General features: G+C 51.3%; 7 protein-coding genes across 15 annotated transcripts; 5 read left to right on the forward strand and 2 right to left on the reverse strand.

Moving 5' to 3' along the window:
- The first annotated feature begins 12,528 nt into the window (after positions 1–12,528).
- On the forward strand, positions 12,529–20,482 carry Irgq (immunity-related GTPase Q). 2 transcript variants are annotated; one of them, NM_001135742.3, is given in 3 exon segments: positions 12,529–12,690; positions 13,163–13,694; positions 15,062–20,482. In NM_001135742.3, coding segments are annotated over 2 exon segments (1,752 nt in total). In that variant the 5' UTR covers positions 12,529–12,690; positions 13,163–13,164; the 3' UTR covers positions 16,284–20,482.
- A 2,759-nt stretch (positions 20,483–23,241) lies between these two features.
- Positions 23,242–29,085, reverse strand: Pinlyp (phospholipase A2 inhibitor and Ly6/Plaur domain containing). Of its 2 annotated transcripts, XM_017589117.3 has the most exons (6): positions 28,997–29,085; positions 28,514–28,660; positions 27,548–27,664; positions 24,048–24,200; positions 23,726–23,869; positions 23,242–23,479 (listed from the first exon to the last, which is right to left on the reverse strand). In XM_017589117.3, the coding sequence occupies exons 2-6, from the start codon at positions 28,581–28,583 to the stop codon at positions 23,325–23,327; spliced, it is 639 nt and encodes a 212-aa protein (XP_017444606.1). In that variant the 5' UTR covers positions 28,584–28,660; positions 28,997–29,085; the 3' UTR covers positions 23,242–23,324. The 2 variants fall into 2 exon arrangements, with proteins under 2 accessions (XP_017444606.1, NP_001100958.1); NM_001107488.1 differs by lacking the exon at positions 28,997–29,085 and having other exon boundaries at positions 23,243–23,479; positions 28,514–28,596.
- A 318-nt stretch (positions 29,086–29,403) lies between these two features.
- Xrcc1 (X-ray repair cross complementing 1) lies at positions 29,404–57,302 on the forward strand. 4 transcript variants are annotated; one of them, XM_063275851.1, is made up of 18 exons: positions 29,404–29,530; positions 29,623–29,996; positions 30,429–30,521; positions 41,786–41,902; positions 49,002–49,160; positions 49,610–49,684; positions 49,779–49,890; positions 50,292–50,401; positions 50,473–50,578; positions 50,744–51,002; positions 51,253–51,369; positions 53,550–53,643; positions 53,785–53,914; positions 54,191–54,245; positions 54,336–54,472; positions 55,901–55,991; positions 56,908–56,983; positions 57,079–57,298. In XM_063275851.1, exons 2-18 carry the CDS (start codon positions 29,772–29,774, stop codon positions 57,190–57,192), a joined length of 2,070 nt encoding a protein of 689 aa, XP_063131921.1. In that variant the 5' UTR covers positions 29,404–29,530; positions 29,623–29,771; the 3' UTR covers positions 57,193–57,298. The 4 variants fall into 4 exon arrangements, with proteins under 4 accessions (XP_063131921.1, XP_017445286.3, NP_445887.2 ...); XM_017589797.3 differs by lacking the exon at positions 29,404–29,530 and having other exon boundaries at positions 29,628–29,996; positions 54,194–54,245; NM_053435.2 differs by lacking the exon at positions 29,404–29,530 and having other exon boundaries at positions 29,872–29,996; positions 57,079–57,302.
- A 6,307-nt stretch (positions 57,303–63,609) lies between these two features.
- Positions 63,610–65,770, reverse strand: Zfp575 (zinc finger protein 575). Of its 4 annotated transcripts, none has more exons than NM_001107489.1 (4): positions 65,550–65,717; positions 65,250–65,353; positions 64,820–64,983; positions 63,610–64,311 (listed from the first exon to the last, which is right to left on the reverse strand). In NM_001107489.1, the coding sequence occupies exons 3-4, from the start codon at positions 64,893–64,895 to the stop codon at positions 63,668–63,670; spliced, it is 720 nt and encodes a 239-aa protein (NP_001100959.1). In that variant the 5' UTR covers positions 64,896–64,983; positions 65,250–65,353; positions 65,550–65,717; the 3' UTR covers positions 63,610–63,667. The 4 variants fall into 4 exon arrangements, with proteins under 4 accessions (NP_001100959.1, XP_006228492.1, XP_038967288.1 ...); XM_006228430.4 differs by having other exon boundaries at positions 63,613–64,311; positions 65,619–65,770; XM_039111360.1 differs by having other exon boundaries at positions 63,613–64,338; positions 65,619–65,770.
- Positions 65,771–72,630: 6,860 nt separating this feature from the next.
- Positions 72,631–87,683, forward strand: Ethe1 (ETHE1, persulfide dioxygenase). The gene is made up of 7 exons (NM_001106234.1): positions 72,631–72,763; positions 73,176–73,320; positions 73,665–73,813; positions 84,823–84,952; positions 86,299–86,388; positions 86,780–86,896; positions 87,481–87,683. Exons 1-7 carry the CDS (start codon positions 72,683–72,685, stop codon positions 87,531–87,533), a joined length of 765 nt encoding a protein of 254 aa, NP_001099704.1. The 5' UTR covers positions 72,631–72,682; the 3' UTR covers positions 87,534–87,683.
- Positions 87,684–89,673: 1,990 nt separating this feature from the next.
- Positions 89,674–108,129, forward strand: Phldb3 (pleckstrin homology-like domain, family B, member 3). Its single transcript, NM_001395091.1, has 16 exons — positions 89,674–89,739; positions 89,957–90,405; positions 91,387–91,566; positions 91,762–91,899; positions 95,549–95,677; positions 96,579–96,737; positions 98,140–98,250; positions 98,372–98,455; positions 99,136–99,249; positions 103,019–103,118; positions 103,262–103,352; positions 103,435–103,522; positions 103,991–104,047; positions 105,534–105,741; positions 106,335–106,420; positions 107,678–108,129. The coding sequence occupies exons 2-16, from the start codon at positions 90,175–90,177 to the stop codon at positions 107,810–107,812; spliced, it is 1,911 nt and encodes a 636-aa protein (NP_001382020.1). The 5' UTR covers positions 89,674–89,739; positions 89,957–90,174; the 3' UTR covers positions 107,813–108,129.
- Positions 108,130–115,036: 6,907 nt separating this feature from the next.
- Positions 115,037–119,489, forward strand: Lypd3 (Ly6/Plaur domain containing 3). Its single transcript, NM_021759.1, has 5 exons — positions 115,037–115,201; positions 115,660–115,791; positions 116,916–117,086; positions 117,379–117,540; positions 118,483–119,489. Exons 1-5 carry the CDS (start codon positions 115,117–115,119, stop codon positions 118,989–118,991), a joined length of 1,059 nt encoding a protein of 352 aa, NP_068527.1. The 5' UTR covers positions 115,037–115,116; the 3' UTR covers positions 118,992–119,489.
- The last annotated feature ends 1,267 nt before the right edge of the window (positions 119,490–120,756 follow it).

The raw sequence follows: 120,756 nt of genomic DNA on the forward strand, positions 1-120,756 counted from the left end.
AGCACTCTGGAGGCTGAGGCACAATTTCAAGGCTAACCTGGGCTACAGAATGAGATGGAGACGGTGAGTGCTCTAGGGATGGATGGATGCACAAAGCAAGTGAGGATGAGCAGCAGGAAGAGCAGGGTGAGGGCTGAGGGCTGGGGAAGGGGCCTGCTTGGGATGCATGTACAGGGGTGGGGATAGGGGTGGGGTGGCAGTGGGCAAGTGGGTGCCAGTGACAGCAGGGAGCTGAAAGGAACACAGCGCCAGACTGGTTTCAGTACCCAAAGGGCTGAGTTTTCTAGACAGACATTTGTTTTACTTTTGTTATTTTAAGACAGTCTCACAGCCCATGCTGGCCTCGAACATACTACATTGCCACTATGCGTTGCTGATCTCCTGCCTCTGCCACCTCACTGCTGAGGTCACAGGTGTGACCGCACACGCACATGTCTAGCTTCATGCAGCGTTGGGAACTGAACCCAGGGCTTCGCTCATGCCAGGCCTTCACTGACTGAGCTGCATCTCCAGCCCCTTTGGGAATTTTATAACTGCCACAGCAGGGGTATAGAGGTTGATCTGATGGATGTTCCGTAGCCAGTAAGAGGCACAGCACATATTCTGACCGCTAAGAGTGGTGCTTCACGGGGTGGGTCTGGCCTGCAGGAGCTACCAACGATCTCCACACCATCGTAGAACGGTGAGTAATGCCACAAAAGACCTCTGCAAATGGAAATCTCACTGAGTGATGGCGGTAGCATACACCTTTAATCACAGCACTCAGGAGGCAGAAACAGGTGGATCTCTTGTGAGTTCAAGGACAGGCTGGTGAGTTCTGGGATAGCCAGGACTACACAGAGAAAAAAATTTTTTAAAAAATGAAAGAAAGGGGGCTCGAGACCCCATATGAACAACAATGCCAAGCAACCAGAGTTTCCAGGGACTAAGCCACTACCCAAAGACTATACATGGACAGACCCTGGGCTCCAACCTCATAGGTAGCAATGAATATCCTAGTAAGAGCACCGGTGGAAGGGGAAGCCCTTGGTCCTGCTAAGACTGAACCCCCGGTGAACGTGATTGTTGGGGGAAGGGCGGTAATGGGGGGAGGATGGGGAGGGGAACACCCATAAAGAAGGGGAGGGGGAGGGGTTAGGGGGATGTTGGCCTGGAAACCGAGAAAGGGAATAACACTCGAAATGTAAATAAGAAATACTCAAGTTAATAAAAAAAAATGAAAGGAAAAGAAAAAGAAGAAAATGGAGATCTGTGCTGCCAAACCCATGACAGAGCCAAGAAGAGGTTGTCTCCCATAAAGGAGGCCTTTGCTCCCTCCCTCCATCACCTCTGGATGCCCCAGGCTCAGCAGAGGAGCTCCGTGCTTTCAGTTAGGCTGCACAGATGAAGTGTGAAGGGAAAGTGGCTCCCTCACTGAGAATCTGCCTCAGGAATGGGGTTCAGGGCCACATCAGTAGCTCACCCTTGCCTGTTAAGATCCAGGTCCAGGGATCTGAGCCCTCACCTGGCCTCCTTTGCCTCCTTTGCCATTAAGAATCTTTGCATCCTGTTTCTGTCTGTCTGGACAACTTGCAGGAGACAGTTCTCTCCACTGTGTATCCCACGGATCATCAGGCTTGGCAAGCACTTAATCTGCTGAGCCGTCTTACAACCAACATTGTATTTTTGGTAACCTGTTGAAACCACACACCAAAGTCTTTTACAATTTATTTTATTTAAATTCTTGTGCATTGGTGTTTGACCTGCGTGCGTGTCTGTGTGAGGGTGTCCAATTCCCTGGAACTGGAGTTACAGATAGTCATAAACTGCCATGTGGGTGCTGGGAATTAAACCTGGGTCCTCAAGAGGAATAGTGCTAGTGCTCTTAACCACAGAGCCTTCTCCATCCCCCAACATATATATCTCTTTAAAACCCACTCTTCCATAACTGATCACCGCTGCTGAGCGTCCCAGGACTGGCAACAACTTCATGCTCACAAACAGAGGATGGCCTCTTTTTTTTTTTTTAATTTATTTATTTATTATGTATACATCATACAGCTTTCTGCCTGCGTGTATTCCTGCAGGCCAGAAGAGGGCACCAGACCTGATTATAAGTGGTTGTGAGCCACCATGTGGTTGCTGGGAATTGAACTCAGGACCTCTGGAAGAGCAGACAGCGCTCTTAACCTCTGAGCCATCTCTCCAGCCCGAGGATGGCCTCTTGGTCCATTTATGCTGCCACAACAAAATGTGCGGGGCTGGGTACTTTATGAGGAATGTAACTTTACTACAGTTCTGGAGACTGGGTCGGTCAGGGTGAAGGTTTGATATGCTTCAGCACCTGAGGACCACGTCCTCTCCCCAAATGTCTTGATGTGTCCCGACTGACAGGCAAGACTGAAAGGGAGGTGGCACTTTTTAAGGTCACTCAATGTCATTCGAAGATGCAGAGTCCTGATGGCCTGTAGACTCCCTTGCTGAGTTAGAGGAGGCCTCTCAAGGGAGGGAAGCCAACTGGCTCACTTTCAGCCTGTGGGCCTGTGGAGGAGCAGAGTCAGTCATGTCACGTGGCCAGGAGCAGAACGCTTACTTCCGATGTTGGGGTTCTGGTACTGTACCCAGGCTCAGCACTAGCAGGGTGGGGCTGCTCATATTCAGAGCAGGTCTTTTCCCCTTAATGCTTTCTGGAAACTCCTTCCCAGGCCAGTGCTGTCGTGTGCAGTTCTAGGCTTCTCCTCAATGCTGTCAGGTCGTGATGATCACTAGTAGGCTTAGATTTTTCAAAACCTACTTTAATTAGGGCTCTTTAACTCTTCAACCTCCTGTCTAGCCCACCCACCAGAGGTAGGGAGAGAGAAAGGTTGATAGGAAACAGGGGATATGGGCCTGTTTAGAAGCAGTTCTTTGGGGAGATCCCAATCTTCGTTATCAGGATAGCTGCAGTCCAGTCCAAAACGTGGCCAGTCCAATCGGCAGATTCTAAACACGAATCAGAAGCAGCGGCTCAATCCAGAAGAAACCTCGAGACTCCAAAGCATCGCAGGAGTCTGTAGAAGCAGCCGGAATATCACGAAAAGTTCTTTGGTGAGTTATTGTCTACGAAGTCAGGACAAGCCACTTGGTGAACCAATGCAAGAGCCTTGTCACTCTGTCTGTGGGGTTTTATTTATATTCTTTTTTTTTTTTTTTTCGGAGCTGGGGACCAAACTCAGGGCCTTGCTCTTGCTAGGCAAGCGCTCTACCACTGAGCTAAATCCCCAACCCCTATTTATATTCTTTCGAAGCATCACGCGTCCTCTCGTGTCTGCTTCAGCAAAACATCCCATGACATAACTCTCCAAAGAAACCATACATCTCCATGTCAGTCATCCTTCCTCAGGGCCAGCATTCTCAGCCTGTGATCTGTATGTGATACAGTTCTCTTGCTTTATGCTGATCCCAGCCATAAAATTATCCCTGCTGCTTCATAACTGTGGTTCTGCTACTACTATTAATCATAATGTAAATACCTGTTTTCCGACGGTCTTTGGTGACCCCTCCCTGCAGGGAGTCCAGACCCACAGGTTGAGAACCACTGCTCTGAAGTCTCCTCCACTCAGTATTGTTACACTGGTCTCAGAGTCCTAGCAAATGAATACCGGGGACATAGTACCTGTGACCACAGCACATAGATAACCGATACAGGGGCAGCTGTGCCGGTTGTGAGCCACACCTCCATGTCTAACCCGCCCGGCACGAGACTGCATTCTGGGCAGTGGAAAGCACTGTAGCTGCCATGGCGTCAGTAGCGGCTTGGGAACCGGACTGGTGCGCATCCTGAAGGGCTAGACCCACGGGATGTGGGTAGCAGTGCTCAGGAGTTTGAACTTGGGAAAGGAGTGGGGCCTGGTGAAGCAGGAGGACCCAACGTTTAAGAGCAGTCAGGGCAACTTAGGGCTCAGTGGCTAAGAGTGCTTTTGCAGAAGTCCTGGGTTTGGTTCCCAGAACTGGCATCATAGCTCACAACTGCTTTTAATGCTACTCACAGAGAATCTGATGCTTTCCACAGGGACCAGGTATGCCTGTGGTACGTTTGAAAACAAAATAACACCGACCGTAGAAATGGCTCAACAGTTAAGCTGCATCTCCAGAGATCCTGAGAGTTCAAGTTCCAGCACCCACATGGTGACTCCCACTATCTATAATGGTATCTGATGCCCTCAGATATAGCGTGCAAACGGAGAACCCATATGCATTAAATAATAATAAAGAAAGCAAAATACCGCACACATAAAATTGAAAAAAAAAACTTTTAGAAAGTAAAAAACAGGGTGTTTGAGTGCTTCCCTGGCATCCTCCATGGTAGAGCCCCGAGAATCCCCCAGTGAGGGACTGGGGGCGTGGCTCAGTGGTAGAGCCCCTGCCTAGAATCCCCCAGTGAGGGGCTGGGGGCGTGGCTCAGTGGTAGAGTGCTTTCCTTAACACATCCAAGGTTCTGGTCTGATTCTTAGAATGGCCAAAACAAAAGATCACTCAGAAATCTGTTTGTCAAGGTTCCAGTGAGGTGATGATGATGATGACTGATGTCACACACCTTTAATCCCAGCCCTTGGGACACAGAGGCAGGTGGATATCCTGAGTTTAAGGCCAGCCTGGTCTACAGAGCAAGTCCTAGGGCAGCCAGGACTAAATGGAGAATCCCTATCTTAAAAAACAAAAACTAGGGTTGAGGATTTAGCTCAGTGGTAGAGCGCTTGCCTAGCAAGCGCAAGGCCCTGGGTTCGGTCCTCAGCTCCGGAAAAAAAAAAAAAGGTTTATTTAAAAAAAAAAACTATGGGGTTGGGGATTTGGCTCAGTGGCAGAGCGCTTGCCTAGGAAGCGCAAGGCCCTGGGTTCGGTCCCCAGCTCCGAAAAAAAGAACCAAAAAAAAAAAAAAAAAAAACTAATCTGTTCCACTGTAGGGGTGACTGGGATAGCAGGAATATGGGGCGGGAACAAGTCTTTTGCAGCTGCTGAAGACACTGCCAGTTGGCTCATGCTTCTACCTCAAGGAGGGCTGCAAGTGGCTTCTGTACTCTGCAGAGAAGTGCTGGAGTTGTAATGTTGGAGAGGTGGGGTATCCCAGTGCCAATGGTCACTGAGACCACTCAGTTCTCACAGAGGTGAGACTTGCCCCTCTCCTAGTCTGTACTCACCTCAAGCTCAGAACTGGAGAAAGCCCAAAGTTTGCAGAAAGCTCCAGCATCAGTGAACCTCGGGAAGGGTCTCCAGCTAAAGCCCTAAGTCAGCACAGCTAACGACTCTTGACACAGTCAGGAGCGCATGCTGAACCTGCATCCTACACACTGTCTTATGGGGGGGGGGTGGCAGTTGGAGGCACAATATTTCTTATCCCCAGGAGCTTGAATTCAAGTATAAGGAAATTTCCCTCCAACACTGCGCCTTCCAGCCCCGATGAGTCCTGCAGAGAAAGGCAGACCAGGGCAAGCTGAGCAGTCTGGGACTTCTCTTAGGAGGTGGCAAGAGTTGAGACCAAAGTAACAGTGAGACTCTTTTTTTAAAAGATTTATTGGGGTTGGGGATTTAGCTCAGCGGTAGAGCGCTTGCCTAGCACGCGCAAGGCCCTGCGTTCGGTCCCCAGCTCCGAAAAAAAAAAGATTTATTTTATTTATATGAGTACACTGTAGCTGTCTTCAGACACACCAGAAGAGGGCATCAGAACCCATTACAGATGGTTGTGAGCCACCATGTGGTTGCTGGGAATTGAACTCAGGACCTGTGGAAGAGCAGTCAGCGCTCCTAACCACTGAGCCATCTCTCCAGCCCAATGGTGAGACATTTTGCAGAGACCAGGTCTTTGCACTGCACTGGGAAGAAGTGCAAAGGTCCTGGGGCAGATCCTAGATCCCAGCCTGGCATTTGTGGCTGGGAAGGGAGGTGACTGCTGAGCCTTATGAATCAAGTTTTCAGATGCCATTGGAGGATGCCAGTGCGGCTGCAGGGGAATGTGGGCTAATATAGTGTAGTCTGTAGCAGAGACTGGAAGGCGGGTGTAGTAGGAAAGGGAGCAGCCAGGAGACACGGGGATGGCTGCCTGAGAATTTGCTAGTCTTCAGAACACAGTAGAGTACAGAGCTCACTGATAGAGTGGCAGTGCAGCTGAGCAGAGAGCGCAGAAGTCACAGCAACCCGTTTTAAGCCTTTTGGATCCAGTGGCTGTAGCTCACACCTGGGGTGTAGACAGAAACTTGGGGACCACCATCAGTGCCTTTCAAAGTCTTGGGGTGCCTTCTGAGGGGTGTGAGGCATGTACCTGCCCAGGCCACTATCTTGGGAGATTTAATCTATCAGTTTGAGTTAAGGAATCAACTCTTTGGGTTCTGGAGGATACCTAGGGCAGAAACAGGCTTTCACTAGGTGTCAAAGGGAAGACTTCACATCTGTAAAATGGCGTGTCGGGGAAAGTGATGGCCAAATGACCTCTCTCCATCCCCAGTTGTCACCCAGGCACCCCTCAGATGGCATCCCAAGACTATGAACGGCACTGATGGGGTCCCAGGCGTGAGCTATAGCCACCAGATGCCAAAAAGGTGTAAAACAGGTCACTGTGACATCTGTGGTCTCTGGCCAGCTGTACAGCCGCCACCATATGGGTGAGCTCTGCACTCTACTGTATTCTGAAGTCTGGCAAAGGAGCCCCAGGGTAACCCTGCCACGCATCTACCCACACCAGCCTGAGGTGGCAGTTTCCATGTGAGAAATGCTGTCCAGACTCAAGTAGGTCTGAGAAGGTGAAGCCAGTAGTCAGACAAGGGCTTGGCCAGTCCTTAACCATAAAGGGTCAAATGTCAAATGTTGAAGGTGGGAGGCAGCTTCTCGGTTTTCTGTCATAGTGAAGGTAACCAGATAGTAAATAATTGAGTCCAAGTATGTTCCCAAAACTTGATTTGCAAAACCAAGCAACAAGCTGGAACTGGTCCTAGTTTGTATGTGCCTGTCTGCCTTTTGCTGTGAATTCTCCTGTATGGGACAGGGACATAAAATAGTGATGACTTAATTAAGACAGCATTTCTGGAGGCTGGAGAGATGGCTCAGTAATTAAGAGCAATGACTGCTCTTCCAGAGGTCCTGAGTTCAAATCCCAGCAACCACATGGTGGCTCACAACCATCTGTAATGAGATCTGATGCCCTTTTCTGGTGTGTCTGAAGACAGCTACAGTGTACTTATATATAATACATTTTCTTAAGAAAGAAAGAAAGAAAGCGTTTCTGTTTCCCTGTTACATAGTAACAAGGCTCTATGAAGGTAACAGTGGCCTAGGTTCCTGCTAACTTCTTGTTTTGCCATTCTCCTTTGTTTAAAGATTTATTTATTTTAAGCATACGAGTACACTGTAGCTGTCTCCGGACAAGCCAGAAGAGGGCATGGAATCCAACTACAGATGCTTGTGAGCTACCATATGGTTGCTAGAAATGGAACTGAGGACCTTCAGAGGGGCAGTCAGTACTCTTAACCACTGACCTCCCTCTCCAACCTTCTCCTTTGTTCTTTCCAGACAGGGTTTCTCTGTGTAGCCCTAGCTGTCCCGGAACTCCCTCTCTCTATAGACCAGGCTAGCCTCGAACTCACAGAATTCCACCTGCCTTTGCCTCGAGAGTGCTGGGATTCAAGGCACGCACCACCACTGCTTGGCTGCTCTGCCATTCTCTGTTGCTTTTGTCTTCATGGTAAAGTTTGCTGGGTACCTTATGTGCACGTTCCACTTAGGAAGAGGAAAGGTAGTCTCTTTCCCAGACTTGGGAACTCTACCCGGGGAATTTAGTCAGAACTTCATCACAAGGCCACAACTAGCTGCAAGGGAGTCTGGAAAAGTGTTTGTCTCACTAAGATTTGAGAGACAGGAATCATTTCTACCACATCCACTTCACCTGGAGGCTTTGAAAACATTCCTCAGGCAGTAATATAGGCTTAGTGGGACTCATTCCCAAGGCAAGGGAGACACACGGCTCTGCCCCTATTGACAGTGTTAGAAGCTCTTCATTGGGCCCTTCAGGAGAGCCAAAGACAAGGTCTCCCCAGGAATGCTCGGTGTCGGCCAAGAGAAACACAAAGCAGACGGCATCTCTGTTTGATTCCAAACGAGTTCTTCCGCAGGGCTGCACCAGCCCTGCCCCGTGCTCTCTCCTTTCCACTTCCATATGTTCTCTGGCAGTGCCCACTCAGGAGCCAGCTCTCCCGCTTTCGATATTTTAATATGGATGTATGGTTTTTAGACACCCTTCCTTGTAGGTTTGCTCACGCCTCCTCATTTGTGCATATAAAAATATCTTATCACTAGAATGGTACTCAAAATTAGTCAAATAGGGTGTTAATTACCGGCAGCGGGCAGTATCTTGCAATACCATTGACCCTGTGAGTCAGGGAACGCTGGCATAGGTTTGGAAGAGATGGGGGAGAGAACTGTGAACCCCACCCCTGGTAGATCAGGGTCCAGCTCACTCCTGTTTCTCATTCTCCCAAGGTCCGATGCCGGCCAGCAGCACTTCACGTCCCTGCCTCCACCCGGGCACAAAGCCAGGGCAATTTCCTCCTGCAGCCCTGGCATCCATCTGGGAAAAATTAAGCGTGATTACAGAATCCGAAGCTATTTAACTGGGAATGAGGGAGCTAGGAATAATCTTTCCTTCTTGCTTTCTCAACACGCCTACTTATCTGATATCTCTGCTCCTGGGAAGGCCCAGTGTTCACCAAAAACTGCAGATGTGACTCTCACCTCTTGCCTTCCTGGTAGGGAAATTCAGTTCTTCCAGGAGACCTGTGCCCCTACCGTGGGGTGGATCCCCCAGCTGTAGCACCCCATCATTGCAGAGATGGTTCACACCTACTCAGAGCACCCCCGAGCTTGCCCAATGGGGCCCAGCTTCCTGGGGAATGTCCAGAGCACTTAGTGCAGGCCAAGGGGCCAGGGGTGGTGTGGGCATCCTGTACCTGGTGGTGCTGCCTCAGAGAAGTGCACTGGGTCTTGGCGGGTGAACAGGGCTTGGTGCCTGGACTGGTGGACAAGGCTTTGGAGGAGGGGAATAAGCAGGCAGAGATGAAACTGAATGAAGAGTCCCCACCCTCACCCCCCGCAGCTTCTGGGCCACAGAGTCTTCCAGTGTTCTTGCTCACAACATAACTGAAACCCAGGCAGCGGCTGCACTGCAGAACCTCTAGGCAGCCTTGAGAATCCCCCCAAGATCTCTCTTTGACCTCAGAACCACGCCCGTGATCAAAAGGACTGCTTTCTGTTGGACAACACTATATACAGGCCTGCTGTGTGGGGGTGGTGACATGAAGAGGTGCAGCCAGTGTTAGAACCCACTCTGCCTGCCTGACAGAGGGCATGGTGATTAAGACACTGCCTGGGGTAGAATCTCTTCAGCCGGAAAAATGGGGTCCTGACCTTAGCAACTCCACACCCTTGGAACGCTGCAGTGGTGGCCATCACTGCTCCCGAGACAGTGGCAAGCAGCCCTGGCATCTGGGAGTTGACCCTGCTAGGGCTCTGTCTAGGGAGCAGACACAATTTCACAGGTCAGCAGCAAGAGGCAAGGCTACGATGGGAGACAGACAAAAAGGAATCCTGCCCAAGCCACGAGTGGGACTGGCTAACACACAAAAACCCTGCTGTAGTGATCCCAGCTTCGGCCCCGCCTACTCCGTCCTGACTGACCACTGTGGATTTCTTACATCATGGTCAGGTATGGTGGTGCAAGGCTTTAGTCCCAGCACTTGCGAAGCAGAGGCAGGTGGACCTCTGTGAGTTCAGGGCCAGCCTGGTCTGTAGGCCAGCTGGGGCTACACATCTGACTCCCAGATGTCAGAGCTCTTTGTTGTCTCAATTAATTGTAGACACTGTAGCACTGTTCCTAGCTAGATGCCTTCTCTCAGAAAAACAGAACAACTAAAAAACCCAGTCATGGATGCTTCTGCTTTTTGCAGCATCCCATCCTGGCTAATAACCGTCTTCTTTGAACCCTTCCTAAAACCACACACACAAGCCCAATCCTATAAACTCTTTTGAACACTGCCTGGGTCTTTCCACATGGTATATTTTGCAGTGCCCAATAAACTTGGTATGTGGCTAGGTGGTAGAGCCCCTGCCTAGAATCCCCCAATGAGGGGCTGGGGGCGTGGCTCAGTGGTAGAGTCCCTGCCTAGAATCCCCCAGTGAGGGGCTGGGGTTGTGGCTTAGTGGTAGAGCCCCTACCTGCCTACCATGTACAAGTCCCTGATTTTTTTTTATCCTATTTTTTTACTTGTATGTGTGTGCACCATATGCATGTTTGGTGCCTGCAGAGGTCAGAAAGAAGGCATTGGATCTCCTGTACCTGGAGTTATGTATGGTGTGAGCCAATATTGCAGGTGCTGAGAACTGAACCCGAGATCTCTGTAAGAGCGCCAAATGCTCTTAATTCCTGAGCTATCTCTCCAGCCCCCTGAATTTTGTTCTGAGCACCACAAATTGAGGGGTGGGGGTGTTTGTTTTGTTTCTCAAGACAGGGTTTTTCTGTGTAACAGCCCTGGTTGCTCCTGAACTCAGTCTGTAGACCAGGCTGGTCTCAAATTCATGGATTCACCTGCCTTTGACTCCTGAGTGCTGGGATTAAAGATGTGACATAGCCCTGGCTGTCCTGGAATCACACTGTAGACCAGACTGGCTTTAAACTCAGAGATCTGAGGGCCTCTGCCTCCAGATTTCTGGGATTCATGTGCCACCACTGCCTGTCTTAAATACAGGGTTTTGGGAACCGAATGGTAATCCCAACTTGTCCAAGCCAGGTGTGTTCTTTGTGGTCTATACCTGTGAGACACTGACACTACAGCTGTGGTACCAGTGACACACAGCACACCATTAGTACTGAATGAGATGGTGAACGTTATAGTCACCATAATTGTCATTCATAATTGGCAACGAATGCACCCAGTACAGAAAACATTCAGTTGGGGCCCTGCTGTTATGTTATAATTTAAATTGAATTTCAGTAAAGTCAAATTTTCCCCTTTTCTATAGCTAATTCCATACCTGCCCTATGGAAGTGAGGTGTGGTGCCCTTTTTGGTTTGTTTATAAAGACAAGATTTCTCTGTGTAGCCCTGGCTGTTCTAGAACTTGCTCTATAGAGCAGGCTGGCCTCAACCTCAGTGAACGGCCTGCCTTTACCTCCCAAGGGCTGGAGTTAAAGTGTGCTACAAAAATGGCCCAGGTCGCACCCGTTTGCTACAGGAAACTGAAGCGCAGCCGTATTGAAAGTCTAGGGAAAAGGTGGGGCAAGAACCTTGAAGAGTCATTCCAGGTAATGATATCCCCAGTTACAATGTCACACCCCACAACTCAAGCCTCAGCTAGCAACCCTTTATTCCTCTAAATGTTGCCCTGCTTCTGCCTGTGTACCCAGACCAAGGAAAATAATTTTGATCATGAGAGGAGGCCATTCCTGGCAGGCAGCTAGGGTCACTGCAGCCACCTTCAGCAGGTCGGGGCGTGTCACTCCTGTACCCATCCCCTCTGTCAGGCAGTACCCAAAGAGGCCGCCTCCTGAGCTGTCGACTCTACTCCTTGGGAGAAACTTGCCCTCTACAGTATCTTCAGAGCGATATTCTGATAAGGAAAAAAAAAGTGGGCGAGGCTACCTATGTGTCACCAACCATAGTGGGCCCCGCTCTATTGACACCCATTGAACTCTAATGACACTCACTAGAAAAGCGTCAGCCATCTCATATGGGAGACCCCTCGGGTTTGTGACACCTCGGTCTTCAAGCCCCTTTGACCTCATCTTCGCGAAGCCCAATTCCCTTGAAGGTGGAACCCTTGGTCTTTCATACCGGTCTCATCCTAGTTTCTCACGTGTCAACCCTAACCCTAACTCCACACAAGCAGTGGTGCTCACACCTGAGCCCGCCTTCTCCCAAGAGACATCTTGTTTAACATGTGATTCCTGTTTCACCCGTAGTCACCGCCGCCCACGTTCACTAGTTCATTTCTGGATCCCACTGCTCCCATGCACTGCCTTCTGCTCCTAGTTCTTGATGGTCACTGGTCTCTTGCTTTCCTTCTCCTAAAAGGCTGTCCCTTAGCTGCGCCTGACAATAGGTCGCCACAGCTTTGCCACCGGAAGAGAGCGGGATAGGTTTTCCCGGTCTCCAGACTCCAGTGATCTCTGGGCCCTATTGCCCCACTATTATCTCCGAGTCAGGTTCAAGGTTGCAGCTCGGCACCAGTACAGTCACGGCAGCCAAGTCATCGGAAGGGCAACTGGAGAGGTCCTTCCCTGCCCAGGGGTGCATGATGATGACGTTAGTTGTGTATTCCGTACACTAAATTTACTGCACGGGCGCATCGCTTCCTGTCCTCCTTTGCCGTACAAGCCTTAACTTACTACGCAGGCGTATTGGTTGCTGGTCGTGGTGGGGCACCGCCCCCAAACTTTCTGCGCACGCGCGTGGGCTTTATTGTGCCAATGCCCAAACAGCCTTAGCTAGAAAGAAAGAGCTGCCAAGAATTCTGCGTCTTCGCGGTAGCACTCCAAGACACACCCGGTCGTGGAAGGAATGACGTCAGGATAGAGCCACCTGAAGGAGTCCGGATGTCTCTAAATCCGGACACCCCTTCCCCTTCAGCCGCTGTCATTTCGTCTTAAGGGGCCGGGCCTCCGTGTTCTCCAGGCGTGTCACCTCTCTGCTCGGTTGGTGATTTGGAACGGGGAGGGGAAAGACCATCCTCGAGTTCCCGAGTGATTGGCAGTCAGGTTTCTGAGGGTTTTTGGGTTTTGTTTTGTTTTCTTTTTTTTTAAATAGAGAAATGCATTCGTGTGGAGAATGGGTATACACCTGACTCTCCAGGAAATAGGCCCTGGGGGTTGGGTTTCTAGGTCCTACAGTCTGACGCTCGAGAATAGAAGTAGGCTGGAGGACTGAAACCTGGATCTACAGTGAAGCAGTTAGGAAAGGGTGTTGACGGGTGTGGCGGCGCACGCCTTTAATCTCAGCACTCTGGGAGGCAAAGGCAAGAAGATCTGAGTTTCAGGGCAACCTGGTCTACATAATGAGTTCAGGCCAGCCAGGGCTACACAGCGAGACGCTGTCTTAGAAAAGAAGCAAACAAGACAGTCTTACATGTTTTCTGAGGGATGTCTTTCCCCGCCTCTTGCTTTCCAGCAATGCCTCTGCCTCAGGGTGATGTGACTGCCTTATTCTTGGGGCCTCCCGGCTCGGGAAAGTCCGCGCTGATCGCCGCGTTATGCGGTAAGAATGTGGACGCGGTAGAAATTCCCGATGGACGGCCGGACTCTGGGGTCCCCAGCCTAAGAGCTGCAGCTCCGGGCCTCTTCCTGGGTGAGCTGAGTTGCCCACCCGCAGCCCCCGGGCCCTGGGCGGCGGAGGCCAACTTGCTGGTATTGGTGCTACCAGGATCTGAGGGAAGCGAGGAACCCTTGACCCCAGCTCTGGGAGAGGCAGCACGGGCCGCCCTGGCCAGAGGAACCCCGCTGCTGGCTGTACGGAATCTGCGTCCTGGAGATTCCCAGAATGCAGCTCAGGCCCGGGATGAGACTGCGGCCTTGCTGGACAGTGCTGGGTTAGGAGCTGCGCCTCTCTTTGTGCTGCCCGCGGATTGCAGCAGCAGTGACGGCTGCGAGGAGCTAGAGCGCCTGCAGGTGGTGCTGCGGACCCAGGCGGAGGCACTGCAGAGGTAAGGAGAGACAGGCTGGAAGTGTTGGCCTAGATCCAACTCAGCTAACGAGGTCTTTAAGGTTCTTGAGCCCTGTTCCTAGAGAGTTAGAGGCAAGCCTTTATTGGCTGTCCACTCGTCCATACCCTACTTATTTGCTTAGGACAACACCCCCAGCGCTACCACCACCACACCCATGAGCACAGATTTTGAGATCAGGGAGACTTGCCATAAGCAAGGATCACTTTTCTGTCATTTAAAGCCTGTACCGTCCAGGGTCAACTGGAGGGCCTGCCACAAAGGTCCTATTTCGTGCAAGCTCTCCAACATCACAAGCCCCCTCTCCGGTGAGAACTGGAGAAGCCCAGATATATATGCAAATACTTGTGTCAGACACGATGCTGGACTCCATCTCTCTGTGACATTTGGGATCCGTCTCCAGCATCCCCATCTTCCTCATTGGCTTGGTCCTCACGTAACTCCCCTCCCCTCCCCTCCTTCCCTGCCCTAGCACCGACCCATTAAGGAGCTTTATTTCCAGTTGCTCGTCCCAATTTTCCATTCCCAGTTCCCTCTCAGGTCTATGCTGCCCACTGGACCTCAATCCACATACCCTCTCCCCAGCTGTCAGCTGCCAACTCATTTTATGGCTTTCAAGATGGGGCCCAGGAAGGGTCTGCATCAGCTGGAGAGCGGCTTCTTTGTTTAGTTAGCCTCAGCGGCCCGCCAGCACGAAATGAGATCTCCTCCCCCTGCATGCCCTTCCTAACATCCACCCTCAGGAAAACACCTTTGGGGACACCATAGGCCACACTGAAATTGCCATTATGTCCTTGTCTTCCTCTAAGCCCCACCTCATAGAAAACGTGTCCTGCCCAGCGCATCATCGAAAAAGCTCTGACCCCGAGGGCTGTATCAATGGAAAGTCTGAACGGGGTCCTCATCTTAGTTTCTGTTGGAAACCTGATCTTAAGTTAGTTTGCCTGTGGGATCCAGACCTCTGGCCTCTGGGTAGCTAAGCTCTTCCTTTAACTCTCTTAACTTTCTGGTCCTCCCCCACCCTGGTTTGTTTGTTTCCTTTTTTTTTTTTTTTTTTTTTTTTTTTTTTTTTTTTTTTTGAGGCAGGCTTTCTCTGTACTTCCAGCTGTCCTGGAACTGACTCTGTAGATCAGGCTGGCCTTGAACTCAGAGATCTGCCTGTCTCTGCCACCCTAGTGTTGAGATTAAAGGTGTGTGTCACCATGTCCGGCCACGCCTTCTTTCTATATGCTTTACTTCCCTACTTCAGTTCCTGAGATTCAGATTTTTTTTTCCCTGAATTGCTCGCTCAGCAGAGTTTTGCTCTTGCTGCCTTTGACCATCCCCCACCCCCTCTCCCAACTCCGTAGGCTCCTGCCTCCTGCCCAGGATGGCTTCGAGGTGCTGGGCGCAGCAGAGCTGGAAGCTGTTCGTGAGGCCTTCGAGACTGGTGGCCTGGAGGCGGCGCTGTCGTGGGTGCGCGCTGGTCTGGAGCGCCTAGGCAGCGCTCGAGTGGACTTGGCGGTGGCCGGCACCACCAACGTAGGCCTTGTGCTGGACATGCTACTGGGGTTGGAGCCTGGCGACGCGGGTGCTGCGCCTGCCTCTGCACCCACTGAGCCCACCCCTTATCCTGCTCCAGAGCGCCCCAATGTAGTGCTCTGGACCGTTCCCCTGGGCCCCACAGCCACATCCCCTGCCGTCACCCCTCACCCGACCCACTACGATGCCCTGATCCTCGTCACCCCTGGGGCTCCTACGGAGGAGAACTGGGCCCAGGTCCGCTCGTTGGTGTCCCCAGATGCTCCACTCGTCGGTGTGCGCACTGACGGCCAGGGCGAAGATCCACCCGAGGTTCTGGAAGAAGAAAAGGCTGGGAATGCAAGGGATGGGAACTCAGGCGATGCACGCAGCGAAGGAAAGAAACCTGGCATCGGGGACTCAGGATGCTCTGCGGTTCGGAGCCCAGAGGATGAGCAGTGGGAGGTGCTGGAGGAGGCGCCTCCGCCCGTGTTCCCTCTGAGGCCCGGCGGCCTCCCGGGCCTGGGAACTTGGCTGCAGCGGGCACTGCCCACAGCTCAGGCGGGAGCGCTGCTGCTGGCGCTGCCACCCGCAAGTCCTCGGGCGGCGCGGAGGAAGGCGGCAGCATTGCGGGCAGGGGCGTGGAGGCCAGCCCTCCTGGCTAGCCTGGCGGCAGCCGCCGCTCCAGTACCAGGACTGGGCTGGGCTTGCGATGTGGCGCTTCTCCGGGGACAGCTGGCCGAGTGGAGGCGCGCGCTGGGCATCGAACCTGCGGCCGTGGCACGACGTGAGCGCGCCTTGGGCCTGGCTCCCGGAGTACTGGCCACGCGCACGCGCTTCCCGGGGCCGGTGACGCGAGCCGAGGTAGAGGCCAGGCTGGGGTCCTGGGCAGGTGAGGGCACGGCCGGAGGTGCGGCATTGGGCGCGCTCTCCTTCCTATGGCCGGCCGGTGGTGCAGCGGCAACAGGTGGGCTGGGTTACCGTGCTGCGCATGGTGTACTGCTGCAAGCCTTGGATGAGATGCTGGCTGATGCTGAGGCGGTGCTGGGACCCCCAGAGCACAATCAGTAAGGCGCGCGGTGGGGCTTGGGGCAACTGGTGACTTGGTTCGTAGCCCCATAGCCTCTGAGATTAAGGAGTGAAGTTGTGTTACTCAAATCCGGAGACTTGAAGGAGACTGGCATCTCGTTGAAATCCGAGACCTACAGTCACCCGATTTCCGTGGCTCTGAATGGGAGTAAGGTCTATGCGCCAGAAGTGTGTCAGCCAGATACCAATGCAGTAAAGGGAATTGAGGGCCTGGGACTCATAGAAATGGGAGCCTTTTGGCGTCCAGCTGACACCTGGTCCTCAATCTCTAGAAGCCTTGATTCCTGCCTTCCTATGAGTGAACCTATGACTATGGACCGGGTGCTTCAGGGAGTTAGAATCCTTGGAGCGCTGGGTCCCAAAGGGAAACGAGACGTAAGTTGTCCGATGAAAGAACAGATTTGCCGGAGCTGTGAGAGTCTTAGAAAAAGTCTGGTTCCTAAGAAGGCTCTAGAGATTGGTTGTCATTTCTTGGGTGGTGGGAAGCCTGTGGGAGACCAGGGGCCTGCTGGAGACCCTTTGATCTGGAGTGTGGAAGATTGTCATTTGCTCTTCAAGGCTTTGGTGTAGAGAATACTGTCCCACAAAATTGAAGAGAAGGGACAGGGAGGGTCTGGGTAAGGTAGTCTTCCGATGGTCAGAGCCTAAGAATGGGGCCTATAGGGTATGGAAAAATAGCAACCCACACTTGGAAATACCTCCCTTGAGCCTCTGATGAACTGGGATCGTGGCTTTACTGGAAAAGGGTGTGACTACCCCCATTTTATAGGTGCTGGGTGATTCAGGGTCTCCGGCATGTGTGCTCCTGTTTATTACTGGTTTTTTCTGCCATATGGACCTTAACCGTTGGACCTCCTGCTCATCCGGAAAGGCAAGAGTCCTACTGTGGCAGCCTATGGTTTTCTGCATGACGACCTCTGATCGATTTCTCCAAGATACGTGCTGCTGGTCCACACAGGATGCTGCTGAGAGTGGGGGTCCCCCACAGGATAGCTGGGTAGGCCATTGACGCTGGAGGAAAGTGCCAGGAGGGAGGCAGAGGCAGAAACCACAGTGCGCATGCGCATCAGCTTTGCACAGATGCGAGAAGCCATGTATGATTCCCCAGTGTTGAAAACAGGAGGGCGTGGCAGATGGGCCCACCCGGTTCAGAGAGGCAGTGTGTGGCCTGACCCTGCCTATTCTCGGTTCCCAGCCCATCTCCAGCAAGCCTGATTTGTTGTTCTGATGCTCAGGTCCCGCCTCGGGACTTAGGCATGGTTTTCTATGGAACACTCTGCCTCTCCGTCTTTTATGAGGTAGGGTCCTCATTGTCAGGTCTCCCCGAAATGGCTCTATGATCACCCAAAGTAGCTTGCATTGATCCTGGCCACTTGATCGTCCCTGTAGCGAACATTGCTATCAATGGCTTTATTTATTCACTCATTCATTTATTTGCCTGTTCATTGGCTCTTGCTCCTTGCCTGTCTTTCTCTTGGGTGTACCCTAGTACCCAGAGCAGTGCCTGACACACGGTAGGTGCCTAGTATTTATTATCCTGGTTTATTGATCATTGGCACATGGCCTGGAATTCAGGTTGTCAGTAACCTTGTTACAAAAAAGGGACAAGCTAGGGAGAAGCGAGCCCCTGGTGGGAGAGCAAACCGAAGCAGGAGAGCTTGGCCCCTGTCACCTCATGAGCAAGTGCCGTATATTTTCACCTGGTAGATGAAAGGACTGGACTAGAACCATAAGAGTTTCTGAGGGCTAGTGATTGGAGGTTGCATAGCTGGGCTTTACCCCATCTAACCTTGAATTCTCACCTCTGACACCATTCACCCTATGAAAGGGGGCATCGGATTTGGCTGTTCATGCCTGTAATCCCCGCGCCTCAGGTTGACACAGGAGAATTTGAAATGTAAGGCTGTCTTCGGTGACATAGAGAATTGCAGGCCCATAAGCTTCATGCCTGATCCCATCAGAGTCTAGATGGACCTTGAACTCCACATGGTCTGGCCCTGAATCTTCTCATTCCCTGTTCAGCCCATCTCCAGCCAGCCTGATACTAAGTCCTTCTCCATGCTTGACCAGCTTTGGCCCTGCCTCGGCCTCCCCAGTGCCAGGGTTATGGCTCTAAACCACAGCACCTGGCTTCGATGTTAAAGCTCTTAGGTCAGCCTGACACTTATCACCGAGTCACCAGAACAGATGCGTTCCTTACACCTGAGCACACCTCAGGTCACGTGATAGATCTAATTGGAAATACTTGATAGATTGAGGACCCAATTCACATACCCGTGTTTTAATTATATTTGACAGGTCCCCCCCCCCCCAATAGTTCAATCAATGCCTCACATATTAGAGGCAAACAGTCTGATGGAACCGTATCCCCAGCTCTGGGGGCTGGGGGTGGAGTTCTGGGCAGGGCCTCCACCACTAAGCCACGCCCACAGGCCCTCATTGGGGGAGTCTAGGCAGGGGCTGTACCTCTGAGCTATGTCCATATTTCTAGACAAGGTCTCACTAAGTTGCCTGGGCTGCCCTTGAACTCACTGTATTCCAGACAGGCCTTGAATTTGGGATCCTACTCTCAGCCTCCCAAGTAAGTGGGATCACAGGCCTGTCTCACCTCCTGGCTCAGTTTTCTCAAACCTGCGATGTTCTGGTGGATCGAATACAAATAGGATCTGAGATTGATTCTTTTCCTCAGTGGCATTTGCCACACATTTGGATCACAGTTCAATAGCACAGCCCATTGTGGGAGAACTATAGCGGCAAGAGAGGAGACGGGTATCCACATTGCACAGCCGCATTTGGGAAGTAGAGAAATCACTCTCTCCTTTGTCTTCATCCCAGGACCACAGCTCTGAGGACTAGTGCCTCTAACAGTAGGTGACCCCGCCTCATTTATCCCAGTCTAGACACTCCTCCACAGCCCTGGCCAGAGTTAATGTGAATTCTGTCAGTTAACACTGACCATCACAGACAGCAGGTAGCTGAGGATTTGCTGTTACACACGCATGTGGCTAAGCATATGCATACTGGCACGTAAGTGTGCTCAAACACATACCCAGCTCACAGGTACTGCAGCCCCTCCTCAGAAGCTTGGAACTCAATGTTATTCCTCTACTGCCTTGGCCCTATTTCTTTGGTCTGGCTACAGTAACAGCCACCTTGCTCTCCTGTGACTTCCTGTTAAGTGTCCTGCATTCTCTAAACCCTCTGGTCCTTTGACTTCTTTTTTGGTATTTTGACATAGCCTAGGCTTGCCTTCAACTCTGTATGTAGCCAGTGATGGCCTTGAAGTCCCAATCCTCCCTCCACCTCTCAAGTGCTGGGATCACAGGCATGCGGCCCTATGCTCGGCTCTGACCATGTCCTGCTTTGGTGCCGCATGGCGTCCCTGTCCTGTGCTTTGCTGCCGTCTCTTCTCCTTGAGGCCGGAGGCCCATGGTAGAGGCATCGGGAAAAAGCACAATGTGGTCATTGTGCACGTTCTGGTCAGCTCCATAAACTTGTATACGGGCACTTTTGTGTGTTGGGATTCCTTGCCCATTTTTGTTTTGTTGCTTGGAGAGAGAATCTAGGCCATCTCAAACACCTGAGGCCAGGTGCTCCTCCTGTCCCAGCCTCTCCTTGTCCTGGATTATAGGTAGAGGTGGCTGCCTTTTAAACTATAATTCCCCCTCCCCCGAGATAGGGCCTTACTTACTCTATAACTCTAACTCATGGCTTGGCATCTGAAGAGCTGGGGTTACCGGTGCAAATGACTACATGTTGCCTATGTGATCTTTTGTTAGGGTTTCTCAGCTTTTCCAGAATGTAAGTAAAGCTAAGAGTGAGACCTCCGGAAGCCTCCAAATAGAAAAGGTTCAGTCTCCCTTGTCACAGGTCACTGGCTGCCAGCCGAGCTCCCATGAGGCACTTCAGGTCTGGAAGAGCCTGGACACAGGAATTCTGGGAAATGTCAGTCTTCCATGCTGGAATTGCAACTATACAATCTTGGCATTGCCCTTGAAAGACAAGCAGGTTTCAGAAGTCGGTGAATGAATGAGGTGCCCTCCTCAACATGGACAGAGTCTCACACTTCTGGCTCATGAAGGAACTGTCTATTAGAATGTGTGTGTGTGGGGGGGGGGGGGAATCTGTCTGGTCAACCTGTGGTGTGTTTTGGAAAAAAGAATAAAAGGGTAGAAATACTATTGTGTGTGTCTTTTATTTATTAATTGTAGGTGTCTCCGTGTGGGTATATGCTGTGGAAGGTGCATCAAGTTGGTGATTTTTTAAATCCAGCAGCTCAACTCTTTTTTTTTGGTTCTTTTTTTTTTTTTTTTTCTGGAGCTGGGGACCGAACCCAGGGCCTTGCGCTTCCTAGGTAAGCGCTCTACCACTGAGCTAAATCCCCAGCCCCCAGCAGCTCAACTCTTGAGCCAGCATGGCCCACTGTCCCCCCCAGTCCAGCCTCTCCATAGACAAGCACTTGGATGTGCTCTCTCAGGCTGACTCGGGATTTTAGCCATGGGAACAACAGCAAATGGGATACAGAGGCTTTGAAAGTGCTCTTGAATCGAACTTCCTCTTGGCTATCCTTGGGCTCCCTGCCATCACTGCCACATTGAAAAGCCTACCAGGCTAAGGGTTGGTGATGTGTTCCCTTAGAATCCCACAGTGAGTGGCTGGAGTGTGGCTCAGTGGTAGAGCCTTTGCCTAGCATATTCAAGGCCCTAGGTCTATCCCCACTACTGACACAAAATTGATTGGGGCTTTTGGTGCGTAGTGTGGGCTATGTTTAAATTCATCCTTCTCTTCCGGCCTTGCCTCCCAAGCACTGGGTTTACAGGTGTACTCTACCACATTCTGCTAAAATCTTAAACTCTGAGCCAATCGGTGGTAGTGAACTCAGGAAGCACAGGCAGGTAGATCTCTGCATTCAAGGCCAGCCTGGTCTACAGAGTGAGTTCCTGGACAGCCAGGGCTACACAGAAAAACCCTGTCTCAAACAAAGAAACAAACAAACAAAAACAAAAGAACAACAGCAACAAACCAACCCCCCCCCCCAGCTCTATTACATTTGAGCTGTGCAATCTTTTTTTTTTTTTTTTTCCTTTTCTTTTTTTCCGGAGCTGGGGACCAAACCCAGGGCCTTGCGCTTGACCAGTGAGCTAAATCCCCAACCTCTGAGCTGTGCAATCTTAAAATTGACACACACCCCTCCCCACGCCACCCCATTCCCTCCAGACTCCTCTCAAGGATATGAATGCTAGTGAGTGCCTGTCGCAGTTATCAAACAGACAAAATGAGAGGCAGCCTCCCAGAGGCCAAGGCGCTCACCCTTGCTGTTTCTGAAATTGCTCAACTCTCTGCCTTCCCACTGGGGAAGGAACCTATTTCTGGTTAGGTGTGGCCATGTAACTTGCTCTGACCCTGGGTCTGAGAGTTGAGTCACTTCTGGGTCACACAGTAGTTAATCACACAGGTGAGCGCTTCCCTTTGGCAAAGGCATTGGCCGATCCATACCCGGACGAGCACAAACCCGCTCTGGATTATGCTGAACTTGTAGAGCAGAGGCAAGCACCGGCCTTTTGTGAGCGGCTGCTCATTCAGCAAACACACACCCCACTCTCCCACCGAAACTCCCAATGTTGATGTTGGCTTTGGCCTTGTGACTCACCTTAGTCAGTGGAGTGTTACCAGCTCTAACCTCAACAACAATAACAAAAACCCTATATGTAGTTGACTTTCGTGCTGCGCCGGGTAGCTGCTGGCACAGAGGATTGGTGGAAGTCCATGGGGGAGCCAGTACTGCTACAGGCCCTTAGAAACAAGACTGTTTGTTGTCTTAAATCTCAGTGTAGGGATTGTTTGTTACACGGCATTATTGCTGCACTAGCTGACTCATACACCTCTGTTGTTTACAGCCACTGAGATTAGGAAGTTATTACTGAAGCATCCTGGTGTCAACATGAGCACCTGCCGACTAATGGCCGCTCTGTTAAGTGGCAGCTGTCACAATGATTAGTATTTATTGCTGTCTGAAAAACCATCATTCTTTTAAAGGTGGTCCCGCGGCTCTACCTGCTTTCAAAGGAGCGTTTTTTTCATCATACAACAACTCTGAAGTTCTCCCTGTTAGCAGCCACTCATCACCGACATGGACACGGAATTGAGGCAGGAGAGGTGACCAAAGCTCAAATCAGGATTCTCGCCCATCCTAGCTGTTAGACTTAAGGCCTCAGTTTTTCCAACTGTAAAGTGGAATGGTATCAATTCCAACCGGGCGGGGCTGTTCACGGCTGTAATCCCACCCAGCCTTCCAGGCGGTGAGGCACAGAGCTTGCCTGGAGTTTGAAGTTAGACTGGACTGTACAATGGGGCCATCTCAAAAGGCAACAGTAAACCAGCAAATTAATTTTGTGGAGCTGTGATCATGAAGTGACTAGAAAATATAAAACACTTAGCAGGGTGCCTCGTAATGTAAGGCAGGGGCTACTTCATTTTCTCTTCCCCTTTGCTTTGTAAAAGGGCAGGAGCCCGGGTTGACAGCCTCCCTACCCCTGTCCCTCCATTTCTCTCTGACACCTTTTTCCTGCGTCCCTCCATTCCTCTCTCTCTCTCTTCTTTACTGAGTCTCACTGTGTGGCTCTGGCTGGCCTCGAACTGAGAGATCCACCTGCCGCTGCCTCCCAAGTGCTGGAGTTACCCCATCACAACTGACATACTGGGATGAAGGCAAGAGCTATTATACCGAGTTCTTTTCTCCTGTTTGTTTTTGAGACAGGGTCTGGCTAGGCAGCCTCAGTTCAGGCCGGTCCTGAACTCATGACCCTCCTACCTCAACCTCAGCCTGTGCTCCCACATAGGGACCCTCTCCTCTTTGAATTGGTGGTAGGGGTCAGAAAAGAACACTGGGACCTGTACTGTTTACAACCCACCTTCCCAAGATACATCTGGTCACAAGGAATGAGGTTTGTACTATCGACGTGTTTTAATTTACAGGCATCTGGAGAGCTGCAGGGCTCCTCAAATCACACACTTCTTGGTTCTTCACTCTCCCCTGCCAGGCGGGTAAGGTGCGGGAAGGCAGTCTGCCCGGCGCAGGAAGTAGAGATAGGAAGCAGAAGGGACCTCAGCTCCTGCCTTCGTGTAGCAGGCGCTCTCTGTAGCACAGCCCCTCGTGGCAAATTTCGTGTTGATAATACCTGTGATGGCATTTCAGAGTGGAGTCAACTTCTGCGTGATCCAGGAATCTAACACACACATACATCCTATTAATATCCACACACACACACACACACACACCATCATCATCACCACCACCACCATCATCATCACCATCATCACCATCATCCAGTACTCAGGAACTTCCTCATCGCCTGTAATGGGAAAGTGTGGATCTCTATTTCTGAGACATCCCCTCCCTCGGTCAAAGTCTAAACACTGCTCACCAGCCTGCACATTGCCAGCAAAATAGATGCAGTGTGTTTCCCGGCCCACGCAGCGGGCTGCCTGGGTTCCTGGACAGGTCTCCTGGAAGGGCGCAATGCAGGAGGGACACATCAGGCCATTCTCAGTCCGGTTGTTCGGGGGAGCTGTGAAGGAGGACGGAATGTAAAACGGGTTGGGAGGCTTGTTACCCCAACACCCCTGAACCCTGGGGAACTGGAGTTAGTTGGTGGAGTTTGTAGGTAAGGAAACACAGGCCCGGAAGCAGTCAAGGGTGTGCCAGATGTCACAGGACAGGCCCACTGTTGTTGAGGTGGTACTTACGGGGCACGGAGCCACTGTTGCAACCGTCACTTTGACAGCAGTGGGCGTTGGACACCATGTAGTCATTGGGACTCATGGTGGTCGATACGAAGCCTGAGTAGCAGTCTTTGAACTTCATGCAGGCCTTGAAGGTGTTCACTGACTTTCGGCCCTCTGCAGAGTAGGGGGCAGGAGCAGAGGGAAGGCGGTGCTGTCAATCACTCCCTCCCCACCCCTTCAACCCCTGCCCAGATCACCGTGTCCTTCTCAGGTACCTGCACTCATATGCACATACAGACACATAGGCATATATACACATACACGTAAATTAAAATAAGCTTTTGAGACAGGGTCTCACTATGTAGCCCTGGCTGTCCTACAACTCACTGTAAACCAGGCTGGCCTTGAACTCACAGAGATCCGCCTGCCTCTGCCTCCGGGTGCTACCACGCCTGGCTGAGATAAGTAAAGGTTTTAAAGTGTGTGTGTGTGTGTGACTTTAGGCCTGGATGCACTCCCTGGCTTCCTGATCAGCAGCACCACGAGCTTCAGCAGCCCTGGTATAACCGGTCTGCCTGTACTCTCTGAATGGAAAGGTTCCACAAGCTGAGTATGCCGTGAAGGCTGTGGGAACAGCAGTTAAAGCCATTGGGATGAGATATGGAGACGGCATTGTGATTGGAGTAGGAAAGCTGGTTTTTCCTAAAGCTTATGAAGAAGGCTCTAATAAATGCCCTTTCCGCATTGATCGACGTGTTGTTATGGCGGGAGCAGGTCTGCAGGTGGATGCTTGTTTGTTAGCAGACGTTGCAAGAGAAGGATTGTCCAACTTGCAGTCATAACAGTCCTCTAAAACACCTTGCCGTCAGAGTGGTCATGTACACGCTTGCCCAGGCTATGGTGCAGTTGGAACTTTGGGCTACAGTCTCCTGCTAGGGTCTTACGGGTTGCGTGATAGTGCACAGCTCTGTGCGACTGACCCATTGGGTGTTTCATTATGGCAGCTGTGCCTCTGGACAGAGAGAAGAGCATCAGGTAAGAAGAATGACTTGCCGGGATGTCGTTAAAGAGGTTGGAAGAGTAGCTTATGTGGTACGCGATGAAGTTGAGGATAAAGCTCTTCAACGAGAGCTCCGCTTGCTGAATAGATTCAAGGAAGACATGGACCCCCCAGAGATATAAGGAAGGAGACAGAAGGACAGGCTGAGGAACCTCCAGTGCCCTGTGACTATGAATTATATATGACTGTGAGCCAAATCAAAAGATAAAGTACATGCACGGGAACCCCAGCGGGTGTGGTAAGAAGACAGTTCTCAGGATCAGTTCTTTTCTGTCACCTTGTGAAACTCAGATCCTCCACACCAGGGCTTCCACCCGCTGAGCCATCTTGCTGGCCCCCTAGCAGCTCGGAAAGGCCACACCCACAATCTGTCTTCACGCATGGTTAGCTTGTAGGTAGCCGTGCCCTCCTTGTCTGACCTGGCTCCGCCCATTCCGCCCAATTCCTGTGGCTGTGGATACAAGTCCTTTCCAAACCACCTGAGGCCACGCCTGTGTCTATGTTAGATGGTCTCGTCTTACATTCATGATACTGTGGCCCCCTGCCATGGTCTTTCCCCATAAAATCCAAGATGCTTGCCTCCTGAAGGTTTACAGTACTCAAATCCCTCCCCCAGATCCTTCCCTGGCCACCCTCACCGTCACGGCTGCTGGGTGTGTGGGACGGAGTCAGCCTCCAATCCCACCTTCCATTCACACCTGCACTCTGCTTAGGTGTCCCAATCCCACCCTCAAAGATGACCTGGGGCTGGAGAGATGGCTCGGTGGTTAAGAGCACCGGCTGCTCTTCCTAGACCACCAGATCCAATTCCCAGCACCCACATGGCAGCTCACATCTGTCTGTAACTCCAGTTCCAGGGGATCCGAAACCCTCATGCCGACGCACATAAGACAAAATTAGTTATTAAAAAAGAGAGATATCCTTTGGGACTGTACACACACACACACACACACACACACACACACACACACACACACACACTCAGTCCCCCTCTCAGCTGGGAATCACCCGTCCTGTAGCTAATGTTCTCTCTTCCCATTGAGGATGAACATCCCCCCTGCTCTTCCTTATTTTCTTATCGTCTCTGAGGTCTGGGGTGCTCTCTTTGATGTAGGCCAGGCTCCCTCGATGTGCTCCTTGGCCACTCCCCTCCTCTCCCTTCTTCCCTCCTCTGACCCCAACCCTTCACACTCTTCTTGCCTTTTCTTTTTCTCTTTCTTTCTTTCTTTCTTTCTTTCTTTCTTTCTTTTTTTTTTTTTGGTTCTTTTTTTCAGAGCTGGGGACCGAACCCAGGGCCTTGTGCTTCCTAGGCAAGCGCTCTACCACTGAGCTAAATCCCCAACCCCTTTTTTTTCTTTTTTCTTTTTTTCGGAGCTGGGGACCGAACCCAGGGCCTTCTGCTTGCTAGGCAAGCGCTCTACCACTGAGCTAAATCCCCAACCCCTCTTCTTGCCTTTTTGCTCTCTCTCATCCCCTTCTCCTCTTCCCCTTCTCCTCTTCCCCTTCTCCTCCTCCCCTTCCCTCCTCCTCTCCTCTCCCAAAAAAGGAGCCTTCCTTCCTCCTCCCTCCACCTCTCCCTCTCCATATCTTTCCCTTTCCTCCTCCCTCTCCTTCTCCCTCCTCCTCCCCATTCTCCTCTTTCTCTTTCTCCACCCTCTCTACCTCCCTACTCTCACTTTTGCTTGTTTTTAAGCCAGGGTCTTGCTCTGCAGCCCAGGCGGGTTTTAGACCCGTGACTATCCTCTTGCTCATCGCCCCATCTCGGCATCTCTACTTTCTCTAGATTTATCTACTCTATCCCTCAGGGTTATGGCCTCTCTCCCATCAGACAGCTCCTTTTCCGTTTCCCCGGACCCTAACACCATCTTCCCTTCTGTCTCTCTGAGCTTCTGTTCCACCTCCCACTCTGCTTTCTCTTGCGCTCAACAGATTTGCTTAAGAGCATGAACTGATCCAAATTTAGCTCGTACCACCGGTATCTCGAAATTGCCTGAAACTTTCGCTCCAAGGGAATTTTTTCTTCCAGCCTCCGTAAACACTGTGTTCTCTTGCATAGCGCCTCCCTCGATACAAATAATTACAAAAAAAAAAAACCAAACTCTTTCCCTCCTGCTAGTTTCTGTGTCCTCTCAGAGTTACTTTACCGAGCTCCCCAGCCCCATTTTATTTTACATGCATAGTTATTTAGCCTGCGATGTATGTGCGCCACAAGTGTGCAATGCCAGTGGTGACCAGAAGAGGGCGTCGGATCACAGACCATTGTGAGCCACCATGTAGGTATTGGGAATTGAAGTCCAGTGAACTTGACTAATGCTTCATCTCTTTCTTCCCCCATCTCAACCCTCCCTTGATTTTCTTCCTACATTTCACTGTGACTATCCCCCACCTACGGGGGTGGTTTCTTCTACCCTGAAGATACGGGTCCCTCCCAACCCCCTTGGCTGAAGCCACACCCTCCTACTTGTGCTGGACTCGCCCACGAGGACCACGCATGCGTCTTTGCCGGCTTCACAGGTCTTCATCTTACCGCTGCATGTGTGCCCCGAGCCTTTGCACACTTCACAACTTAGAGGGCAGCCTGCAGCGAGGAAAGCAGAGAGCCGGGTATGTGGTCATGGCTGGTATGTTCTTCAGACCGTGACTTGGGCTTTGGAGCTCACAGGGAACTAGGAGAGGTGACTTTTGGGGAGGGCTCTTTCTAGGTTTTCATAGGTGGGGCACTGAGAACTGTCCAGGGAACTGTCCGGATTCAAGGAAGAGATGGCAATGCTAGTGAAATGGCGTCCAGGGCGGGAAATGACTCTACCATAGAGCCTGTTTTACTTAATAATTACAAGGCTTGGGGACTTTGGACGCCAGGGTCCCCTGAACAAGCTCAGAGGCAGGGAGGGGTCTGCGGAGCTTTAGTAAAAGTTCAGGTCCAGCTGGTTCTTGGGGTGTGGAACTTACCTCCCTTAAGAAGGTACCACAGAAGTCGGGTGGCTCAGGCAGGGATACCTGACTCTGAGGTCTGGGCCCTAAGTTTGAAAGGGAGAATGAGGCCAGAGTTCTCATCCTTGGTCCTGACAGAGGAGGAACCTAGCCATTTGGGTCACAGAGACAGTGAAACTGGCTTCCAGTACTGTGTCTAAGTAGAGAATTAGGAGAACCTGCATCCCTGTAAGTCAGAGAGAAAAGTCAGCTCTTTTTAAGCTCTTTTAACAAATTTTAAAGTTTGCCATTGATAGGCTCTCTCATCTGCTTTCCTAGAATTCAGATGTCATGGTTTGAGACCCTTCCTAGGGGACAGACCATGCAGGAGCCCCTCAAGCCTTCTCAGACCCCAGGTTTCCTCCTAAATCTGATTTCTCAGGATATCCCTCTCTTGAGGACATTGCTCAATGCCCTCTGAGGCACCAGGAAGAGGGCCAGGTCCCTTGTCACTTACCGAGACCCAGGAGGGTACAGAGCAGTGTTAAGGCCAGCAGGAAGGTCCTGTGTCTTCTAAACAGAATCATGGTGTGTGAACCCGGAGTCCCAGGTCCTCGGCCCTTATAGGAAGCTGGGGAAGGGCGGGTCTGGTCCCACCTTCACCCTGGGGTGAGAAATAGCTGAGCTCAGAACCCATGGCAGTCTTCCACAGCCTCCGGGTCAGAGCCACGGAGCCAGCATCCACCAGAAAACCGAACAACTTGGACCCAGCCCTTTCCTGCACCAGGGCTCAACTTTCTTCCACCTGGACCCAGAGTTCACTTATGTATGCAAGCACTTTGTTGTTGTTGTTGTTGTTGTTGTTGTTGTTGTTGTTGTTCACAAATCTTAAGGTAGGCGTTGGGTCATTTGATTCCCTGAGGGTGCAGAGCAACTTTGGATACTGGCATCCCCTCTTCTCCTTTCCCAAGGAGGCGCCCAGCGTGGGTTGGGTCCTAACCTGGGAGCGCCCAGCATGTCTAGGCCTGTCCTGCGGGGGCCGGGCGCCTTGTCGCCTTTCCTTTCTCTTTCGTGTGCCTGTCTCACTCTCATGCTTCTGTATCTGAGCTGTGTCCAGCTCCAGCCCCGCCCAGGCTTGTGCCCCTGGGTCTGGAGAGGATCGAACAAAAGAGGTCCTGTCAGCAGACAGAGACGGGCGAAGATGGAGACAAATGCTTATAGGGCACTTGGAAACCAAGGTATTAGTGGAAGCATGCTATGCTGCTCGTGCGCTCACGCGAGTATATGGTGCATAAATTATATTTAAGATCTTTCTCTCTTTTGGTGTCAGGTCAAGAGCTAAGAGAGGTCTGAGATCTCTGTCGGCCATTTGTCTACTATCTATCTGCTAATGTCTGTCTGTCTGACCGACCGCCTGTCTGTGTTTGGAAGGAGACTGGGAACAGAGCGTGTCCGCAACAACAGGTGGAGGAGATCTTATTTCAAGCAGGATGCAGGCTTTGGGGAACTCTCAGTTTAGCTTCAGCGTTTCTAAGTAAGGCTTCTGTTTGGTTGGTGACCCTGCGGTCCAATGAACAGGGCAAATTTCCCGTGGGACCCAATCACTGAGGCCGCTCCTGTTGCTAGGCTCCCAGGAAGCCGAGTCTCCACATTTTCACGTTCTCCCGCAGCGAGGCCTGAGAGTGGTGGAATCAGAGAGAGGCGGGGCCGGAGTTGGGGGAACGCTTGTTGCTAAGGGGACCCGGCGCTTGGCTCGCGCAGAGGCCCAACCGAGCATGCGCACTGTCGACGTGCGCACCGGCGCGCCGCTGTTTGAAAGGACCGAGCCTCGCGCTTGCGCACTGAGTCCCGTGCAGGGCGCGCACCCCCCCCACCTTCTCCGGGGGTCCCCCGGAGCTGGAACCCTTCTTCTTCATTATTTGGTCGGTCGGGCGTCCACGGGCGTGGACATGCCGGAGATCAGCCTCCGCCACGTCGTGTCCTGCAGCAGCCAGGACTCGGTGAGGGGCTGACGTGGGAGCGCCGGGGAGACAGGGGCTTCCTTAGGGAGGTTGAGGACTTTGGAAGCGCAAAGGGAGAACTTCGTGGGATTCTGAGGGGCGCCGCGGGTGGGGTTTCCCGAGGCTGGACGTGCATTCCGAGAGAGACCGGCAATTAGGGAAGTTTGGGGCCACTGTGAAGAGTAAGGAAAAAGGGGAGCCCTGGAAAGTCCTAACTGTGAAGAAAAACTCGAGGCAGGTGTGTGTGTGTGTGTGTTGTGAGTGTGTGTTGATGTGTGTGGTGGGAGTGTGTGTAGGTGTGTGTGTATAGGTGTGTGTATTGGGACTGGCGTGAAGTGTGGAGTCGGAGTTTAAAATTTCAAAAATTTTATGTATATATGTTTAAAATAAGCTTTATTTAAAGAACTTCCACCTTTTCACCCTTGTCTGCAGACCCATCGTGCCGAAAATCTTCTCAAGGCTGACACTTACCGGAAGTGGCGGTCAGCCAAGGCAGGAGAGAAGACCATCTCTGTGGTCCTACAGGTGATGCTGCCCTCTCCCACCTCTTCATCCCTGGGGCTGTGAGACCCCAACTCACATTCCATTGCCAGCTGACTGTAGGTTGAGTCCTTTTCCTTTCTGTGGTAGAGAGAGCTTGCTCAGCTAACTTGCCTGGAAAATGGGCTTTAAAATCCCTGTGCCCCCAGGAATCGGTGGGTGCCCCTGAGTAGGTTGATTCTACTTCTGGGCCTCAGTTTCATCAGCTGGGACAGTGTCAACTATTACTGTTTTCTGTGTCTTTGGTAGATATGAAGAGTATCTCCATAAATCAGTTTCCTTGTCAAGAAGGCAAACATGGAGGAGCTGATGGCTCCGGCCTGTAATCCTAGTTGCTTCAGAAGTTGAGATAGGGATCACAGGTTCAAGGCTAGCCTGGACAACTTAGAACCAGTCTCAAAAATTAAAAGTAACTAGCCCCAGAGGACTATTAACATAGGAGTAGGCAGACAGCTCAGTGGTACAGGCTTGCCTGGAACATGTCAGACCCTTGGCTCCATCCCTAGTATCTCAGATAATAAATGGATGAAACATGCAGGGAGGGGAAGTTTTATTTGATTGGTTTAATTGTTTTGTTTGTGAGATAGGGTCTCTCTACAGAGCCCTGGCCATCCTAGAACTCACTCTATAGACCAGGCTGTCCTCCAACTTACAGAGATCCTCCTGCCTCTGCCTCCACAGTGCTGGGATTAAAGGTGTGTGCCACCCTATCCTATTGCCTTTTTAAATTTTTCTTAAATTAAAGCTAGTCTTGAACTTGTGATCCTCCTCTGTCCTTCTGGGGCAGAGGAATTCCAAGTGGATACCATTGTGCCTAGCATCTGTCTGTTTGCTTTCCCCCCACTTATCTTACAACACACACACACACACACACACACACACACACACACACACACTCTCACACACACTCACTACTGTGCGGGCTAGGCAAGAGGTTACTAATTGAGCCATGTCCCTGGTTCTGACTGACATCTTTCTGACTGCTTTTTCATTTATTTTAAGGTGGTGCTTCACACCTTTAATCCCAGCACTCCTGAGGTGTAAGTTGGTGGATCTCTGAGTTTGAGGCCATCCTGGTCTACAGAGTGAATTCTAGATCAGCCAGGGCTACATAGAGAAGCTTAGGGGGGTGGGGGTAGTTTCTGACAGATACAGAAATTTGAGGAAGGATCTAGAGAGATGGCCCAGTGGTTAAGAGTGCAAACCAGGGGGCTGGGGATTTAGCTCAGTGGTAGAGCCCTTACCTAGGAAGCGCAAGGCCCTGGGTTCGGTCCCCAGCTCCGAAAAAAAAGAACCAAAAAAAAAAAAAAAAAAGAGTGCAAACCAGTCTCCCAGAAGACTGAGTTCAGTTCTTAGCATGCGTGTCTGATGGCTTACAACAGCCTATAAGCCTAGCTTTAGAGGATCTGATACCTCTGGCCTCTGGGGCTACACCCTCCCTCCATACACGTATTAAAAACAATAAAAAGTATATCTTTAAGGAAAATCAGTGGGAGAAGAAAATTAGATGCTTTTAAGCACCTGCCCATTGCCAGTTGGGTGTTGGTCCCATGATTTTCTGAGTGTCCCTACCATAAAGGCCTTGGTTGCCTCTCACAAATGGCAGTGTTGAGACTCAGTACACACTAAAGGGTGGTTGCTTTTGACAACTCAGCCTGCTTTGTATTTATACGCACCACTGAGCTACAACCCCCAGCCGCCACAGTTATACCCACTGACCTCTTCTTCCCCTCCTCCCTGAATGCTGCGGTCCCAGTGTGGGTCACTTTGCCCAGCTCACACACACTGACTTTCCTTGGTGTTAGCCACATTGCTGAGTTCTGAGTGGAGGACTTTGGTGGGGACAAACAAGGTTGACCTGATGTACTCAACTTATTCTTGACCTCTTTCTTGCTTCTGGGTGACAGAATGTTTTAAGGACTATAGAATTTTTTTTTAAAACAAAGAAACATGAATCCATGACATTTTCTGGCCAATTTTAGGTGTTCGTGCATTTTTTTTTTTTTTTTGGTTCTTTTTTTTTTGGAGCTGGGGACCGAACCCAGGGCCTTGCGCTTCCTAGGCAAGCGCTCTACCACTGAGCTAAATCCCCAACCCCCCGTGCATTTTTTTAAATCCCTAATCAGACTGGGAATGAAAACTAACATTATTTACCATTATAACCTGCCAGTCAGCAGCCTTCACACCTCACATGGCTTGATTCATTCTGTCCTTGTAAAGCCTTGTGACCTACAGACTGTCATTATCCCCATTTTACAGATAAGGAAACCGAGGCCCAGAGAAATTATGAAACTTAGCACCTGTCTTTTAAACTGTGTGGGAACCAGGTTGCTAAGCATTTAGTTTGAGGGTCTGGATTCAAATCCTAGCTCTTACTCACTCTGACCTCAGGCAAATGTTTTTGATTTCTCTAAACATACCCATTGAAAGTAAAGACACCCAAGGCTGGGGCGGTTGTTAAAACCTGGTGACACAATGTCTGCAGAAGTGCTCTGTGTACATGTGGGAGTTGAAATAATGGGAGGATTGGTGATTTCATTATGGGATGCTGGTTCTTCCTGCCTTGAGCAGCATCAGGTGACCCCCACCGACCACCCCCTCCCACTGTGGGAAGTGACGTTCAGTTCTGTAAGAGTGGTGGGAACCAAAAGCCACATCCATGGATCCTGAGGAGGCTCAGTGGGGGATGGTCCTCATGACCAAGCCCGACAGCCTAAGTTCTGTCATTGGACTCCACTTGGTAGAAAGAGAGAACTGACCGGCAAAGCTTGTCCTCTGACTTCTACCTGTGCACATCAATTAAATCAATGTCCGCTGGAGAGATGCTCAGTGGGTAAGAACACAGGCTGCTCCTTCAGAGGACCTGGGTTTGATTCCCAGCATCTACACGGTGGTTTGTAACCTTTGTAACTACAAATCCAAGGGATCAGGTGTCCTTTCTAGCCTCTGAGAGGCAAAATACCCATATATGTAAAAACGAAGGTTTTAAACATAAAAGAAAATAGTCAACTAGAGGTCAAATGCAAACCTGGAGACAGTGGTGTAGAAGGCGGTACTTGGAGGAGTTCGCGCATCACTTCCTAGCTTTGTGGCTAAGGTCAAGGGTCTAGAGTAGCATCATCTGTTCCCTCATTCACTTATTCCACAAGTGTGCGTCTAAGCGCTTGCTTTTCGTGGACACTCTGTGGTCCTGGGTCTGGACAGCCATGGGCAGCTGTGATGAGCATTTTCATACCTGACGCTGGGGGTGTTGCTGGACTAGAGAAGGCTTGCCTGGCATACCCCAAGTCTGGGGTTTGAACTCCAATACCCCTAAACTGGGAATAGTACTTTCAGTCTGTCATCCTGGTCCTCAGGAGCAGGAGGGTCAGAAGTTAAAGGTCATCTGCTACACAGCAAGTTTGAGGTCAGCCTGGGCTGCACGTGACCCTCCAGCATAGAAAGGCTGACAAGAGGCGCAGTGAATGGACCCTGTATCAGGTGGTGGCCATGAATGCTGTGGAGGAAGTGGGGCAGGGAGAGTAGTGTGTCTAGCCAGAGATGGTGTGGTCAGGTTTTTATTTAAATATGGGGTCTGATGACTTTTTTGAAAATTACTTTTAGTTGAGTATGGGGGTGCACACCTTTAATTCAAGCACTGGGGAGGCAGAAGCAGGTGGATATCTGTGAATTCTAGGCCAGCCTAGTCCACAGAGTGAGGTCTCTAACAGCCAGGGCTACTTAGTGAGACTCTGTCTCAAACCACACCCCACCCCCATTTAATAAAAAAAGATTTATTCTATGTGTATGCGTGTACATCATGATGTGCGTGTATGGTGCTTTCGAGGTCAGACGAGGGCATGGGATACCCTGGAACTGGAGTTAGGAATGGGGGTGTGAGCTGTGTGGATGCTGGAACCAGACCCCAATCCTCTACAAGAGGGTTTCAAGCCAGGGTCTCTGCTCACTAAGCCGTCTCTGCAGCCTGGAGTCGGGTGCCTCTGAGCAAAGGAGAATGTTCAGCCACACGTAAGGGACAGAGAGGTCGGTGGGCTTTGTCCATCGGGCACATGGAAGGTAGGTCAAGGAGGTCGGAGAGCAGGGTAGGACCAGGGCTTCGCCAGGGCCTCTGCAGAGGAAAGATAGGCTCCTACTTCTTGTTGAGAACACACAGTAGGGCCAGACTCAGAAGCAGAGCCCATCACATCAGAGACCCCCTAGGAAAATCCAGTTGCATTTGGCACTGGCCAGTTTGTGGGCAACTGAGTTCATCCAGTGTTAACTTTGGTTCCTTTTCAGTGACAACAAGGGAGAGATTTCTGGACACCAAGACAGTGGACTCTTGTGTGCTCACCCATTTCCCTGTGTGTTCTCTAAACACTGTTACACAACACTGGATTGCCACACAGGGCTCAGCCCTCTGCTTGTGTCAGCTCCACACGCCTCTTTGTCAGCCATGGCTACTCTGTACCCAGTGGTCACCTGCTTCCAGCCCCACCTGGCCTGGAGGGGACGCTGGGATAGGTCCAGTCGGAACACTGGTGTGTCACCTGAGTGTCAGCAGTGTGATGGGACACATCATAGTTCTTCCTTTTGTCATTGTTGTTTGAGACAGGGTCTCATTGTATAATACAGCTCAGGCTGGCTATAACTCTGTGACCCCTGCATCACATCTGGGAGGGGTTCAGGTATGAGCCACTATAGTTGCTGTGATTTCCCATTTTTTTCTTATTTTTAAAGATTTTTTTATTTATGCACATCTGCACAGCAGAAGAGGGCACTGGATGCCGTGGAGCTACGTACAGACAGTCGTGAGCTACCATGTGGGTGCTGGGGATTGAACTTGGGACCTCTGGAAGAGCTCTGCACTGGAAGCCAGTGCTCTTAACCACTGAGCCATCTCTGCAGCCCCCCTTGTTTTGTTTTGAGACAGGGTCCTACTATGTAACTCTGGCCAGTTTAGAACTCACTATGTAGGCCAGGCTGGCCTTGAGTCAGATTTTCCTGCCTCTGTTTTCTGAATGCTTGGATTAAAGGCACAGACCACCCAACCTGACAGACTTTTTGTTTTATGTGTATGGGTATTTGTCTGCATGCGTGTTAGTGCATATGCTAGAGGTTAGAGGAGGGCATCAAATCCCCTGCAACTGGAGTTACAGGTGATTGTGAGGTGTTATGTGGGTGCTGGGCATCAAGCCTGAGTCCTCAGGAAGACCTAGTGCTTTTACCTGCTGAGCCACACCCCAGCCCCTCCCTGGGGGATTCCAGGCAGGGGCTCTACACTGAGCCACGCCCCCAGCCAGCTCTTCAGTGTTTTGGAAAAGACATTCACTGTGTGTGTAGCTCAGGCTGGCCTTGCCTGGTGATCCTCCTGCTTCCCCTACAGAGTGCTGAGCTTGCTGGTGTGCACCGCTGTCCTGATGTCTGTTACTGGTGTTGCTGGTGTCATTCTGAGACAGGGTCTTACTCCATACCTCAGACTGGCCTGGAGCTCCTTGTGACCTCCTGCTCCTGCATCCTACATTCTAGGCCATCACTCTCCTTACTGAGCCTTTTCTGCAGCCCCTCCTTTCTTTTAACTACTGCACACAGGACAGCTCTCTGACTAGCCAACTCTCAGAGCCTTGCCTGGCCTCTGTGGCTGCTCAGCATCATGTACCATGTGTGCATAGGAAAATTTAAAAAATGCAAACAAGCGTGCATGTATAGAACACCCGGGATGTCTGTGTTGCCCACGGGGTATGTGGCCTGCCTCGCATACATGGTATTCTGAGTTCAATCTCTGGCATTGCATTAACCTGGGAAGAGAAGGGGACGGGATCCAAAGTTGGAAACTTGTTGCTTATATAGAAAGTTTGAGGCTATCCTGGGATACACGAGACCCAGTGTTGGGGAAGGATACATTTTTACATACAAGTTGGAGTCACAGGTATGGCTCCGTAGTAGTGGAGAGATAAATGGGGCTAAGGAATAGAGGGGCCCCTTGTGGGAAATGCTCCTTTGTTTGGTTCGAAGCATTGACATCTGGATCTAGGTCAGAAAGAAGGCTTGAGCAGTGAGGGAGGTGTAAGGTGTGAAGTTTGTTGTGGATTCTGGGGTAGCAAGTGCAAAGGCCCTGGGCAGGAGGCCTCAGCCTTGTTGGATATAAGATAGGAGATGTAACTGGAGAAGAAGGATTGAGCACACAGGGTGTTGTCTGGGCTCAGCATCCAGCAGCGTCCACACCAGCCTGCATTCCCTCCAGGCAGTAGTGCTGCGGGCCCAGGAACAAGCCCTGTAAGCAGTGGCTGTCTCCCCTGGGCTTCCCCCCCCCCCCCCAGAGCTGGGGACCGAACCCAGGGCCTTGTGCTTCCTAGGCAGGGGCTCTACCACTGAGCTAAATAAATACCCAACCCCTCCCCTGGGCTTCTGATTTCAGCACCTGCACTTAGATCCCCGGTGGAGGACCTGCTCTGCATTGTCTCCAGTTACAGACTGAGCACTCCGTTTTGCTTTATTTTCTGGTGCCGAGTATTGAGCCAGGATTCTGTGCAGGCCAGACAGGCACTCTGCCCTTGACCCACATCCCAGACCCCTCTCTCCGAGGCAGAGTCTTGCCGAGTTACTCCTGCCCTTGAACTCACTCTGTAGCTCATGCAGGCTGTGACCTCTGCACTCTCCTGCCTTTACCTTACCTGCCATCGCTGGGGTTGCAGGCCCAGCTGGCCGCCCTTGTGACTTTAGAACATCTTCACTTCCTGTGGAGGGACACCCCGGACTTCCCTTTCTCACCTGAGTAAACTGCCCCTTGGAAACGTTGGCTGTAGTTTAGAAATGGCGGGGGTGGATTTGAACACAGACCACTTTGCTCAAATCAAGGCTCCTTCCTGCCATGGAGCTGTGGTGCCCTGACTGGTCTGATAGAAGGGAGAGCAGAACAGATGGTCCCAGAGCAGAGGGGGGCCATGTTGAGGGGAAGTACATAGGCAGTTAAAAATGTGTTTTTGTTACAAAAAAATTATTTTAAATAAGTGTACGAGGGATCAGTGTGTTTTAGCGCAGAAGCCAGAGGCATTGGGTCTCTCAGGGCCTGGAGTTACAGGATGTTGTGAACCTCTTGTGGGTCTGAAGAGCTCTAGCTACTGAGCCATCTCTGCAGCTCTGACCTTGAACTCTGACCTCTTGCTTTTATTGCCAGGCTGCTCTCACTTAAGGCCACCAGGGAAAACTATGAGGTTTTTTTTTTTTTTTTTTTTTTTTTTTGGTTCTTTTTTTCGGAGCTGGGGACCGAACCCGGGCCTTGCGCTTCCTAGGTAAGCGCTCTACCACTGAGCTAAATCCCCAGCCCCAACTATGAGGTTTTTATTGAGCCCCACAGACTTGTGACTACATGGGTAAGGAGGCGGGTCCCCAGCTGAGTGAGCAAGGCGCTTAGAAATGAAACAGCCACAAGTCTGGCAGGGCCCAATGATGCAGCTATGGTGGCTGTTGGTGAGCATGACAGGATATGAACTTTTAATAAGAACAAGGCACAGCCGTCCCACCCTAGCATCACTGAAGCAGAACAATGGCGGGTGAGCTAGGGTTCCTGTAAAGTGTTGTGCATACCTGCGTGTCAGGCTGATCTCCGTTTGAGCCAGATTGAACCAGGTCAGGCTTGAGCGCATGTGTTTTTCACATTTCACTGCGTCCACTTGGGAGTGCCGAAATTACAGGTGTGCTTCATTCAGTATGCAATTACCCATGGCTGGGGATCGAACTCAGGGCTTCCTACCTCCTAGGTGAGCACTCCAACCAAGCCACAACTGAAGCCCAGACATCTTTGAGGGCTGTAATAGCCCCTCAACCTAGGGCCCTGTTAAAGAGCCACAGACTGGACACTTAGCATTGCCTGTCCTGATTGCCTCACACCCACACACCTTTCTGTGTCCTCAGCCTCAGGCTGGAGCCGCAGGTCCTTTGGTGAGTGGTGTCTTCATAAATAGCTCTTTCTTTCAATGAATAATGAGCCTGTATCAGCTAATGCTTCTGTTCCTGGATAATAGTTTCAGTAGGAAGCCTGAGGCTTTTCTAGGCCAGCACTGACAAAACAACTCCTGTCAAAGGGAAACAGGGACCGGGCAAAGAGTCTCCTGCTGCAATTCTAGCTCCTGGAAGATAAAGCCATGGGGATCCCCATAATTCACGGTGTGCCTGGTTATTAAGTGACAACACACGCATACATGCTCGCGCACACACGCCAAAAAAAACTACAACTAGGGGCTGGAGAGATGGCTCAGCGGTTAAGAGCACTGACTGCTCTTCCAGAGGTCCTGAGTTCAGTTCCCAGCAACCACATGGTGGCTCACAACCATCTGTAATGAGATCTGATGCCCTCTTCTGGTGTGTCTGAGGACAGCTACAGTGTACTCATAAAATAAATAAAAAGAAAATAAAAGAAAGAAAACTACAACTAAGCGTGTGAGAATGAGGCCGAGTGTGCCAGCCTGTGCTCGTGATCCCAGCCTTTGGATTGTGTGTAGCCTGGACTACAGTGGCCAAATCTCAAAGAGTGAAATGGGGCGGGGGAGGCTGGAGAGTTGGTTCAGCAGTTATTTTTTTAAAGATTTTATTTATTTTATGTATGTGCATACACCATAGCTATCTTCAGACGCCACCAGAAGAGAGCATCAGATCCCATTACAGATGGTTGTGAGCCACCATGTGGTTGCTGGGAATTGAATTCAGGACCTCTGGAAGAGCAGTCAGTGCTCTTAACCACTGAGCCATCTTTCCAGCCCTGGCTCAGCAGTTATAAGCACGTGTTGTTCTTATAGAGGACCAGGGTTTGACTCCCAGCACCCACACAGAAGGTCCTCTAGTTCCAGAGGTTCTGATAATCTCCTCTCAGCCTCTACAAGGCCAGGAAAGCAGATGGGACATAGGCATATGTCCAGGCAAAATGGACACACACAAGTAATAAATAAACTTAAGAAAGAAAAAGAAAGTACAACTTCACATTTTGACCGGATGGCAGTCTTCAAGCTGTCTCAGAGAAATGACTCCAGTCCTGCCTGACCTTTCTGGAATGTACAACAGATTCATTGCAGTCGCCTCCAATTGTAGTGGCTTCTGGGTTCTATATAGTGTTTTGTTTCTTATCTAAATGAATGCTAAAATTGGCTTCACTCTTTTTGCTCATTTATTTTTAGTTCTAAAATCCTTAGCTGAACAAAAGATACCCTTAAAACATTTGTATTACATTTTTGAAAGAATAATTTTTATTTATGTGTATATATGTGTCTGCATGCTTATGCCCAGGGAGGCTAGAAGAGCAGGCCAGATTCCCTAGAACCAAGTTACAGGTGGGTGTGAGCAGCCTGACGTGGGTGCTGGGAACTGAGTTCAGTTCCTGTGTAAGAGCAGTGTGTGCTCAAAACTTCGAGGGTCCATGTCTCAGGTCCTTTTAGTACATTTTTATGTATTTTTATTTGAGTGTGTCTTTTGAACAAAAATCCCTGCAAAGATGTTGCGTCTGCAGAGACTGGTAGGCTGGTTAGAACTCCGTTGTTGTGGCAAGAGTGGGGTCCGTAGCTTCAGAGGCTGATCGCCTCCTCTTGGACTGGTTTGAGCTTCAGAACATCCATTCCTTGCCACACTCTATCTGAACTAACACCTCCACCAAGAGTGCTAAGAATATCATCAGATAGCAACTTGGGCCTATAAAACGGTTCCCCCCTTTTCGACCCACCTCTCTGATATACCCATCAGTGTGTTTTTAGATTGCCTTAATTTGGGGGCTGGAGAGATGGCTTAGCGTCTAAGAGCACTGGCTGCTCTTTCAGAAGTTCTGAGTTCAATTCCCAGCAAACACATGGTGGCTCACAGCCATATGGAATCTCTTCTGTCTGATGCCCTCTTCTGACATACAGGCTTACATGCAAATAGAGCAGTCATATTCATAAATAAATCTTGAAAAAAATTGCCTCAATTTAAGCCTTTTTTTTTTATTATAATAAACTTAACGAAACTGCTTCCACACTGGAACACAGAGTTACCATCTGTAAAGAGATCCGATGCCCTCTTCTGGTGTATCTGAAGACAGCCACAGTGTACTTATATATAATAAATGAATAAATCTTTATAAAAAAAAAAAAAAGGAGTCTCAAGCCTAGACATCAACCCTTGCCCCAGTTAGAAATACAGCATTTCTGAACCTGGGGATGGCTCAGTGTGTAACGAAGGAGGACCAGAGCTGGGGTCCCCAGCACCCACATGAAAGCTGGGTGGGCATGGGTAGCCTGCCTGAGATCCCAGTGCCCCCGAGGCAGAGAGGGAATCCCTGGAGAGACTGCCTCAAGAAATAAAGTGGAGGGCCACTGGGGCAGACACCTGACATCAACCTCTGGCCTCCACATGCACCCAGGCGTGAATACACAAGCATGCACACTACATGCGAATACACACACACACACACACACACACACACACACACACACACACACCCCACCTCTGTACTGTTAGTCTATTCCTTATAGCTATCACCTTTTTTGATTTCTTTTTCCTTTTCTCTATGTTTGAGACAGAGTCTCATGTGATCCTGACTAGCCTCCGGTTTGCTGTGTAGCTGCGGGTGGCTTGAAACTTGTGATTCTCCTGACCTCACTTCCCAAATGCTAGGGTTACACGTGTGCGACACCAAGCCCCAGCTTTACCTGCCTTCATCTTTTTCAGGGAGAGCAGTGTCACAGGAGTCACCAACATTTGCTGCCTGTTGACAGCTCCCTACTGTGTGCCCTGCCCTTCAGCCTTGTTAGTTCTGTGGTGATTCTTGATTCGATGAGCCCTGTTTTATAGACGAGGAGGTAGAGGCTCCAGGAGGTTGTGAGGGCGGGCGCACGGCCAGTGTGAGGCAGAGGTGGGTTCAAATGCAGGACTCGGTGGTATGAGAACCAGAAAACCCGGGCGTGCATTTGTTTGTCCAGGAACTTCTGTAGTTGTGTGTCCTTTGTGTGACAACTTGCCCCTAACTGTCTTTGCCTCTTGCCGCCAAGGAGAGCTCCATGACAGGGAGCGGACCGACCGGTGTGGGAGTGTCCCATGGTGGGGATGTCTGTTGGCGAGGCCGGTGTATAGTGCGTTCCTTCAGTGATTTTTCCCTGTCATGTCCTGGGCTGCCTGTCAGAGACAGAATGACTACTCACTACTCAGTTCCAGTCCCCACTGACACACAGGTGACATTCCAGGGGCTGTGGCAGTCCAGCAAGCCCAGGGTAGAACCAAACACTCAGCAGCTTCTCTCTGCCCCACAGTTGGAGAAGGAGGAACAGATACACAGTGTGGACATTGGAAACGATGGCTCGGCCTTCGTGGAGGTGCTAGTGGGCAGCTCGGCTGGAGGGGCCACAGCTGGTGAACAGGACTATGAGGTAAGCAGGATTGGGACACCCCGTATCTCCATCATTAACCCCCACCTCAGCAGCTGCCACCTGCGATTACATGAGCGTGGATGTGAGCCACCCAGCTGCCTTCCGGAGAGTCCTGGGCGTGCTGAGGGGACAGAGCAGGCATGGGGTATTAGCCTCATCATCAGGGGAGACGGGCTGCCTGGATTGTGGTCAAGTAAGGAACAAGAGGCCCTCACTTTTTGTAAAGTTCAATTGCAGTTTAGGTCATGGCCCAGGAACTGGGGTTCCATGTTGTCATGACTCTAGTAATCTACTTGAGACAAAATACAGCCCCTTTCTGATTGATACTTTAATTTTTTCCTTGAGATGGGTCTTTGATCTTTGCCTAGGCTGGTGTTCATTCCTAGACACAAGCAGTTCTCCTGCCTCAGCCTTTGAGGAAGCTGGAGCTCTAGGTGTGCTCTGTCCAGCCTGGCTCTGGACTGGCAGAGGACACCGTAGCTCAGAGTGTTAGCGGGTCACTCCAGTGAAGTGGTGGCAGTGAAAACTAAGCTCACCGTGATGCGCTTAACAAGCCTAAGCCAGTGAGGATTAAAGTGCGTGTGTGTGTGAGGGAGGGGCGCCGGGGCCGAGCCTTCTAGATGTGCGCCTTCTAGATGTGCGGCTACACCAGCCTTGGTCTTCACTACACAGCTGTGCCTGTTGAGAATAAAGAGGGTGTTCTGTACGTTTTGTCCCCTGCTCCCTTTTTATTTTGTTTTATTTTTTTTTTAAAGATAGGGTCTCACTTGGCCCAGATTGGTTTGAACTCACCATGCAGCTCAGACAGGTCTTAACTCCCTGATCCTCCCACCCTGTCTGACTAAGTGCTGCCATTACAGCTGTGAGCTAGCTGCCTTTCCCTCCCTCCGTCCTGCCAACTGAGGGCACTGTCAGGTTCAAGGGGCGGATGCCCCTTGTCGTCTTCCCGGCCTTAGAGGGAGCGTTGTGTCTTTCACTGTTAAATAGGACGATGGCTGTAGGGTGGGTTCTTAATCTCTGGATTGCCAACTCTTTGGGGTTTGAACGACCAAGACTCCAGAAAACCATCAGAAAACAGATATTGACATTATAATTCATAACAGTAGTAAAATTACAGTTATAGAGTAGCAATGAAAATAATTTTATGGTTGAGGTCACCACAACATGAGGAACCTTATGAAGGCTGAGAGCCACTGCTGTAGGGTGTTTTGTTTTGTTTTTAAACTGAGGAAGTTCTTATTTGTTCCCAGTTTATGGAATTTTTTGCTTGTTTTTTAAAGAGAGGGTCTCACTATGTAGCTCTGGCTGTCTTGGAATTCCCTGTGTAGAACAGGCTGGCCTCGAACTCACAGAGATCTTCCTGAGTGCTGGGGTTGGGAGCTCTTTTCATGAGTGTTGACCTTGGTCTGTAGGCTGGGTTGCCCATAAGCTCAGTCCTTCCTCGACTTCAGACGCCTTGGGATTGAAGACCTGGGCTACATACCCACCTGTCTGTGTTGAGTTTCGTTTCTTTTTCTCACCCTGGAAATGGTTACATGTTAGAGAGGACGCTGCCACTGAGTCACGTCCCCACCTGTGCCACTTGCCTAGAATTTTATCAGGTGCTGTTTTCTGCTCTATAAGATCTATTTTGCAGAATGAGGTTGCCTGTACCCAAACCACTTTTATTCTCAAAATGATATGCTAAGTCAAAAGATTTTGGTATTAGCTCAAAACAGTTCTTTACAGAACTAGAGAGCTAGCTCAGCCCTTAAGAGTGAGTTTTGCTCATTCTTAAGTGACCTGCATCACTTCCTAGCACAGGGGTCAGGCAGCTTACAACCGTCTGCAGCCCCAGCTCCGAGGGATACCACACTTCTAGCTCCATAGGCACACAGGCACCTACACTCAAACGCACATATCTGCACAGACACACATACACATAATTACAATGAAAAAATCTTTAAAAATTACTTGCTTCTCAGTCTGGAGAGATGGCTCAGCAGTTAAGAGCACTGACTGCTCTTCCAGAGGTCCTGAGTTCAATTCCCAGCAACCACACGGTGACTCACAGCCATCTGTAATGGGATCTAAGGCCCTCTTCTGGTGTGTCTGAGGACAGTGACAGTGTACTTATGTCCATAAAACAAAAATCTACTTGCTTCTCTTTGCAAAACATAGATTGGAAATACTTCATAATACCAAAGACAGGATATTTAGCTAAGTATCCTGTTCCTTCTTGCATGTGAGCGTTTACTCGGCATTTGCCTTTCTGGAAGGTGGCGTGGCAGCTCGGGCCTTTTTTCCCAGGGTCTGGAAACAGCTGTACTCAGGCCTTTGGCTGCTGTGACAAATTACACTTCAGCTAAGCTCAGGGGCCTAAAATGTTCACTTTCCACTCAGGAACTAGAGACAGCTGGAAGAGCAAAGACAGGGAAAAACAAGCAGATCGGGGTGGGCGGTCGGGGTGGGCGGTCGGGGTGGATGGTCAGGGTGGGTGGTGGTCAGGGTGGGTGGTGGTCAGGGGTGGTTGGTGATGGTGGGTGGTGGTCAGGGTGGGTGGTGGTCGGGGTGGGTGGGCGGTCGGGGTGGGTGGGCGGTCGGGGTGGGTGGGCGGTCGGGGTGGGTGGGCGGTCGGGGTGGGTGGGCGGTCGGGGTGGGTGGGCGGTCGGGGTGGGTGGGCGGTCGGGGTGGGTGGGCGGTCGGGGTGGGTGGGCGGTCAGGGTGGGTGGCGGTCAGGGTGGGTGGCGGTCAGGGGTGGTTGGTCAGGGTGGGTGGTGGTCAGGGTGGGTGGTGGTCAGGGTGGGTGGTGGTCAGGGTGGGTGGTGGTCAGGGTGGGTGGTGGTCAGGGTGGGTGGTGGTCAGGGGTGGTTGGTGATGGTGGGTGGTGGTCAGGGTGGGTGGTGATGGTGGGTGGTGGTCAGGGTGGGTGGGCGGTCAGGGTGGGTGGGCGGTCAGGGTGGGTGGTGGTCAGGGTGGGTGGTGGTCAGGGGTGGTTGGTCAGGGTGGGTAGTGGTCAGGGGTGGTTGGTGAGGGTGGGTGGTAGTCAGGGTGCCCACCTCCTCCAGGTCAAGTCCAGAGTATGCAGCAGCAGCACTGCTTCCTGCAAACCAACAATGCTTTTTCTCCTCTCTATTCCATCATGCAAAGGAAGACAGGCTTGGCAGTAATGTGAGCTGCTCTGCAGACAGAGAAGGAGTTTACAAGTCAAGACCAGTTTAGGGTACTACATAGAACACTTGAGGCTAGCAACCTGGCCAGAAGTTTCAAAATTAGAAACAAAAGAAAAACGGGGTGAGGATTGAGGCTATAGCTCCACATGGGCGTGGTGCTTGCTTTGAAGTCTTGAGTGTGAGCCAAGGCTGTTCATTCTGTGTGAGTGCCTCAAACTCCGTGGCATTCCTGCTTCTCGTTATAGACAAAGTCACAGACACTCGGTTGGAAATAACTTGTGGACTGGGAATGTGGTCTCAGAGGCCACTTCCCTGGAAAAGCTGCTTGGCTTTTCTCCTGCCACTACTGTGTTCCCTTCTTCCTCTCTCCTAATCCCCTGATTCTCTCTGTGTCTCTGTGTGAGCAACTCTCAGTGTCCTCCCCTGTCCTCAGCCATTGACTACTGACATCTTTGTTGATAGAATAAATTCCAGGTGGGAGCAAGGACCTTCAGTGTGAAAATACAGATTCTTCATCAAAGCATCAGAACCAGCCTCTACACCCCTGCCTAGAATCCCCCAGTGAGGGGCTGGGGGCGTGGCTCAGTGGTAGAGCCCCTGCCTAGCATATGTGAAAGTTTAGCTTTCATCTCCAGTACAAGAAATTGTATAAAAGAGATTCACTAGAGTTTCACGTAGCCTAGACTAGAGAGTAAAGGTTAACTTGAAGCATAAAGGCAGTGTCACAACCAGAGTGGTTTTTTTCCTTTACAGTGAATAAGACAAGACATTTGGGGCTTCCTGCCACTTAGTGTTGGTAACAGCATGTGTTGTGTACACACACATGCACCATGCAAAATCCAGCCCTGTGGTTCTGCCCCTTTGTAAGAAGTGAAACAGAGACCAGTGAGTGGCTTCTGTTCTGTATGATTTTGTTGTTGTTTTTTAATAATCACAGCTGAGCACCAAGAGGCGTATTGTTGTTTTTTTTTTTTTTAACCATAGTAAAAGGCTTTTATTTTCTAATCTTGTAAATTTTGCAGTATGTCAGTTAGGAAAGGGATGAAATAAATGAGGCCAGCCTAACTGAACATTGCTTACAGCATCAGGAAACACTGTTCTGTCAGAAGTGGTGCTGCTGCTCCATTTACTATCAGTAGCTTCAGAAGCAGCAAGTGGCTGGAGAGAAATACCGTGGCCTTGATTTGCCTCCCCCTCCCTCTCTTCCTGTTTTCTCCTCCCCTTCCCTGCATGCTCTGCCCCTCCCTGGGGTTTTTTTTGAGGAAAGGTCTTATGTAGACCAAAGTTACCTGTTATTAAGTCTGGCCCTGCGTGCCGACCCTCCTGCCAGCATCCCACACGTGCTAGGGACAGGCTTGCAGGGACAGGCCTCCACACTGGCTCCCCAGTCCCCACTTCACTGACCTAGAGCCTAGGTCTGTGTTCAGGGTGGCCGTGTGCTCTGATCCTCCTGCCTCCACCCCCTAAGTACTTGGATTTCGAGGGTTTGGCACCATGTCCAGTTTTGCTTGCTGTACAGGGCTTGAGCTCCGCCTCCTGTGTGCTAGGCAAACACTAACTGAGCTACACCCTCTCCCTTCCCTCTCGCTCTGTAGCTCAGACTGGCCTTGAACTTGTGATCTTGCCTCAGCCTCCCGAGTATTAGAACTATAGACCCATTCCTCCTGTCCCCCAAACCTGGCTTTCACACCCCGCTCCACCCCAGCAGCCTTTGTGTTCTATCTGATTGGCCAGAGCCGTATCATGGTCCATGGCAGAGGGATGGGGCTTGCTTTTTCGTGGCTCAGAACTCCGTGGTCAGCTCTGGTGGCCGTTTGTTCCTTCATCTACGTCAGCATCTCCACTTATTTTCTTGAGCTACTCTTTTTTTTTTTTTTTTTGGTTCTTTTTTTCGGAGCTGAGGACTGAACCCAGGGCCTTGGGCTTCCTAGGCAAGCGCTCTACCACTGAGCTAAATCCCCAACCCCTTCTTGAGCTACTCTTAAGCATGCCCGCTGTATGTTTGAGGGCACGAGTATACGCAGCCTTCCTGACGCGGTTTGTGGTCTGTGGGTTCTGGGCCCCATGGCAGCTATATGCTTGTAGGTATATTTATCGTTTCTTTCTTCTTCCTCTTACTATTATTATTGCTGTTATTGGGACAGACTCTTACCCTCCAGCCAGTGCTAAGATTGCAGTTAGGAACCACCCCACCTGGATTATTTAGTTCATTAAGACATGGCTGCACTAAGTAGCCTAGATGGAACTCAAGTGTTTAATATCCCTGCCTCAGGTCCCTAGTGGAGCACACTGTAGGGCTGCTTGGAAAAGTGCCTTTCCAGGGGACAGTTGTCCCAGGTCAAACAGTCACTGTGGGCTTTAGATAGCTAGTGAATTCTCTCATAAATTACATTTACTTGTTTCTTTAGTGTGTGTGTGTGCGTGTGTGTGCGTGTGTGTGTGTGTGTGTGTCTGTCTGTGTCTGTGTGTGTCTGTGTGTGTCTGTGTTGTCACATATATGTGGAGGCTGGAGAACAACTTTCAGGAGTCAATCTCTCCTTCTACTGTGCGGGTTCCAGGGAAGGACGTCAGGTCCTCAGGCTTCTTTACCTGCTGAGCTGTCCTAGCCGTGCTGCTCCCGTGAGGTCTCACACAGTCCTGCAGAGGAACACAGCCCTTTGCAGTTCTCCAGAGAGAATTGTCTCTGGGAGGCTGAGACAAGCAGCCAGTCCACCAGCTGCCCAGAGAGACACTCCCCTGCCTTAGCTCATGTGGCTGCCGCCTTCCCCAGCTCCCTACCAGGTGCCAAGGGTCTCAGAATCTTCCATGGTGGAGCCCATGTCTTGCCTCCTGCTTTCTCCCAGTTTTGTGGTGGCCCTCCCATCCCCTGGAGCCAGAGAACATGCACATTATCTTGTGGCCTGAATTTTATATAGGAATGCAGTTACCAACTGTTACTGTAAGACTGGGGGCTGCTGTCCCCACTGGGGTGAGGAACAGAAGGCAGGTAGGAATGAGGGAAACCTCTGTCACAGTGTGGAAGGGTCACCGGGCTGAGCAGGTGTGACCTTCCCTTTCTACTGCTGGTGTCCCCAAGAGACATAGTATGGGATCTGAAAACTGGGTTCCTCTGCATCAGGAGAAGCTGGGGTGATGCTCCCAGTGTCTGCAGATGGGCCAGGCTTACAGCGTGCAGCCTCTCTAGCTCCTCCTGCCGACAGAGCCTGGTAAGGCACCCATGCTGTCTCCACAGAGCCGCCCCAGCCTGTGGGTGCTGGCAGGGAGGCACTAGGGACCTGAATACTTGACACTGCTGTGCTCCATCTTTGGATTTGGTCCTGTAACTCTCCTGGCCTTTGAGCTGCCTCAACCGTGCATGTCCATAGGGCACTTGAGTGCTGTGCCTCTCACTGAGACACCTCTGCTGGGACAGTCCCTTAGGGCACGTGGTCCTCTGCACTGCCTGATTTTAAGTGGAAATTCGTCTGGACTGCATGCGGCCTGGTGATTCCACTACTCAGAAGTGAAATCAGCATGTCCGGGGACAACCCCACATCATGCAAACAGCCCCGTTAAACTCAGCAGACCATAACAAGACACAAAATCAGGAGAGCTTGTTGGGAAGAAAAAGGGGTCCCCGGGGAGTCAGAGAAGGTCAAGGAAGGGTGGGCGAATATGATGAAAATAGATTGCATACATGTGTGGATATTGTCCGAGAACAATTGAAAACAATCTGTCACGGCAGCCATTGTCTAAAGTCAGAGTAAGGCAGAGAGCAGTGAGGATACCCAGGCCTTCCCATCCTCCACATGGCACCCACACATGGCACACGTGTCCACACACCCATACGCAACCGCCATATACAGCAGACATAACAAAGGGCAGGTCTGTTGACTTCCCCCTCCTGCCCACTCCTAGGTGGTGTCATCTAGCTCTGGCCTTCATTCCTTACACTGTCTTCTACCTAGGTCCTTCTGGTCACCTCCTCTTTCATGTCCCCATCTGAGAGCCGAAGTGGCTCGAATCCCAACCGTGTTCGCATTTTTGGACCTGACAAGTTAGTCCGGGCAGCAGCAGAGAAGCGCTGGGACCGAGTTAAAATCGTGTGCAGCCAGCCATACAGCAAGGTACCTGGTGTGGAAGCTGAGGCATGCTCAGGGCAAGTGGGGGTCTGAGGGGAGTGTCAGGGTGAGTTGAGGCCGTCGGGCTCTGTTAATGTCATGCATAATATCACTGTTATTATGGTACTGGGGCCAGGAACTCAGGCATCCAGACGGTAGAGGACCAAAGAGCCCTGGGTAGTTGTGCATTCCAGAAGTGCTCCAGACAGACTGGGCATTCAAGAGTGGACTTGCTGCCTGCCATTGGCAGTGAGGGTCAAAGAGCAGTGCGGGTCGAGGGGTGAGCCCTGACTTTGGTCCACAGTTAGGGCTCAGTGAGGTTTAATGACAGCATCACCGCCATGCTCACTGGGCACCAGCTTCAACTGAGCCAGAAAGGGCTTCCCTAAGTGAAGGGGCATGAGAGCCTAGCTCTGTCCTACGCAGACACCCTCACGCCCTCCCCTGTGTTCCAGGACTCACCCTACGGCCTGAGTTTTGTGAAGTTTCACAGCCCTCCAGACAAAGACGAGGCGGAGGCTCCATCTCAGGTAAGTTGTGCCTGTTACCCGCCAGAGCCTCTCCCTGCCTCTCCACCCCTGCCCGCCAGCAGTCTTGCCAAACACTGACCTTGCGGGACCTTAGAAGGTGACAGTGACCAAGCTCGGCCAGTTCCGTGTGAAAGAGGAGGATGACAGTGCCAACTCCCTGAGGCCAGGGGCGCTCTTCTTCAATCGGATCAACAAGGCGGCTTCAGGTGCACGAGGGACGCGAGGCGCTGGGGATGGCGTTACTCACTTAGCGTAGAGCCTTGGGTTCAGCTCCCAGGCCCAATCCTGAAATCTCAGCACCGGGGAGATGAGGCAGGGGGATCAGACATGTAAGATTCTCTTTGGGTAGGGAGAAAATCTGAGTTCAGCCTAGGCTGTGGGACGCCTTCCTCGTCTCAAAAGCAAACCTGAGAGCCGAGGCACGGCCAGGTCTCTGATCTGGGGAGGAGGCTGTGCAGGGAGGAGGGCTGGGCCTGGATGGCTGAGTCAGGGCACAGTGTAGACTCCTGGGTCACTTCTGCATGCAGAGTGACTTGGTACCTGGTAGATGGGAGCTGAGGTGACTGTGGCCCTGCCTCCTGACCCAGTCCAATGTGTCCTTCCATAGCCTCTGCAAGTGACCCGGCAGGACCCAGCTATGCAGCGGCTACACTGCAGGCCTCTAGTGCGGCCTCCTCAGCCTCGCCAGTCCCCAAGGTTGGGGGCAGCTCTTCCAAGGTGAGAGCGTCAGACGTTGGGGCAGTGGAGAATGAGGAAAGCCAGAAGCCAACCCATCCCTACCTCCTCAGCTTCAGGAGCCTCCCAAAGGGAAGAGGAAACTGGACTTGGGTCTAGAAGACAAGAAGCCTCCGAGCAAACCCTCAGCAGGGCCGCCTGCCCCCAAGAGACCCAAGTGTAAGCAAGCTGGGTTCCTTGATTCTGTAGTGACCCGGGCTTGTGTGTCATGAGGGAAGGGCTCTGGTCTTGAACCTGCCGTCTGAGAAGGGGGCGGAAAGCCTGGTTCCCTGTGAGAGCTGGGGCGATCAGTACCAACTGAATTTCTGTTCTTTGGCTCCCCAGTGCCTGTTCCTAGCCGTACCCCAGCTGCAACGCCAGCCTCTACCCCAGCACAGAAAGCCGTCCCAGGGAAGCCCCGGGGAGAAGGCACAGAGCCTAGGGGAGCTCGCGCTGGACCCCAGGAGCTTGGCAAGATCCTGCAGGGGGTGGTGGTGGTGCTCAGTGGCTTCCAGAACCCCTTCCGTTCAGAGCTCCGGGACAAGGCCCTGGAGCTGGGGGCCAAGTATCGGCCAGACTGGACCCCGGACAGCACACACCTCATGTAGGCCTCTGACCTACCACACGGTTCCCTGCGCTGCTCTGACCCCATGCCCTCTCTTACTTCATCTGTCCCTGTCCTGCTACCCTTCCTTCCTCCCTGCTTCCTTGTGCCCCTCTGACCCCCACCTCTTTGCCCCCTTAGTTCTCTGCTTTCTGCCTCCCTCCTTAGCGCCATCTCTGTTCTGTCTCTCCCTCACCCTGTCTCATTTGTCCATCAGATCATGTCTGACATTCCTGTTTTGCTCCCCCAGCTGTGCCTTTGCTAACACTCCCAAGTACAGCCAGGTCCTGGGCCTCGGAGGCCGTATTGTTCGTAAAGAGTGGGTGCTGGACTGTTACCGCATGCGGCGCCGGCTGCCCTCCCGGAGGTGAGGCCGCACGCACACACCTGCCTCTTAGCCCAGGGCTTGCAATGAGGAGCCTGGGGCCTGGGGCCTGCTCCGCAAGCTCAGGTGGTCTCCAGCCACCGTCAACTGTTTGCAGAGACAGGGTCAGGACCTGCAGGTGGGGTGTAACTTGCTTGCGTGAGTCACCAGATTTTGTAACGACATCTGCTTTATGCAGAATTGAAAGGACACTGGGTTGTGTCTGTGCAGAGGTGGACAGGAGCCTCAGAACTGATCTTGAAGCATCCTTTGGATGCCAGGCAGAGCTGTGACTGAGATGAGGACCCTGGTGTTGAACCTTGTGCTCACTTCAGTGAGGGGTCAGAAGTGTTAGAACCCAGCTTCCAGGAGCTCAGGAGGGCTGCAGTGAGGGAGAATCTTGCAGGATGAGAAGCATGTGTAGCAGACCGGCTGAGGGCATGCTGGGCTACAGAACCAGCAGGGACGGGCAGCTGTGCATCTTCTTGATGCAGTGGAAGGTGGAGGAACCACTGGCTGCTGACAGAGGGCGCTGTGGAGGACTCAGCTGGAGAAAGCCAGCTCCATCCAAGCGAGAGATCTGCCTTCCATAAGTAGGGCTAACCCTGCATGGATTGGTCAGCTGACCTGGAAGAGGCAGGGACTCCACAGCGTGTTTGCATTTCTCGGCTCCCTGGAAGCTACTTGTCCAGCCTCAGTACTGGGATCATCCTGAACGGATGTGAGGAGGGCGTCAGGGGGCTTGTTTACTCCCTGAGGTGTGTAAGGATAGTTAGCTAGTGTGCCACGGTAGGGGCTTTTTTTCAACACACACACACACACACACACACACACACACACACACACACACACACACACACACACAGTACCAAGAGTCAGAAATCTTAAGATGGTTGAGGATGGAGAGATAGCTCAGTGGTTAAGAGCATTGGTTGTTCTTTTAGAAGACCTGGGCTCAATATCCAGCACCCACATGGCAACTCTGAACCATCTGTAGCTTCAGTCTCAGAGTGTCTGATGACTTCTGGCCATTGTAGGTACCAAGCACATACATGATGCATAGACACACATGATGCAGGAAAAAGATTCATACATGTAAAATAAAAAATCTTTAAATATGCATATGTACAAGGTGCTCATACAAAATGGTATTTACAAAAACTGCATTCTTTCCACAAATTTAAAAAAGATTTATTGTTCTTTAAATTATGTGTGTGTGTGTCTGTCTGTCTGTCTATGTGGTGATGCACATGTGTGTTCAGGTACGTGAGGAGGACAATTGTGTCAAATCCCCTAGAGTTAGAGGCAGTTGTGAGCTACTCCCTGATGTGGGTCCTGGGAACCACATGTGGGTTTTCTCAACAGCACAAGCTCTTAGACATTGACCATCTCTCTAGCCTCACATATTTGTGTGTGTCTGAGAACTGAACCCAAGGCTTCCCACATGCTAAGCAACTGCTAAGCCATGCCCCCAGCCCCTCCCTAGGGGATTCTAGGCAGGGGCTTTACCACTGAGCCACGCCCCCAGCCCCTCACTGGGGGATTCTAGGCAGGGGCTTTACCACTGAGCCACGCCCCCAGCCCCTCACTGGGGGATTCTAGGCAGGGCTCTACCACTGTACTACTATCCCTAGCCTTTTTGGTTTTGGTTTTGAGGAGGGAGGGTCTTACTAAATTGCTCAGGCTGGACTTCAGTTCACTCTGTTCCCAGGCAATCCTGCCTCTCAGCCTCTTGAATAGTTGAGATTATAGACCTGCCCACTAGGCCAGGGTCCTCTCAGATGTTTTGAATCATTCTGTGGTTTAAAACCATCACTGTAAATACCATGTAAATCCTCACACCATGGTGTTTAGGGGATTGTGGGCAGAAGAAGTCTGTGAATGTTGAGTGCCACACAGATCTGTGATTGGTTGAGTGTACAGATGCAGAGACCCCAGATTTGCATTTGAGAACTTTCCCTGTTGCTTGACATTCTCCTTTGATTCTCAGAGTAGACCACCTCCCATTGCTCTGTGTCTTGTAAGTGGTGCAGACCTTCCCTGTGAGGGGAGAGCCTGGGCTGGCTGCACTGCCTGGCCTGGAGCTGGGAGGTGTCAGAGGGCAGCAGGAGTGGGATTCCTTCTCTACGCCCACCTCCCTTGGACTTCTTGGTTCTCTGTCTAAGGCCCAGTTCCTTTCCTAGGTACCTCATGGCAGGCCTTGGATCCAGCAGTGAGGACGAGGGGGACTCTCACAGTGAGAGCGGTGAAGATGAAGCTCCCAAGCTTCCCCGGAAGGTCTGATGCCCCTACGGTGCCAGGAGGGAGTGCTGGGTGCCAACCAGGCTCTGCTGAGCTACCTCAGCCTCTCCCTTCTGCCCCCTGCTGGCTGACCACAGCCTCACACTGCCCTGACCTCACCCAGCCCTCCTTCCTCAGAGGCCCCAGCCCAAAGCCAAGACCCAGGCAGCAGGACCCAGCTCACCCCCGAGGCCACCAACCCCAGAAGAGACCAAAGCACCATCACCAGGACCCCAGGACAATAGTGACACTGATGGGGAACAGTCAGGTTAGAATCTGAGGGAGAGGTCTATACTCTTTATGTCTGAGGGAGGAAGGCTGGGGCCTGGACCCCTGGGGGCAGGGCTGGTGTGGATCCGAGGAGGGAGAGCTATATGAAGGTGAAGGAGTGGAGGAGAGGGCCACTGTGTGTCCTGAAAACTGGATTGAGAGAGCAACTAAGGTTGAGTCCACAGGCCCCGGCTACACTCTTGGGTGCCATCCTGGGAGGGGAGTTACCAGATGTCCCCAGAAACAAGCCTGTTGACTGGGTTGCTACTGGCAGAAGGACGGGACAATGGGGCGGAAGATTCTGGGGACACCGAAGATGAACTGAGGAGGTAGGTAGGATTGAAGGGGTAGGTCGGCCTGACCTTGCTGTGGGGGTCTGCTCCCTGAGTGTTCACCCTCCACAACTCTTGATCATCCAGGGTGGCCAAGCAGAGGGAGCAAAGGCAGCCCCCAGCCCCAGAGGAGAATGGCGAGGACCCGTATGCAGGCTCCACAGATGAGAACACAGACAGCGAGGCTCCCTCAGAGGCTGACCTGCCAATTCCAGAGCTCCCAGGTTGGGCATCCTGACTCTGACATGTCCCCTCAACCCCCTGGGTCTCTGCTGTGTCATACACTACCTGCTTCCTTTCCTGTGACTCCCACTTCACGCCTGCTGGCAACTTCCTGCTCTCCACTTCCTGCTCTGGCAAACACCTGTGTGTGACCTTGCTCTGGTGACCTTCCCAGTGTGAGCAACCTCATTTGCTGACCAGTGATTCAGGAGTCCCCATCTCATCCCCTAAGTTCAGCTCTGTCCTCAGCTCCACTGGCCCTGGACACCTGAGTGCTGGGCACATCGTATGTTTGCACCCATGACTCACAACGTTAAGCTAACTCTGTGTTTGCATGTGCTATCCAGCAAGACAGGGTCTCAGGTAGTCCAGGCTAGTCTTTTTTTTTTTTTTAAAGACTTATTCATTTATTATATATAAGTACACTGTCACTGTCTTCAGACACACCAGAAGAGGGCATCAGATCTCTTTACAGATGGTTGTGAGCCACCATGTGGTTGCTGGGAATTGAACTCATGACCTCTGAAAGAGCAGTCGGGTGCTCTTAACCACTGAGCCATCTCTCCAGCCCCGCCCAGGCTAGTCTTTGGCTTTCCTTCTGCCTCAGCCTCCCAGGTTCTTAGATTACATGTGTGCCGGCACACCCTGCCTCCCAGAGAGCTCCTAAGATATTAAAGCAGCAAGACGGGGGCTGTGGAAGGGTGTCTGAGCCTCCTGGGGTGGAGGAGAGTCTGCTATGGTGGTTCTTGCCTATAACCCCAGTACTTGGGAGGTCAAGGCAGAAAGATCACAAGTTCAAGGCCAGCCTGGCTACTGAGTAAACCCTTTTTCAAAAAAGAATGGAGAGTGAGGAGTGCAGGCGAGAAAAGAGCAGTCACAACCAGGCAGTGGGGGTCAGGGTCACTGCAGGAGCCTTTCTCAGGCCTGTAGGCAATGTCAGGAAAGTATTGTGAACCCCAAATGAGGGTGTGAATTGGTGACCTGGGACAGCGTATGCAAATGGGAAGAAAACAGCTCAGAGGCCAGTGTGAGAACCAGCTGAGGTGAAGTGGTGGCTGCCCCAGGCCTGCCTGGGCCAAGGCCGTAAGAGCCTGGCTGTGTGTTCCAGCTACTGCTTAGCACCAGGCAGAGGCAGGCAGGAGCTTCCTGGTGGCCTCGATGGGTGCTAGATGAGAATTTATTTTTATTTTATTTTATTTTTTTGGTTCTTTTTTTTCGGAGCTGGGGACCGAACCCAGGGCCTTGCGCTTCCTAGGTAAGCGCTCTACCACTGAGCTAAATCCCCAGCCCCTAGATGAGAATTTATTAGTCATGGCCCTCACCTCTGAGCATCTCATGCTGGCTAAGGTGCCGCTCTCTCCCTCTTTGCTTCTAAGTGCTCAGGAGCTCGGTCAGTGCCTCATCTTCTGCCTCTTCCCTCTCTCCTGCAGACTTCTTCCAGGGCAAGCACTTCTTCCTGTACGGCGAGTTCCCTGGGGATGAGAGGAGGAAGCTCATCCGATATGTGACAGCTTTCAATGGGTCAGTTGTGGGATGGGGTGGGTACCGTTGCAGGCTGGCAATTCGACAGAGGGTGTGGGCTGTGGGAGGATGACCTCTGTGCCCAGCAGCATGAACACAGCTGCAGCCCAGCCCAGCTCTGCCCACTGTGCTTGTAGCCCTGGAGGGCTGCCCATCTCCCACCCCTCTGGAGGGTCAGCACTGGGCATTGCTGGTTCGACTTGTCAAAGATGCCGCCCAGAAGGGCAGGTCTCACAGGCAGGGCAGAGGTCACACTGAAAGCCAGACTCACAAACAAACAAACAAACAAACAAACACAACAAACCAGTCAAACAAACAAGCCAGAAAGAGGAAGAGTTGGAGACATGGCTACTCTTCCAGAGGTCCTAAGTTCAGTTCCCAGCAACCACACAGTGGCTCAGGACCATCTATGAAGGAATCTGATGCCCTATACTGGCATGTAGGTATACATTTAGACAGAAGTTTTAAAAAAAAAATGTGGAATCAAATTTTTTTAAAAAGAAGAGAGGGACTGGAGAGACGACTCAGTGGTTAAGAGCACTGATGACTGCTCTTCCAGAGGTCCTGAGTTCAAATCCCAGCAACCACATGGTGGCTCACAACCATCTGTAATGGGATCCGATGCCCTCTTCTGGCCTGCAGGCGTACGTGCAGGCAGAACACTGTATATAATAAATCTTAAGAGGTGGGGGAGGCGGGGCATAGAGCAGTGGAGCGGGCTCTATTGGACAGTGTCCGTTGGACAGGTACTTCGTCACAGTGTGCCTCCTCAAGCACAGGCAGGGCTACTAAAGGATGGTCTTAATGCAATCTCAGCCTGAGAGCTAAAAAGGAGGTTCTTCAGCCGACAGTGCCCCCCACCCAGCATGTGGGCAGGCCGCTCACAGTCCCCCACCTCCTCCCTCCCTCCCATCAGTGAGCTCGAGGACTACATGAGCGACCGGGTCCAGTTTGTCATCACGGCCCAGGAGTGGGATCCCAACTTTGAGGAGGTGAGCCCTGGAGGGGCAGAGGTGGAGAACCCCAACGAACTTCGGCATTCCCTCTGTCCTCTGATTACATTCCCAAGTGGACCCCTCTCCCCTAGGCCCTGATGGAAAATCCTTCCCTGGCCTTCGTCCGGCCCCGCTGGATCTACAGTTGTAATGAGAAGCAGAAGTTACTCCCCCACCAGCTCTATGGGGTGGTGCCCCAGGCCTGAATGTACACCTGTGTATGCGCATGCATACACTTATGCACATGTATGCACAGGCCTGGGTGCACACGTGTGCACACAGATGAGTTTAATAAAGGAGACTTTGTTTGAAGCAGTTGTTTCTCTCTTAGGAGACTCTGGGTTCTGCTTGCCCTCTGTGCTGCCCCATTAATCCCCCCACCCCCGCCCCCAGGCTCTGTAACTCTGTACTGACTGGAGCCAGGGAGTTGGAACTGTGCCACTCAACACTGTCCCCCAAATAGATCTGATCGATCATGTCACATGTCTGATCAGTGAGCGGAGGCATCAATGCTTATCATATGCACCAGACTAACCAGGTTCCTTCCCAGGTGTCACTAGCATCGCCAGCACAGTTTACATCCAACTGATGGGGGCAAGGGAGGCTGTCCTTAGGAAGTTGCCCAAATCCTGGAGCCCCAAGTCTGAGCTGGGGATGGAACAGAGCTGTTCGGGACCAAAGCAGAAGGGGTGGAGGGTGGGGCAGAAGCCATGTGGTGGGAATCCGGAGGCTGCTCACAGCAGGGGCTCTGGGGCAGGTGTGACTGGGAGGTGAGCTCAGTCCTCAGGTGCTGCCCATTTAATAGAAAGGAGTGAAGGCAGACAGCCTGGCCCGCATGAGCTGCATTGAGAGACCGTATCCACCCCCTTCCTAATGAAAAGCTGGAATAGGGGAGGAGAGAGGGATGCAGGCCATCTCCAGGTCCCCAGTCCCAGTCACACATTTCAGAACACTCCATCTCTGGGGAAGTTCTTTGGAGTTCTTTGAACTCCAGGCTGAGAGGTTTTGACTTTGTTCTGGGGTGGGACCAGAAGGGGCTTTAGACAGGGCAGAGGTCAGGGTCGGACCTGGCCCTCAGGTAACCTCTTGGATGTTTCCTAACTTTAACCAGCCAAGGGTTACAGAACTCCACCCCAAGCCCCGCCCGGGACTGTCTCATGACGGACTGTTCACACTGCCTGCTTCTGGGCTTTGTGCACTCAGTCATTGGGTCAGTGACTCTTCCTTTCCACTACCCTGACCTTTCTCCCTGTCTCTCTCCCCATACTGCAGCCAGATACCACAAACTTGGTCCAGACAGAATGTTCTGTCCAATGTTCTCCAGCAGGTCTGGTCGGCTTGAGATCTGGATGGGTACTAAGACTGGTGTGACAGGAGCTGGTCTTCCCGAGGCTCCAGGGATCAGTCTGCTGCTTTTCCAGCCTCTAGGGGCTGCCCACAGTCCCTCCATTTAAAGGCAGCTGTGGCTGGCTGCATCCATGCACATTACACTGCTGTGCTACGTGGGGCAGTGCACGCCTGTTGTCAAGGAGATGATGTCATACTTGGGTGATAAAAACAAGAGAACCTGGAGTTTAAGTTTGGATGGGGCTGCCCTGTAGGGTTGTGATAACATCCTTGACTATATAACAAGTTCAAGGGCAGCTTGGATGACAAAGACCCCTGGTGATGTGGTCCCCACTGGGGCTAATATTTTTTTGTGACAGTACTGGGAATTTAACCCAAGCCTTTAGCACATGCAACCATGCCACCTCTGAGCTGAGTCCCCAGCCCTGCACTGGTCTATGTAATGACCACTGATCCCAAATCTTTGATTCCTCCCATCTCCTCCCTCACCACATGCCCTGGACCATGAAATGATTGTCCTTAGTTAGCCACTGTTCTGTGCACCACGTTCCCCATCTGTGAGACGCTGGATGCTGAGTGAAGACTCATCCCTGGTTTCATGGAGCTGTGCTTGGCACGGGGAGTAGCTATGCAGTGCAGTTATGGGGCAGTGGCAGCTCGGTGTGGCACCTTGAACAGGGCAGAATGACAGAAGTGGGGGCAGGATGGGCTCGTTTACATAGGGTTATAGAGAAAGGCCTCTCAAAGGAGTTGTAGCCCCTGCAGGGACCTGGGACCAGGCACAGGAGCACCTGGGAGAGCCATTGTAGGCAGAGGGCGGGTAGGAAGTAGAGCATTGGGCTGTCTAGTGACCCACTTCACTCACTCAGTCACTGTCCTGTTGGTTGTGGGTAAATACTCTCAGCCTCGTTTTCCCCATCTGTACGAGGTAAGGTGGACCAGACCAACGCCTTTGGTTTCTTTGTTTTGGGATCTGTTGACGTGGGCAATCAGTGCTATGCAGATTAACCCCACCATGGCAGCTTGTGGTCCTCCATACCCACCCCTGTGTTCTGGGTTCTCTGAATGACAGACAGACAGACAGACAGACAGATGCACACACGCACAGCCTTATATTTAATGTGCCTTAATCAGCTCGAGGGCTGGGCCACTCCAAACCTCCACGTGGCTGACACACTCCCCTCCAATATTGCTGAATTATTACTTCTAAAGCCTACATTCCCTCCTACTGGGCCATGGTCCCATACTCTTACGTGTTGGCAATCTCTCTGTCCTACACTTCTCAGACCCAGTCTTTATCCTTTACTGGTATGGCAGTTCTAAGTCCTTCTTCTCTCAGTCCCCTTGCCCGTGAATTCCTAAGGCCTGCTTCTGTCTCTCTGCCCACCCACTAGCAATTTTATTTACCAATCAGAACCAACTGGGGTCAGGAACCCTCAAGTGTCTTACAGTCTTACAGTCGGATTTTCATGCAACTTTGAGAACCCAATTTAACATAATACAAACATTAGACCAAATTCACAACAGGCCGTCTCAGCCCAGGGGGGTCTCAAACTCCTCTGTAGCAGAGGGTGACTTTGAACTCCTGATTCTCCTTTCTGCACCTCATGAATACTGGCATGAAATATTTGCTACTGTGCCTCACTTGAGTTTGCATTTGGGCAACCATCTTTGCTGCGGGAGTTTTGGAAGGAGGCTTTAGCAGGGCAGGTAAGCATAGACAAGAGACCACAGGGAGGGGCCTGACCCCTTTCCTCCAAGGCCTTCCCCATCAGCTTTCAACACAGCAGCCTGCTCTCTTCCTCTGCCACTTCCAGAACATTCAGATCTCAGCTCCAACATCACCTCAAGACCTTTCCCCAGCTCTTCAAGTATCGAGGTGCACAAGCTAACATGCTCCTCTGGTGGTTCTCACTGGTGTAACTTTATACCCACTCTCTTCGTTCATGACTTGTTCCTTTTTAGTTTCAAATAATACACTGTCTCTGGTCTCTAAGAAATTACATTTTGGAATTTTATTCTTTAGATTTGTATCTTCACCCAGGTCTAGATGCATTTAGCCGGCAGACTGTAGGCTTCAGGGCCTATAGAGTGGACAGTAGTGGACAGTGGTGGACAAGAGTAATGGACAGTGGTGGACAGTAGTGAACAATGGTGGACAGTAGTGAACAGTGGTGGACCAGGCCTGGGCTACACAGTGAGATATCATCTTTGGAAAAATAAAAATAGAATTTAGGGGCTAGAGAGTTGACTCAGAGAATAAAGAGCACCGGTGGGGTTGGGGATTTAACTCAGTGGTAGAGCGCTTGCCTAGCAACCGCAAGGCCCTGGGTTCGGTCCCCAGCTCCGGAAAAAAAAAAAAAAAAAAAAAAAAAAAGAGCACCGGTGGCTCTTGCAAAGACCCAGGTTCACATGGTGGCTCACAACCAGCCCTGCAGAATCCGATTCCCTCTTCTGATGGCGGAAGATGTGCACATGCATGGTGCATAGACGTATGCAGGCAAAACACCCATGCACATAACATAGTAAACTCTAAACTGAAAAAAGGTAGGACTTCTAGCCAAATGTGGTGTTTAATCCCAGTACTCAGAAGGCAGAGGCAGATGATCTCATGGATCTCTATGAGTCCAAGGACAGCCAGGGCGACACAGAGAAACCCTGTTTTGAAAAACCAAAACGAAAGAAAACTTGAGACGTAGGCACCAGTGAGAAGCTCAGTGGGTACAGCACTTGCTGTGTAAGCCCGATGACCTGACTTCGATTCCCAGAAGCCGCATAGGGGTACAAGTGGAGAACTGACTATACGAAGTTGTCTTCCGTCCTCCACATACATAATGTGGCACACCCTCCATCATGCATACACACACGATAATAAACTAAACTTAGCCGGGCACGGTGGCGGGCATCTTTAATCCCAGCAGGCAGATCTCTGAATTGTAGGCCAGCTTGGTCTACATACATAGGCAAGCCAGAGCTACATAGTGAGACCCTGTCTCAAAAATAAATAAAAGAAAGAAAGAGAGAGAGAGAGAGAGACCTAGGTTGTCTGCATAACTCATTTTAGACCAGCCTCGGGATAACTATCTCAAAAAACAAACAAAACAGCTTTTGCTTCCTGATCCAGGAAGTGTCTGAGCAGGCCATGCTATCATCTTTAATTTTTAAGTTTATTTTTATGTATATGAATACAGTGTAGCTGTTTTCAGACAAGCCAGAAGAGGGCATCGAATTCCATTACAGGTAGATAGATGGTTGTGAGCCACCATGTGGTTTCTGGGATTTGAACTCAGGACCTCTGGAAGAGCAGTCAGTGCTGTTAACCACTGAGCCATCTCTCCAGCACCCATGCTTTAACGTCTTTAATGTTCCCACTGTCATGGACCTAACCCCTGCCTGCCTCAGCCATCATACTTCCTACATCACGATGGATTCCAGGAACCCTAGCTAAAACCTCTCGTCTCATCTCTTAAGTTAACAACCCCCGCCCCCCCACACCGGTGTCAGCGAGATGGCTCGGTGGGTAAAGGTACTTGCTGCCAAGCCTGACCACCTGAGTCTGTTCGATCCCTGGGCCCCTCGTGGTGGAGAAAGACAACTGATTCTTGTAAGTTGTCTGGCTCCTTCCTTACAGGAAAATTTTGCCATTCCAGGTGACAGGCAGGAACTGGCATATGTGTGACAAGCCCAGGACTGTGATCTTTTGAGATCATAGATGTTACCATGTCTAGAAAGGCGCTTGCCAAGCCTCTTACACTTGTTCTTGCAAACAGACCTGGCATGTGCGTTGATAGTATAATTTATTTGTAGACAAGGCTTCACACGATAGCCCTGCCTGGCCTGGAACTTTCTGTGCAGACCAGACTGGCCTTGAACTTTTGCAGTCCTCCAGCCTCTGCCTCCTGAGTGCTGGAACTACAGGTGTGTGCTACCACTCCCTGCCTGGTTTTGTCATTTATCCCATTTATTTAGTGTGTGTATGGGTATACCTGTCACACGTACTCCCTGCTCTTGGGAGGCAGAAGCAAGCAGGTGTCTGTGAAACTGAGGCAGCCTGGTCTACACAGTGAATTCCAAAGCTACATAGTAAAACCCTGTCTTAAAAAAGAAAAGATAAACAGATAGCCAAAGGGGGAAAGGGGTGTATTCACTGGGGCTTAACAGATGGCTGTGATTAAGAGCACTTGTTGCTTGTGCAGAGAGGCTGGGCTCTGGTCCTAGGACATACATAGAGACTCACAACTAGCCCTACTTTTCCAGGGGATCTGACAGGCACCAGGCACAAATATGGCGCATATCCTAAATGCAGAGAAAACACTCAGATACACATAAATCCAAAAAGGAAAGAAATAAATCCAAAGTGTATGTACCTGGATATGTAATGCTTGGCTAGCATGCACAAATCCCTCCGAACCATGAATGTTCAAGGGTAGCCCGGAGACAGGAGACCCTGTCACAAAGCAAACATCCCACAAACTCAAAAGTGCCTTCAGAGAAGGCACCTGAGTCCCCAGGAACCACAAACCTCATCCAAGGTTCCCAAGAGATTCAGAGACACTTGAGTCTTGAGCTCTCCGGTATGTGCGCCCTCTGTTCTGTCCCTGTCACCTCCTGTGGCCACCTTCTGCGCTAACAGCTCCATGTACACACACACAACACTGGCCTCTTTCCTATGGCCACCCATTCCTCTCTGTTCACTGGCCCCTGGCGGTAGGCATGTGATGGGCTGCTCCCAATGTGGCCACCCCACAGTGCTGTGGTGGACATCCCTCATGCCTTTGTCACTGGCTTCACTGTGCAGGGTAAAACTGCATCAAGTAAGGCTGTGCTGTAAACGCCAGATGGCCAAGGCAGAGGCACCGAGTTAAACTTTCATGTGCCTCACCACCAAAGATGGCAGCCGACTTTTTACCTTTGCCTCGAGTGTGTGTGTGTGTGTGTGTGTGTGTGTGTGTGTGTGTGTGTGTGTGTCAGAGAGGGGGGGCGGAGGTGGGGGAGAGAACAGGCCTAGCCAGTGTCACCACAACCCCCACAACTCCAGGCCCAAGGTTTGACCCCAGCGCCAATCAGATGCCACCTACCTCTGGGCATGAACAGAAGTCCTCAACCTTCTAAATCAGATTCCAGTAGAGACAATAATCCCAAGCCACCCCGGGTACATAACTAGAACATAGGATTTGGAAGGCTGCCAGGAGAAGACAAGGTCCAGGCCAGCTTGGGCTACATGTATCAAGACCCTGCCATTCTCCCGGTTAGAGGAAAGTCCACACATACAGCAGGGCTTAGAAATTCCAGGTCTTTATTGGCAGGAGATGGAGGCAGAGAGGGCAAGTGAGCTCACTCCCTCTCTCCTTGGCTCTCCGGCTGGTGGTGGCTGCGTTGGTGAACCAGCAGGAGGCGTCTCTGGCCAAAGGCCTGGTTGCAACTGGAGCATCGGTGGCGGCCAGTGGTCTGGCTGCTGGGCGCAGTTGGGGGGTCGTGGCACAGGCGGTGGGCCGCCAGTTTGGAGGGAAACGAGAACGCTTTGGGGCAGTGCGGGCAAGGGTAGGGGCGGGCGTCGGTGGCGTGGTGAGTGTGGCGGTGGGCCGCCAATTTGGACGGGTAGCAGAAGGACTTGGGGCAATCGGGGCACGGGTAGGGACGGGCGGGCGCGTGGGTCCAGAGATGCGCCGCCAGCTTGGAGCGGTGGCCGAAGGCCTTGGGGCAGTGTGGGCAGGAGTGTGGGCGAGCTCCGCTATGCGTGAGGCGGTGCGCAGCCAGCTTGGAGGGGTATGAGAAGGCCTTGGGACAATCGGGGCACGGGTGTGGGCGGGTGCCGCCGTGCGCTAGCCGGTGTGTGGCCAGCTTGGATGGGTACGAGAAGGCCTTCGGGCAGTCTGGGCAGCGGTGTGGGCGCTGGGGAGGGGGCCTCCGGCGGGGCCCGGAGGGCACACTCCCAGATACAGCGGGCTGGCTGGGCCTCGGCAGGTCCTGGTGGGAGACTGGGGGACAGGAGAACTGGTGGGCTTCTAGAAACAGACACACTTTGTGTACAGGTCAGGCTCCCCCTCCCTTCAACACTGTCTAAAGCAGGGCCTCACTATGTAACCTTGGCTGGCCTGGAACATTCTCTGTAGGCCCCAAACTCACAGAGATTGCCCCTGCCTCTACCTCCTGAGTGCTAGGACTAAAGGCGTGCGCCACCACACCGGGCCCTGCCATCTCTTAATACTAGAGGGGTATCTCAAAGTGTCTGAGAAGGCACATGTCACACTGGTGTCCCATTAAGGGACATTTCTGCTTGCCCTCTGACCCCACGTTCTATGAGCGCCTCACAGAGTTGCCAAGCCAGTCCCGAAAGCTTCTAAAGTGTCCATTTCCAGCACTACCCATAACCCCCCACAATCTGCTGAGAGTGGTGGTTGTGGTGGCCCCAAATGATCATAAGGTTGGTTTTCCTCCGCGGTCGTCCTGGGGAATGATCCCTATGAGAACCTGGGCTGCTCTCACCTTTGGTCTCCGGGTCCTGAGAAGTGGGATTAGGTTCTGAGACCCTGGCCTCGGACTTCACGCTTCCACCCAGCATCTTGCTGGCAAAGGAACCAAGGGGCAGCAGGGCAAGGGGCGAGGATGGCGCCAGAGGTTAACACGTTCATGGAGACAGGGGTGGAGACCTAAAATCAAAAGATCAATCACACACTAGGAGGGGAATATGAAAATAAACCCAAGAATTAACCTTTTCATTGGGTGGGGCTATCTCAGAGTGGGCGGGGCCGCTAAATCTGGGGTGGGCGGGGCTATACAAAAAGATCACAGTGGCCTGGCCACCCAAGCCCAGGAGCCGGTCTTTGAGCGCAGTGGGCGTGCCCTTGGCCTCACCGTCCCAGAAATGCTTTGGGTACAGTGAGTGGGAGAGATTCTAGTAGAAACGGAGGCTTACCCTGTCTTTAGTCTCAGCCTACTGATGCTGTGTCCACCCTGTCCTTCTGGTCGCTAAATCGCATCTCTGGCATAGAATTGGGGAGCTCGGAGGATTAGGGAAACCTGGAGAAAAAGACGAAAGGAAGGTGTGGTGTATAGAACGATCTAGGGACTTTCACTGAAGGGAGTCCGAAATGTCTGGCATCGCATGCACTCCTCAAAAACCAGGGCACCGGGACCCATATGTACCCTTCACGGTGGGATCCTGGCGTCCAGCCCCCAAGCCATCTCCAGGAGACCAGGACCCAGCCCTTCTCACCTGCAGGGCGGTCCCTCCCGGGGGTGGGGCTCCGGAACCCTCCCGTCTCAGTTAAGCCTCAGGAGCTACCTTGTAGCCCTCCGACCTGCACTCCCAGCGGGCGCTGGGACGTCGCTGGAGGAGAGAAGAGCGGGAAGGAGCTTGCCGAGCCTTGGGGCCCAGCTTCACTTCCATCCCCTCCTCCCATCCGGGGCTGGAGGGGGCGTCGGCACGCATGCGCACTCTCGGCCAGCAAGAGGCTGCAAAGGGGGAAGATGTGGAAGGAGGGGGTGGCAGAAGCACCCAGCTGGCACGTTAATGAGCAAGCGCGAAGCTTCCGGCCTAAGGACCCTAGGAAAGTGCACATCTGGAAGGATGTGGTCAACAGGAGTGTGTGCACATCCCTCCTTTTTTCTTCTTCTTCCTGTGATAGGGTCTCAAGAAGCCCAGACTAGCATCAAACTCCCTACATAGTAGAGAATGGCCTTGAACTGGTGATCCTCACGCCTTCACCTCCCAAGTGCTGTGCTGAGACAGACTGCACAGCCCCATCCCTTGTCCCTCCCCCGCATTCCCATTCCCGCCTTTTTAAAATGTCTGTTGCTATTTTCCTTCAAACGTTAATTACCTTTATTTATTTGTCATTTGTGGGTGTATTTGAGTGTGGACAACTTGTGGACTCTTGTGGACTCAGTTCTCACGGTCCACCATGTGGGTTCCAGGGATCGAACTCAAATCTTCAGGCTTGGTTGCAGCCGCCTTTTAACTACTGAGGTGTCTCTTTGGCCCTGTATTGAGAATTCCATGTATGGTCTGAGTTCAGCCTTTGGGAGCAATTCAAACAGCTCCAGTCGATTTGATTCTGCTCCTCTAAGCATTTACAGAAAGTCTGGCTATTTCTTCAAGAAAGGGCAAGGGGCAATACTCGATGATACCCAAAGGCATTTGCATAGTTCTTTAGCCACCCTTCACCGACATCCGCCACTTGGTGGCCAGAGCCTGAGACCACACCTAGCACCTGTGCTACCTGCCACTCCTCCCTAGGTGGTCTAGGAGTGCCAGGCCAAGGGTGACATTGAGTGCTTGGCCTATTTCCAGGCAGTGACTGTGCAGTTTCCTGCCCAGCACTGGTATGACTGTGAAGTGCTCATAAAAGTCCTCCTCACTCAGGCGGATAATCCACAAAGTCTGGCCAGCTCTGGGAGCCGCAGGAGTTATTTGGTGGGGCCAAGTAACTGGTTTGCACCGGACTCTGCCACTTTCTAGTCTTCTGAGCATGAATAAGTCACTTCACAGTTCCGGGCCTCAGGGTCTTCATGTATATTAAACAGTCAATGGAAACTGCTTACAAATTGCTAGTGTTCCCGAAGTGTTGTTTTTTGTTTTTTTGTTTTTGTTTTTGTTTTGTTTTGTTTTGAGGCAGGGTCTTCCTACTTAGCTCCGGTTGTCCTGGAACTCGCTCTGTAGAGTGGGCTGGCTTCAAATACACAGAGATCTGCCTGCCTCTGCCCCTCCAGTGCTTGAATCAGAGGTGTGCACCACCAAGCCCTGCCCCAGTTACTGCCGTTAAGCACTGAGCTCTCTCTCCAGACCCTTGACCACGATTTAAAAAATTACACTGAGTGTGGTGGCCCACGCCTTTAATCCAGCACTCAGGGGGTAGAGTTCGAACTCAGATCTCTGAGTTTGAGGCCAGCCTGGTCTATAGAGGGAGTTCCAGGATAGCCAGGGCTACACAGAGAAACCCTGACTTAGAGAATATATATTGTATATATACATATACATTGATATTTATATTTATATGTGCATCTGTGGTATCATATTTAGAGGTGAGAGGACAACTTGTGGGAGTTACCTCTTCCCATTGGTGAGTCCTAGGGATTGACCAAGTACTCAGACTTGGAGGCAAGCCTTACTCACTGAGGCGCCTTGCAGGCTCAATATTTTCTTTTTTCTTTTTTCTTTTTTACCAGGCATTAAATTAAGCCCAGTGGGGTTAAATTGTCTTGGGAAGAGCAGGTGAGCTGTTTCCCTTTTAAAGAAGGGAAGGACCATGCTGTATATAGAGGACATCCCCACCAAATGTTCCCTTCCCCAGAGTTTGGCTGGCCTTCTGCTTCTTGTGCCTGCTGTGGCCAGTCCTACCTCAGGGCCTTTGCACTCTCTATTCTCCCTTTCCCCAGGAGACTTCTTTCATTTCTTTGCTTACCTGATTCCCTTTCCAAAAGTCTCAGCTCAGAGATCACCATGGCAGGAGGGTTCCTGGTAACTCTCCCCTTTACGCTTTTCTCCTCTCTGCTCCTCCCACTGTCTTCTAGAATATTCTTTGTTCAGATGAACAGCTTACTAATTGTCTCCTGGGGAAGAATACCTGCCTAGAATCACCCAGTGAGGGGCTGGGGGCGTGGCTCAGTGGTAGAGCCCCTGCCTAGAATCCCCCAGTGCTGTGCTGAGGGAGGGCTGTGGGTCAGGTAGAGCTTAGCCGGGCATTTATCTGGAGTGTAGCAGGCCAGGAATTCCCTATGAGGGAAAGTCTTGCTAAAACACTAGGGAAGGGAGGCCCCACAAGTATGGGTCCTTGTTTCCCTCCTCTTTCTCTCTCCCCAACCCTCCTGGCTTCCATAAACCTAGTATCTCCTGATTGTACCTCTCTGCAGTGGGCCCGGTGGCTCTCCTCTGGGTCCAAGTTTCTTCAAGCATGGGCCAGGCAGGCAAGGGACTCCATGAGTATGCAGAAGGATGGAACAATGCCGTCTCCTTTTTCTCTTGGGCCATGTCTTTTTCCCTCTCTCTTTCTCCGTACTACTTCCCTCTTGTTCTCCTGTGTTCATCCATCTCTTCCCGTCTTCTGCATCGAGTGTGTTACCTTTCTGAGAGAGTCTCAGTCTGCAACCCAGGCTGGCCGCAAAATCATGGCAGAGCTGGGCACGACAGCCCGTGTCTTTAATCCTAGAACTCGGGAAGCAGAGAGAAGTAAATCTCTGTGAGTTCGAAGCCAACCTTGTCTACACAGCAAGTTACAGGACAGCGAGAGCTACACAGAGAACTGTCTCAAAAGAAAAGACAAGCAACTAGAATAACTTTTATGCTCATCCAGCCTTAGCCTCCCAGTCGCTTCATAGGCGTCAGTCAGCCGCATCTGAATTCTCAGTCTTTGCAGACGTGAACCTGCGTCTCTATTTCATCGTTAGACATGCCTGGCCGTTCCTCTGTTCTTTCATGTGTCTCTTTGTGGCCATCTGGCTTCCTACCTCCTGTCCCACTCAAGTTTCGAGTATAGCCATATCTCTGGGCCTCTTTCATGATAAAGACCTCCAGGGATGCTGATGTGTGTGTGCAGGCAACATGGAAATGTGTGGATGTCAAGAGCCAGCTGTGAAACGGTTCTCACCTTCTGCTGTGTATGGAGCCACTCCAAGGTTCCAACCTTGCGCTTTATTGACTTGAAGCTTGGAAGAGAAGGACCAGGGCGGAACCCCTGGCTAGTTCCCCAGAGTGAAGAATGAGGTCTTGGAAAGTGTAGCTTCTATGTAACTTTTTCTTTTGTGAAACGGTCCAGGGTCAAAGCAAAGGAGGCTGTGTGAAGGGTTTAACAGTGTGGGCCCAAAAGAAACAAGTAACTGTCTGTGCTGCCTAGCGGCATATGGAAGAAATGCTGGCCACCAGGCTCAGTATCACAAGTACTGGGGCTCCTCTCAGCTCTTCTCACTTCTCCCCTACCCTAAGCGTCTCTGGCTCTCAGTCTTCCCCCTTTGCCCACACTCTTCATCTTCCTCTCTTAGCTAACATCGCAGACTCCTACCCTGGATCCACTCTGCTGTCTGTGTTCAGTCAGCCTCTTTCTCTCCCTGTTAGGAACTCTTCCAGATGCCTCTGGCTGTTCTCTCCCTCATATCTACAATAAAAAACCCTCCTCTCAGCCATACCTCAGAGCAGTCATGTACTTAGTTTATACGAACAGGTCTTGTTGTGAGTCACCCTGGAGGCAGGGTTTGCCTGGTGAGAGCTCCAGGCTTCAGAGGGAGGTGGACTGTGGTTGCGGGACTCAGAACCTCAGCGCCCAGATTGAGCCCCAGGGCTGCGTCCCTATGACCGTGTGCAATGCAACTTGGTCCACTGGAATGGAGGGTTTGGGTTTTCCGCCCTTGTGCTGGGGATGTGAACCAGGGCTTTATGCAAATTACACGGGCTGTAAGGCTAAGCCACACCCTTCACCCTTAGCCTAGGAGTGCCCCCACTATCGATAGGATTCCGAGAGTGAAATGTTGATAGTCTGTGTGCTAAGATAATGTAGTTTACCAGCTCTGACTGTCTTTGTTTTTGAGACAGTTTGGTGGGTAGGAGTGTTGGCTAGTTTTATGCCAACTTGACACAATTTAGAGTTATCACAGAAGGGAAAAGCCTCCAGAAGGTCAAGCTGTAGGCAAGACTGAAGGACATTTTTTTTTTAAATTCATGTTCTTTGCTGTTTGCCTGCATGCATGTCTGTGTGAAAGCGTTGGAGCCTATGGAACTAGAGTTACAGACCATTGTGAACAGCCATGAGGGTGCTGCAAAATTAAACTGGGTTCCTCTGCAAGGGCAGACAGTGCTCTTAAAACCACCGAGCCATATCTCCAGTCTCAGGGCATTTTCTTAGTTAATGATTGATGTGGAAAGGCCCAGACCACTGTGAGTGAGGCCACCTCTGGGCAGGTGGTCCATGGTTCTGTAAGAAAGCAGGCTGAGTAAGGCATAGGGCACAAGCCAGTAACCAGCACCCTCCATGGCCTCCGCATCAGCTCCTGCCTCCAGGTTCCTGCCCTGCTTGAGTTCCTGTCCTGACTTCCTTCAAAAAGGAACAGTGATGTGGAAGTGTAGACCAAATAAACCCTTTCCTTCCCAAGTTGCTTTGGTCAAGGAGTTTCATTGCAGCGAGAGTAACCTCGATAGGACAGTAGGACTAACTAATATACTGCAGGCTTGCTCTAACTTGTAGCCAACCTCTTGCCTGAGTCTCCTGAGTGCTGGGATCATAAGGACGCATGCATCTCAACACCCAGCATCCCAATACCCATGCATCCCAATACCCATGCATCCCAACACCCAGCATCTCAACAACCATGCATCCTGACATCCATGCATTCCAACACTCACACATCCCAATATCCATGTATCCCAACACTCATGCATCCCAACACCCAGCATCCAACACCCATGTATCCCAATACCCAGCATCTCAATACCCATGCATCCTGACATCCATGCATATCAACACCCATGCATTCCAACACTCACACACACATCCCAACATCCATGTATCCCAATACCCATGCATCCCAACACCCAGCATACCAACTCCCATGTATCCTGAAACCCATGCATCATGACACCTATGCATTCCAACACTCACACATCCCAACACTCATGCATCCCAACACTCATGCATCCCAAAATCCATGTATCCTGACACTCATGCATCTCAACACCCAGCATCCTGACACCCATGCATCCTGACACACATGCATCCCAACACCCATGCATCCTGACACCCATGCATCCCAACACCCATGCATCCCGACATACCTAGCTTCTGCATCCTTGACAGAAGTGATCTGTAAAGTTTTTAGAGTCTTTAACCCCCCAAAGATGACAAATGACGCTCACACTGAATTCCCAACATATAACATGAAGCATGTGTGTGTGTGTGTAAACAGATTCTATGAAAGGGTTCATCCTAGGGAAAGAAACAAAACAAAAAACTCAAACAAACAAAATCAAAGACAAAATCATTAAGTCAGGTGTGGTACTACACACCTGTAATGTCAACATTTGGGAAGTGAAGGTGTGTGTGTGTGTGTGTGTGTGTGAGTGGTGTATATATGGTGCATGTGTACGTGTGTGTGTGTATGTATGTGTGGAGTTGTGTGTGTGTATGTGGTGTGTGTGTATGGTGTGTATGTATGTGTGGGGGTTGTGTGTCTATATGTGTGAGGTGTGTGTGTGTGTGTGTGCACCTATGCACACAAGTAGTTCCAGGTCATTATAAAGTACAGAGGAATTTGAATCCAGCCTAGGCTACAAAGTCTAAAAACACAACAATGAGAGAGGGAGGGGAAGAGGGAGAGGAAGAGGAAGAGAGCTCACAAACAACAAAAGGAGAAAGAAGAAAAAAAACAAAAGAAAAATAACTATTTCTGATAAAGGGGCTTAAATAACCCTTGTGAGGGGCTAACAGAAGGCTCTGTTGCTAAGCAACCATTGCTGGCAAGTTTTGTCGGTTCCTGGAATTCATGTAAAAGTAGAAGGTGGAAACGGACTCTACAAAGTTAAACTGCACATATATGTCCCTTCAAAAAAGAACACGCACACACACACACACACACACACACACACACACACACACGAACTGGAGAGCATGTACTGCTTTTTTGTAGGGGACCCAGGTTCTGTTCCCAGCACCGACACGGGAGTACACACCCTCCTGTAATTCAGCTCCAGAGGAACCAATGCCTTGGACTTGCACTGTCACGTGCTCTCGTCTGCACACCCGATTCAGACACAATTAAAAATAGTACAAAGAACATCTCAAATATTTATTGTTGTTGTGTTCTCCTTGGAAGACTTAGGCAGGATAGCCACGATTCTATGGCCAGCCTGGGCTATATGATAAGATCCTGTCTCAGCGGGGCATAGTGTGTGCACAGCCTTTAATCTCAGCACTAAAGAGGCAGCGTCTGAGTTAGAGACCACCCTGGTCTACAGGACGATTTCCAGGACAGCCATAGCTTTGTGGTGAGAATTTGTGTCAGATATTTATCCAACAGTTCCTCAAAATACTAGTGATCTTGAATTTCATTTTTTTTCCCTTTCACAGGATGACTAGCCGAACACGTGTTTTCCTGGAAAACGTCCTCTGGCTCTAAATGTCTGGGGGCGTTCTACTTCTCTCTTTGGTTTCTACAGCAGTATTTCCGAATGCCTTGAGTCTCTGGTCCCTTTCCTGCTGGCTTCAAGGTCTCCCCGCAACCCTTGCTCGCAGTCTTCCTGGGTCGTGTGAACTGCGGTTCCTTTAAGGCAGGCCCCGCCCCGGCCCGCCCTCCCGGGTCAGCCCCGGTGCGTAGGACTCTGGCGGGGCCGGCTGCTGGGCTCAGTGTGGAGTGGGCTCTGGCACCATGGCGAGCACGGCCGTCAGAGTCGCCGGGCGGCGGCTGAGCCAGCAAAGCGCATCCGGAGCGCCGGTCCTCCTGCGTCAGGTGTGGAGAGGCGAACTGACCTGACTGAGCCCGGGGCGGAGGGAGGGGCAGGAATCCTCTGTCCTTTAAAGGAGATCTTTAAAGGAGTGTCCTTCATGCCTGGCTGTTGGAAATAGAGTCCCGACCCTTTAACAGGGAGTAGTCAGGGGACCCTGGGCGTGGGGTCGGGGTCTGGAGTCCATTACCAGAGAAGCGCGGGGTTCTTGACTTGGGGCTTGTTTGAAGATGGAGTTTCTCGATTCTGCTGGAGGGATCTGGGGAACACTCTGATTCCTTGGGCAAAGAGGGTTGGGACTGTAGCTTCAGTATTCTAGGAAGATGCTGGGGGAGAGGCCTGGATTCCTGTGTCCCCCTACCCCCAAACGTTGGAGTCAGGTCCGGGAACTCTCTCTGGTGTCTCACCCCCTCGCAGATGTTTGAGCCCAAGAGCTGCACCTACACCTACCTGCTGGGTGACCGGGACTCCCGAGAGGCCATCCTGATCGACCCTGTTCTGGAGACAGCGCACCGGGATGCTCAGCTGATTAAGGAGCTGGGGCTGAAGCTGCTCTATGCGGGTTAGTCCAGGACCAAACTTGGGCGTGAGAGAGGCGGGGCCACTGAGAAAGCGCTCTAGGAAAACAGGAACCTGGACGCCTGAGTCTGGGGGAGGAGGGCTGGACTCTGGATGAGGGAGGACTAGACCCTATGGTCTCTGGGCCTGAACGAGGAAGATTGGGGTCTGGATCCCTGAGTCTGGGGAGGAAGATTGGGCCTAGACTCCTGGGCCTAGGGGAAGAGGGCTGGAGTCCAGACCTCAGAGTCTGAGGGAGGAAGCCTAGGTAGGGTCTGCCTCCTTGAGTCTGAAGGCTGAATACTGTGGGCTGAAATCATTCTGTTTCTATGCCCTCTTCTCTCCTAGTGAACACCCACTGCCATGCTGATCACATCACGGGCTCAGGGGTTCTCCGATCCCTCCTCCCGGGCTGTCAGTCCGTCATCTCTCGCCTCAGCGGAGCTCAGGCTGATTTGCATATCGGGGAAGGTGATTCCATCCCCTTTGGACGCTTTGTGAGTTGGGTGTTGGGTCTTAGAGAAAAATGGTGTTGACCCGGGTTCCTTAGAGTTGGAAGAGAAGAGGGTACTGGGGGAATAGGCTGCTGGGCCCTGTGGAAGAAGGGTTGGTGATTTAGCCTCAGATTCCTCAGCTCTGTTCTCTGTGGGCAGCATCATAAACCCAGGTGGAGCGCCAGGGCAGGAGGCTGTAGGCAGGCGTGGCTCTGGCCGATCCCCCTAAGTCAACAGTGATGGCGGGTTCTTGCCTGGCCATTTCCATAAAATTTGCCCTGGGTTGGGCATCCTGAGTCTAGAGCTGAGGGAGGCACCTAGCCCTTTGGTAAGAAAGGAACACCCTATTGTTTAGCAACAGGTCAGGGTGAGTCTACTGAGGTCCCGGGGACTACCAGTTAAGGTGACATTTACTGGCATGGTGGTATACATTCGGGGTTAACCGTGTATTTGTGGGTTCTTCCTTAAATGTTGGCCTTGGAGCCTCGTCACCCTAGCCACAACCCCATTGCCTCACCCAGGAGAGGGGTGAAGGTTCTTCCTCCTCCTCTCTCTCTGCTACAGGCTTAATCAGCAGGTTTCTAGCCAGCTTTGCAACCCAGGGTGCTCTGGACAGAGGTTGGGGGAGTTCTACCTAGAGGGAGGAAAACAGGTCATCAGAATTATCCAAGCTGTCGTCTGGCTGATGTAGGGGACAGAAAGACTGGTGACCGAGTGAGGTCCCCCGCCTCTCTTGTTGGTCTTTTGGAGCGGGACAGTTTATTTGGAGGTGGTTAGCAGACAGGAGGGCTGTGTGCCGAGTTGAGCGGGTGTAGCTGCTGTTAGGAGACTTTGATTTCAATCCTGTAAATATTTAGAAGTGGATGAGGGACACAGCTCGTCTGTGTCAGCCCTACTGGTTAGAGAGTAACAAGAGTTTCTGGATTGGAGGGGGAGTGTGAGAGGTTGGAAGGACGTGGGCTCGTGTGAACAGGGGCCCTCAGCCCAGTGCTTCTCAACCTTCCTAGTGCTGTGACCTTTAATACAGTTCCTCACGTTGTGGTGACACCCACCCCCAAACCATAAAACTGTTTTCATTGCTACTTCATAACTAATTTTGTTACAGCTATGAATCCTAATGGAAATATCTGTATTTTCTGATGGTCTCAGGGGACCCCTATAAAAGGCTTGTTCAACCCTCAAAGAAATTCTGACCCACAGGTTGAGGACCACTGTAGTAGGGACTAGCTGGTTAGCTTAGCAGTTACGGCCAGTTGCTGTTCTTCCAGAAGACCCAAGTTGGGTTCCCAGGCTGCTCACAATGGACTGTACCATCAACTCCAGGATGGCCAGACGTCCTGACTGGCCTCTGCTAGCACACGCATGCATTTTCACAGATACACACTCAGATACACATAAATAAATGACTGCTTAAAATCTTAAAAACAAGCTGGTCACATAGGCACCCACCTTGAACCCCAGCTCCAGGAGGCAGATGCTAAGACAGGTGGATCTCTGTGAGTTCGAGGCTAGCCTGGTCTACATAGAGAGTTCCGGGATAGCCAGGGCTACACAGTGAGAATAAAATCTTAAAACAGAAACAACAAGGAGCCTTAAAATGGGCATGATGTCATTGTAGTGCCTGGGAGGTAGAGAGGGAGATCAGGTGTTCAAGGTCACCCTCAGCTTTACATCAAGTGTCAGGTCAATCAAGGCTTTATCAAGGTTACGTGTGACCCTGTACCAAACAGTTAAAAGAAGGAAAGCTGGCACGTTTGTTCACGCTTTTTCATCCAGACAGAGTCAGGGGGGTTCAGGGCCAGCCTGGTCTATGCGAGATCCCTCTCAAAACAGAAGAAAACAAGACTGTAAGTGAACAGGAGGCCCTTCTCCATGCACAGTGATGGTTCCTTCAGTGGGCGTGTGGAAGGGCATAGCTGTACTTGGCCTCCATGTTTATCTTTTCTTTACTGCGTCTTACTGCAGTAATAATTCGAATACCATATGATCCGTGGTGTGTTCCTAGAATGCTGTCTCCATCGTTTCATTACCTGACTAGTCATCACCCTTGGCCTCCTTCCTTCTTCCCTCCCAGCCTTAGGTAAATCTCTTTTTCCTTTTTATATAGTGCTGTGTAGCCCAGGCTGGCTGTGAGCCCATCATTCCCCTGCCTCAACCTTCCATTGGTAGTGTGCCTGTACTGAAGCACCAGTCGTGAGGTCACATTCTTCCCCAGGACTGGGGATAAAACCTATAATCAGATTCATGCTAGGCAAGGCCTCTACTGGGGGATTCTAGGCAGGGGCTCTACCACTGAGCCACGCCCCCAGCCCCTCACTGGGGATTCTAGGCAGGGGCTCTACCACTGAGCCACGCCCCCAGCCCCTCACTGGGGGATTCTAGGCAAGTGCTCTACCACTGAGCCACGCCCCCAGCCCCTCACTGGGGGATTCTAGGCAGGGGCTCTACCACTGAGCCACGCCCCCAGCCCCTCACTGGGGGATTCTAGGCAGGGGCTCTACCACTGAGCCACGCCCCCAGCCCCTCCCTGGGGGATTCTAGGCAGGGGCTCTACCACTGAGCCACGCCCCCAGCCCCTTACTGGGGGATTCTAGGCAGGGCCTTGAACTTCTGATCCTTTAGCTCCAGCCTCCCTAGTAGCTGACAGTGCAGATCTATATGCCACTATGGTTAGTCTTTAAGTCACTCTTTTTTTTATTGTATGTATGTATACTGTAGCTGTCTTCAGACACACCAGAAGAGGGCATCAGATCCCATTACAGATGGCTGTGAGCCACCATGTGGTTGCTGGGAATTGAACTCAGGACCTCTGGAAGAGCAGTCAGTGCTCTTAACCACTGAGACATCTCTCCAGCTTTAAGTCACTTTTATTTACTTTTATTGTCCTTTCTGTCTGTCTGGATTTGCCTGTCTGCACTTTTCACAGAAATGGGAGCATACGGCCTGCAATCTTTGGCTGACTTCCTCCGTGAGCCGTCGGGTCCACCCGGATCCCAGCCCCCATTGCTATTTCATTTCCCTCCATTGCTTAACAACATCCTGGAGTGTGATGGGCGGGCCTAGCGTGTTTCACCCCTTCATTCATGAGTTGATAGGCGTTTGAGTGGCTTCCACCTTGGGACTGCTGTGGACGTTCTTGCACAGGTCTTTGTGAACAGTTACAGTCCTACTGTCCCTCTGGATGTCCCAGTACTCCACAGCGGTGTCAGCGCCTCTTAGTGTCACTGTGTGTTAGTGTGACTCTGTCTTTGTGTGAATTATTTACACATCTTAAGGGTCTGCTTTTCCTCACTCTTGGGCTTCCTGCCCTCTTTATAAGTCAAATTAGAGTCAGGCGGTGGTACACAGCTTTAATTTGAGCATTTAGTGGGCAGAGACAGGCAGATCGCTATGAGTTTGAGGCCAGCCTAGGCTAAGAGAGTGGGTTCCAGGGCAGCCAGGACTACACAGAGAAACCTTGTCTCAAAAAACAAAAACAAAACCAGAGGGGAAAGTTGAATTTTAGCAGGGAGTGATGCCATAGCTTATAGTCCCAGCACTTGGGAGGTGGAGGCAGGAGGATCCGGATTTCTGGGTCATTCTTGGCTAATAATGAACTCAAAGCCAACCTGGGCTGAACTCCCACAAATTGTCCTTTGACCGCCACAGTTGGGGTAAGGCATGCACATCCCTTCACAATATTAATAAATAAAATGCACCAAAAACATTAGAAATAGGACAGGGGACAACTTTACCCCCTCCACACGCACACTTTTTTTTTTTTTCCGGAGCTGGGGACCGAACCCGGGGCCTTGCACTTGCTAGGCAAGCGCTCTACCACTGAGCTAAATGCCCAACCCACACTTTTTTTTTTAATAGTGTTTCACCCTTTAGTTTAGGTGACCAATTCATGAACTGGAGTTGATTTATTTATGTATGTGAATACACTGTAGCTCTCTTCAGACACACCAGAAGAGGGCATCGGATCCCGCTTGTGAGCCACCATGTGGTTGCTGGGATTTGAACTCAGGACCTCTGGGAGAGCAGTCAGTGCTCTAACCACTGAGCCATCTCTCCAGCTCTCAGCTCTCCTCTTTTTTTTTTTTTTTAAATTTATTTAATACTTAATAATAATTCTTTGGTTTCCGGGCAAACATCCCCCTCCCCCCTCAGCTCTCCTCTTGCAGGGTGAAAATACTTGGCACGAATGGAGCAGTAGAAGCCTGGCTGTGAGCTCCCGAGCTCCTAAGATGTGAGTTTCACAGTGTTCCACCCCCTGGCGTGGACTTGGTGCTCCTGCAACTCACAGAGATCCTCCTGTCTCAGCCTCCTAGGGCTGTGCTAACACACCTGGCTAAAATCCCCGCCCCACTTCCTCTTCTAACGTGGTGTCACTCAGAGCAGGCTGGCTTTGGGTGTGCCATATTGCTGAGGAGGACCTTGAATTCCTGATCTAATCCACCTGCTTTCGCCTCCGCAGGGCGGGGTCACAGGTGTACACACCCACGGTCCATGGCAGCCAAGAGAAAATGTAAACATGCTCGAAGTATAGGGCTTAAAACGAGGTGGTAGGTCAGACTTGGACTCCTTGCCAGTTTTGCCGACCCCTGATGTGAGCCCACAGTTGACTTATTCATGCTCCTTTGGATGGCTGTCCTCGGTTTTCACAACTGTAAAGGATGTTGGTGTTGATATTCTTGTTAGTACAAGTCCCTTGGCAGAAGTTGATCTCAGTTCCTAGGAATTGCATTGCTGAGTCACAGCAAGGACATTCCTTTAACCTTAGCAAACTTGCTCTTGCATTGCTGGGGATGGAACCCAGGACCCTGAACATGCTAGGTATGCTCCCTACCACTGAGCCACGCCCCCAGCCCCTCACTGGGGGATTCTAGGCAGGGGCTCTACCACTGAGCCACACCCCCAGCCCCTCACTGGGGGATTCTAAGCAAGCATTGTACATCTGATCTACATCCCTGTTTCTCCTTTTTTGTTGTTGTGTTCATTAGGCCTTTTATTCTGTTTTGTTTTGTTTTTTGCTTTTTCAAGACAGGGTTTTTCTGTGTAGTCCTGGCTCCCTTGGAGCTCTATACATAGGCCAGGCTGGCTTTGAACTCAGAGATCCGCTTGTATCTGACTCTCAAGTGCTAGGATTAAAGGCACGCACCTTTCATTAGCCTTTTTCAGTTAAAAATTACAGGATTTGTTATGTCTATGTGCAGGGTGCATGTATTGAGGACAGACAGCTTTTGGGACGGACTGTTTTTCCTTTCTTTCACAGGACTGAACTCAGATTATAGGTCTTGACAGCAAGCACCTTTACCTGCTGAGCCATCCTGCCAGCCCCCCCCCCCACCTCTCTTTCTCAGAGTTTTTATTTATTTTTTTAATGCGTTTGCGTGTTTTGCCTGCATATATGCAGTACATGAGCCTGGTGCCTGCGGGGGCCGGAAGAGAGTATGGGGTCCTCTGGAACTGGAATTATGGACAGGTGTAAGCCTTCATGTGGGTGCTGAGAACCGGACTTGGTCTCATGCAGGGACACTTAACCGCAGATCTATCTGAAATAACTTTTCCTTCACAAAATAAAGGAAAGGTTTTAGCTGATGGATGACAGTGGGGAAAAATGAGATTTGTGTTTTAAGCTCCCAAGACGTAAGACCAGCAGAGGGCGCCAACACCACCTAGGGCTTGAGATTGGAGGAAGGAGCCAGAGGACCTGGAGCCAGGAGCTTGCTGACCACTAGGTGGCGGTGCAGGCCACGCGAGCTGCGAGGCCTCCTAGGAGTCTGGGAAAGGAGGCTGTGGGTGGAGATAGTGTCCTGTGTTTTATGCCTCCCGGAAAGAAAGAGGCATTGTTGATGGAAAGATGGGTCAGGCCGCCCCTGGCCAGCTGTTGCTAGGCCGGCAGGAGGCTTCCGGAATATTCTGCAGCTGAGACGATTCATCAGTCAGCAAGCTTCACAAACAGGGGAGGCTGTCTTTTTTTTTTCCCCCATGGAACTAGGGTCTCTGAGTCTCTGAGTGCTCTACCACGGATCTAGGTCCTCAGCCTTATTATTACATAATAAATGCACCATATTGCTTAAAAAGAAAAAAGAAAAGAAACATGATCTCACATTCCGGGCGGGGGGCGGGGGGGAAGCCTGGTTTACAGAATGAGTTCCAAGACAGCCAGGGATACTCAGAGAAACTGTCTTAAAATAAAAACGAAAAAGCAACATATACATTTATGTATGCTTGCTTTGCCTGTATGTATTTGCAACATGTGTGTACCCCGCGTTACAGATGGTTGTGAGCCATCCTGTGGGGATTGGAAATGGAGTGTGGTCCTCTGTGAGAACAGTATTTGAGCTTAACAGCTGAACATCTCTCCAGTCCCTCCCTACGTTTACTGTGAAGCATCAAAGGTGTGCTGAGGTCTTTTTCTAAGTACTTTGTATACATGAAGCAGTTTAATCCTCATAGCATATGGTGGGGCTGGGGACAATACTTATCTATATTTTGCAAATAAGCAGATAGGCCAAAGGGCAGACAGATCTGAGATTAGGACCAAGGTTATCTGCTTCCAGCAATTTCCTTTTGTTTATAACTATTTCGATCTATTTACATAAAATTCTAGAGCAGGTCAGTTACAAAGCAATCGGTAGTAATAGGAAGCAAGCCAGAACTTGTCTGGGGACAGGGTGGAGGAAGGATACTTGAAAGGGGTACGAAGAAACTCTGGGAAGTGATAGGAACGTTTGTCATCTGATGGTCTTGATGGTCGTGGGAGCATCTTAAAAGACGCAAAGGGCCTGAAATCCCAGCTCTGGGCACTGAGGCAAACTCAAGACCTGTCTAGACAGTTACTGAGCAGTTTGGGGGCTATCTGGTTGCATGAGACCCTGTAAAAAGGAAACAATACAAGCTAAAGAGGGCTGAGAACCCAGCTTGGTGCCAGAGCTCCTACCTCAAGTTCTCCGGTGAGAGGATGAGGTGTGTCTAAGTGACAGAGACACCTAGAGTTCTCCAGTGAAGGACTGGGGCGTGGCTCAGTGGTAGAGCCCCTGCCTAGAATCCCCCAGGGAGGGGCTAGGGGCATGGCTCAGTGGTAGAGCCCCTGCCTAGAATTCTCAATGTTTGACATTTAATTACCAGGACCTATCTCTCTGCACACAGTAGTTGGAGAGAATGAATAACTATCCGCATGAGAGAGTCCCTCAATACTTACTGACAATAACCCTGCCAGAACTTTTCAAAGTGTTTCAGTGTGTGGTGAAAGGAGGGAAGCCTCTGAGTGCTTTCTATGAGACTGTCGTAATTCTGACAGAGCTGCTCATGAAGTATTATTAACTGGATCCCAGCAGCCCTGCAGCCCACAGGGTTTCCAGATTTCAAAAAGGTTTTGTACATTTATTTCGTGTGTGTGTGTGTGTGTGTGTGTGTGTGTGTGTGCTTGTAGAGGGATGGCGAGCACATGCTACAACTCCTGTGTGGAGATCACAGGACAACTCATAGGAGTTGGTTTCCCTCTACCATGTGTGGTCCTGAGATCAAACTCAGGTCGTCAGGCTTAGCAGCAAGCCCCTTTACTTACTCAGCCATCCTGCTGGCCCTCCCTTGTAGACTTTTATGCTTATTTTTAATTTTCAGAAGTTATTTTATCCTGTTTTATTCAGAAACAAGCTCGTATAGCCCAGGCTGGCTCAAAAGTCACCACACAGTAAGGATGATGTGATTCCTCCTTTTCCTCAGTTCATGGACCAAGATGGGCTGGTTTTCCCAACCCTTATTTCCATGTCCCTCCATGTTGAGGTCTTTGGCTGTTAGTTTTCTGTCACTGAGACAAAACACTATGATAAACACCATTTCAAAGTATTTATTTTATTTTAATTGTGCGTGTATACATGTGACTGTGTGTCTTTAGTGTATGTGAGAAAGTGTTTGTGTGTGTGTGTGCATGTGAGTTTCAGCATGTAAGTGTGAATGTGTATTTGTGTGTATGTGAGAGCGTTTGTAGGTGTGTTTAGTGTATCTGCTTATTATGTGTGTGTATTGGTGTGTGTGAGTGTATTTCTTTGTGTGTATATGTATGTTTGAGTGTGTAAGCATTGTTGGAGTGTGTATTTGTGCATACACGAGTGTGTGTTTTTTGTGTGTGTGTCTGTGTGTGAGTCTGTGTTTAGTGTATGTAAGAGTGTGTTTCTTCATGTGTGTTTGAGTGTGCATTTGTGTGTATGCGAGAGTGTGTGTTTGTGTGTATGAGTCTATATGTGAGCATGTGTGAGTGTGTGTGAGGGTGTGATTCTTTTTTTTTTAAATATTTATTATGTAATTATATATGAGTACACTGTAGCTGTCCTCAGACACACCAGAAGAGGGCATCAGATCTCATTACAGATGGTTGTGAGCCACCATGTTGTTGCTGAGATTTGAACTCAGGACCTCTGGAAGAGCAGTCAGTGCTCCTAACCACTGAGCCATCTCTCCAGCCCCAAGAGTGTGATTCTTATGTGTGTATGTTTGAGTGTGCAAGTGTGTGTGTGTGTGTGTGTGTGTGTGTGTGTGTGTGGTGTATGTACTGGGATGTACAGGAGTTCGGTTGCCCTTGGAGACCAGAAGAGGGTGTGAGACCTCCTGGAACTCGAGTTGTAGGTGGTTGTAAGCTGACTGACATGGGTCCTTGCGAGAGTGGTGAGTGCGTCCATCTCTTCATCCATTTCTCCAGCTCCAGCCATAAACAAAGGAGAGAGGTGGGCCGCTGAGATGGCTCGGTAGCTGGGGGTGCTTGCTGCTCAGACGGATGGCTAGAGTTTAACCTTGGGATTCACAGGGGCAACCTGCAGAGAACCAACTGCAGCAGGTCGTCATCTGACCAACACTCACAAGCCTCGGCATACAACGTGCACACACACATGCCTGTGTGCACACACACAGTAAATAAAATGTAATTTTAACCGATTTTTAGAAGAAGAAAGGTTTATTCTGCCTCATTTCCAAGTTCCAGTCTATGAAGAACTTGGTCATGAACCTGTGTTGTGGCAGGACATCATGACACGGAGTTTGTGCCAGGCAGCGAGGAAGAGAACTGGTCAGGGCTTCGTGCTCAGGGAGTCTCCGCTCCATGCTCCAGCCAGAGTGACTGCTCAGCCTTTTGTCACTGTGATGGGCTGAGACCCTTGGAAACCATTAGCCACAATAACTGTCTCCTCCTGTCTCAGTTAGGGTCTTACTGTTGTGAACAGACACCATGACCAAGGCAACTCTTATAAAGGACAACATTTAACTGTGGCTGGCTTACAGGTTCAGAGGTTCAGTCCATTACCATCAAGGCAGGAGCATGGCAGTGTCCAGGCAGGCATGGTGCAGGAGGAGCTGAGAGTTCTACATCTTCATCTGGAGGCTGCTAGTGGAAGACTGGTTTCCAGGCAGCTAGGGTGAGGGTCACGGTGACACACCTACTCTGACAAGGCCACACCTCTTAATAGTGCCACTCCCAGGGCCAAACCTGCACAGACCATCACACCTCCCATTGCAGAGATGCGGGTGGCAGATGCCTGTAATTCCAGCACTGAGGCGGGAAGATCTGTGTATTCAAGGACAGCCTGGACTACATGGGAAGATCTTGTCTCAGAACACCACCACCAAAATCAAAACTATACACCAATTATACATTTATTATTATTTACCATACATTTTACTATTACATAATAATAATACTATATCACATAATGCTATGAGTTACTATATATTACTAGAGATTATTATTTACTATACATTTGTTAGTAACTTTTTTTCTTTTCTTTTTTTTTTTTTCAGAGCTGGGGACCAAACCCAGGGCCTTGCGCTTGTTAGGCAAGCGCTCTACCACTGAGCTAAATCCCCAACACCAGTAACTTTTTATTTTATCAAGATCTTCACTTTTTTATTTGAGTCAGGGTCTCACTCTGTAGCTCAGGGAGCCTGGAACTTTGCAGTTTAGACCAGTTTCAAGATTGCAATCCTTCTGCCTCAGCTTTTTTAGCACTGGGATTGCAGGCACAAGTTACCATGCCTAGCACAAAGATCACGCTGTAGCAGTGGCTTTGTAACTTGTATTTTGCCCCCCACTGGATCTTAAACCTTTTTTGGGGGAGGTATCAATAAGTATTTTTGAAATAGTATTAAGCTTCTTTCCAACAGTATAGCTTAATTTTTATTACGTTTATTTATTTGTATGTGACATACCATGACGCACATGTGAAGGTCAGTGGATAATTGGAGGAGCCCTCCTGGGGATAGAACTCAGGCCCTCAGCCTTGGCAGCAAGCCCTTTACCTACCGAGTCATTCGCCTGTGGTGCTGAGGGGCCAAACCAGAGTCTGTGTGTGCACAGCCTGAAGAGCTATTCCCCCAGCTTGGTGTTTATTTTTCTATTTTCTTGTTGAGATGCAAACGTTCTTTGTGCATGATTCTGGTTACCAATGTGTGTCTCTGGCTATTTGGCTCCCTTTTCTTTGGAAGCCATTTGTGGTTTTTTTGTTTGTTTGTTTTGCTCCTCAGAATGTTAGGCTGGGCTGGGGATATGGCTCCGTTAGCTGCTAAAACACTTGGACAGCATACACAAAGCCCTAGATTCCATCCCTAGCATGGGATAAACCAAGCCTGGTGGAGCAGGCCCATAACTACAGAGCTTGGGGGTGAAGGCAGGAGGATTGGAAGTTTAAGGTCATTGATTTAATAGTAAGCGTGAGTTTACGCTGGATACAAGAGACTCTGTCTCAAAGAGAGGGAAGAAAAGAAGGAAGAAAAGAAGGAAAGACGGAAAGAAGATTTCAATTTGATACTCCCACCCCCCAAGACAGGTCTTGTCTTATGGCACAGGCTAGCCCTTCAGTCTGAGTTCTCCCGCCTGAGCCTGTATTTGATGTATTTGCACTATGTCCAGCCCTCAGATTATCTTTAAGCAAGACGCTCTCTGTATTTCTTTTTCCAGTTGTGTCCCTCAGGTGGATGGGCTTTTGGGGACCCGTGAGGCTTGCTGGTGACTGTCTCTATACACTGCATCCTGACAGGCTTTGGAGACTCGGGCCAGCCCTGGCCACACCCCAGGCTGTGTCACCTTTGTCCTGAATGACCAGAGCATGGCTTTCACTGGAGATGCCCTACTGATCCGAGGGTGTGGACGAACAGACTTCCAACAAGGTGACCCGTTTCTTTATCCAGCCCAAGATCTCCATGTAATGGTATATGTGAGACTGTTAATAGGCAGCCACGTGATGGGTTGACAGCTGTGTGTGTTCAAGGCTAGCCCAGTCTACATAGTGAATTCCCGGGTAGTCAGGGCTCAAAAGGAAGAGAGAGAGAGAGAGAGAGAGAGAGAGAGAGAGAGAGAGAGAGAGAGGTGGAGGGAAGGGAGAGGGGGGAAGGGAGAGAGAGAGAAAGGAAGATAGAAAGGAAGACAGAAAGGAAAGGAAGAAAGAAAGAAAGAAAGAAAGAAAGAAAGAGCCACAAGAATGAATGAATGTGTAGCTGGCACCGTGTAGCTTAGTGGGTAGAGGGTTCATCTAGCATTCAAGAAGCCCAGGCCTCAGTCCTCATACTTCCTTGGGTGGGCATAACTGAACCATGCCTTTAATCCAGCTCAGGAGGTAAAGGCAGGAGGATCAGGAGCGCGCGAGCGCGCACACACACACACACACACACACACACACGCACGAGTGTACATGAAGGTTGTTACTGTACATTGCTTGATCGTTAGGGGGCAGTGTAACTCGGGGCTTGGGTTTAGACAGCACTTAGATTGATTGAAGTGTTCCTCCTAATCTCCCCCTTTCACCTATCCATATGAACCAAGGACTCAGAAATTCTTTATGTGTGCTCAAGTTGTGTATGTGCACATGCATGTGCCTGGGGGTGTGGTGGGAGGCCAGCAGTGCACGTCAGGTACCTTTCTCTGTGCGCTTTCCCTGGTTTGGACATGGTCTCAAAAAAGCCTGGTCCGGGGCTGCCAGCCAGCCAGCCTCCGTTGTCCTGCCTCTGCTGCTTACGGTGCAGGGCTTACAGGAGCACAGGCCACACCCAGCCACTGGTGCTAGGGATCTGAACTCAGTCCCCAGACTTGCACAGCAAACACTTTTACTCCCTAAGTATTCCTTTAGCCCCAGGACTCAGAACTTCTTATCCAAATCCTGGCTTCTCCTTCTCCTGCTCCTCATGTCTTGAGTCTTACCCCTAGCCCACCTTCCTGGCCTAGAGCCCTTCCTTCACCTCCCCAGCCCTTCCTTCACCGTCACAACCCTTGATACTTCAGGCTCTCAGCTAGTCCTTATTGAATCACAAATTACCCAAATGAACTTCTTACCATTCCCAGGGCTTTGTACATGTTGTCCCACCTCCTACAATGCCCTTCCCCTTCCGTGTCTCCACAGGAGATGAGAGAGAGAGGGTTTAGCCATATACCTCCGTCCTTCCCTCCTTCTCTGGGAAAGGGAGTCAGGGAGCTCCTCTTGTCTCTTTGATCCGCTGACCTGTACGCTTTCTTTCCTCAGGTTGCGCGAAGACTTTGTACCACTCAGTGCACGAGAAGATCTTCACACTTCCAGGCAACTGTCTAATCTACCCTGCTCATGATTACCACGGTGAGGGCTTGCCCGAGGCCATGACAGGCTGCTATCACTTAACACAGGGAACATTCTCTCTGCCTGTCATTCTCACAAGGCACGGAGGCTACAGAACCCAGAAATTCCTGTGGCTGAAAAGATTATGTGCTTGGGCGTGCTGTGTGGATGTAGAAACAAGAAGACACATCTGCAGGGCATAGGTTTTTCTGGGACGTCCCCAGAGATGCCCAGGCAACTGTGAGAACTACATTTCCCATAATGCCCAGAGAGAAGGGACCGGTTTTTAGGGACCGCTCAGGAAAGTCCCAGTCGAGGGAGACAACCCCAAGGCTTCCTGGGAAATGTAGTTTTAATTGCCCAAGTCAATGGGCCCCTAAGTTACTTTCCTTCCCCTCCCCTTTGGGGACAGGGCTCACAGTTTCTACTGTGGAGGAGGAACGGACTCTGAACCCACGGCTCACTCTCAGCTGTGAGGAGTTTATCAAGGTCATGGACAACCTGAACTTGCCCAAGCCACATCAGATAGGTGAGTTACCCAGGGTCCGGACCCTGGGGTCTGAGGAAAACTGGTTGGGGTATGAATCTGTGAACCTTAGAGAGGAGGGGTCTTAACTTCTTGATTTGAGAGGAGAGCTAGGTCCTGGAGCCCTGGGTCTGAGGGAGGAGGACTGGGTCCTGGAGCCCTGGGTCTGAGGGAGGAGGGCTGGGGCCTGGAGTCCTGGGTCTGAGGGAGGAGGACTGGGGCCTGGAGCCCTGGGTCTGAGGGAGGAGGGCTGGGTCCTGGAGCCCTGGGTCTGAGGGAGGAGGGCTGGGGCCTGGAGTCCTGGGTCTGAGGGAGGAGGGCTGGGGCCTGGACCTTAGGTCTGAGGGAGGAGGGCTGGGGCCTGGAGCCCTGGGTCTGAGGGAGGAGGACTGGGTCCTGGACCCCTGGGTCTGAGGGAGGAGGGCTGGGGCCTGGAGCCCTGGATCTGAGGGAGGAGGGCTGGGGCCTGAAGCCCTGGGTCTGAGGGAGGAGAACTTCGGGACAAAACTATCCTCCCTCATAAGAGCCCTGGGCATTTCTAGGTGTCCGTGGGACACGAGGTGTCATTTGAGGTTTCTTCTTTTCAGACATTGCCGTTCCTGCAAATATGCGCTGTGGGGTCCAGACTCCACCTTCCTGATTCATCCCAGCCAGCTGCTCACATCCGTTAAGAAGGCACTAGGTGGGGTGAGGGGAGGGGTGTCACCCCAGGGCCTCTCTCCTCTCCTACCCCTACTCTCACCAGCTACTTCAGCTTCTTAAATAAAGTTTACTTTGATTTTGCCATGAGTCTGGGCTCTGCTTGCTGTCTTGGGGGAAGGAATTATGTTTCCAGATGAACGTCGAGACTCAGCCCTGGTCCCTCAAAAAGCCAGGGGTAGCCATTGGTAGACCGCTCACCTGGCATGTATAAAGTCCTGCGTTCCACCCTCTGTTCTGCATAAAGCCGGCATGGAGGGGTGAGCCTGTAACCCCTGCACTTGCCAGCTGGAGGCAGGAGGTTCAGAAGTTCAAGGTTATTCTGCATAGGGAGTCGGAGGCTACCCTGGGCTAAGCAAGACCCTATCTTAAAAAAAAAAAAAAAAAAAAGGAGGGGCTGGGGATTTAGCTCAGTGGTAGAGCGCTTGCCTAGCAAGTGCAAGGCCCTGGGTTCGGTCCCCAGCTCCGAAAAAAAGAACCAAAAAAAAAAAAAAGTGGGGGGCAGGAGGGAGTGTCTGGAGAGATGGTTCAGTGGTTAAGAGCGCTGGCAGAGGACCTGGGTTCAGTTCCCAGCCCCCACATGGTGGCTCACAAGCATCTGCATCTCCAGTTCCAGGGGACCTGGCCTCTGTAGTTACCAGGTATGCACAGACATACATTCAGGCTAGGCAGCCATAAACATAAAAGGGGAGGAGAAGACACAGCTAGCCGTGACCAGGGCTATGGGGGCAGGAATGAATGTCTAAGGTATGGGGCGGGTGGAAGTAGCTAGCAGGTGCACACTTCGATGTAGGGGAGGTATTCTCACAGCTTTGCATCACAGCACGTAATCCTGTGTGAGCCCCTCCCGCTGGGAGTCCCTGGCCAAATGAGCCCCTCTCCACCCCTCAGCTTCCAGATCTGTATAATGGAAACAATAACAGTGTGTTTCAATGAACGGATAGATCCAGATGTCTGACCCCCTGGCACCCAGCTCACATGACCAACTCCCCTGCCCCTATCATTTCTATTGTCCCTCCTGGCTTGCAAAACAGGTATGAATACAGATTTCAAGAGACAAAGCAGGTAGTGTGGGTTATTGAGAAGGCTGAGAGGGTAGGGCTCTTGCCGACAAGATGACTTGAGTTCCATGCCTAAATCCCATGGTGGAAGGCAACACTTTCCCAAAGTTGTCCTATGACCTCCGTACATGGGGGTGGGGTGGGGGTGGTACTTAATATGCCTGAACTATCTTTCACATACACAAATAAAAATAAACAAAAGCCATTTAGAATGACTGTAGATCCTGGGTCTATTTGTTTCCTTCAGCCTCAGTTCCCACAACTGTAAAACCGAGACGGTCGAGATCTTTTTTCTATGGGCTGTGGTGTGGTATGACACAGAGGTGTGTCAAATGTTTTTACACAGCTCCTGACGACTAACAGTCGGGTTTGGCATACTAGATATTTTCCTGTTTCTGCCCGGAGAGGAAAGGGTCTGATTGTGACCTTTAACCTCTGCACTCCACCCCATAGTAAACTCTGTGCGCGTGGGGCACATTCTGTCTCTGGGCAGATCGCTGACTCAGTCCGGGATACCCCCTCCCCTTGTCCAGCTCCCTAAACCGGTCAGGGCCCTTCCAAAGGGCTTATTAGAGGGGCGAGGCCCCCATCTTCATTCCTATCTTCCTTTGAGGATTTCCTGGGTCTCAGCCTTAGGGAGGCTGTTGTATGCAGGTGGCTAAGAAGCCCAACCCTCCGGGGGCACGGGAATGGGGGTACGGGAGGCTGAGTGGGAGGTCTGGGCGCTGGGCTCTCGCTGGGTGGGGCTGGAGGGGCCGGGATGGCTGGGTGCCTGGGCTGCGGGCGGGGCAGGCTGCTGGTTCCCTCCTCCCAGGAGAGCTGTCGGACCTGTTGTCCCCCCTCCACTTCCGGGCTGCTGGGGAGGGGGACGGGGCGGCCTCTTTTTCCTCCCTCCCTCCAGCCACCTGTTTAGCCGCAGAAGCAGCAGTGCCCCACGCAGAGCCAGGAAGGAGGCTGGCGATCTATGAGGATCTCCCGGGAAGGAACGGAGGCGTTGGGGGCCCAAGCGCATCCGGAGAGGTAGACATTGCGAGTCCCGAGTTCTGGATCCTGGGGTGAGGAGCCTTGGACGCTGCTGCCTTACAGGTAGATCGGGATCCAACTGTGGAGCTCCAGGGAGGAGGGCCGGGCTAGTCCCGAGGGGTTGGAGGAGATGGGGTCTCTTGGAGGCAATCCGGGAAACTGGGGAGGGCTGAAGAAGGGGTTCAGGGATGACACCTACAGCAAAGGGAAGGCTCAGTGTGCGACGCCCCAGCACGGGGAGCGCTGGGACCCCGGATTCAAATTCTCTTCCCACCTCTAGGTGTGTGTGTGTGTGTGTCACCTTCGGAGCCGACACCCTCGCCCCAATCACGAGCGGGTCCCTAGGAAATCCACGCCCTCGGAATGTTCGGAGCCAGTCTCTGAACCTTTGGGTTCCGCCCCCTGGGCACGCTCGCGGCGCTCTAGGGCACGCCCACAAACATCGGACCACGCCCCGAAGCCCTGGCCACGCCCACCCCACAGGAATCCGAAGCGGCCATGGGGACACCCAGCACCCTAGAGGAGGGCTCCTTGCCGCCTCAGGTTCCGGAATGCGCGGTCGAGGTCCAGCCTCAAGGGGTCGTGCAGCCTCAGGGGCACCCCGAGAATCCCCAAGAGCACAAGGAGCCCGAGGTCCCAGCGGAGCTTCCAAGCTGCCAAGAAGCTGGGCGGCAGGAGGAAGAGGAAGAAGTGGAAGAAGGTAGCAGCACCGAGAGCTGCCGCGAAGAGGTGAGGGATGAGCCCCCTCCCCCCGGGAGGGGTGTCTAAACGGACAGACAGACACCCAAGAAGACATAGAAGAACATATGGAGAGAGACTAGACAGAGACCCAGAGTCAAGGAGAGATTATCAATAGACAATCAGAAACACCCAGTTAGACAAAGTTGGATTTGAAGTCAGAGAGACTCGGGTTGAAGCAGAGAAACTGGGTACTACAGAGACACAGGGAGTGAGACATAGACCCCAAAGAGAGACACAGGGAAGACACACAGACCTGGGGGGTGGGGGGAAGAAGTGAGGAGATAGAAGAGTCGGGGGAGGGGGGCAAGGAGAGAGATCCAGGAACTCTGAAAAAGAGATGCCAAGAGGTTGAAACTCAGGAAGAGGTGAGCTCATCGAGTAGAAAGGCACTTGCTGCCAAGTCCGATGACCGGGTTTGATCCCCAGGACCCATATTGATGTAAGGCAAGAATTCTCGGACTCCCACTGGCATTTCAGGTATAAAAAAAGAAGGAAGGAAAGAAAGGAAGAAATGAAGGAAGAAAAAGAAAGGAAGGAAGAAATGGAGGAAGGAAAAAGAAAAGGAAAGGAAGGGAAAGGAAAGGAAAAAGAAAAGGAGGGGTTGGGGATTTAGCTCAGTGGTAGAGCGCTTACCTAGCAAGCTCAAGGCCCTGAGTTCGGTCCTCAGCTCCGGGGGAAAAAAAAAGAAAAGGAAAGGAGGGAAGAAATGGAGGAAGAAAGAGAAAAAAGGAAAAGAAAGAAAGAAAGGAAAGGAAAGGAAGCTCTACAGTTCAGCTTCGGAGCATGGTGGCTTTGTAGGGTTCCGAACTTGCCGCCTTCCCCTCTTCACGCTCTTCCATTTGGACCCAAATGGAGTAGTTTAAGGCATCTCGTGACCCCCAGAGGCACTGCTGGGTTGGGACCAGACCTGTTTGGTGACTATAGGGGGGGGGCGAGACTTCGTACTTCTCACACCCTCTCTAATTTCAGCCCGAGGCTACGCTGGCCGCACAGATTCCAGCCACACCTTCCCCATGCCTTCCTGGGGAAGAGCTGCGGGGGGCGGCGCGGCGGCTGCGAGGACAGCAGCTGGAGGCACTAACACGCGTGGCTCTGATGGAGCAGCGGGTGAAGGAGTTACAGCGTCAGAAGAAGGAATTGAGGATCGAGGTGAGGATGGGGAGTTCTTGGGAAATCAGCCCGTGAGGGAACCTGCTCCAGAGGGACACCCAGTCCAGTCTAAGCCGTAGGATCTCCTTTGATAAGCAAGTGCTCAAGGCCTGGGGTTTCTTCCAAACTTCCCGTCTCCCAGCCCTGGCCTCCACTGACTGCTGCACCCAAACTCTTGCTTTGCTTTCTCTGCAGATGGAGGTGGAAGTGGCCCTGCTCCGGGGTGAGCTGGCGGGAGAACGAGTGGCCGCTCGGCGGGAGGAAGAGCAGCTGCGGGAGTTGCTGGGTCAGCGGGTAGAGTCCCAGCAGAGCAGCCAAGAACAGCGGGAACAGGTTGGTGTGACCAGCGACTTCATCATCACATTCCTTTCTTCCTGGCTTGGGCTTCCCGGCTGGAATATCCCCTGGTCAGACCTAATGGTTGCTCTTGTTCTTCAGAGAGATGGGTTCCTGTTCCTCATTTTCCTCTTTCCTAGGCTTGATTTGGATGCCTGACTACTGAGGTCTCTTTCTTGGCTGTCCCATTTAATTTCACAGTTTAATGGTGTACTAGGAAACACTTCAAACCCTTAAAAATTAAATACTCAGTTGGGCTGGGCTCTTGTGCTCCTCAGCTTTAGTAACGATTCATTTAATATTCTTTCATCTCACCCAGTTCTCCCCTGTCTTAATATCCCTGGGTACTAGGAATCTAAATCAAGCATGCAAGGCTGAGCCACGCCCCCAGCCCCTCACTGGGGGATTCTAGGCAGGGACTCTACCACTGAGCCACGCCCCCAGCCCCTCATTGGGGGATTCTAGGCAGGGGCTCTACCACTGAGCCACACCCCCAGCCCTTCATTGGGGGATTCTACTCAAAGGCTGGGGGATCTACCACTGAGCCACATCCTCACCTTGTTGCAAGTTTTAAATGCTCATCGTAGAAGTCTTATTATCTGTAAATCTTTTAGCAGGTCCACAGAAAAATGAGAACTCTCTCTCTCTCTCTCTCTCTGTGTGTGTGTGTGTGTGTGTGTGTGTGTGTGTGTTATTTGAGACTTGTTTTCCCGAAGTAGCCCTGATTGGCCTCAAACCCATGTTTCTCTTGTCTCAGCTTCCTGAGTGCTGGGGTTAAAGGTGTGCATCAGGCTGGCGTGTCGTAATTGCTTATCTCAAGTCTTGTTTTGTCTCTAACGGCCTAGTGGGCCTCCCCTACTTGTCTGATTGCTTATTGCTTGTTGAAGAACTAGGTCTTCTGGGTGATACTTTATGGTTGTTTTGTTTTGTGCTGTGTTTTCGAGCTGGTGTCTTATTATGTAGCCCTGGCTGGCCTTGCTATGTAGACCAGGCTAGACTCAAACCGTTGGAAATACCTGGTTCTGCCTCTTAAGACCTTTTTTGTTGCTCTTAAGACCTGATTAGTCTACTTCTGCCTCCCAAGTGCTGGGATTAAAGGCTTTGTGCCACCACTGTCCAGCGTTTTAAGGCCTTTAAAAATTATTACTTATTTATTTGGGGTGTGTGTGTGTGTGTGTGTGTGTGTGTGTGTGTGTGTTCATGACATGCATGTGCATGGTCTCTGACCCCAGAAGAAGAAGAATTCAGAACCCCAGGGGCTGGAGTTACTGATTGCCTGCTGCCTGACATGTCTGCCAGAGGCAAGCTCAGCTCCTTTGCAAGAGCGGAAGTGCATGCTCTAACCTGTCCGGCACCATTGTTTTGTTTTTGAGATAGTATCTCAGATAGCCTGATAGTATCTCAGATAGCCCAGGCTGGCCTTAAACTCAGTATGTAGCTGAGGATGACCTTGAGCTCCCGATTTTTCTGCTTCTATCTCCCAAGTCCTGGGATTTCGGGCAACACAGGTCCAGCTGAATTCTGTGTTATTCTTATAGCAAAAGCAGCTGGTACTGCCTCCTCTTCTTCCCCCTCCCTCCCCCCCCTTCCCCTCCCCCCTCTCCCTCTTCCTTCTCCTCCTCTTCCTCCTCCACCCTACCCAGGGTCTGTAGCCCAGACTGGTGTTGAACCTGTTGTATTTGAGGATGACTTTGAACTCCTGGTCCCTTGGCCTTCACCACCCAAGTCCTGGAATTTCAGGCCTGCGTGTTAACTCCCAGCCAGGATCTGAGTCTGTAGTTCGTAGCCAGGATGTGGCTGACCATGTGCCTGCGGGGCCAGTCAGTGCCCCCTCTGTTCTCTGGGAAGACATGGTCGCGTGGCCGTAGAGGCGTGGCAAGCTTACAGCGTGCTTTATGCCTTCCCACTGAGTCTAAGGGACCTCAGCTCTGAGTGTTCAGACCTCAGTGAGTCACCCTGATCTTAAGACTCTTTTATCTAAAATGTTGACATCCCTCCAGGTCACGGCTTGGATCAGCCTGAGACAGTCAGTGCTACAGCTCTGTTGTCAGCTATGTCTCTGTCTGTCTGTCCAGGAGCTGCGACCCATCACCCTGAGCCCTGATTTCTCTTGAGGTCTGGTTCTGTTTGTTTAGGATTCTAGGTTCTAGTCATTTTATTTTCCCCTCAGACCCAGAAATCTGAGCCCTGAGCCTTTCTTCCCTCAGACTTATGGCTCCAGCTCCCCCCCCCCCCCAGCCCGCCCCAACTCAGACCCAGAGTCTAAGCCCAGCTCTCCTCCCTCAGATTCACTGGCCCAGCATTAGCCTTTCCTCCCTAAGACCTAGGACTCCAGGCCCCAGCTTTCCTCCCTCAGACTCAGGGGTCCAAGGCCCTCCTCCCTCAGACCTAGGGTCCAGGTTACAGCTGTTCTCCCTCAGACTATGTCTGCCCCCTACCTACCATATCTAGAACTATCCTGAGAATCCCTCTTCTCCATAGTGTGACCTTGGTGTCCCTTCTGTCATCACACCATAATCCTGCCCCTTCCCCTGTATGACCCTGTCTGCCCCCTTTGAGACCAACACTCGCCATGCTCCCTCCTTCCCAGCTGTCTTCTCTTCTTACTTCTTTTCTATTCACATTTCCCAGGCCTGGCTCAGGCTTGCACCTTCATTGCTGAATGGAAGTTATTCTGAATATGGAGATCCGCTCGCTTTACCATGACTCCACATTAACCCCAATGATAACACTTGACCAAACAAAACATGAGCTATACATACGACATTCTCCATGTCATCCCCTACTACAGCATCAGATACTCTTGGGCTGGGGGCGTGGCTTAGCCCTAGAGCCCCTGCCTAGAATCCCCCAGTGAGGGGCTGGGGGCGTGGCTCAGTGGTAGAGCCCCTGCCTAGAATCCCCCACTGTGGCTCACAGTGCAGCACTGGTATATCATACAGAAGATTCAATCCACTCGGCTGCAAAAAGCCTTAATTAATCAACAGTAATCATGAAGAGGAGGGAAGAAGTGGAGTCCATGCTGCAGGTCCCATGTTGCATGTTTCTTTTTTCTTTTTTTTTTTTTTTCCCCTCGGGGCTGGGGACCGAACCCAGGACCTTGCGCTTGCTAGGAAAGTGCTCTACCACTGAGCCAAATCCCCAGCCCCATGTTGCATGTTTCTGCCCTCACAGTCCCCAGCTGAAACAGCTTTGTGCTGTGCTGGAGGGCAGGGCCTGAGGCTGACCTACCTTAGCTCTCCATTCTCACACAGCACAACTGTGCTTTTACATTGATGCCTTCGTTTGTCCCTCCCTCTGACACCCCTCTCTCCTTTCCACCCCTCTGGCTTCTCCTTCCTTCTTCCTGTTCGCCCCTCCCTCCCTCCCTCCCTTCCTTTAAAAGGTCTGGCTCTGTGACCCAGGCTAGTCTTGAACCTGCTACTCTCCTGCCTCCATCTATCAAGTGCTGGGTTTATAGGCGCATGCCGCCTTCTCTGGCTGTCTCTTGTTTCTTATACTGTTTCCTTGGTAACTCCTCTAGGGCAGGGCCATAAAGCAGACCTGGGGGTCTTGCTGTGAGGAGCAGGCATCCCAGCAAGGCCTGGGTCCTGGTTGGGTCGTTTCCTTGCCTCAGTTCAGGTCCACAGCCTGCTTGTTCTCTCAGGAGCAGAGGCAGCTGAGCCAGGAGCGGGATCATGTGGAAAATCTTCGCCAGAGACTTAGGGAGGCCCAAGGACATCTTGATTCACAGCCAGAGGACCAGAGAGAGAGGCTCTCACAAGGGGTACAAGAGGTGAGGACTCTTCAGACCTGCTTAGAAATGGATTCCATGTCTGTCTTTCACTAGGACCCCAAAATCTTGGCCCAGCCCTCCTCCCTCAGATGTGGGGTTCTGTTCCCCAGTCCTCCTCCCTCAGATGTGGGGTTCTAGGCCCAGCCCTCTTCCCTCAGATGTGAGGTTCTGTGTCTCAGCCCTCCTCCCTCAGATGTGAGGTTCTGTGTCTCAGCCCTCCTCCCTCAGATGCGGGGGTTCTAGGTCCCAGTCCTCCTCCCTCAGATGCGGGGTTCTATGCCCCAGCCCTCCTCCCTCAGATGTGGAGTTCTGTTCCCCAGTCCTCTTCCCTCAGATGCGGGGTTCTATGCCCCAGTCCTCCTCCCTCAGATGCGGGGTTCTATGCCCCAGCCCTCCTCCCTCAGATGTGGGGTTCTATGCCCTAGCCTTCCTCCCTCAGATGTGGGGTTCTAGGTCCCAGCCCTCTTCCCTCAGATGTGAGGTTCTGTGTCCCAGTCCTCCTCCCTCAGATGTGAGGTTCTGTGTCCCAGCCCTCCTCCCTCAGATGTGGGGTTCTGTGTCTCAGCCCTCCTCCCTCAGATGTGAGGTTCTATGCCCCAGTCCTCCTCCCTCAGATGCGGGGTTCTATGCCCTAGCCCTCCTCCCTCAGATGCGGGGTTCTATGCCCTAGCCCTCCTCCCTCAGATGCGGGGTTCTATGCCCTAGCCCTCCTCCCTCAGATGCGGGGTTCTATGCCCTAGCCCTCCTCCCTTGAGTCCATGGGTCCAGGCCCCAGTCCTTCTGACCCAGCAGTGCTGACCTGTCTTCTCCCTCAGGTCTAGGGGCCTGGGTTAAGCCCACCAGCTCACTCCTTCCTCAGTCTAGGGATCCAGTCTCCAGTCCCTTGTGTCCCCCCACTCAGATCAGAGAGCAGCTGGATGCAGCCCAGCGTACCTATGAGGATCTGGAGTTCCAGCAGCTGGAGCGTGAGAGCCGCGTGGAGGAAGAACGGGAAAGCCCTGATGTCCCAGCTCCAGACTCCAAGGTCCGGGAACTTCAGGCCAGTGTGGCTCAGCACAAGGTGAGTTCCCCAGACCAGCCCTGCCTCCTTCTCCGTCCCTCCCTCTCCCCCATTTCCGTGGTAGTTCTGGAAATTCACTGTGTGTCAGACACAGTGATGACCATCCACGAGCCACCGACCAACTCCTATGTGTTAGAGCATGAGTGCCACTGTATTCATGGAAGTCAGAGAGCAGGAGTCCATTCTTTCCTTCCACTATATTCCCTGGGATCGAACTCATATTGTGAGGTTTGACAGCAAGCACCTTTACCTTCTGAGCCCTCTCGCTGGCCCCGGCCACTCATTCATTGTCAGTTTTATGTTCAGAGTTTGGCCCTGCCCTGTGGGGACAAGTTTAGCTATACAGCTCAGGTTCCCTCCCAGCCGTTTGTGGTTAAACAGTCCTGACTGGGGTCTCCCTCTCACACTTCTTCCGGTAGATTGTTGTTCTTTTCCTTCCCTTGGTTTCTGTCTGCATGGCACCCAGGCTGCCTGGATCCAGCTGTGTAGCCGAGGATGACTTTAAACTTGTAATCCTCCTGCCTCAGCCTTGGGAGTGATGGGACTGCAAATGTGCTCCATCACATCCTGTTTATGTTGAGGGTGGGACCCAAGGCTTTGAACTTCCCAGGCAAGCACTCTGCCAACTGTGCCACAGGCTAGCCCGAAGACTCACTATGTAGCCCAGGCTGGCCTCATATCTGAGGCAATTCTGCCTCAGGCTCTTGGGTGTTGTAATTCCAGATATGGCTTCCCTTTCTCCGTTTATTATTATTATTACTACTACTATTATTATTTTTATACTATTATTAGGGTTTTTGTTTTGTTTTGTTTTTCAATTTTTTGAGATAGCAGTTCTCTGTGTAGCCTTGGCTATCCCAGACTCACTTTGTAGACCAGGCTGGCCTCAGATTTGCCTGCCTCTGCCTCTCACATGCTGGAATCAAAGTCGTGCACCACCATTCCCAGCTTAAGGTTTATTTTTATTTATTTACTTTAACTATGTGCGTATGAGGCTGGATGCAAGTGTGTGTGTATGTGCGTGTATGTGTGTGTGTGTGTGTGTGTGTGTGTGTGTGTGCATCTGTGTGCGTGGGTGCACGCAGGAGTCCATGAGGGCCATAAAGGAGTGTCAGATCCATCCCTTGGAGCTGGAGAAGTTTCCTGTTGTGGGTGCTGGGAACCGAACTGGAGTCCTCTGCGAGACACTTAACTTCTGCACCACTCTGATCTTGATGAATTTCTGGGTCTCCCTTGGCTTCTGTCACTAACCCTAGATGTCTTCTGGGCCCTGGCCTCCAAAAACCGAAAGAGCGCTCTCCCTCCCCAGTTCCTGAGGTATCTGGGGTGGGGATGGGGATACAGGGCACCTGTGGGAGGGTATCCTGGAATCGTGAGTGACCACAGTGGGGGTCCCCTGCAGCGCCGCATCCTGGTCTTGGAGGAACAGCTCAGGTCTCTGGGGGAGCAGATGGCTGCAGAGAGCTGGGGACTGAGCAGGAAGAAGGAGGAGGCTGTTCAGGCTCTTACTCAGGTGCGTTCCTCCCCGAGACCTGCCCCACCCCCTCACCTTCCAGGTAGCCCCCAGAGTCAGATGCTCAATGGGTGTGGCCCTTCTGCTGAGACATCGCCACCTGTCCCTCTCCCTCTCCTAGGAAAGGAGCCGCCTGTTTGAGCTCAATTGCCTTCAGGGAACATGTGGTGGGGACTTCTCTGAGCCTGACCAAGCACTCACCAAGGTAGGGGATTTCCTGGACCTGCTGGTCCTCCTCCTTCCCTGAGGGCCTGGGTCCCAAACTCTTCCAGGAGCCGGGAGTGTGAGCTTTTGGCCTCTCCTCCCTCAGACTGGAGTCTAGGCCTAGCTCTTCTCCCTCAAGTCTATGCCTCAGACCTCTTCCCTCAGACTTCAGACAAGGAGTCAAGGCCCTAGCTCCCTCAAGACCGGGGTATTGGGGGGGGGGGTGTCTGGAGGAAAGTTTGAAGTGCCAGCCAAAGAACTGGCTTTCAATGCCCACAGCCATGGCTCATGCTGGGAGATTGAACGGTGAGGACTATATTCTGGTTCTCTTGTGATCAGACCTTTGCTTTTCCATCTGAGAAATGGACTGGTACTGGCAGTCTGGGGCTAGAGCATTTGTGAACTGTCAGTGCTGTGTGTGTGTGTGTGTAGGTGTGTCCTGAAACCAAGCTCTACTGTGCATGCATGTGTGATCCATGCATGCCAGTGCCCAAAGAGGCCAGAAGAGGGCACTGGATCCCCTGGGCCTGGAGTTACAGATGGTTCTGAGCCTCCATATGGTTGCTCAGAATCAAACCTGGGTTCTCTAGAAGAGCAGCCAATGCTCTTAACCACTCAGCCACCTCCCCAGCTCTCCACCCCAACCCCCGACTTTCTGTAACCATTGCTCTCTCTTCCCAGCTGCTGTTCACACAGAAGACAGACCGCCAGCTGCTGGTGCTGCAGGACCCCATTGCGCATGCGGCCGCCAGCTCCACCTCTTCGTGTCTCTTCTCAGTGCACAGCTCCCTGCAGGTGCTGCCCCCCTCTGTTTGCGCATGTGCACATTGGGGAGGGAGGGGCTGGCAGCAGAGGTGCATCAGGAACCTCCGCTGGTGCGCTCTGCCTAGGGATGAGGGGATGGGAGGATAGATGGGGACACAGCTCACGGGATATTAGATGACACGAATTTATTCTTATCATTAATCTTTTTTTGCCTAACACCACGTCTCCCATGCAAGATGGGAGCCTGTAACCTAAGAGTGAAATTTACGAGTGACCAACTGGCTACTTTAATGAGGTCTTCTCTCTCTACCCATCACGGCCCAGCACTCTGCCTCAGTGTCATATATAGATATCCGTACCACATGCGTTCTGATGTCCTCAGAGGCCGGGAGAGGGCGTCAGGTCTCCTAGAACTGGAGTTACAGAGGGTTGTGAGGCACCAGCTGGGCATCAAATACCAAACCCGGGTCCTACGGAAGAGCAGCCAGTGCTCTTAACCACTAAGCCATCTCTACAGTCCTGTTGATCACTTTAAAAACTATTCGTGGGGCTGGGGATTTAGCTCAGTGGTAGAGCGCTTACCTAGGAAGCGCAAGGCCCTGGGTTCGGTCCCCAGCTCCGAAAAAAAAGAACCAAAAAAAAAACAAAAACAAAAAAAAAAACTATTCGTATCGCTTCTCAGCCTTTTGGTTAAGATCAAGTGTAAAAAATATTTGTCGGCGACTTGTTTTCCCTTTTGAGAGGTGTACTCAATTCACTGGCCTATTCTTGTTCGGCAGATTTGGGTTTCCTCGGTGTATTTGTGTGTGTGTGCGTGCATGTGTGTGCGTGCGTGTGTGTGTGTGTAGAATCCATCTGAGGTCCTGCTGGAGCGATAGCCTCGGTTCTGTTCTGTGTCCGCCTCTTCACTCTGCTGTCCTTGCCTGCTATACAAAGGCTTTTTAACTCTACAAAACCCGGTTTCTCAGTCCTCAGAATTATTCCCTGTGCTGTCTGAATCCTTTTCAGAAAGTTCTTGTCTATGCCTCTGTCTTGAATATTTTCCTCTAGCAGTCCTAGTGGCTAAGGTTTTATTTTAGATTGGTTTGTCTTATTTATGTGTATGAGTGTTCTGCCTGTGTTTCTGTGTGTGCTGTGCATGCAGTACCGGGGGTGGCCAGAAGAGGGTGTCGTATCTCCTGGAACTGGAATCGTAGATGGTTGTGAGCCACTATGTGGTTGCTGAGAATTGAACCTAGGTCCTCTGGAAGAGCAGCTGGTTCTCTTAACTGCCGAGCCATCTCTCTAGCCCTTTATTTGTGAGGGTCTCACTCTGTAGCCCAGGCTGGTGTCCTGCTTGCACGTCCTTCCACATACTGGAAAACGTCTTTCATGTGTGTTTGGTGGTGCGTGCTTGTAATCCCAGCACTCAGGAGGCAAAGGAAGGAGGGTAGACCCTGGCCAGCCTTGGCTACACGGAGAGATGCTGTCTTAAAATAATAAAACTAAAGCCAGAGGAGGTGACAGGCGCCTGTAATTCCAGCACTTAGGTAGTGGAGGGAGGAGGATTGTGAATTGGAGGGTAGCCTGAGCTATAGCAAAATTTAGGGTCAGCCTAGGCTACACAACAAGATCCTATCTCTGAATGGATAAGTAAATAAATAAAAACTAAAATTAAAAAAGCAAATAATCTCTAGATAGCTCTTTAAAATAAATGAACTCAGCAGATTGTATTTACTTATTTTTTAAAGATTGATTTATTTCATGTATATGAGAGCTCTATCTGCATGGTCAGAAAAGGGCATCGGATCCCATTACAGATGGATGTGAGTCACCATGTGGTTGCTGGGAATTGAACTCAGGACCTCTGGAAGAGCAGCCTGTGCTTTTCACCACTGAGCCATCTCTCCAGCTCTCTAGATGACTCTTAATCTCCAATGGGAGGCCACACTCTGCCAGTAGCCACCATGTTGTTTTGTTTTGTCAATTTCTGTCAATGGTGTATTGGGTCTGGGGAGCCATGACCAGCTATATGAAATAGGGTGGATAATAAACTTTATAACAAATATTGGCCACTAAAAAAAAATTTTTTTTTTGAGACAGGCTCTCATGTAGCCCCAGGCTAGCTTCAAATGTACTGAATTGCTCCTGAGTGCTAGGATTAGAGGCGTGTACCACCATGCTCAATTACATGTGATGCTGGGGGGGTCAAGCCCATGGCTTTGTTGGGCCAGCACTCTACTGAGAAACATCCCCAGTCCTTTAATTATTTTCTGATGCTGGGAGTTAAAATTAGGGCCTCAGCCGGGACAGTTAGCTGGTGGCTTTCCTAGGCTGTACTCCGGACTCTCTGGCATCCACATGTGCTCGGATCTCCACATGTGCTGAGTCTGAGGTGAGCTGAGGCACAGCATTATGGTAGGAGGGCGTGACAGAGCAGGGGCTGTTCACCTCATGTCAACTGAGACGCAGAGAGCATAAGAGTGGTTGGGGGCAAGAGGAACCTGCCCAGGAGATACCCCAAGAAACCTACTCTCCGGAGAGACCCTCTCTCTCTCTTTTTTTTTTTTTTTTTTTTTTTTTTGGTTCTTTTTTTCGGAGCTGGGGACCGAACCCAGGGCCTTGTGCTTCCTAGGTAAGCGCTCTACCACTGAGCTAAATCCCCAGCCCCGAGACCCTCTCTCTTGCTGGTACGTGTGTTCCTGTTCATGTGTGTGTAGATGCCAGAGTCAACCTCTGCTATTGTTCCTAAGGAGCTGTCTCTCTTGTTTGCTTTTAAAGATTTATTTCTAGCCGGGTGTGGCAGTGCACGCCTTTAATCCCAGCACTCCAGAGACAGGCAGGAGGAACTCTGTGAGTCTGAGGCCATCCTGGTCTACTTGGAGAGCTCCCGGCCTCTGGAAGTGTTGTGTGTATTCTTAGCCATCACTCAGTGCCCCTGACCCTTTTAAAATATTTTTTTTGGTTCTTTTTTTCGGAGCTGGGGACCGAACCCAGGGCCTTGCGCCTCCTAGGTAAGCGCTCTACCACTGAGCTAAATCCCCAGCCCCAAAATATTTTTTTTTTTAATGTACGTGTGTCTGTGCGGCTGGTGGGTTTGTACACATGAGTGCATTACCCACAGGGACCAGAAGAGGGCGCTTGAGCCCCTGAAAGTGGAGTTACTGGTGGTGGTGAGCTGCCAGATGTAGATGCTGGGAACCGAAATTGGGTCGTTTGTGGGAACAGTAATTGTTCTTCTGACTCGTCTCTCCAGGCCCCATCTCTGTTTTTTGAGGCAGGCTCTCTCACTGGGTTCTGAGGCTTATAGATCGGGCCAGGCCAGTAATAGCCAGGGATCCATCTGTTCTACCTCCCTAGAGGCGTTACTGCCACACCGGATTTTCTTTCTCACATTTGTCTATTTATTGACAGGGGTGGGGGTGGGGAGTGCAATGCATGATTAGGCATACCCTGAACATCACCGAACAGCCGGTGGGAATCATCTATCTTATTCTTAGACTTGGCGTCCTGGGCTTGCGCTGTCTTGCTGGACAATGACTTCCTACATGGATGGATGTCTGGTGCTTAGGTTTACATGGAAAACTCTTTCTGACCCATGTCACCAGCGTTCGCTACACAGGGCCAGTCTTGTAGTTGGCACCGCCTCCAAGTGATGCCGTCCAATCAAGAGTGCACTCACGGGTTAATTGACTGATAGAGTTGGAGACTTTTCCATCCACTCAGCCCCCAGAGGCACAGCTGTCAGTGAGCGAAGCCATTATTCTAAGCACCTCTGGGGGACGCTTACCTTACAAACACAACCTTTGTGTGTTTTCAGGGGTCTATTGGTCTCCAGAGGACGGGAAGCCTGCCCCGGAGGAGGGGAGACAGAGCCAGCCAGAGGGGATCCTCCCGACCTTTGTCTGTCCACTGTACAGGTGAGGACACTTCTGTTTTCCCCCTGCCCTTGTCCTCAGCCATCCTGCAGCGGAGGATGGAAAAACAGCTTGGTGTGGGCTGGAGAAGTAGAGGGATGAAGGAGGAAACGTCTGGCCTCCACATCCCGTGCCCTCTTCCTCAGGACCCCTGGAGGCCTCTGCTCTTACACAAGCTGTGGGGACCCCTGGGAGACACCCTCTCTATCAGCTGCTCAACTGTGGCCCTGGGAATAGGTGAGACGTGAGAGGGAGTAGGGAGAGGGAGAAGGAGGCCAGCCAACGTAACCATCATATAATCTCTGCTTTGTCCACCTAGAAACCCTGTGCTTCACCCAGACATCGCACATATGGAGCGACTCCTGAAGCAGGCTGTGGCTGAGAGGGAACGGCTGCTCAAGGCCAGGGTGAGACCGCAGGCCCTGCTCCTTAAAAAGGGGCGTTTGACCCTAACCCACTTTTTTACATGCACGACTACAAACCCAGCCCTCCTCCCTCAGACTCAGGGCTCCATGTCCCAGTCCTCCTCCCTCAGACTCAGGGCTCCATGTCCCAGTCCTCCTCCCTCAGACTCAGGGCTCCATGTCCCAGCCCTCCTCCCTCAGACTCAGGGCTCCATGTCCCAGTCCTCCTCCCTCAGACCCAGGACTCCAGGCCCTAGCCCTCTTCCCTCAGATACAGGGGTCTAGCCCCAACCCTCTTCCATTAGACCCAGGAGTCCAGAACCCAACCCTCCTCCTCCCTCAGACCCAGGGCTCCAAGGCCTCCACTCTCCTCCTTCAGATACAGGGTCCAGCCCCGCCCCACCCCCTTATTCATATATTTCTCTGTCTTACATGTTGGATTCCCATTGATTCTCCCTCATGAATCCACAGGAAGGGATGAAAAGGAGCCAAGAAAGTTCCACAGACCCTGCAGTTCCCGCCATCATGGTTAGTCCCCTCTGTCCTCCCTGGGTGCCTTTGCCTTTTATTAAATGCCACTGTCTCCTGCCCTCCGACCAAAAGGGTCCTGAAGTTAAGTCCAGAGGTCCCGTTCCTACTCCTGTTTCACTCCCCCATGCCCAAGGTCTTTGCTTAGGTTACTGACTGCATCTCTTTGTTCTTTTTAACTATTTATTTACTATTTCTGTAAGTCGTGTATAGCTAGGCAGGTGAGCACATGCCACGGTGCACATGTGGAGGTCAGAGGACTTGTGGAAGTCATTTCTCTACTTCTGCTACGTGGGTCCCAGGGATCGAACTCAGGCCATCAGGGTTGGTGGCAAGCGCCATTTCCCAGCGGCATGATCGCCCCATCCCCTTGTTCTTGTCTTTCTGTATGGTTGGCTTGTTTTGGAGCCCTGTGTGTTCATCCCAAGCTGCACCCTGAGCTACCATCCCAGGTCTTCTCCTGTCCATACGCCGGTAACTATTTCAGCCGTTATTAATATGAAGAGCAAACATTTGTGGCAGTTTAAACATTTTTTTTCTTTTCTTTTTTTCGGAGCTGGGGACCGAACCCAGGGTCTTGTGCTTGCTAGGCAAGCGCTCTACCACTGAGCTAAATCCCCAACCCCTGTTTAAACATTTCAATTATAGAAAAACTTCGTGGCACCAGGGACCGAGTTCCGTCCCCAGCACTACATAAGCCAGTAGTGTCCGCTTTATGCCTGTGATCCCAGCACTTGGGAGGCAGAAGCAGGGAGACCAGAAACTCAAAGATTGTCTTCCACGACAGAGCTAGCATGGGCTGAGAGAGACCCCCGCAGGAAGGGCGTTGTATCCTTCACGGTTGCTCTGCACAAACCTGTCCTCATTAAAAATGCAGAACCAGTCACATCATTTATTAAACAGCCCCTGCTGAGTACATTGTGTGACCCAGCTGTGCTTGTGTGTACAGACCAGCATGGTTCTGAGACTGGTGCCTCCATGATCAACGGCTGGCTGATGGGGAGGGTGCTGAGGGAACTGGGCCTCTCGGGTGGGCGGAGTCCATGAAAGTGGCTCACTTAGGAAGGAGGGTAAGGGCCACTGTCCCGGTCCTGCCTCACAAACTTTGTGACTTCGATGTGACTCTTCTGTAAAACGGAGACTTTCTTTGGTTTTGATTTGGCCTTTGAGATGCCCTTTGTAGCCCCCCTTCGAACTCACTCTGGAGCCGGGGGTAACGTTGAACTTCCGATCCTCCTATTGCTACTTTTTTAGTGCTGAGATGACAGGCACACACACATTCTGTTTTCCTGCTTTTTATCAGTGTCTGTAGCCCTCAAAGTCATGACGGTCGTGCCTCAGCCTCCCCGGTGAGCCACACATGCCTGGCTTCACGATGGTGGGTGTTAGTACCTTTGCAAAGGCTGCATGGAGCTGGCTGGCTAGGCTGCAGTCCCTCTCTTTGCTCCTGGCTCCTGGTCAATGACCCCTTCTCTGTGTTCTGCAGGCCCCACCACACCCTCCTGGTCCCCAGGACCTGGACCTCGCACAGCACCTGGAACGCTGGGGCCACAATCCGGAAAGCTGCCCCCACTTGAGGGTGTCCGGGGGCTACTGTCGTGGGCCCCTGGTGAAGATGGGCGGCCGTATCAAAACGTGGAGGAAACGCTGGTTTTGCTTTGACCGGCAGGCGCGCCGTCTGGCTTACTACGCCGGTAAGCTGGGAGACCAGGCATCCAGGAGGCTTCAAGCCTGGGGTTGGAAAATCAAGACAGCCCCCCTCCACCCCCACTTCCCTGCTGCCAGGGGACCCAAGGGTTAGGCTCCCAACCCCTTCCATACACTCAAGTCTAGGTTAAAGTCCTTCTGTCTCATAACACAACTCCCAACCACTTCCTCCCTAAGCCACCCAGAATCCCCCCAGCCTCTACTCACCATAGTAGTAGAAGATTCCAAACTCCTCTGTGTTAACAGGAATTTGAAACAGTTCTGGCTCCAGATGGGAGCCTAGACCGGTCAGTGTCCCACCCACTCGATCACCCAGAGCCCTGGCCATCCTTTCTTTCCAGAGGGACCCAGGTGCTCCAGGACTTCTGTCCCTGAACCCATTTCCAAGTTTCTGTAGTCTCTACACCTGTGTGTCTCCCATCTAACATAGAAATCCACCTCCCTCCTGCCTTAGGGTTATCACATTGTCATAATCTATATTACAGCCCAATGACCCCAGTACACACACACACACACACACACACACACACACACACACCTGTCTCTAACTAGATCTGTTTCCTCCCTCTCTTCCCACCAGACAAGGAAGAGAGCAAGCTCAAAGGTGTCATCTATTTCCAGGCCATTGAAGAAGTGTACTGTGACCACTTACGCTGTGCCTCCAAGGTGACTCCCTGCTCAGTGCCATGATGCCCTCCCACTGAGCACCTATGGCTAAGCCTCAGCCTCAGCCCATCTCTAGGTCACCCTGGGGAGAGCCCACTCTTGCTCTACTCACAGTCCAGCACTGGAGCGTAACTAGAGCTCAGAGCCTGGGGCTGCACTGTACACTCAGTCTGTAGAGAGCTTGCCTAGCATGCACAGAGTCCTGAGTTCAAGCCCCCAGCATCGTAGACACTGGGCACAGTGGTATACAGCTGGAACTTCAGCTCCAGGAGGGCAGGGGCGGGTGAGTGAGTGTGAAGCCAGCCTAGAAAACATACTGAGCTCCAGAACGGTCAGGGCTCCGTGGAGATCCTGGAGTGAGGAGAGAAGGGTGGTGTCAGATTCTGGTTTAGCACATGCTTGTGGGTCTGAAGCTGGAGGCCCGGATTATAAGGGAGACAAAGTGTAAGGGCAGAAAGAAATGTTGGCAGCTGATATTAGAATCCTCTTTGGAAAGGAGTCAACCATGGTTGGTTGGTTTTCTTTTCCCTTATTTAATTAATTATTTATTTATTTATTTATTTATTTATTTATTTATTTTTGAATCAGGGGTCCTCTGTGTGACCCTGGCTGTCCTGGAACTGGCATTACAGATGCCCGTGAGCACCATGTGGGTACTGGGAACTGAACCTTAGTTCTCCAAGAGCCGCCAGTGCTCCCAACTGCCCATCCAGCTCTCCAGCCCCCAGCTATGGCTGAATTGGAGTCACAGTTGATTTAAAAAAACAAAAATTCAAGTCTTAGTCTTTTCTTCCAAAAAAAAAAAACCCCCAAAAAACCAAACATAATAACACAACAACAATAACAACAAACGCTCAAAACGGCACATTCCAACCCCTTCCCTCGGGACTTAAAACAAAATGGATAGAAGAAGGGGTTTACCCATTTGGTGGTCAGTATATAGGCTCCAGCTGGGAATGGTGTAATCTCAGCCCTCAGGAGGCTGAGCAGCAAGCCTGAGGCTAGCCTGAGATACGAAGTCAAACCCACTCTCAAAAAAGAGAGGCTGGAGAAAGACGAAAATAAAAATTAAAAAGCCAGGTATGGTGGCACACACCATTATCCCCACACTGAGGTGGCCGACACATTTTGATATCTGAGGCCAGCTTGGACGAGTTCTATGGCAGTCAGTGAAGAAAAGGGAGCAGGCATTCTAGCCGGGTTTAGGAAGACAATCGTAGACATTGATCCAACCACCCTCCCCCTTGCTTATTCCAGAGCCCCAACCCCCTCCTGACCTTCTGTGTCAAGACCTACGAACGCCTTTTCTATATGGTGGCCCCCAACCCAGAAGCCATGCGAATTTGGATGGTCGTCATCGGGACAGCTGCGGACGAAAACCACGCCCCCTGACCCCCTAGCGGTCCCGCCCTCTGAGAAAGGAGGTTCCCCCGAGCTGCGCCCCTAGACGCACCTTCCGGCCTTTGAGGCCCCGCCCACTTCAGGAAACTCTCGGCCCCGCCCCTTTGGCCTTCTCCAGGGCGCTGCAGCCGCTCAGCCGCTCCAGCTCAGCGGGCCTGAGCCACGGAGGTCTGGGCTGCAGGTGGCTTCCAGGCGGCATCGCCAGGCCCTGGGGGCCCCGCTTGGGGGCAGGAGGAAGATTACAGGGGCGGAAGGAACTATTTATTGGTGCTCCTCCGATACCGAATTAAACGTGGTGAAAAAACAGGGTTGCTGGTGTGGATTCCAACGCTGAAGTCCTGAGGCCCCTCTGCCCTTAGGCACAACTTCTGAGCCAAGGGTTTCCCTAACGATAGAGACTTCTCACCCCTAAGGTCATGCATGGACGGGAGAAGAGATGGGCAGACATCTGCGATTTAGAGTTTTTAGTATGTAGATTTATCTGCCTTCGTGCATTTTGACTTCGAGCAGACTCTAGAAACGTCTGTGCGCCCTCCTTCCTGAATTTTCTTTCGGGTTTCCCCCTCTGCCCTCTTCCCTGTGTAAGGTTTTAAGTTCAGTGGCCCCACCTGAGAGCCCCCTACTTCGATTCCCAGATGACCAAGCGCTTTCCTTTGAGTCCTCCCATCATGCCCTGTTGTTCCCAGTGACACCTGTCATTCCATGAGAGTGAGACAGAAGGGAGAGGGGCCTTTGCCACCTCTGGGTCATTACTTACTCAATTTGTTTAGGTAGTTAGCCCATCTCTGGTTCCTAACTTATATGAGGCATGTTCCCTCTTCCAGGAAGCCCTCCCTGGTTGCCTTGGCTGAGTCACACAGTTCTGCTTGCCTGTCCTTATTGCAGTCTGACTGTTCTGTCCTGGTCTTAACTGCCCTGGTCATTCCTGGCAACAGATCTCTAGGCTGTCTCATGACTAGTGTGCCTTTGGCAGGATGGAAAGGTCTGGGTACCAACTGCCTTTAACACTTGAATCAGTTTGTGAGAAAATGATTCTGAGGATGATGGCAGCTGCTGAACAAGGACATCAGAAAACTCTTGGGCTGTTGTCTCTCGTCATCACTTAGGTCTCATCTGGGGTGCCCCCTCAGCTGGTCCTCGGGCAGAATCAGATGCCTGTGAAGCAGTCAGCTTTAAGAAGTCTGGTGGTCAGAGTAGCCCATGAGTCTGGGGAGAGCGTCTGGCTACCTTTAGGCTCAATTCTTAATTTAGATTTCAGTTTGTGTTTTGTAAGTCAAACGTGGGGAACAATGGAATGGAGCAAGCTTCCCAGATAAGGCCCCAGGCACATTGAGGCTTGCATCATGGCTGCCTCTGACAGAGACCTCTGTTTATGTGAGAACCCCTCTCTGTATCCTAGGCAAGTGAGGAGAACCGGGCAATCCCAGTGAGTGAGGAGTTGGGGGGGAAATAGTTCAACACGGGGACCTGGCCTAGCAGGCACCAGGCTCCTAGTTCCTTCTTCAATACAGCAAAAGTAAAGATCGAAAGAAAACAAACATAAACAACAAGCAAGAAAACAAATAAATAAATATGCAAATCAACCACAGGGCCTCCTGCTCCCTGAGTCCTGGCCAGGCTCAGGTCAGCAGCCCAAATCCAGGCAGGCCCGAGCAGGAGTTGACTCCGCACCCTGGGTCCCACTCCCTCCCAAGATGCTTGCTCTTCTGGTCTGACCAGTTGGGGTTCCTCCCCTGAAACTCTCCCACACTCCACTCTGCTCCAGGGCCTGTGGGGCCTCCTGAGCCTAAAACAGAAGTATCACCCGTCAGCTACTCACTAGGACTTCTGTCTCTCCTCAAGTTTGCAGACCTATTGGACAAAAGGAGTCCTCCAGAGAGAGAGGGGGTGGGGGAATTACCTGGAGTTGCACAGCAAGATTAAAATTTCGGACTGTCCGGTTCCAGACTCCATCCCCTGCTCACTCTGTCACCCTTCTCCTTTAGGATAAAAAGGGCACCTTGAGCCAGACTTGGTGGTGCCCATCTTTAACCCCAGCACCCGGGAGGCAGAGCCAGGCAGATCTCTGTGAGTTCAAGGCCAGCCTGGTCTACATAGTGACTGCCAGGCTCAGCAGGGCCGTAAAGCAGGACCCTGTTTAAAAAAAAAAAAATCCGTTTAAAAGATACCTTGGCGTCTCAGAGAGAGAAGAGCATTAGTTCTGGGTCACACAGCAAAGATGTGGGCCTGGCATCCTGAGGTGGGGGCAGTGCAGCCGAGCCAGTTTTGAATGAGATCACAAGCATTGCTCTCTCACTTTCTCTCTCTGAGTCTTCCCCAGATGACAGGTGACCCCACCTAGGTGACTGGGGTGCTTGTCATTGTTGGGAACAGAGGTGCTGGGTAGGGGCCAGGTGGCAGATATCACTCTGAGCACAGCTGTCTAACCTTCCACTGTCATCAACCTGGCCAGCTGGGGCTGACTGCCCCTCTACTGGCCTGTGGAGAACAGTAGCTTTCTCTCTGGGACTCAGTTTCCCCCTCTGAGGAATGGCTACTGTGTTACTCCTCTGAACAGGCTGCTTATAACAGGACTTGTACATACTCTCTCTCTTTTACAAAGTGAACTCTCTTTATTATTGTGTGTGCATCTGGGCACACGCTTGGGTCAGAGGACAATGCGTTCTCTCCCACAATGTGGGTCCTGGGGACCAAACTCAGGTTGTCAGGGTTGGTAGAGAGCTCTTTTACCCTCTAATCTATCTGGAAGGCCCACCATTTTGTAGCCCAGACTGGCCTTGAATGTGCAATTCTCTTGCTTCAGCCTCCTGAGTGCGGGGATTCTGGGCCTGCATCATGCCACAACATCCCGCCCGGAAGGCAGCCAGCACCAAAGACCTAGGAGCTATAAATAATCAACACAAACGTTAGACAATAATATCACAATCTAAGACTTTCACAGCACCGAGAACTGCTTGAAGCTTTTCACACACATCTGACATTGGTCCCAGAGCAGCCTCTGAGGTAAGCTTACCACTAAGGTCTCCAGTAAGCAGATGGGAGACGTGGAGACCCAGGGTCAGGTGATTCCCACACACATCTGGAACCTCAGTTTTGGGAGGTAGAAGAAGGAGGATTATTGGGGCCTGCTGGCTGCCAGTTTCATTCTGGATTCAGCAAAAGACTCTGCCTAGAAGGAATACGGTGGAGAGTGATGTGGAGCAGAACATGGGACATGCCCTCTGACCTCCACAGTACGAGCATGGGTGTGTTCACCTGCAGATAGGTGTGTGCATGCATCCTTCGTGTGTGTCCACACACACATACACATACATATATACATATACATACATACACACTCATACACACATACACATACATACACACATATGCACACACACATAACACAGGCATTCACATATATACACAAACATACATACACATACATGAACATATACACACACATACACAGACATATACACATACACAGATACACACATGCACAAACATACACGTACACACATGCATACACATACACACCCATACATACACACAAACAGGTAAAAAGAGATCTGGTGATGTAACTTCAGGGTAGAGCATTTGCCAAGTAAGTGTGAAGACTACCTGGGGTTTTATACCCAGAGTCAAAAACAAAACAAAAACAACCTTGCATCACAAAATAAATGAAATAAAATAAAATAAAACCAAGCAACCAAATAAACAAAACAGCAAACCCCAGAAGAGACTCTGACAGTGACAAGTGACATTAAAGTGGGATGTGACAGCTGAGCTCACATCCCACTTCTGCTACTCTCAAGCCTCTCCCAGGCTCGATTTCCTCTTCTGTGAAATGGGCTCCATCCCTTTGCAGAGCTGTTCTGGCCTAAGAAACGCTGCAGACAGAGCTAGTGTTCCATGACAACAGAAGCTTCCCTCAAGACTAATGGGAACCACGCAGGCTGCTGTTCTGAATAGTTTCTGGCAAAGCAAAGGCGTGATTTTTGGGTATCCTTATCGTTCGTGTCACAGTTATTATTCATGTTAGAGTTTATAACAAAAAAGATCAGAAAATGGAATTAGAAACCTCCAGCTTACCCTCCCCTTTTTCTTTACTACGCTGGAGATTGAATCCAGGAAATCATGAATGATAAGCAAGAGATTTACTGCTAAGGCACGTCCCCAGCCCCTCACTGGGGGATTCTAGGCAGGGGCTCTACCACTGAGCCACGCCCCCAGCCCCTCACTGGGGGATTCTAGGCAGGGGCTCTGTCACTGAGCCACGCCCCCAGCCCCTCACTGGGGGATTCTAGGTGGGGGCTCTACTACTGAGCCACGCCCCAGCCTCTCACTGGATTCTAGGCAAGCTCTGTATTGCTGAGCTACAGGAAGCTGAACCACACCTTGGGGCTTCCCTCCCATTTGATTCATCAGTAATCCCTCCTAGTTTTTCCTCTTGCAAATGTTTTGGGTTCTTTTTTCCCTCTTTCTCCAGTGTCTCATGTAGCTCAGGCTGACCTAGAACTTGCTATACACCTGATGAAGGCCTCGAACTCTGCATTTACCATGTGCTGGGATTCTAGGCTGGATCGCCACTCCTGGCTAAGAAGACACATTTGTAAAGATGTGGATTTCTGAGTGGTGGTTTGGGTGGCAGTTCCAGGAAACGGGGTTTTGCTCTGCACTGGACCTGTCACAGAACAAAGACAGAGTTAGAGTCTTTATAAATGTGATTTATGCGGCAGGAAGAGCGAAGCTAGGCTTAGACAGTGATTTACAGTAACAGGATAACCTGAACCCCAGCATGTGGTCTTGTGGAGTCACGTGGTGATGGGCGTATCGATGTTGTTTGTTCCTGTGTACCGGCAGAGTCGTGTGGGTGGTCGTGTTTTTGTATAGATCATTCATGGTCACAGGTGACCCTGGCCTAGGTCAGAGTGCTGTAAGATTATTTGAGTCCACTACAAACCTACAAACCGCCTGGCTCTTATAGTAACAGGGACAAGTCCTGACGGTTACCATTGGTTCCTTTCTCCTCCTCTCCGTGCCCTCGCATTCCAGAGAGTATCCCGTATAGCCCAGGCTGGTCTCAAATTTCCTATAGGACTGAGGATAAACTTTACATCCTTCGGCCTCCACCTCTGTTGTATTTATTTTTTTCTTCAAGCTCTGGGGATAGGATCAGGGCTTCATCCACACCAGGCAAACCATCAAACTTCCCTTTTTCATTTGGAAGACTGCCCAGTGACCCCAGTCTTCCTGCGCCCTTTATCAAGCCTGGGGAGGAGTTTGAAATAGGGTCTCACTATGTAGCTCAGGCTGGCTTCAAACTCAATACAATCCTGTCTGAGCTTCCTAAGTCTAGAATTTTAAGCAGGAGCCATTATACCCAGCCCTCCCTTCCTCCCTCTCCCTCCCTGCCCTCCATTCTTGTTTTTATCACTCTTGATTTCTCTGCAGGTTCATTGTCTAGGGTCTGTGATTCTGTCTCATTACATTTATTTATTTATTCATTACTTGGAGTTGTGGTACAGATATGTGGAAGGCAGAAGATACTTCTTAGGAATCAATTCTTGTGTCTCTCTTTCTACCATGTGGGTTCCAGGGATCCAACTCGGGCCCTCAGGTTGGAGACAGGCGTTTTTACATGCGAACCATGTCACACACACACACACACACACACACACACACACACACCCATATACAGTCTCTCTATGCAGCCCAGACTCCGGTCAAACTTAGGTTCTGTCTTGGCCTCCTACGTGCTGAACTACAGGGAAGCCCTGGCTCAGCTTCCCAATGTACAACCAGTGAAGATCTAAGTATGCGGCCGGCGATGCTGTAGATTGTACATCACAGGCACACACACAAGGCCACCCTCCCTAGAAGGAAATGGAAGAGGCATCTTCCAGGACAAGACTCTCTGAGAGGGAACCTCTATTCGTTTTCTAAACTGACCCATTTCTGTGGGTTAGATTGGACTGTTTCAGAACTCCACATAAAAGTCACACTGTGCGCTGCCTTGCTTCTGGTTTCATCGAGTCATTGTTTTAAAGATCCATCTATGTAGCTGTATACACCATCCACTGAAACCTTCCATTGCTAAGCGACAGTGCATGGGGTGGAGGGACCACTCGTGGTTTTATTACTCAATTAATTAATTATTTATTGAATCAGGCGATGTTGGGGATGGACCCCAGGGCTTCGTTCATGCTGAGTGAGTGCTTTACCACTAAGCCTTAAGTACTACCATCTCTCACTGAGGGAATCTAGGCAGGGGCTCTACCACTGAGCCACGCCCCCAGCCCCTCACTGGGGGATTCTAGGCAGGGGCTCTACCACTGAGCCACGCCCCCAGCCCCTCACTGGGGGATTCTAGGCAGGACTCCACTGCTGACCCCTAATGCACTATCCGAACTCTCCAACCACTATTTTTTTTTTTAATTTAAAGGACTTATTAGAGTGCCCAGCACACATGATAGTTGTGCAAGACTTGTTTTCATTTTTTATTCATTTTTTGAGACTTTCAGCCATGTTTGCAATGTATTTTGATCTATATACCTTTCTTATCACCTCTCGATAGATACCCGATATTATTTCCCAGCTTAATCATATTGAAAAGTCTACTTCTCAATTTCAGCTCGACGTGTAGCCCTTTATCCGTATTCCTCCACAGCCTTAATCTCTTGTAAGTCATAACCCACTTGTTTGTTTTGGCTTTTTGAGATAAGATCTCTTTCTGTAGTTCAGTGAGACCTGGAATCACCATGCCTCAAACTCATGGCAATCCTCCTGCCTCAGCTCCATGAGTGCTGTGATTACAGGCATGAGTCACCACGCCTGACTTGTAAATAACAGTTTTCCCAATTATTTAATTAATATCTGTATCTGCCATCAGACTGGGAGCTCTGCGAAGACAGACAGTAGTTCTGCCCCAGGGTCGCCAGTCCCCGAGCGAAGGCAGGCAGGCGGGCACACCGCAAAAGCTCAGGCCCCTAGCAGACCCTGAATGTCCCTGTCTCTCTTTGAACCCTGGTACTTCCTCTGCCTCTGAAACCCACACATACTTTTATCCAGGGGACTGGAGGGAACCTCTACTCCCGCCCTTTCCCTTCTTGGCAAAGGCACAGGGCAGGGGCCGCTCTCCCTGTGGGTGACGCACCTAGAGGCGGGCCCGCCCCACAGCGGACGCTGAGTTGGCCTGGTTGGGCAAGGCCAGGGTTGCCCCGGGGTAGGTTACTCATCTAAGGCTCAGGTAAGAGGGCCCGGGTTGGAAGGTGGCACACCCAGGGGGGACTCGGAGAGAGCAGGACACAGCTATGGATGCTGCCAGGAGAGGAGATACACAGCCAGTGATGTGGACCACCAGATGGCTGCTGCTGCTACCGCTACTGCTGTGTGAAGGTGGGTGTGTTGCAGGGAAGGTAGAGTCGGGGCCCCTAAGGAAAATGACTCCCCAGCTCTTCCCAGAAAGTCCTTTAAGGAAAGTTGAACACAACCAAAGGCAGTTCAGCTGCCCCTGCCCTGGGCAGAGGGGCTATAGGAAGTTCTCCTACACGGAGCAGGCACCTGAGAGAGTCACCCCTCCCCCTCCCTAAGAGGGGGGCTTCCCCGGCGGGGATCCCCTCCCTCGGGCATAGGCAGCTAGGAGAGGGGGAAACTCTCAATGCAGGCGCAGGGTGGAGAAGGAAAGGGGTCAGTGTGTCCTGCACCCCGAAACTTGTGGGAGGGCTTCTACTGCTGTGTTGGACGCACAGTAGAATCATCTCACCCCGGGACAGAGGCCACTAGGAAAGACGTTGTCCTTGTGGGGAGAAGGCTTTAACAAAGAACACTCGGTTCTACCCGGCCCTCGCCCGCAGGAGCGCAAGCCCTGGAGTGCTACAGCTGCGTGCAAAAGGCGGATGATGGATGCTCTCCGCACAAGATGAAGACAGTCAAATGTGGTCCCGGAGTGGACGTCTGTACCGAGGCCGTGGGGGCGGTGGAGAGCAGTAAGTGCCACCCGGTGGTCCCTGACTACCTCTTCCCGACTCCTCCAGTGTGGCTCTGCCTCCTTAGAGACCTTTCTGATTCTGGCCACGCCTTTCCCTTTCAGCCCTCACCTAGACCCTGCAGCACAGACTCGCCCTTCTTTCTTTGGGCTTAGGCGGGTAGTCAGGCTGAAGGCGGGGAGTCGGAGGCGGGGTGGGGGAGGGGAGGGGGGTCGGCGCGCTCTGATAGCTGCAGCCTGTAGAGGACCCACACCTTTACCACTTCTCACTCCCTGCAGGAATGCTTTCCCACCAACAGGGATTATTATTTAGTGGGGCCGAGGTCACCGAGAGTCCTTTGAAAGGGATCACTGAGGTTCCTAGTCAGACTCCACCCTTAACGCCTCTAAGTTTCCAGACCCCTTACTCAGGAATCCCACCTTCCCCAAGTCAGATACAGGACCTCCTCTCTATGCATCCTCCTGAAGTTGTGGTCTGAAGTCAGGACCAGCACACACATGCGGGATAGGCACTCTACGCCAAGCTGTTTCCTCAGCCCGTTTAAGTTTGTACTTTGAGACAGGGTCTTGCTGAATCGCTCATTTGGCCCTTGAACTCACTATGAAGTTCAGGCAGGCCCTTGTGGCGGGGAGTCTCTTCCTTCAGCCTCCTGAGTCACCTGGTGGCTTACCACCAGGTCTGCTGGTGGCAGGGTCTCCTTATGCGGTACAAACTAGACTGGAACTCGAGACCCCACTGCCTCAGCCTTCCCAGTAGCTGGGATTGCAGACTTGTACTGTCATGTTTGTCTCCAGACCTTTTTTTTTTTTTCCTTAAAGAAAAAAAAAGTTTTGAAACTACTTTCTGAGGCTCCTTCCCCCTTTCACGTAATCCTCGAGGCTTCGGTTTGAGCCCGGCTCTTGAGGCTGTTGCGTTTGACAATCAGCCTGTTCTCTGTGTACTGTATTCTTTGAAGCTCTTCCCTTTGACCACACCACCCTCCCTCCACCTGTAGCTCTTTGCTCAGGGATCTGCTCTCTTTGAGGTCCCCGCCTGCTGACCCAGGTGACCAAGACTATTGTTCATTCAAAGCTCCGCCCCACCGAGCCTTGTCTGTTCTGACCCCACCCCTTTTTCCACCGCAGTCCACGGGCAATTCTCTGTGGCAGTGCGGGGCTGCGGTTCCGGAATCCCGGGCAAGAACGACCGCGGACTGGACCTTCACGGGCTCCTGGCCTTCATTCAGCTACAGCAGTGCACCGAGGACCGATGCAACGCCAAACTCAACCTCACTTTGCGAGGCCTCAACCCTGCAGGTCGGTCGTGGGCGGAGCCACACTAGGGCTGGGAGCTGAGGCTTACTGCAAGCTGAGGCCGGGCTGCGGAGGTGGCGGGGTTGAAGACTGCAGACGTCAAACGATGTGTGCACCAGAGGTCCATACTGGGGGTGGGGCTAGGAGATAAGGGGTGGAGTCACAGGGACAGCTGTGGTTGTCTAGATCTCTCTGCGGGACGGGCTGGCCTTGAACTTGCTATCTTCCTGCCCTAGCTTCCTGAGTAGACCGTCGCACACTCTTGACCCTTCCTTTTCTGTTTCTGCTTCCCCAGGCAATGAGAGTGCGTATGAGCACAACGGCGCAGAGTGCTACAGCTGTATGGGGCTGAGCCGCGAGAAGTGCCAGGGCGCTATGCCGCCTGTCGTGAATTGCTACAATGCCAGCGGCCGTGTCTACAAGGGCTGCTTCGATGGTAACGTCACCTTGACCGCAGGTGAGTCAACCCCCTGAAAGAACTTGAGACTTGGAGGAATTGTGATAGTTGTCCTAAGGAGAGCGCCTCACTGAAAGGATTACCCCTCTGCCCTCTCCCCACCCCAAACACTGGGAACTGCTTTTAATTTGCTTTGTCCTACAGCATCATGGGAAATGTAGGCTATAGACTACCTGTATAGACTATATAGCCTACTTATAAACTCCCGCGATGGGGAGAGAGAGAGAGAGAGAGAGAGAGAGAGAGAGAGAGAGAGAGAGAGAGAGAGAGAGAGAGAGAGAGAGAGAGAGAGACCACGCCTATAGAAGACTGCAGGATACAGAATGGAAGACCATGAATGAAGACTTGGGTTTAAACTTAAAAGCTTTTTGTCTGTGTGACATGGGGAATCCGGTTTGAGCCCTGAAAACTTAGGTGTCCCACTTGTTCCACAATATTACAGGATGTAGTCCAGAGTTGGAGTCATAGGTTCAGTGGTAGGGCCCCTGCCTGGAATCCCCCAGTGAGGGGCTGGTCCTCACTCCATGGCGGGTGAAGTTTTTCAGTTCCTTCTGGTGCCAGGTGTTTCTCGGGACTTTATTTCAGATTCTAAGACCAAATTTAGCAGGGAGCTGAGAGAGGCAAAGGCAAGGTTATGTTTGAGTTTTGGTCACAGATATATTTCTGTTAAAGCCTTTGTTCCAAGACAAATCTAGAGTTTGGATTCCACCCTTCTCAAAGCATTTTGCAGAAATACAGTCCCTCCTGAGCAGATGCCAGTAGCACAATACTTTGCTCAAAGTGGGACCAGAGTTAAGATGTTCAGACACACGAGTGTACAGCCTTCTGTCTCATTTCAGCATTCACTGCTCCTGTCTTATTCCAGAAGTCCCTAAACTTTATTTGGGCTATGCTAACCTCTATATGTCCAATGACAGACGTTTCTGTGTCTCTCTCTTGCAGCCAATGTGACCGTGTCCTTACCTGTCCGAGGCTGCGTCCAGGACGAAGCCTGCACCCGGGATGGGGTGACGGGTCCAGGATTCACACTCAGCGGTTCCTGCTGTCAAGGGCCCCGCTGTAACTCTGACCTTCGCAACAAGACCTATTTCTCCCCTCGAATCCCACCCCTAGTCCTGCTGCCCCCTCCAACCACCCCAGCCCCATCCACTCGGACCCAGAACTCCTCCAGCACAACCTCTACAACAGCTCCAACCACGGCCACCACTACCATCAAGCCCACCACAGTCCAAGCCAGTCATACTTCTTCAACCCATGAAACAGAGCACGAGGTCATACAGGAAGAGGGGTCGCATTTGAGTGGAGGTGCTACGGGCCACCAAGACCGCAGCAATATGGGGAAGTTTCCAGAAAAAGGTGGAGCCCAAATCCCATCTAAAGGAGGCTCTGACGCTCTGGGGTCCTGGTTGTCAGCAATTCTGTTGACTGTGGTTGCTGGCGCGATGCTGTGAACGTCTCCTGTCGCGGTCCATCTCACCTTGTTTCCCTGGCCCCGTGGTACCAACTCCTTCCATTTCCCACTTGACTGGACTGGCTCCGCCCCCATCCTCCAGCATCCGCAGTTCCAACTGCACTGGTTTGCAGCTTCGGGAAACAGTCTACTGTTGTAAATACTCCGCTGGGGTGGCCCTACTTTTTGGATGCGGCCACAGCATTCCCCCTGACGGTGACCAGGACAGAAGGAAGAGAAATCTACAGGCTGAGAGAGGCCCGGAGAGTCCACGGCAAACCTCCTCTTCCCGTTTTCCTGACCAGGCTAGAAGATTACCCGGCAGGTGGACAATAGATTCATCCTCTGAGCGCTGCGCTTGCCCGGCATCTGTGCAGGAATCTGGTCGCCTGTCTTCCTTAGGAGACTGTGAACAACTCCACGACAGGGTCTTGCCTCTGGCCTCTCTATGTGTTCTGTCTGGCACAAGAAAGTGTCAATAAAGATTTAGTTACTTTGTATAGTGAGTTAACTGTCTTTCGTCTACATCTTTAATCTTTCGTATCAAGGTTTTGTTTGTTTGTGTTTCCAAAACGGAGCTAAGGACAACCTATTCTTACATAGTGAGTTCTCGGATAGCCAAGGTTACACAGCAAGACATTGTCTCAAAAAAAAAAAAAAAAAAAAAGGCTGTGATCTTCAGTTTGTCTGTGAAGCCCACAGGGTGGAGAAAATAATCGCTTGTCCTCTGACCCCCACTTGTGGGCCATGACATGTGTACTGTCCTTCCCACTGACAAAATAAGTAAATACATGTTACAAGGGAATTACAGGTGGACAGGAGGGAAGGTAGGACCACTGACCACCCGGATGGCCTCAGTCCTTGTACCATTAGGAAGGCCAGAGGGTCAGGTGGTTAAGAATGTAGATCTGAGCTGCACACGGTCTACCAGCCTGGGATCCCAGCCTTCGGGAGGCTGAGGCAGGATGGCTGTGAGTTTGCGGCCTAAGCCTCATAGGGAGTTCCAGACCATCGTGAGTTACATGAGATGGTATCTAAAGTGGTGGGTTTCAACCTTCCTCTTGCTGGCTCTGTAATACAACTCCGGTATTGTGGTGACCCCGCCGCTGTAGATTATTCCATCGCTACTCCATAACTGCAATTTTGCCATGGTGATGAGTTGTAATGTGAATATCTGGCATGTAGGATATAGAGGACATGTGACAACTGTAAGACGGTCATTTGACCCTGAAGGGGCCACGACCCCCAGGTTGAGAACCACCTTTGATTTTATATCATATCACCTGAATTCAAATCATACCATCTGCATTCAAATCCTGAACTGCCAGGTGCCATCAGGGAAATGTAGAAAAGTCGTTCCATCCCTCCTTGCCTAAATGTCATTTGTTTATTTATTTATGTTTGACTTTTTCGGGGTTTTTTGTTTTTGTTTTTGTTTGGACTTGAAAGAGGGTCTCATTGTGAAGCCCCGGCTGACCTGAAATTGCTTCCTAGGCCAGGGTGGCTCTGAGACAGAATCTTACCATGTATCTGTTTCACTAGCCTTGAACTCTGTCTCCGAAGTGCTGGGATTGCAGGTATCCACCCCACTTTAGCTTAATTTTTAAAAGAGGTGAACTAGAAAGTAAAGAAATAGGGGTTCGGTGAGATGGCCCAGAGAAAAAACTGGATCTACATTGTTCGAATCCCAGCTATAAGGGGTAGAGATAGAATTCCTGGGTTACAGACCGACAGACAGGCAGCGAGTGGTCCTGGCTAATGACAGA

This window comes from Rattus norvegicus, chromosome 1 (genome assembly GCF_036323735.1).
Source record: "Rattus norvegicus strain BN/NHsdMcwi chromosome 1, GRCr8, whole genome shotgun sequence".
Lineage (NCBI taxonomy): Eukaryota > Metazoa > Chordata > Mammalia > Rodentia > Muridae > Rattus > Rattus norvegicus.

Excerpts from the sequence above, each read along its gene's own strand:
- Xrcc1 (XM_063275851.1), top strand. The coding sequence starts at position 29,772 with ATGCGCACTGTCGACGTGCGCACCGGCGCGCCGCTGTTTGAAAGGACC. Across the intron at positions 49,685-49,778 it reads AGGCGGAGGCTCCATCTCAG|AAGGTGACAGTGACCAAGCT; the intron begins GTAAGTTGTGCC and ends GCGGGACCTTAG. Across the intron at positions 54,473-55,900 it reads GCCAATTCCAGAGCTCCCAG|ACTTCTTCCAGGGCAAGCAC; the intron begins GTTGGGCATCCT and ends TCTCTCCTGCAG.
- Zfp575 (XM_039111360.1), bottom strand. The coding sequence starts at position 64,895 with ATGCTGGGTGGAAGCGTGAAGTCCGAGGCCAGGGTCTCAGAACCTAAT. Across the intron at positions 64,339-64,819 it reads TCAGGACCCGGAGACCAAAG|AAGCCCACCAGTTCTCCTGT; the intron begins GTGAGAGCAGCC and ends GTCTGTTTCTAG.
- Phldb3 (NM_001395091.1), top strand. The coding sequence starts at position 90,175 with ATGGGGACACCCAGCACCCTAGAGGAGGGCTCCTTGCCGCCTCAGGTT. Across the intron at positions 98,251-98,371 it reads CTGTTCAGGCTCTTACTCAG|GAAAGGAGCCGCCTGTTTGA; the intron begins GTGCGTTCCTCC and ends TCCCTCTCCTAG. Across the intron at positions 106,421-107,677 it reads ACTTACGCTGTGCCTCCAAG|AGCCCCAACCCCCTCCTGAC; the intron begins GTGACTCCCTGC and ends TGCTTATTCCAG.
- Ethe1 (NM_001106234.1), top strand. The coding sequence starts at position 72,683 with ATGGCGAGCACGGCCGTCAGAGTCGCCGGGCGGCGGCTGAGCCAGCAA. Across the intron at positions 72,764-73,175 it reads CGCCGGTCCTCCTGCGTCAG|ATGTTTGAGCCCAAGAGCTG; the intron begins GTGTGGAGAGGC and ends ACCCCCTCGCAG. Across the intron at positions 84,953-86,298 it reads ACGAACAGACTTCCAACAAG|GTTGCGCGAAGACTTTGTAC; the intron begins GTGACCCGTTTC and ends TTCTTTCCTCAG.
- Irgq (XM_006228410.5), top strand. The coding sequence starts at position 13,135 with ATGTCTTTCCCCGCCTCTTGCTTTCCAGCAATGCCTCTGCCTCAGGGT. Across the intron at positions 13,695-15,061 it reads CAGGCGGAGGCACTGCAGAG|GCTCCTGCCTCCTGCCCAGG; the intron begins GTAAGGAGAGAC and ends CCAACTCCGTAG.
- Pinlyp (XM_017589117.3), bottom strand. The coding sequence starts at position 28,583 with ATGATTCTGTTTAGAAGACACAGGACCTTCCTGCTGGCCTTAACACTG. Across the intron at positions 24,201-27,547 it reads CGTGGGCGAGTCCAGCACAA|AGGGCCGAAAGTCAGTGAAC; the intron begins GTAGGAGGGTGT and ends CCTACTCTGCAG. Across the intron at positions 23,870-24,047 it reads CAACAGTGGCTCCGTGCCCC|CTCCCCCGAACAACCGGACT; the intron begins GTAAGTACCACC and ends CCTCCTTCACAG.
- Lypd3 (NM_021759.1), top strand. The coding sequence starts at position 115,117 with ATGGATGCTGCCAGGAGAGGAGATACACAGCCAGTGATGTGGACCACC. Across the intron at positions 115,202-115,659 it reads ACCGCTACTGCTGTGTGAAG|GAGCGCAAGCCCTGGAGTGC; the intron begins GTGGGTGTGTTG and ends CCTCGCCCGCAG. Across the intron at positions 115,792-116,915 it reads CGTGGGGGCGGTGGAGAGCA|TCCACGGGCAATTCTCTGTG; the intron begins GTAAGTGCCACC and ends TTTCCACCGCAG.